General features: G+C 42.4%; 3 protein-coding genes and 1 pseudogene across 14 annotated transcripts in view; 2 read left to right on the top strand and 2 right to left on the bottom strand.

The window, feature by feature from the left end:
- The window catches only part of LOC129857827 (receptor-type tyrosine-protein phosphatase U-like), a 262,960-nt gene extending 237,354 nt beyond the window's left edge, over positions 1-25,606 (top strand). For 5 of the 9 annotated variants that reach the window (XM_055926445.1, XM_055926449.1, XM_055926447.1 and 2 more), the window contains 8 exons: positions 4,751-4,905; positions 5,302-5,437; positions 6,148-6,297; positions 10,141-10,455; positions 14,456-14,581; positions 15,872-16,029; positions 20,179-20,314; positions 23,114-24,730. In XM_055926445.1, coding sequence (XP_055782420.1) covers positions 4,751-4,905; positions 5,302-5,437; positions 6,148-6,297; positions 10,141-10,455; positions 14,456-14,581; positions 15,872-16,029; positions 20,179-20,314; positions 23,114-23,212 — 1,275 coding nt within the window. In that variant the 3' untranslated portion in view covers positions 23,213-24,730. The other 4 variants (XM_055926448.1, XM_055926452.1, XM_055926446.1 and 1 more) reach the window with 1 other exon arrangement.
- Positions 25,607-95,020: 69,414 nt separating this feature from the next.
- On the bottom strand, positions 95,021-100,967 carry LOC129857826 (membrane progestin receptor alpha-B-like). Its single transcript, XM_055926442.1, has 2 exons — positions 100,770-100,967; positions 95,021-97,381 (listed from the first exon to the last, which is right to left on the bottom strand). Exon 2 carries the CDS (start codon positions 97,373-97,375, stop codon positions 96,311-96,313), a length of 1,065 nt encoding a protein of 354 aa, XP_055782417.1. The 5' UTR covers positions 97,376-97,381; positions 100,770-100,967; the 3' UTR covers positions 95,021-96,310.
- Positions 100,968-102,933: 1,966 nt separating this feature from the next.
- On the bottom strand, positions 102,934-122,182 carry LOC129857824 (stathmin-like). 4 transcript variants are annotated; one of them, XM_055926440.1, is made up of 5 exons: positions 121,895-122,182; positions 104,290-104,333; positions 103,894-104,060; positions 103,543-103,734; positions 102,934-103,340 (listed from the first exon to the last, which is right to left on the bottom strand). In XM_055926440.1, the coding sequence occupies exons 2-5, from the start codon at positions 104,303-104,305 to the stop codon at positions 103,281-103,283; spliced, it is 435 nt and encodes a 144-aa protein (XP_055782415.1). In that variant the 5' UTR covers positions 104,306-104,333; positions 121,895-122,182; the 3' UTR covers positions 102,934-103,280. The 4 variants fall into 4 exon arrangements, with proteins under 4 accessions (XP_055782415.1, XP_055782413.1, XP_055782416.1 ...); XM_055926438.1 differs by lacking the exon at positions 121,895-122,182 and adding an exon at positions 105,839-105,946; XM_055926441.1 differs by lacking the exon at positions 121,895-122,182 and adding an exon at positions 105,751-105,775.
- A 2,312-nt stretch (positions 122,183-124,494) lies between these two features.
- LOC129858613 (serine incorporator 1-like) lies at positions 124,495-141,709 on the top strand (annotated as a pseudogene).
- The last annotated feature ends 2,470 nt before the right edge of the window (positions 141,710-144,179 follow it).

The following is a 144,179-nucleotide window of genomic DNA, read 5'->3' as shown; positions in this document are numbered from 1 at the left end:
TTATTCAACGTTTAATGGGACTTTGGGAGTTTTCCGTTCTATGCGTCAAGAGAAGATGGGCATGTTCGCGCCACATGGCTAGCCTTGTGGAGCGAATTCGACAGGAGAGCAGGACATTCTAAAACCAAACAACAATTTATTCTGGACCAAGGACTCCTTGTACAAGATTCTGATGGAAGCTCAGCAAAAGTAAGAACAATTTATGATGTATTTCGTATTTCTGTGGAAAATGTTTAGTCCTATTTTCCGCCCTTTTTGCGGGCGCTGTCTCGCTATAACGTAAGCTGTTTGTTATGGTAAAGGTATTTTTAAAAATCTAACACGGCGGTTGCATTAAGAACTAGTGTATCTTTCATTTGCTGTCCAACATGTATTTTTTAGTAAAGTTTATGATAAGTTCTTTGGTCAGATTAGGTGAGTGTCCAAACTAGCTCCGGACAATATGGTGAATCGATGCTACATATTCACATTGTATAACCACGGTTTGCAGCTCTAAATATGCACATTTTTGAACAAAACATAAGTGTATTGTATAACCTGATGTTATAAGACTATCATCTGATGAAGTTGGTCAAGGTTAGTGATTCATTTTATATCTTTTGCTGGTTTTTGCGATCGCTTCCTTTTGCTGCTGATAAATGCATTTGTGTGTTTGGCTATTGTGGTAAGCTAATATAATTCTATATTGTGTTTTTGCTGTAAAACACTTAAAATATCGGAAATATTGGCTGGATTCACAAGAAGTTATTTTTAAAAATCTAACACGGCGGTTGCATTACCTGTCTAGGATGAGCGTGCCGCTAGCGCCACCCCCCCCCCCCCACCCCCACTGAAAAGGCAGAGCTGCGAAATTCAAAAAATATTTTTTTTTTAAATATTTAACTTTCACACATTAAAGTCCAATACAGCTAATGAAAGACACCGATCTTGTGAATCCAGTCAACATGTCCGATTTTTAAAATGTTTTACAGGGAAGACACAATATGTAAAGATGTACATCTATTACCTAAAAACACATTAGCATAATCCACCATCTTTTATTTGTCCACCAACACCAGTAGCTATCACCAATTCGGCTAAACTAAGATATTTATAGCCCCTAACCAACAAAAAAACTCATCAGATGACAGTCTGATAACATATTTATGGTATGGGATAGGTTTTGTTAGAAAAAAGTGCATATTTCAGGTAGATGGCATAGGTTACAATTGCACCCACCGTCACAAATGGACTAGAATAATTACAATGAGCAACGTGTTTACCTAACTACTAATCATCAAACATTTCGTAAAAATATACAGCATACACTAATCGAAAGACACAGATCCTGTGAATACAGACAATATTTCAGATTTTCTAAGTGTCTTACAGCGAAAACACAATAAATCGTTATATTAGCATAGCACATAGCACATAGCAGCCCAGCATTGATTCTAGCCAAAGTGAGCGATAAAAGTCAACATCGCCAAAAGATATTAATTTTTTCACTAACCTTCTCAGAATTCTTCCGATGACACTCCTGTAACATCATATTACACAATCCATATAGAGTTTGATCGAAAATGTTTATATTTAGCCACCAAAATCATGGTTAGACAATGTGAAATGTAGCTCAGCTGGTCAGAAAATGTCCTTGCGCCACTTAGACAGTGATCTACTCTTATACATAAATACTCATAAACGTGACTAAAAAATATAGGGTGGACAGGGATTGATAGACAATTTAATTCTTAATACAATTGCGGAATTACATTTTTTAAATTATCCTTACTTTTCAATACAATTTGCGCCAAGCGAAGCTACGTCAAAAAACATGGCGTCCTAAGCCACTAACATTTTTCGACAGAAACACGATTTATCATAATAAAAATGTCCTACTTTGAGCTGTTCTTCCATCAGTATCTTGGGCAAAGGATCCTTTCTTGGGAGTAATCGTCTTTTGGTGGAAAGCTGTCCTCTTGCCATGTGGAAATGCCAACTGCGTTCGGGATGAACTGAAAAGCGTGCCCAGCTATTCACATCGTTTCAAAAATAAATGTCCCAAAATCGCACTAAACGGATATAAATTGCTATAAAACGCTTTAAATTAACTACCTTATGATGTTTTTAACTCCTATAACGAGTAAAAAGATGACCGGAGAAATATAACAGGCTAAACTAACGCTTGGAACAGGAGCGGGTCGGTGTCCTCCACGCGCGTTACGCACCAAGAAAAGACTTGCTAGCTACAGGGTTTTTTAATTTATAGTGCCTGTGAACGCGCAATCGACCCCATTGAAATCGTCATCACGTAAAGGCATCCAGGGGAAGACGTAAGCAGTGTCCGTATAGTCATAGCAATAACAGTGCCCTTTTAACTGACTCCAGAACAGTGGCCAACATTTCTGAAATCTGACTCCATGTCAGGGAAATTGCTGTAGAATGGGCTCTGTTCCACTTAGAGACAAAATTTCAACTCCTATAGAAACTATAGACTGTTTTCTATCCAATAATAATAATAATATGCATATTGTACGATCAAGGATTTTGTGGGAAGCAGTTTCAAAAATTACACAATTAGCATAAATAGTCACAACAGCGCCCCCATCCTCAACAGGTTAAGAACTAGTGTATCTTTCATTTGCTGTACACCATGTATTTTTCATAAATGTTTTATGATGAGTATTTAGGTATTTCACGTTGCTCTCTGTAATTATTCTGGCTGCTTTGGTGATATTTTTGATGGTAGCTGCAATGTAAAACTATGATTTATACCTCAAATATGCAATTTTTTGAACAAAACATACATTTATTGTATAACATGTTATAAGACTGTCATCTGATGAAGTTGTTTCTTGGTTAGTGACTAATTATATCTCTATTTGGTCGGTTTTGTGATAGCTACCTATGCGGTAGAAAAATGGTGAAAATATGCGGTTGAGTCTTGCTATTGTGGTTAGCTAATAGAAATACATATTGTGTTTTCGCTGTAAAACATTTTAAAAATCGAAAATGATGGCTGGATTCACAAGATGTTTATCTTTCATTTGCTGTATTGGACTTGTGATTTCATGAAAATTATATTATATGTTAATGGAAGCTTCTTCAACATAATCCAGGTAGAATCAGGAATACCCCACGGCAGCTGTCTAGGCCCCCTACTTTTTTCAATCTTTACTAACGACATGCCATTGACTTTGAGTAAACCCAGTGTGTCTATGTATGTGGATGAATAGACATGATACACGTCAGCCACTACAGCAACTGAAATGACTGCACCTCTTAACAAAGAGCTGCAGTTTGTCTCAGAGTGGGTGGCAAGGAATAAGTTAGTCCCAAATATTTCCAAAACTGAAAGCATTGTATGTGGGACAAATCATTCACTAAACCCTAAACCTCAACTAAATCTTGTAATAACTTCTGTGGAAATTGAGCATTTGGAGATGACTAAACTGCTTGGAGTAACCTTGGATTGTAAACTGCCATGGTCAAACATATTGCTACAACAGTAGTTAAGAAGGGGAGAAGTCTGTCCATAATGAAGTGCTGCTCTACCTTCTTAACAGTACTACTGTTCAGTCATGTGTTCAGATGCCACAAAAAGGGACTTTTTGCAATTGGCTCAGAACAGGGCAGCGCGGCTGGCCCTTGAATGTACACAGAGAGTAACATCAATAATATGCATGTCAATCTCTCCCGGCTCAAAGTGGAGGAGAGATTAATGTCATCACTACTTGCATGTTGAATGCGCCAAGCTGTCTGTTTGAACTACTGGCACACAGCTCGAACACCCATGCATACCCCACAAGACATTCCACAAGTGGTCTCTTCACAGTCCCCAAGTCCAGAACAGACTATGGGAGTTACACAGTACTACATAGAGCCATGATGACATGGAAATCTATTCCACATCAAGTAACTAATGCAATCAGTAGAATTTGATTTTAAAATAAATAAACATTCACCTTATGGAACAGTGGGGACTGTGAAGCAACGCAAACGCGAACACAGATACACACACAATAACATACACACTCTACACACACACATACACATGGATTTTGTATTGTAGATATGTGGTAGTGGTGGAGTAGGGGCCTGAGGGCACACAGTGTGTTGTGAAATCTGTGACTGTATTGTAATGTTTTTAAAATTGTATACTTGCCTTTTTTTTGCTGGACCTCAGCAAGAGTAGCTGCTGCAATGGGGATCCATAATAAATACAAATACAAATACAAACCTAAAACGCAAGGCCAAATCTATACTGGAGTTGCTTACCAAGAAGACAGTGAATGTCCCTGAGTGGCAAAGTTACAGTTACTTAAATCTACTTGAAAATCTATGGCAAGACCTGAAAATGGTTGTCTAGCAATGATCATCAACCAATTTGACAGAGTTTGTGGAATTTTAAAAATAATTATGGGCAAATTTTGCACAATCCAAGTGTGCAACGCTCTTAGAGACTTACCCAGATAGACTCACAGCTGTAACCACTGCCAAAGGTGCTTCTACAATGTACTGACTCATGGGTGTGAATGCTTAGGTAAATTAGATATCTGTTTTTGATTTTCAATAAATTTGCTAACATTTATAGAAACATGTTTTCACTTTGTTATTATGGGGTATTGTGTGTAGATGGGTGAGAAATATATATTTAATCAATTTTGAATTCAGGCTGTAATACAACAAAATCTCAAGGGGTATGAATACTTTCTGAAGGCACTAACTCATGTAATCTTTTTATTCTTCTGCTAATGTTGTGTTTCCACAGATGGGCTACTCAGCTAAACACGAGGTGTGTCAGTTCCACTTCACGTCCTGGCCGGAGCATGGGGTTCCCTACCATGCCACAGGCCTGCTGGCCTTCATACGGCGGGTCAAAGCATCCACGCCAACCGATGCTGGACCTGTGGTCGTCCACTGCAGGTACCAGCCTCCAATCAATGCACATTGCAGTACACCACTTCCTGTTGGCTGACAATGCTCATGCAACCATTACTACTTTGTGTTTTCAAAGCTTTAAAGCGTAGTCCCAGTGGGCAAAACTGATTGAAATGACACAATTTTAATCAGTTTTACATTCGTTATGAGTCAGACGCTAATTTCAACCAGTTTTACCTGCTGTGGCTGAAGCCTTGTATAGGGGAATTGCATCCATCCCCAGCCCTGATTCTATTATTTTCATGTCACCCAAAGAAAGAGAGAGCCAAGAGTTGCTTTCAACCCTTATCTGAACACTGTTATTACAGTATTGTATGTGAAGGCTTGTCCTAAAGGGTCAAAGGTCAGTGACATGTTGTTCTCCCTGTGTCTCTGTGTCAGTGTGGGGGCGGGCCGCACAGGCTGCTACATCGTGCTGGACGTCATGCTGGACATGGCCGAGTGTGAGGGTGTGGTGGACATCTACAACTGTGTCAAAACCCTCTGCTCACGACGCATTAACATGATCCAGACAGAGGTGAATGGGCGGGCCTACAGTACATTTCAGTGGGGGAAGATAAAATGATTCACACTGCTCTGGTCTCCTTACATCTGTATTGCCGGTATTGTGTTTGGGGAACTCGGAGAGAGTGAGGGAAATATTCTAGCCTAGCTCCCCTACTGGGACTTGTGTATAGGTCGATGGTTTCCGAGATGCGAAGGCTTACATTGTGACAGTGCAATGCAGAAGCATGTGGCTTTTCTTTCGATGATATAGCATATCTTAATCGTATTATGTAAATCCAATATTGGTTTAGCTGTGTATTACATTTGTAGTTATTTGCAGGGGTGCTCTAATGAAATATATACACTGCAAGTGTTTGTTTATTTAGATGTATTTATTCAGTCTCCCACCGCTCTTTGATACACTGTGCAATATTATAGCTTATATTTAATTCACATCATGGCAGGTAATGAGATTTCTCTCTCGCCACCCTTCCACACCTCATACTCTTTCTTTGTGATATGGTCCTATGTTATTTATGTTCTAACTCACTTTCTCTCTAACACCCCCCCCGTCCTCTGTATCATACTTCGCCCACTTTCTTTGTGATATCATCCTATGTTCTTCATGTTCTTACTCTCTCTGTTTTGTTGTTCTGTCTCTCTCTCTCCCCCTTTTCGTCACCCCTATCTCTCTTTCTCTCTCTCCATACACACCTCTCTCTCACCCCTTTCTCTCTGCAGGAGCAGTACATATTTATCCATGATGCCATCCTGGAGGCTTGTCTGTGTGGAGAGACTGCAATCTTGGTGAATGAGTTTGCACTCATCTACAAAGACATGCTGCGGTTGGACTCTCAGAGCAACTCCTCCCAGCTACGAGATGAGTTCCAGGTCAGTCACACACTGGAATGAAATAATACATCTTCTGTTTCGTTGTGAAATACTATTTGTTTTCAGTGACTTCACAGAAAAGGTTAAGACAAAACAGCACAACACAACCCCAACCTAGAATACTAAATTGAAGCACTGTTGGATATTTTAACTTTGTTGCTGGTGGACTAGAGGGGATCAGACAGAAGTTGTGTCTGGCCTGAAGTCAACTTGATGTAACAATGCTGTATGGCTCAGAAGTCCAACACATTGTAGCAGAAAACAGGACAATATAGACTGATTAAATCAGCATTCTTGGGGTGGCAGGTAGCCTAGTGGTTAGAGCATTGGGCCAGTAACCGAAAGGTTGCTGGATCCCCTGAACAAGGAAGTTATCCCACTGTTCCCCGGGAGGCCGTCATTGTACCTAAGAATTTGTTCTTACCTGACTTGCCTAGTTAACATCACTCTGAAATAGTCATAGAGTTCAATAACAAATTGGAAAAATTAGGCCAGCCTCTTGCATAATGAACACAAATGTTATGAAACTTTGGGAGAACAAAAGTAAAAACTGAATATTTGGCACCTATTCCCTTTGATGAACATTAACAAGCATTTCACCCTAATTACATAAGTCAATATGAACAGAATATTTGGATCATTAAAACCTCTAAGCGATTTTTTTTTTAAACGTTCCCAATGTAAACTGACATTTTCTCTGGCCCAGATCGTAGAATATGCATGTAATTTACAGATTAGGATAGAAAACCCTCCAAAGTTTCCAAAACTGTCAAAATATTGTCTGTGAGTATAACAATACTTATTCTTCCGGCAAAAACCTGAGAAAATATAGCCCGGAAGTGATTATTACTTTTTTGATCTGTGTTTCCTGGCCCGGCTATCCTCCATTTAAAGGGGTATCAACCAGATTCCTTTTCCGATGGCTTCCTCAGGCTGTGGCCAGGCTTTAGACATATTTTCAGGCTTTTATTTTGAAAAGTGAGCGAGATGTTTCATAACTAGTCAGGTGTCCTCTGACTGTTTCCTGCGCGCGACAGAGTGGCTCCCCATTTTCCGTTTCTCTCTTAAAAGAGATTAAAGTTTCTATGTGAAGGAAGACGTATGAGATCACGTCTTACCCAACTTTGCAATAGATGCAAGGATCAAGTATTGCGGATTCCTTATGATGAGAAATTGGCTAAATTTGCCACAGGAAAAAGTATTTTGTCTTGAACAATCTAAGTGAAATGCAAGAGGAATGGATTTTAAAGAGGTAGCACATTTAAATTATCTGGCCAAACACTCCTTGCAAACTCAGAAAACCTTTTTTTTGATCTCATGAGACATTTTATGTGGTTTTATTCTGAAATAGATTTACATTTTATGTCGTCTTATTCTGAAATAGATTTCTAGATGTACAAAAGGGTGGCGGGGTAACGAGGAATTAGCAAAGGGGGTACTAATCCTGAAATGAACTTACATTTTTTTTAGTTACTTCATGAACATTGTGGTGCTTTTTTATGGAGAAGAGAACATGCTAAATAAAATAAACATCAATTATGGAGTAGGCCATAAACAGAGTTCCAGATAAGTGAGGCCTGTACATGTGTGTTTTGTACCTACGGTTTACCACACACACACCAGCACGCACACACAACTTACCGGCTATGAATATGCATTAGTGGTGTTGATACTGTGGGATGGGGTTTGGATGGAGTCTTTTCAATTCAGTTAAAAATTGGTTATGCAGAAGCATGGAAATGTTTGGAAGGTTTTGAAACGGGTTTCTGAAGGACAGGGAAAGAATAGGGAGAGGAAATATTCAATGTGTGTCGAATGCCCTGTATCCTGACTGTCTGGTGAGGCCTGATCAATCTCATTAGAAATGATCGAAACAGGTGGGATTTAATTATAAAATGAATGAGAAACACCAGTTTCTATTCTATTTTACCATTACTGTATGAGACACTATTAATTCCTTAGGGAGTTATCAAGAGTTGTAATTCCAAGTTGATTGGTTATTTGAATTGGTTTACTTTTGATTTAACATGTTTTGAAACACAATGTGAATCGTGTTCGAAGGGGAAATTATCAGTTCCCTGTGGTCCTGGTATTTGGGTAAATATACAAATGTACTTTGTTCAGTCTGCATATAAAAGGAAAAATATATGTTAATAAGGGATGACAGTTACTCCAAATGGATTGTGATATTGTCACACCCTGACCTTAGAGAGCCTTTTCATTTCTCTATTTGGTTAGGTCAGGGTGTGATTTGGGTGGGCAATCTTGTTTTCCTATTTCTTTGTTTGGCTTGGTATGGTTCCCAATCAGAGGCAGGTGTCTATCGTTGTCTCTGATTGGGGATCATACTTAGGCAGCTTTTTGCCCACCTTACTTTGTGGGATCTTGATTTTGTTAGTTGCTGTATAACCTGGTTTTTGGTGTTCATTTTAAAATAAAGTAAGATGTTCGCCTACCACGCTGCACCTTGGTCTCATTGCAACAACGGACGTAACAGATATGTGTATTGCTGATTTCATTTTTGTCTTTGTTTCGATTCAAATTTCCCCAGATTGGGCCTTATGGAGTGTGGGATTCCCCGATGGGTTAGAGTCTTTACAGGTTCTGTAAATCTTTACAAGTTGGACAGCAATTGAAAGACAAATTAGTTCTTAATGCAATCGCTGAATTACATTTTTTAAATTATCGTTACTGCGCAATACAGGCTGCGATAACGCAAGGCTACACTGCAAGAAATGGCGTCTCATGCATTTTACTTTTTTCAACAGAACAATTAATTAACAGCATAAAGACTGCTTACTATTAGCTGATCGTCCATCAGAATCTTGGGCAAGGTGTCCTTTCTTCAAAACAATCGTCTTTTGGCTGAAAGATGTCCTCTTGTCCTGTCGAATTAGCCGCTAAACGTTAGCCACCCACTGGAGAGGTACCCAACTAGTGGAAGCGCGTCACAAAGAAATCCAGGAAAATCGCAATAAACTGCTATAAACTACTATAAGTCGGTTTAAATTAACTACCTTATGATGTCCTTAATTAACACCTATAACGAATAAAAACATGACCGGAGATATAGAACTACTAAAACGAAAGCGTTTGCAGGACGTCATTGTGATGTCTTCTTGGGCCAGGCGCACCGTTGAAAAGGACGGTACTTCCTGTTCCACGGTCTTATATAAGGTCCCAGATTGCGCAATCGACTCCATTCAAATTCTCACCGCTTACTGACATCTAGAGGAAGGCGTATGCAGTGCATGTAGCCCGATGGCTTACATGGGGACTTATAAACTGACCTTAGAACAGGGACCTCGATTTCTGAAATCTCCCTCCCTGACAGGAAATGTGCTGCAGAAAGAGTTCTGTTTCACTTAGAGAAATAATTCAAACGGTTTTAGAAACTAGAGAGTGTTTTCTATCCAATAGTAATAATAATATGCATATTGTACGAGCAAGAATTGAGTACGAGGCAGTTTAATTTGGGCACTATTTTTTCCAATGGTGAAACAGCGCCCCCATATTGACAAGAAGTTAAACTATTTTAAAGATGCTTCTAACTGAAACTGTCAATCAATGTACCAGTATTGACAGAGAATAACGAGTGGCCAATCTGTCATTACACGCTGTTTCTCCACCCCCACTTTCTCCCCTTCTCTCTGTCCGCCTACATCAATTCCCTCCTTTCCCTCTTTTTTCTTCATCACCTATTTTTCACCTATCTCTCCTCACCTCACCTCACCAATCTCATAAATTCTCCCTTCATTCTCCCTTCATTAAATCTTTATATCCCTCCCACTTTTCTTCCTCCCTCCTCCCCCCCTCCCTTTCCACCTCCCTTCCGTACTCCAGACGTTGAACTCGGTCACCCCTCACCTGGACGTGGAGGAGTGCAGCATCGCCCTGCTCCCCAGGAACCGGGAGAAGAACCGCAGCATGGACGTGCTGCCGCCCGACCGCGTCCTGGCATTCCTGGTCACCACCGAGGGCGAGAGCAACAACTACATCAACGCGGCACTCACTGACAGCTTCCACCAGCCCGCCGCTTTCATCGTCACCCCTCACCCGCTCCCCGGCACCACCGCCGACTTCTGGAGGTTGGTGTTCGACTACGGCTGCACCTCGGTGGTCATGCTCAACCAGCTCAACCAGTCCAACTCTGCCTGGGTGAGCTATATATATCAATATTTATGTATATTAAGATATACTGTATGCATGTAATAGATATGTATATGTTTATGTTAATGAATGCAGTTCATTAGGAAGGGACAGTGTTCTGTTGATGAATCCGCATTTCACTTTTGACAGTGAAAAATGCTGCAGATCTGAGTCTGAATCTAGTTCTACTGGCAGTGTCTGGGATGCTGTATCTTAGCTCAACTCTTGCTCCTGTGTCCATAGTGCTAATAGCAGAAGACTTAGCCAGTCAGAGCCATGCTGCTCTGCCATCACTTAGTCTCTGTATAAGTGTGTGTGCTTTTGGATTTGTTCTTTCAAATCAAATCAAATTCATTGAAATCAAAGTGTATTTGTAACGTGCGCCGAATACAACCTTACAGTGAAATGCTTACTTACAGGCTCTAACCAATGGTGCGGAAAAAAGGTGTGTAGGTGTGTGTGTGTGTGTGTGTGTGTGTGTGTGTGTGTGTGTGTGTGTGTGTGTGTGTGTGTGTGTGTGTGTGTGTGTGTGTGTGTGTGTGTGTGTGTGTGTGTGTGTGTGTGTGTGTGTGTGTGTGTGTGTAGGTAAGTAAAGAAATAAAACAAGAGTAAAAATACACTTGAAAAAAGAGTAGCAAGGCTATATACAGACACCTGTTAGTCAGGCTTAGTGAGGTAGTATGTACATGTAGGTATCGTTAAAGTGACTATGCATATATGATGAACAGAGAGTAGCAGAAGCGTAAAAAGAGGGGTTGGCAGGTGGTGGGACACAATGCAGATAGCCCGGTTAGCCAATGTGCGGGAGCACTGGTTGGTCGGGCCAATTTAGGTAGTATGTACATGAATGTATAGTTAAAGTGACTATGCATATAAGATAACAAGAGAATAGCAGCAGCGTAAAAGAGGGGTTGGGGGGGCACACAATGCAATTAGTCCGGGTAACCATCTGGTTACCTGTTCAGGAGTCTTATGGCTTGGGGGTAAAAACTGTTGAGAAGCCTTTTTGTCCTAGACTTGGCACCCGGGTACCAAGTCCCCCAGTGATGTACTGGGCCGTACGCACTACCCTCTGAAGTGCCTTGCGGTTGGAGGTCGAGCAACTGCCGTACCAGGCAGTGATGCAACCGGTCAGGATGCTCTCGATGTTGCAGCTGTAGAACCTTTGGAGGATCTCAGGACCCATGCCAAATCTTTTTAGTTTCCTGAAGGGGAATAGTCTTAATCGTGCCCTCTTCACGACTGTCTTGGTGTGTTTGGACCAATCTAGTTTGTTGTTGATGTGGACACCAAGGAATTTGAAGCTCTCAACCTGCTCCACTACAGCGCCGTCGATGAGAACGGGGACATGCTCGATGCTCCTTTTCCTGTAGTCCACAATCATCTCCTTAGTCTGGTTACGTTGAGGGATAGGTTGTTATTCTGACACCACCCGGCCAGGTTTCTGACCTCCTCCCTATAGGCTGTCTCGTCGTTGTCGGTGATCAGGCCTACCACTGTTGTGTCGTCAGCAAACTTAATGATGGTGTTGGAGTCGTGCCTGGCCATGCAGTCGTGGGTGAACAGGGAGTACAGGAGGGGACTGAGCACGCACCCCTGTGGAGCTCCAGTGTTGAGGGTCAGCATGGCAAATGTGTTGTTACCTACCCTCACCACCTGGGGACGGCCTGTCAGGAATTCCAGGACCCAGTTGCAGAGGGAGGTGTTTAGTCCCAGGTTCCTTAGCTTGGTGATGAGCTTTGAGGGTACTATGGTGTTGAACGCTGAGCTGTAGTCAATTAACAGCATTTTCACATAGGTGTTCCTTTTGTCCAGGTGGGAAAGGGCAGTGTGCAGTGCAAGAGAGATTGCATCATCTGTGGATCTGTTTGGGCAGTATGCAAATTGGAGTGGGTCTAGGGTTTCTGGGATAATGGTATTGATGTGAACCATTACCAGCCTTTCAAAGCACTTCTTGGCTACGGACGTAAGTGCTACGGGTCTGTAGTCATTTAGGCAGGTTGCCTTTGTGTTCTTGGGCACAGGGACTATGGTGGTCTGCTTGAAGCATGTTGGTATTACAGACTCAATCAGGGACATGTTGAAAATGTCAGTGAAGACACCGTGTGCCTACCAGCACACGTCCTGGTAATCCGTCTGGCCCCGCAGCCTTGTGTATGTTGACCTGTTTAATGGTCTCACTCACGTCGGCTACAGAGAGCGTGATCACACAGTCGTCCGGAACAGCTGATGCTCTCATGCATGCCTCAGTGTTGCTTGCCTCGAAGCGAGCATAGGAGTGATTTAGCTCGTCTGGTAGGCTTGTGTCACTGGGCTGCTCGCGGCTGTGCTTCCCTCCTGCATGTACATACTACCTCACCAAGCCCTGCCACATCAGACGAGCGTCGGAGCCAGTGTAGTATGATTCAACCGTAGCCCTGTATTGACGCTTTGCCTGTTTGATGGTTCGTCGCAGGATTTCTTGTAAGCTTCCGGGTTAGAGTCCTGCACCTTGAAAGCGGCAGCTCTACCCTTTAGCTCAGTGCGAATGTTGCCTGTAATCCATGGCTTCTGGTTGGGGTATGTACGCACAGTCACTGTGGGGACGACGTCCTCAATGCACTTATTGATAAAGCCAGTGACTGATGTGGTGTATTCCTCAATGTCATCGGAAGAATCCCGGAACATGTTCCAGTCTGTGAAAGCAAAGCAGTCCTGTAGTTTAGCATCTGCTTCATCTGACAATTTTTTTTATAGACCGAGTCAGTCACGAAAAGTATAGCTGAGAACTCTCTAGGCAAGTAGTGTAGCCTGCAATTTATCACAATATACTCTACTTCAGCCTAGCAAAATCTAGCGACTTCCTTAGATTTCGTGCACCAGCTGTTTACAAATATGCACAGACCGCCCCCCCCCCCCCCCTCTTCTTACCGAAGTGTGCTGTTCTATCCTGCCGGTGCAGCGTGAATCATGCTAGCTAGATATCCACGTCGTCATTCAGCCATGATTCCGTGAAGCATAGGATATTACAGTTTTTGATGTCTCGTTGGTAGGATATTCGTGATCGTACCTCGTCTAGTTTATTGTCCAATGATTGCATGTTGGCGAGTGATATTGACGGTAACGGCAGCTTTCCTAGTTGCCTTCTGCGGGTCCGGACGAGGCATCCAGCTCTTCGTCCTCTACGTCGCTTCCTTTTGCGAATAATTGGGATGTCTGCCCTGTGGGGTGTTTGGAGAATATCGTGTGAGTCCTGCTTGTTGTTGTTGTTGTTGAAGAAATCTTTGTCTAATCCGAGGTGAGTGATCGCTGTCCTGATATCCAAAAGCTGTTTTCTTCCGTAAGATACGGTTGCAGAAACATTATGTACAAGATCATTTACAAATATCGCGAAAAAAAACACATAATAGCACAATTGGTTAGGAGACCGTAAAACGGCGGCCATCTCCTCCGGCGCCATTTTGTCCGCACTGCATTGTGTCTCTTTGATCTCTGACCACATTGATATTGTGTAATCAGTAACACTCCTCGCTTCATTTCAGTAACTACAGATTCAGCTATGTCACCTTAAATTCCTACCCCCAAGCTATAACTCAAGGTTTCTCTTTGTAGGTATCTCACAGTGTCTGCCTGATTCTCTCTTAATACCGGCCCACTTCTCTGTTGCTCGCTCTTGCTCTGTCTCTCACACACATTCACATTCACTTTGTCTCTTCCTCTCGCTCTTTCCCTCCCCCTCTCTCTTTCTCTCTCTCTCTGCACTCACTCTGTTTCATAATTATGTGAGAACCCTTCCTTTCAGAAAAGTCTGCTAGTTTTTGTTACAGTACCAGTTCCAATCACATGCTGTTGGAACACATTTGGAGTCGTCACAGGGTGGTTTTGGGGATGAATTGATTCGACTCTTGACAGTGATCTATAGGTCCCAAAGATGCCAAATTAGCTATTTTATCCTCCTCCTCCTCCTTTTTCACTCTACCCTACCTCCCTGTCTCTCTCTGTCTCTCTCTTTCCCCTCCTCTCTCTCTAGCCCTGTGTCCAGTACTGGCCAGAGCCTGGTCTACAGCAGTATGGGCCAATGGAGGTTGAGTTCTTGTCCACGTCAGCTGACGATGACGTCATCACTCGTCTGTTCTGTGTCAAAAATGTGACACGGGTGAGTCACTAAGAGCATGTATACACACACACACACACACACACACAGTAGATGCGTTCAACCCTATAAAACAACCGTCTCCCTTTTTCAATTCCCCGCTTGTCATTACATTTATGGGCATCTTCTTCCTGCCCGGATACTAAGGGGGACTTTGACCATAATGCATGTCATATCCACAATGTGCGATATTGTAATAGACTCAAATGCAAATTTTCTCTCCCTTTGTATTGGTTCATGAAGCATGTCACAAATTTAAATTAAGTACCTGACGTAGAGAATCAGGCAGAACTCATGAAACAGGCTTCATGTCAATCCCAACTGAAGATGACAGCTCTGTTGTCAAAGTACAGGGAGTGCTGGTGTTGTCAAAGTCCCCCTTAGTATGCCGGCAGGAAGAAAAGGAAGATGCCTATCAATATTCCCTCCCTACCTCTGTGAAGAATAATAGAGGCTTTGTTTCGTGTGCGTGTGCATGTTCGTGCTTGTGCGTATGCCTACGTGCCTTCGTGTGTGTGTCTTAATTATCTCCGTCTGTCTGTCAGAACGGTAGAAAGATCTAAGTTTGTGTACATTGCTGTACTGTGTGTGGGTGTGTAAATGAATAGGTGTGTTGCATCACTGTCAACCAGACTAACCCCTCCATGCGAGGCCTGTCCCTGCTGGCAGGGTGTGACAGGAGGTGTCCATAACCACCCTCATAGAGTGGCATTCTCCTTTCCCCAATCTACCCCTCCTCTCATCCCTCCTCACCTACACTACCTCTCTCTACCTCTCTCCTCCACACTGCACTGTCAAACAGCACCTCACACAACCTGGAAGAATGCATCCCACAGATAGCATAGTGTCGGGAAATGGTGTGTTTGTCTGTGTGAAACGAGGGTGTGTGCAATTGTTTGTGTGTGTGAAATAGGTCCATAGAAAATCCCACTTCCATGATTGTAACTTCTCCTTGCATGCTATTTGTTTGTGTTAGTCCAACCTGCATTACTTACAGTGCATCCCTAGCTCCTTACTTGTAGGGCTGGAGGCTGTTACAGCTGTCACGTGTGCCCCTGCAGCAGCAGAGTGATATTAATGCAGGTGCTGGTTTGGGCTATAGCTCTGACCACACATGGACATCTCTCTTTCACACCTCAGGTCCCAGTCTCACCAGCAGAGCTATAAATCTCACACACACTTATGGACACACATGAACGCGCACACGCAGGCAGGAACTCATGCACACACACACACGCATACACACACACACATTTAGGTCTCATGAGCTTCATGTTTTCTTTCTATCCTTAGCTCCAGGAGGGCCAGCTGGTAGTGTGTCAGTTCCAGTTTCTGCGCTGGTCAGCCTACCGCGACGTGCCCGACTCCAAGAAGGCCTTCCTCAGCCTACTGGCTCGCGTGCACAAGTGGCAGAGGGAGTGTGGAGATGGCCGCACCGTTGTCCACTGCCTGTGAGTATTCCTGACAATCTGACACACACACACGAGTGCTCACATGCACAAACGCAATCACTGACACACAAACACACACACACTGGTGCTCTCGTGTATGCTTCAGTGCTCGCTTCGAGGCAAGCAACACTGAAGCATACACGAGAGCACCAGCTATTCCAGACAACTGTGTGATCACTCTCCCCATAGCCGATGTGAACAAGGCCTTTAAACAGGTCAACATCCACAAAGCCGCGGGGCCAGATGGATTACCAGGACGTGTACTCAAAGCATGAGCGAACCAACTTGCAAGTGTCTTCATTGACATTTTCAACTTCTCCCTGACTGAGTCTGTAATACCTACATGTTTCAAGCAGACCACCATAGTCTATGTGCCCAAAGAAGCAAAGGTAATCTGCCTAAATGATTACCGCCCATAGCACTCAGTTCTTTGAAAGGCTGGTCATGGCTCACATCAACAGCATCCTCCCGTATGCCCTAGACCCACGCCAATTCGCATACCGCCCCAACAGATCCAAAGATGATGCAATCTCTATTGCACTCCACAATGCCCTTTCCCACCTGTACAAAAGTAACACCTATGTGAGATTGCTGTTCATTGACTACAGCTCAGCGTTCAACACCATAGCGCCCATGAACCTCATCACTAAGCTAAGGACCCTGGGACTAAACACCTCCCTCTGCAACTGGATTCAGGACATCCTGACGGGCTGCCCCCAGGTGGTGAGGGTAGGCAACAACACGTCTGCCACGCTGATCCTCAACACTGGGGCCCCTCAGGGGTGTGTACTTTGGCCCCTCCTGTACTCCCTGTTCACCCACAACTGCGTGGCCAAACACGACTCCAACACTATCATTAAGTTTGCTGACGACATAACAGTGGTAGGGCTGATCACCGACAACGATGAGATGGCTTATAGGAAGGAGGTCAGAGAACTGGCAGTGTGGTGACAGGACAACAATCTCTCCCTCAATGTGAGGGTGATCCTCATGTAAAAAATGTTTTTAAAAAATGTCAAAAAAATGTGAGCAAGACAAAGGAGCTGATCGTGGACTACAGGAAAAGGCGGACCGAACAGGCCCACATTAACATCAACGGGACTGTAGTGGAGCAGGTTGAGAATTTCAAGTTCCTTGGTGTCCACATCACCAACAAACTATCATGGTCCAAACATACCAAGACAGTTGTGAAGAGGGCACAACAACACCTTTCCCCCCTCAGAAGACTGAAAAGATTTGGCATGGGTCCCTAGATCCTCAAAAAGTTCTATAGCTGCACCATTGAAAGCATCCTAACCGGTTGCATCACCACCTGGTATGGCAACTGCTCGGCATCTGAACATAAGGCGCTACAGAGGGTAGTGCGTACGGCCCAGTAAATCACTCGGGGCAAGCTTCCTGCCACCCAGGATCTATATAATAGGCGGTGTTAGAGGAAAGCCCATAAAATTGTCAGAGACTCCAGTCACCCAAGTCATAGGCTGTTTTCTCTGCTAACGCACGGCGAGCAGTACCGGAGCACCTATTCTAGGACCAAAAGGCTCCTTAACAGCTTCTACCCCCAAGCCATAAAACTGATGAACAATTATTTGAATGGCAACCGGCCTATTACATTGACCGCCCCCCTCCATTTGTTTTGTACACTGCTGCTACTCGCTGTTTCTTATCTATGCATAGTCACTTCACCCCTACCTACATGTACAAATTACCTTAACTAACCTGTTCCCCCGCACACTGACACGGTACCGGTACCCCCTGGATTTAGCCTCGTTATTGTTATGTTATTGTGTTTTTATTTTAATAGATTTTATTTGCTTTAGTTTATTTTAGTAAATATTTTCTTAGCTCTTTTTGAACTGCACTGTTGGTTAAGTGCCTGTAAGTAAGCATTTCACGGTAAGGTATACACTTGTAGTATTCAGAGCATGTGACAAATAAAGTTTGTTTTGATTTGACACACAGGGACAGACATACACAAACATACACACATAAACAGCAGTACTCCCAGCTTAGTTCATCCCAGACTGGAGGTAAGCCTTGCCTTTACCTAATCAAACACCAGCAGTCAACATAGCTAGCACCCAATCACAGACAATGAAGTAGGTGTTACCTCTGATAAACACCAGTTCATAAGGCTCAAAGCCAATCAGGTACCAGCCATCAGGAATGCCCCTCCTCAATCAAGAACTACAGAATAACATCAATCAGTGTAAGAGGTGGTTTGAGCAGTAAGCATGGCGCCACATGGCTTTTTGGCTGCATTGCACTGTACTCTCCTCCTCTCATAAGAACTCAGCTCAGGACCTGACTGAATATAGAGCTATGGAGCCTTATGCTCATTGCTGAATGACAACACGTGCACCTCCGCCACCACAGTCCAAAAATACATCACTCAGTGCTGTCACACAGCAATACCCACGACAACCGGGAAAGAGATTATAGCGATGAAATCAATTATGGCTTAATACAGAATGTGCCGGCTCTCACAACAGTAAATTCCAGGCCTCCAAACTGCTGACGCCAATTGATTACCTTAATATTGCCCGTATTGGCCTCCCGGGTGGCGCAGTGGTCTAGGACACTGCATCGCAGTGCTAACTGCGCCACCAGAGTCTCTGGGTTCGCCCCCAGGCTCTGTCGTAGCCGGCCGCGACCGGGAGGTCCGTGGGGTGACGCACAATTGGGCTAGCGTCGTCCGGGTTAGGGAGGGTTTGGCCGGTAGGGATTTCCTTGTCTCATCGCGCTCCAGCGACTCCCGTGGCGGGCTGGGCGCAGTGCGCGCTAACCAAGGGGGCCAGGTGCACGGTGTTTCCTCCGACACATTGGTGCGGCTGGCTTCCGGGTTGGAGGCGCGCTGTGTTAAAGAAGCAGTGCGGCTTGTTTTGGTTGTGCCTCGGAGGACGCATGGCTTTCGACCTTCGTCTCTCCCGAGCCCGTACGGGAGTTGTAGCGATGAGACAAGATAGTAATTACTAGCGATTGGATACCACGAAAATTGGGGAGAAAAGGGGATAAAATTGGTGTCAGCGGCGACTTGGTGTCAGCCTTGCCAAGGTGCATTTCAGGAATGAGGATGTGGCCTCGCCTCCGTTGTTTATTAATGTTCCTTTTGCTCATGATGATATCCCAGACCGTCTAGCACCACAAAATGCCTCACACAACATGCTTACTGGACCCTGTCTTCACATTTCAAGTTGAGACAATGACTTATCAGTGACCCAAACTCTGCTCAGATAATCCCTACCATTTTACATTTACATCTACATTTAAGTCATTTAGCAGACTCTCTTATCCAGAGCGACTTACAAATTGGTGCATTCACCTTATGATATCCATATCCATCCATTTTGTTGCTGAGCTTTTGAGGTGCTGCTGCAATGTACATTTTCCCAGGGGTGTTGGCATTCATAATGTAAGTAACCTAATATATTTTCAACTAAATGTCTCTGTCAAAACAACAGATATTCTCAGCGGTAAGCATGTGCCTATGAACCTGAGTTATACTGTTAGCACTGAGATCTTTTGCACTAGTAAGAAGCCCACTGTTAGCACTTCATCCTGCGCTATCAGCTCAAATGTAAATATCACTCTCATGTCTACCTCTGATAAGCCTCCCAGTAAAGCAATAAAAACAATCAAGAATCCCAGAAAAGCACTACAAATAGATTACATTAACTTCTTATGGCTGGGAGCGCAATCTTTACGTTCGGATGAAAAGAGTGCCTAGAGTAAACTGCCTGCTACTCAGGCCCAGAAGCTAACATATGCATAGTATTAGTAGATTTGGATGGAAAACACTCTGAAGTTTCTAAAACTGTTTGAATGATGTCTGTGAGTATAACAGAACTAATATGGCAGGCAAAAACCCGAGGACAAACCAATCAGATTTTATTTTTTGGATGGGCCACTCTGGATGGGATTGTCTGCTGAATGGATAAATTGTAATGTAAATGTATTGCTGCTATGTATATTTGTGTATATTATGCATTTTATCTGTTGTGTTGTTTCCTGTTTGGACCCCAGGAAGAGTAGCCGCTGCCTCGGCAGCAGCTAATTAGGGATCCTACTAAATACTAAAAACCTAGCATCTTCACACTGAAGGTTGTGTTTCAACTCCTCCTTCTCTAACAACTCCTCCCTGTCTTATAGGAATGGCGGTGGGCGCAGTGGGACATTCTGTGCCAGCACCATCCTGCTGGAGATGATCCAGTACCAGAACATGGTGGACATCTTCTACTCCATCAAGACGCTCCGCAACTCCAAACCCAACATGGTGGAGTCACTGGTAGGTAGAGTGGAGCTGCCCGGCTGCAATTTAGCTTTGGAGTATTTTAGCGAGGAATTCCGTCCCGGGTTAAGCGCACATAAATGGAATATAATTGCCTTTTTATGCGCTTTTCTCTGTATGCGTATTCCGACCTTGAATTTAAGCATGAAAATAGCATGCTATTCACCCACTATTTGTTTGAGGTGGAGCTCGAATAAGCTTGAGGTGGAGCTCGAATAAGCTTGAGGTGGAGCTCGAATGGCAGAGGTGTGTCTACAGATACGCTGTATTATGACTTTGACTTAATTCCTTAGTATTTCCACCACATTTACACGCGAGGAAACCATGATTGAGGAAACCATGAATAAAGTCTAGCGTACCAACCAGTTCCAAGTGGGAAAATAATCTATTAAATGTTTTCCCCATGGAAATAACACCATTCTCCATTAAGTGTAATTTACAATTTGATAAGATCTATTGATAAGAGCTAGGTAAATAAGTAATCCGTTTGGATAAGGTGATTGTAAATATAAATTACACTTATTTTAGATCTATTTTACCTTATGATTGCAGACAAATGTGAAACCAGTCATATGGCAGCAAACTGAAGCATGTCAACATATCAACTTTCCCAGAGTAAAGTTTATGAAATGCTGTGCCATTATGCAGAATTTCAAATGAATTTCATTTCAACCAGTTTCTTACAAATTCTGGGTTTCAGGCTGAGTAATTAATTCAATTGGGTATTATGAACGCTGGGAACAAAATTCTCTTAAATTGTACGTATGGCCTTTTAACTTGCAGGGCACTCTCGAATGTTATAATGATTGGCTACCCCGACTTTCTCTGTCTTCCTATTTCTATCATGTTAAATATCAGTATCGACTGTCACTAGGCCTAGAACCACACATATTCAGTGAACTATAAAATGTTATTTGATTTTGATTTGATTTAGTGTTAGTTTCTTTCAGTTGATATTGCCTATCTTATTATTCAGTTTAATTACATTGTTTTGTTTACTTTCATTTACTTCCTCTGTAAACGCTTCATGGCCGTTCAGTTGTTGCTGAGGATCATTACTAACAGTTGATAATATAAAATGAGACATGTAGGCTAATTTAATCATTATGAATTAGAGCACATGGCGCAATACTTGACCGTGTCATCACACAGTTCCATGGTTAATGCAGCAATAGCCAACGATATTCTCCCTATTTTAATTATATCTACACTAATCTTCCAACATTACCATGGGTTGAAGAACTGAATGTGGCAATTTTCAGCATGAATCAAACCACTGTTTTCTTTCTTTCCTGCGTAAAGGCTCTCCAAACCTGGTTTTATGATTCATGAATACTTTCCGAATAATCTACAAGATCAGAGTATTTTTTAATCTACCAGTTGATGCTGAAATGGAGACGAATATGCATGTATTTAGAAGGCCTTCTTTCATTGATCCCTCATATTCTGAACCCGTTCTTTCAATGTTTTAAAAAATATATATATATATTTAACCTTTATTTAACCAGGGAGACAATTTGAGAACAAGTTTACAACTGCGACCTGACCAAGATAAAGCAAAGCAGTTCGACACATACAACAACACAGAGTTACACATGGAAGAAACAAACATACAGTCGTGGCCAAAAGTTTTGAGAATGACACAAATATTAATTTCCACAAAGTTTGCTGCTTCAGTGTCTTTAGATATTTTTGCAAGATGTTACTATGGAATACTAAAGTAGAATTATAAACATTTCATAAGTATCAAAGGCTTTTATTGACAATTACATAAAGTTGATGCAAAGAGTCAATATTTGCAGTGTTGACCCTTCTTTTTCAAGACCGCTGCAATCTGCCCTGGCATGCTGTCAATTAACTTCTGGGCCACATCCTGACTGATGGCAGCCCATTCTTGCATAATCAATGCTTGGAGTTTGTCAGAATTTGTGGGATTTTGTTTGTCCACCCGTCTCTTGAGGATTGACCACAAGTTCTCAATGGGATTAAGGTCTGGGGAGTTTCCTTGCCATGGACCCAAAATATCGATGTTTTGTTCCCCGAGCCACTTAGTTATCACTTTTGCCTTATGGCAAGGTGCTCCAACATGCTAGAAAAGGCATTGTTCGTCACCAAACTTCCTGGATGGTTGGGAGAAGTTGCTCTCGGAGGATGTGTTGGTACCATTCTTTATTCATGGCTGTATTCTTAGGCAAAATTGTGAGTGAGCCCACTCCCTTGGCTGAGAAGCAACCCCACTCATGAATGGGCTCAGGATCCATTACTGTTGGCATGACACAGGACTGATGGTAGCGCTCACCTTGTCTTCTCCAGACAAGCTTTTTTCCGGATGCCCCAAATAATCGGAAAGGGGATTAATCAGAGAAAATGACTTTACCCCAGTCCTCAGCAGTCCAATCCCTGTACCTTTTGCAGAATATCAGTCTGTCCCTGAAGTTTTTCCTGGAGAGAAGTGGCTTCTTTGCTGCCCTTCTTGACACCAGGCCATCCTCCAAAAGTCTTTGCCTCACTGTGCGTGCAGATGCACTCACACCTGCCTGCTGCCATTCCTGAGCAAGCTCTGTACTGGTGGTGCCCCGATCCCGCAGCTGAATCAACTTTAGGAGACGGTTCTGGCGCTTGCTAGACTTTCTTGGGCGCCCTGAAGCCTTCTTCACAACAATTGAACCGCTCTCCTTGAAGTTCTTGATGATCCGATAAATGGTTGATTTAGATGCAATCTTACTGGCAGCAATATCCTTGCCTGTGAAGCCCTTTTTGTGCAAAGCAATGATGACAGCACATGTTTCTTTGCAGGTAACCATGGTTGACAGAGGAAGAACAATGATTCCAAGCACCACCCTCCTTTTGAAGCTTCCAGTCTGTTATTCGAACTCAATCAGCATGACAGAGTGATCTCCAGCCTTGTCCTCGCCAACACTCACACCTGTGTTAACGAGAGAATCACTGACATGATGTCAGCTGGTCCTTTTGTGGCAGGGCTGAAATGCAGTGGAAATGTTTTTGGGGGATTCAGTTCATTTGCATGGCAAAGAGGGACTTTGCAATTAATTGCAATTCATCTGATCAATCTTCATAACATTCTGGAGTATATGCAAATTGTATAATGGCAATCTGAGGCAGTAGACTTTGTGAACATTTATATTTGTGTCATTCTCAAAACTTTTGGCCAAGACTGTACAGTCAATAATACAAGTAGAAAAAGTATATACACAGGTTTTGCAAATGAGGTAAGATAAGGGAGGTAATACAATAAAATAGACCATAGTGGCGAGGTAATTACGATATAGCAATTAAACACTGGAGTGATAGATGTGCAGAAGATGAATGTGCAAGTAATGTATTCTAGTCTGTCGACAAAAGTCTACCTAACAAAAATGTAAACACAACATGTAAAGTGTATGTTCCATATGCATAAATTCCATATTTCTCTCAAATGTTGTGCACAAATTTGTTTACATTCCTGTTAGTGAGCATTTCTCCTTTGCCAAGTTAATCCATCCACCTTGTATTACATTTACATTTACGTCATTTAGCAGACAGGTGTGACATGACAGGTGTGGCATATCAAGAATCTGATTAAACAGCATGATCATTACACAGTTGCATCTTGTGCTGGGGACAATAAAGGGCCACTCAAAAATGTGGTGTTTAGTCACACAACACAATGACACAGATGTTTCAAGTTTTGAGGGAGCAAGCAATTGGCATGCTGACTGCAGGAATGTCAACCAGAGCTGTTGCAAGATAATTTAATGTTAATTTCTGTACCATTAGCCGCATCCAACGTCGTTTTAGAGAATTTGGCAGTACGTCCAACCGGCCTCACAATCTCAGACCATGTGTAACCTGGCTCCCAAGTGGGTGGGCCTATGCCCATCCATGGCTGCGCCCCTGCCCAGTCATGTGAAAACCATAGATTAGGGTCCCAGGAATTTATTTAAATTTACTGATTTCCTTATATGAGCTGTAACTCAGTAAAACCAATTAAATTGTTGCATGTCGCGTTTATATATATTTTTTGTAAAGTATTAAAGGAGCACCATATTTAACGGGATGACTTAAAGATACAATAAATGTAATAAAAACCCTATTGAATGACATTTCGACGAGAAAATCTGTTGGCTCAGCCAGTGGGAGGGTTTTCAGCAATTGAATTACATTTATTTAGAATACCGAAAAAGGTACGTCTGATTACTAAATACTGAGAGGAGTGTGGGAAAGGCATGTGTAGGAAAGGCTACGTAGGTATCGGGCCTAAGATGACATTGAATTTCAATTCAAGACTTATAAAGTTATCTTTTATTGAAGCTTTTTAAATTTTTCAGTTCCTGAGTTTAAATGGATTTGATCCTAACCCTACATATCACTACCATTGTTGATGTATGTAACTAATGCATGTACGTGTATATTCTGCAGGACCAATACCGATTCTGCTACGACCTTATCCTGGAGTACTTGGACTGCATAGAAGATAGCATGAGATAGCAATGTTCCATAGCTGGTGCATCTCGTGGGCTGTGACTGCTGACTGGGTTACATACCCTGTGACCCCCTCAACATTTACTTTATTGTTTGGATTAATGGGCCTAAGGTGTTGTGAAGGACAAGAATATAAAAAAAGGGGGAAGTGCTCCTCACTTTTAACCCTTTAATGTACAGCTGTGGTTTCCTCCATTTTATTGTTGACGATGTTGTTTTCATTTATGATACTTTCAGCTTCGTTTTTGTGCGTTTTTGGTCTTTGCCACTGGACTGGAGCTCTTTTGTGCTAAATGTTTCTGTGGCGTCAACGATGGAGAAACATGAGAGAGTACCTGTGGAGAGGTTACACTGCCTTTCATCATTTTTCTTCAAACATGGATGGCCCGGGCAGTTTTTGTCTTGTTGATGAGAGTACGGAGCTAAAAACAGAATTTGACTCTACATGGAAGTGTTCCGGTCTCTCCAAGAGCCACATCAAATGCAGTCTACTGTGGTGAATACAAGATATCTCAACCACAAACTGCCTCACCGTCCACTAACACTGGGGAAGATATAGTACAACTCAATGGAATGATTTCAATGGGCTACATGAAAAACAGTGCTTTGCGTAATACATTTTCCAAATTGGCAGTGCTATGATAAATAGATGAGAGTCATCGAGACATAGGAGGATGAAGTACAATTTTATGTGTTTGCCACTTTTTGTGATGGGCCAACCTGATATGTCATAAGACTGATCCAATGCCAATAAAACGGGATGCCTAACCTGTCACTTAATTTAATCGTGTCAATCCCACAGACTGACTTGAATCCTGTCTTCACTTTGTTCTACTCCTTCATGTTGATACATGTACAGTGCATTCGGAAACTATTCAGACCCCTTGACCTTTTCCACACTTTATTCTGATACACCCTTATTCTAAAATGGATGACATACTTTTGTTCCTCATCAATCTACACACAATACCCCATAATGACAAAGCAAAAACTGTTTTTTTTCTTTTTGCAAATGTATAAAAAAACACCGGAAAAACCCAAAATTGAGTTCAGGTGCATCCTGTTGCCATTGATCATCCTTGGGATGTTTCTACAACTTCATTGGAGTCCACCTGTGGTAAATTCAATTGATTGGACATGATTTGGAAAGGCATACACCTGCCTATATAAGTTTCCACAATTGACAGTGCATGTCAGAGCAAAAACTAAGTTGTGAGGTCAAAGGAATTGTCCGTAGAGCTCTGAGACAGGATTGGGTTGAGGCACAGATCTGGGGAAGGGTACCAAAAAATGTCTGCAGCATTGAAGTTCCCCAAGAACACAGTAGCCTCCATCATTCTTAAATGTAAGAAGTTTGGAACAATCAGGAATTTTCCTAGGGCCTGCCGCTCGGCCAAACTGCGCCAACGGGCGAGAAAGGCCTTGGTCAGGGAGGTGACCTAGAACCCGATGGTCACTCTGACAGAGCCCCAGAGTTCCTCCGGGGAGATGGGAGAACCTTCCAGAAGGACAACCATAACTGCAGCACTCCACCAATCAGGCCTCTATGGTAGAGTGGCCAGACGGAAGCCACTCCTCAGTAAAAGGCACATGAAAGCCCGCTTGGAGTTTGCCAAAAGGTACCTGAAGACTCTCACACCATGAGAAACAAGATTCTCTCATCTGATGAAACCAATATTTAACTATTTGGCCTGAATGCTAACCGTAACGTCTGGGGGTAACCTGGCACCATCCCTACGGTAAATGAAGCATGGTGGTGGCAGCATCATGCTGTGGGGATGCTTTTCAGTGGCAGGGACTAGTCAGGATAGAGGGAAAGATGAACGGAGCAAAGTACAGAGATTCTTGATGAAAACCTGCTCCAGAGCGTTCAGGACCTCAAACTGGGGTGAAGGTTTACCTTCCAAAAGGATAACGACCGTAACCACACAGCCAAGACAGCGCAGGAGTGGCTTTGACAAGTCTCTGAATGTCCTTGAGTGGCCCAGCCAGAGCCCGGACTTGAACCCGATCGAACATCTCTGGAGAGACCTGAAAATAGCTCTGCTGCGACGCTCTCCATCTAACCTGACGGAGCGTGAGAGGCTCTGCAGAAAAGAATGGGAGAAACTCCCCAAATACAGGTGTGCCTAGCTTGTAGCTTCATACACAAGAAGACTCAAGGCTGTAATTGCTGCGAAAGGTGCTTCAACAAAGTACTGGGTAAAGGGTCTGAATACTTATGTAAATGTGATATTTCAGTATTTTATTTGTAATACATTTACAAACATTTCTAAAAACCTGTTTTTGCTTTGTCATTATGGAATATTGTGTGTAGATTGATGAGGGGGGGAAAACTATTTAATCTCCTTTAGAATAAGGCTGTAATGTAACAACATGTGGAAAACGTCAAGGGGTCTAAATACTTTCCAAATGCACTGTATTTGTAAAACCACTGTTCTACATGTGGATGTGTGCAATATGATGACCCTCTTATGGGGTAGTCTTGAAAGAAGTGCATGGTACAGATAGATTTTAGAAGCTGAGTCATTAGAGAAAGATGTATAAGACATGTACAGAGTTAAAACTGCCACTTTATCTGTGACCACTTGTCCATATGAGCAGTGTTCTCTATCATTTGATGTGGTTTGACTCCCAGATAGGAATCCCAATAAGGAATACAATTGAAGAGATACTCAAATACATTTCAATATGGGCCTCCTGGGTGGCGTCTAAGGCACTGCATCGCAGGCTCTGTCGCAGCCGGCCGGGAGGCCCATGGGGCGGCGCACAATTGGCCCAGCGTCGTCCGGGTTAGGGAGGGTTTGGCCACCAGGGATATCCTTGTCTCATCGCGCACTAGCGACTCCTGTGGCGGGCCGGGCACAGTGCACGCTGTCCAGGTTGCCAGGCCTACGGTGTTTCCTCCGACACATTGGTGCGCCTGGCTTCCGGGTTGGATGGGCATTGTGTCAAGAAGCAGTGCGGCTTGGTTGGGTTGTATTTCGGAGGACGCATGGCTCTCGACCTTCGCCTCTCCCGAGTCCGTACGGGAGTTCCAGCGATGAGACAAGACTGTAACTACTACCAATGGGATACCACGAAATTGGGGAAAAAATAAAATAAAAAATACATTTCAATATTTATTTATTTTATTTATTTTACCGTTATTTTACCAGGTAAGTTGACTGAGAACACGTCTCATTTGCAGCAACGACCTGGGGAATAGTTACAGGGGAGAGGAGGGGGATGAATGAGCCAATTGTAAACTATAAATTGGCCCCAAGTTACATAAATCTGCTCTTACTTTTTGTGCACCGTATGTGTTTTACTGTATGTTTTACTGTGCTGGGGACTCCATTGATGTTCACACCAAACAAACAGGGGGAGTGGAAAACCTGGTTTTACACAACCATGACCTTGTTCCACAATACAGACTGGTGTAACTAACCCATTAGACCCTGTCTGTATGAAAATACACAGCTCGCATACAGTATGCATGTTGGAATGCATATACTATTATATGATCTGTGCTGAGACCCCGATCTCAAATTAAATGAAAAGTGTCCATAACCCATAGAACACTAATATGAAGCAAATCCCCTTTGGGATTTTAAATAAAACCCTTTGTGGCTAAATCAAGGGTCAGTAAACCAATATCTCTACTAATACCCACCAAGTGAGAACATAAGCAGTTCTCTTTATTTTGCTTTTTCTGAAGATGATCTCAGTGTCTTACTGTGCTGTAATGGTGGTGCAAATGTCACTCTTATTGACCAGAAGGAGTTCCTCCTCCTAAAAAAGCCCTCTCCTTGGGACTGGGACCTTGCAATGAGTGGCATTCACCCCAACCACGACAGCTAAGACAGACCCAGTCCCTGCTGGTTCTTAAATCCACGGTCTGGTCAAAGCACCAGGATGGAGGAAGTGGAGAAAGAGAGAGTATTCCAGACTCAAACAGGGTCTTAAAAATCTGACAGATGTGCATCTTTTTAATGCAAAACTGGAAGAGGAAAATGGTGAGGCTTGCTAGTGCAGCACTTCCTGGGTTGTGTTGGGCACTTCATGTGCAAAAGGCAACATTGCTCGTCTTTGGAATCCCTGGATTCCAAAAGTTAGTGCCTGGACACTTATTTGAGGTTTGAGAGTATACGTGTACATATAGATGTATATTTATTGTATGTTCTGTGACTAATTACTATCTGTTTGCCCAGAGTAAAGATGTACAGTAAGTGACCACAAAGCAGTACATGACCATCATTCTAGCCCTGTCTATACCTGGTTATAACTTGCATCTTTTGTCCTGATCTTGTCTACATTCTGATTATGCCCACATTTTTTGACAGGTGTAGACGACCAAAAGACACATTGTGAATCAGATCATCCTGCCCACCTCAGGAGGTAGTCAGACACGATCTATCTGTAATAGAGAAACCATTTAAAATCATAATTATTCCTCCCTCTAAAATATTTGACAGGTGGCACTATTGACTGATTACATAAATATGTCTTACAATAAATAAATCTTATTTTGAAAGAATAGCTGTGAAATAATTTGTATAAAGGAAGGGACCTGGAAATCTGGTCACAATGCAGACTCAGTGGATGGATAACAGACACATGTTATTTGATTTCTGCATTGTTGGGGTTAGAGCTTGCAAGAAATGCATTTCACTGTACTTAAATTGTAATACCATGCGTAGACACATTTCTGGAAGTGTGGGTACAATCAGAATGTAGACAAGGACAAAGGACCTATTTTACCACCAGGTATAAATGGGGCATCTGAGTTTAATACCATCGGATTATTTGCCACATTTTGGCACCGATCTTGGACGTTTTTCTCTGAGTGCCATTCCAAAGCCCTTTCATCTAAAAAGCACGCCTCTGACCATTATCAACGCATGTGTGAATCCAAATGTTCTGCTTCTTCAAATCAGTTTGCCTTTTTCTTCCACTTCAAAGACATTCTCATTGACATTCAAATGTCAATTGGCGCTCTGTTCAATCTGTAAAGCTGAAGTATTACAGATTCTGCCATAGAAATGTAAAGGTAATTCCGGATTGTGCCAACCTATGCAGCATTTACTCTGTTATGCAGTCTCCACTAAAGCAGGAACATTACCTTTTAACTTAAATCACGCTGTAAAGCTGAACTTATTGTGTATTTCCACATAGCTGTCAGTGTGAACTGAACGCAATTTACTTTTTCAAAGCTCTCATGATGCTTTCGCAATGACAGTAATTGCTTGAGTGGGCCACCCCCATTAGTTCCTTCTTGAGTGTTTCTGTATGATATTGGAACAAGACTACTGTGTTTCTGACCATGTATTTGTGGGGCAGGGTGTGTATGTAAAAAGAGAGAGAGGGAGGCAAAATAACGGAAATATATTTGGGGGTGTGAGCGGGTTTTGTTCTGAAGAATAACAACCATCAACAATAAAAATGTATTGAGACAAAGGGCTACTTGTATCTTTGTGGTAAATGTTTCCCATCATATGGTTTGATTGAAACCAGTCATGTAAAGACAAATGCTGATGTCATTCACTGCACTGTATTTCTAGTACCTACTGTCCACTCAGCTCCAATGGCAAAGCATCTGTCTGGAGTTCTTATTATCTCATGTCCTCCTCTCTGAAATGTACAGCACTGAAAATAATCTGTGGTTTTATTATGGTCTTGTCAGCAGGAGTGGAGAGAGCTGACAGCTGGAGAATGACTTCCTGTCTGTCTGTAGGGCCTTGACCCACTGTGGTTACTCCATACGGATGTGGTCTGTTAGCATCAGTGACCCTGGATCAGATGACATCCGTTCTCTCTCCCTTTCAAATGTTTTCACTCTTCCCATATTTTCCCCAATAAGTATCCTCCCCACCCCGTCTCCTTGTTGTCATATCATTCTTCTCACTCTGAGTGTCCTCAACTCTCCCTCTCTCTTTTCCCCTCTCCTCTCTCCTCTGTTGGTACTCTCCTCACGGTTGGTAAGGTATCTGGACCCGCAAACTTCCTCCCTCAGCGTGGGCTATGGTGAATAATTCAGTGGGCCTGCAAAGTGATACTGTGTTAAAGCAGAGTGACAAGCCAGATTAATTAGAGGACAAGACCCAGCTCCCTTGTTGAATTGGGGGACAACTCATGGCCACGTAGACTCATCGAATGTGATGTTATTTTATGTTATGTTCACTTAACTTTAAACTCCATGGGCATTCGGCCATGTCCGAATAACCATACTTGCGTTCCAAATAGTAGGCATTTTAGGTATGCAATTTTTTTTAGTTTTATAGTATGTGAAATTTCAACAACATTGTATGCTTTGAATGTGAGGATGTCATACTCATTTCTGCTTTTCATCTAGTAAAATTCGCTGCACACCATTGAGGAAGAGAATTGTCTTTCGAGACCCATGTGTTTTTGACGTGATAATCAGCTGAGGGGACGCGCTGTACCAACATGAAGGAATGGCGGGAATCAATGTAATTGTGCATTAGATTAAGCATTCTCAGTAGGATGAGCCTAGTATGCTGATATTTGTTGCTTCCTGCTGCTTATTCTCTTCCCCTTCTATTCCTTCCTCTCCTACACATGTTGTGGATCTGCAAATGCAGATAAGCTCTGACAGTCAGCAGCTGCTGTGTTGAGGAGGGAGAAGGAGAGCTGCTGCTCTAAATGCACTGTTCCATTTGTTACCAAAGACAACTCTCGCTTGGCTAGTTGATGAAAGTGGTGTGAAACTCCTGGAGATTTCAGCAACTGCAGCATGCTGTGCGTCAAAGTGCACAACGGTGTCAGTTTAACTGCGAAACATTTTGTTATCGCCGAAAGACTCAACTTTAAAAATGCTAATAAAACACCAAAAGTCTCCAAGGGAGATACAGTGATTGCTTTGGAGGTTGACCTTGCCCAAACTTCAGTGGGAAAACAAACAGAAGAGTATTTGCATTCTGGGTTGCCACCAGGGAGGAGAATTACACAGCTACACACAGGCCATCACATCCACATGTTGTGTGATTGCTGGGCACAATGTCCCACACCAGCAATCACAATGTGAAGCAATGGGGGAAAATGTTTGTCCCCTGAGTTCAGCAATGTATGCTGTTGCACACACACGTCCAGCTGTTATCTTGTCCCACCCTCTCTGTGGTATTGATCTTGTTGGATGTGTACAGAGCAGGAGGGTCTGGTGGCTGCAGCAGGTCTTAGCTCAGTAGAGCGATGTGGGGATGGAGGTGTGGGCCACTGTCTGACTGCCTTGTTCCCTCACTGGTTTACAGCTACAGTCCGTTTGACTGGATAACTGTGCATACACTGCATGCAGAGCTTCAGGCTGTTCCAGTCCAGCACCCAGGGGGAGTCAGGCCTGAAAACGTGATTCAGTGGATGCATGGCTGACTACCTCCCAGACCTCTTTTTATCACGCTTACCCTTTACCTTCCGCCATCTCCCTCCCAATCCTGTGGAGACTTGGCTAACTGACTGACTGATTATCTGAGCTCCTGGATATCTTTGTGTTACCTCTTTTATTTGAGGTCCAAGAACCACAGGCGCTGCAGCCCCTTTGTATTTATTGACCTTGTTTATTATTTCTCTTTTGTTTTGATTTACAAGGCCTCACAAGAAAACCTTTAATGGTAACATAACGAGGGAGATAATGCCCATATATTCAGCCATGTTATTTTTCACAGAGGATACTGTCCTGTCATTAGGACAGTTACAGTTGAAGTCGGAAGTTTCCATACACCTTAGCCAAACACATTTTAACTACATTTTTCACAATTCCTGACATTTAATCCTAGTAACAATTCCCTGTTTTAAGTCAGTTAGGATCACAACTTTATTTTAAGAATGTGAAATGTCAGAATAATAGTAGAGAATCACTTATTTCAGCTTTTATTTCTTTCATCACATTCCCAGTGGGTCAGAAGTTTACATGCACTCAATTAGTATTTGGTAGCATTGACTTTAAATTGTTTAACTTGGATCAAACGTTTTGAGTAGCCTTCAAAAAACTTCCCACAATAAGTTGGGTGAATTTTGGCCCATTCCTCCTGACAGAGCTGGTGTAACTGAGTCAGGTTTGTAGGCCTCCTTGCTCACACACGCTTTTTCAGTTCTGCCCACAAACTTTCTATAGGATTGAGGTCAGGGCTTTGTGATGGCCACTCCAATACCTTGGCTTGTTTTCCTTAAGCCATTTTGCCACAACTTTGGAAGTATGCTTGGGGTCATTGTCCATTTGGAAGACCCATTTGCGACCAAGCTTCAACTTCCTGACTGATGTCTTGAGATGTTGCTTCAATATATCCACATAATTTTCCTCCCTCATGATGCCATCTATTTTGTGAAGTGCACCAGTCCCTCCTGCAGCAAAGCACCCCCACAACATGATGCTGCCACCCCTGTGCTTCATGGCTGGGATGGTGTTATTCGGCTTGCAAGCCTCCCCTTTTTCCTCCAAACAAAACAATGGTCATTATGGCCAAACAGTTCTATTTTTGTTTCATCAGACCAGAGGACATTTCTCCAAAAAGTACGATCTTTGTCCCCATGTGCATTTGCAAACCGTAGTCTGGCTTTTTTTATGGCAGTTTTGGAGCAGTGGCTTCTTCCTTGCTGAGCGGGCTTTCAGGTTATGTCGATATAGGACTCGTTTTACTGTGGATATAGATACTTTTGTACCCGTTTCCTCCAGCATCTTAACAAGGTACATTACTGTTGTTCTGGGATTGATTTGCACTTATTGGTCCAAAGTACATTCGTCTCTAGGAGACAGAGCGCTTCTCCTTCCTGAGCGGTATGACGGATGTGTGGTCCCATGGTGTTTATACTTGCGTACTATTGTTTGTACAGATGAACGTGGTACCTTCATGCGTTTGGAAATTGCTCCGAAGGAGGAACCAAACTTGTGGAGGTCTACAATTTTGTTTCTGAGGTTTTTGCTGATTTCTTTTGATTTTCCCATGATGTCAAGCAAAGAGGCACTGAGTTTGAAGGTAGGCCTTGAAATACATCCACAGGTACACCTCCAATTGACTCAAATGATGTCAATTAGCCCATCAGAAGCTTCTAAAGCCATGATGTCATTTTCTGTAATTTTCCAAGCTTTTTTAAGGCACAGTCAACTAAGTGTATGTGAGCTTCTGACCCACTGGAATTGTGATTATAAGTGAAATAATCTGTCTGTAAACAATTGTTGGAAAAATTACTTGTCGAACACAATGTAGATGTCCTAACCGACTTGCCAAAACTATAGTTTGTTAACAAGAAATGTGTGGAGTGGTTGAAAAACGAGTTTTAATGACTCCAACCTAAGTTTATGTAAACTTCCGACTTTAACTTTACAGACATTTTGAGCCTTGGCTTTGCTAGGAGAGAGCTTGTAAATGTTCGGGTCTGTGGTGTCCACATGAGCTTTTGTCGGTTGCTGCTCAATAAAGCATCTTAGTGCTGCTATAAATTTGAAAGATGGGCTTATCAAAAGGTTGCCTCTTTTGACGGACAGACAGGCATAATTTGATTTATCTTTGGTTTTATTTGGAGAAGAATATAAGGCCACCTGTCACGCCCTGATCTGTTTTACCTGTCCTTGTGATTGTCTCCACCCCCTGCAGGTGTTGCTTTCGTTTCCCCAGTATATTTATCCCTGTGTTTCCTGTCACTCTGTGCCAGTTCGTCTTGTCTGTTCAAGTTAACCAGTGTGTTTTTCCTTTGCTCCTGCTTTTTCTATTCTCTTTTGCTAGTCCTCCTGGTTTTGACCCTTGCCTGTTTCTGGACTCTGTACCCACCTGCCTGATCTCGAGCCTGCCTGCCACACTGTACTTCCTGGACTCTTCCAGGACCATTTGCCTGTCCACGACCATTCTCTTGCCTACCCTTTTGGAATATAATACATATCAAAGTCTCAAACCATCTGCCTCCCGTGTCTGCATCTGGGTCTTGCCTTGTTCCCTCAGACCCAGCAGACCTGGACCAGTTCCGCCACACTGTCTCCCTGCAGGGAGCCACCATTTGGAGACATGAGGAGCTACTACAGGACCTTCTTCGTTTCTTTTGGACCGATCAAAGATAGCTAATATTATTACGCTAATGTCGGAACGGGTGCTGTCCTGGGCTACGGCAGTTTGGGAGCAACAATCCACCATCTGTTGTCATCTGGAGGATTTCATGGCAGAGGTGAGGAAGGTGTTCCATTCTCCGGTATCCAGGAGAGAGGCGGCCTGGACTTTTTGAATTACGTCAAGACTCTCGTAGTGTGGCAGACTACGCTGTTGACTTTCGCACGTTGGCCACCGAGAGTGACTGGAATCCGGAGTCCCTTTTTGATACCTGCCTTCACGGACTATCTGAGATGATAAAGGATGAGCTAGCTGCTCGGGAATTACCGGTGGGCCTTGATTCCCTCATCACCCTCACCATTAGAATTGATGGACGGCTAAGGTTCCCTCAGACCTCCTCTCACACTTAGGAGTGAGAGGAGGTCTGGCCTGGGTCACACTCGTTCATCCCCAGAGGCTCGCTCATCTTCGAAGGAATCCGTAAGTTCCCGAAAGCTATTTTTCCAAGAGGATTCGAAGCCACACGAACTTCCTTGAGAATCATCAATGACGGGTGAGCCTGATACACCAGAACCTATGCAACTGGGAAGGGCTAGGTTATCGCCTAGGGAACATTTCCGCTTGTTGTCTGTATTGTGGAGCTGTAGAGAAATACATAGTCACCTGCCCAGTTAAGAGACCTGAAGCCTTAGTAGGTACAAGCACTCTGGTGAGACTGACTGGGAATCCTCTATTTCCCAAACTCCTTTTTATGTGAGCTTGCTGTGGGGAGACCAGTCTAAGTTTCTCTGGGTGCTTATTGACTCTGGGGCAGATGAGAGTTTCATGGACGCTACCCTGGTATCAGAACTAAATATCCCTACTCGACTCCTCTCTGTTCCCATGGATGCCAGTGCACTGGACGGCCGCTCCATTGGTAAAGTCATGCACAACCCAGTTTTCATTAATCCAGATGAGCTTTCACGCCGCTTTTGCCCCGCTGCTACACCCTCGGACACTGAGACCATCCTCCCTAACTCGTGTCTTGCGGCTGCACTCATCTGGGGTATCGAGAACCAGTTCCGTGAGGTTGTCTGCAGGGGGCCCGGCTAACCGGATGTTTGTCCCAGACACTGCCCATTCCCCGGTCCTGGAATGGGCTCATTCCTACAGACTTTTTGATGGCCCACCATGGTTCCTGACGTGTCTCCGCGTTCGTCACCGCCTGCACGGTGTGTGCTCAGAATAAGACTCTGCGGCAAGCTCCGGCTGACCTCCAACTACTTCCTGTCCCTCATCGACCCTGGTCTCACATATCCCTGGACTTTGTCACTGGTCTTCCTCCATCAGATGGCAACACGTCACACGATAGGTTTTCCAAAGCAGTCCATTTCATTAACCTCAGCCAAGGAGACAGCCCAGCTCATGGTGCAGCACGTCTTCCGGATCCATGGACTTCCGGTGGACATGGTCTCCGTCCACGGTCCTCAGGTCTCGGTGGACATGGTCTCCGTCCACGGTCCTCAGGTCCTCAGGTCCTGGAAGGTGTTCTGCACACTCATTGGGTTGTTGGCCAGCCTGTCCTCTGGGTTTCACCCTCAGTCTAATGGCCAGTTGGAGCGAGCCAATCAGGACCTGGAGACGACTCTTTGTTGCCTCATCTCCGCCAACCCCACCACCTGGAGCCAGCAACTTGTGTGGGTGGAATATGCCAGCAACACCCTTCCCTGCTCAGCCACTGGTCTCTCACCTTTCGAGTGTTCAATGGGATATCAACCCCTGCTCTTCCCTGAGTAAGAGGAAGAGGTCAGCATACCCTCGGCCCAGATGTTCATCCGCCACTGTCGCTGTACCTGGACGAGAGCCCGGTCCGCTCTTCTCTAGACCACTTCAAGATATTGTCTCGGGCAGAGGGTATGGCTGTCCACTCGGGATCTGCCCGTCCGGGAGAAGTCCCTCAAACTTTCCCCCTGTTTTATTGTTTTTCCATCTCCGTTTCTCCATTTCTAAGATTCTTAGCCCCTCTGCTCTTCGTCTTCTGTTGCCCCACACCCTCCGTATATATCCCACTTTTCCTGTGTCTAGGATTACATCTCTGTCTCACAGCCCTTTGTCTCCTGTTTCAAACGACCCAACTACACTGATATTCAATTGATTTGTCCTGTGAAGAGTTGGAAATTACCAGTAGTAGTGTGGAGGACAGAGCTGCTAATGTTGTAAAACAACACCTATCCGGTGTGTGTGACACTAAAAAATCTATTTTTTTTTATAACAAATCTGACATTTACATAAGTATTCAGATTACAGCCTCGATTCTTCTTGGGTATGAAGCTACAAGGTTGGCACACCTGGACATTCAGAGACTTGTCCCGAAGCCACTCCTGCGTTGTCTTGGATGTGTGCTTAGAGTTGTTGTCCTGTTGCAAGGTGAACCTTCGCCCCAGTCTGAGGTGCTGAGCACTCTGGAGCAGGTAATCATCAAGGATCTCTCTGTACTTTGTTCCGTTCATCTTTCCCTCGATCTTGACCAGTATCCCAGTCCCTGCTGCTGAAAAATATCCCCACATCATGATGTTGCCACCACCGTGCTTCACAGTAGGGATGGTATTGGCCAGGTGATGAGTGGTGCTTGGCATTCAAGCCAAAGAGTTCAATCTTGGTTTTATCAGACCAGAGAATCTTGTTTGTCATGGTGTGAGAGTCCTTTAGGTGCCTTTTGGCAAACTGTAATGTGCTTTTAACTGAGGAGTGGCTTCAGTCTGGCCACTCTACTATAAAGGCTTGATTGGTGGAGTGCTGCAGAGATGGTTGTCTTTCTGGAAGGTTCTCCCATTCCACACATGAGCTCTGGAGCTCAGTCAGTGACCACTGGGTTCTTTGTCACCTCCCTGACCAAGGCCCTTCTCCCCCAATTGCTCAGTTTGGCCAGGCGACCAGCTCTAGGAAGAGTCTTGGTGGTTCCAAATTTCTTCTATTTAAGAATGATTGAGGCCAGTGTGTTCTTGGGGACCTTCAATGCTGCAGACATTTTTTGGTACCCTTCCCCAGATCTGTGGCTCAACACAATCCTGTCTCAGAGCTCTACGGACAATTCCTTCGACCTCATGGCTTGGTTTTTGCTCCAACATGCACTGTCAACTGTGGGACCTATATATATATACAAATCATGTCCAATCAATTGAATTTACCACAGGTGGACTCCAATCAAGTTGTAAAAACATCTCAAGCATGATCAATGGAAACAGGATGCACCTGAGCTCAATTTCGAGTTTCAAAGGAAAGGGTCTGAATACTTATGTAAATAAGACATTTTTAAAAACCTGTTTTCGTATTGTCGTTATGGGGTATTCTGTGTAGATTGATGAGGGAAAAAAGTAATTTAATACATTAGAATAAGGCTGTAACGTAACAAAATGTGGAACAAGTCAAGGGGTCTGAATACTTTCCGAATGCACTGTCTGTAGCGAAAATATAACTTAGTAGTGGCAGTATCTTATTTAGATGAAAAGGCTAATTTGCATAGCATGTTTTACCATTCACATTCATCGTTGTCGCCACACAATTGACTGTGACTTCACTGTGCCATTACTAGATATATTTGTTTACTTATTTTTAACTGTTAGTGTGTTTTGCCAATACCTCAATTGTTGACAGGTTAAGGTTTGTTTAATTTTCAAATATCAGCATTACACTGGATCATTTGTTTCCAGTTGAGAAAGTGCTAACATAGCTTCACTCGGTCAAAGAACATATTTATACTCAAATCTTCAACACCAAAGTAAAGTGCTAGTGAGATTAACTTTTTGTTTCAATAATTAAAGTCATAATTCATACTTGTGTACATTACATAACCTGTTTTACACAGGGAGAAAGACGACAGGAGATGAGTTCACTTTTTAGTGAGGCATTTTCTTCTTCTTTTTGGCTGCATAGGTATTTCACGTAGGTATTTCACGTACAATATACCCCAATGCTACAGCAGCTCCCCTAGTGGTACACACAGGATAACATTTTTCCCATTGGAGGTATATGAAAAACTAATAATAAAACAACCAATGCAAAAAGATAATAGCTTTGGGCGGCAGGTAGCCTAGCAGTTAAGCGCATTGGGCCAGTAACTGAAAGGTTGCTAGTTTGAATCCCTGAGCTGACCATGTGAAAAATCTGCTGATGTGCTCTTGAGCAAGGCACTTAACCCAGTTGCTCCTGTAAGTCGCTCTGGACAAGAATGTCTGCTAAATGTAGAAAAATATGTCTTCCTCAAAACACTAAATCGTGATCAACATATTTGGGTGTGTCACATTATTCTAGCACTGAGATAAGGGGCTATTCACGATGCTCTTACTGACAGTCCCCCGCTCTTTTTTTATATTCATAATTTCACCACTTGTCATACACAGCCAGAAGCAACATAGCAGCCATTATTCCATATTTGTTATTTAACAAAGGCTATGTAATGGCTGGAAATAGCTGACACTAGGGTTTTTACATAGCTATACGACTTGGAGCTTAAGCTAGGCATCCATTAGGAAACAAACACACGCATGAATGCACAAAACAGTAATCAAGGTGTGTAGTTGGAATAAAAACCAATTTGGTTGACAGCGAATTGTTCTGTGAAGTAAACAACGTGTTGTCTTGCATTTTTTATTTTGAACAGGGGTTTTCTATTTGACAGATTCTTCACATTCATTCTGACCTATTCTACAGCAGCCATAAATTAGGCTCATTCGAATATGGCTCTTTACTGAGATTTGTATTCATTATGGGTCCCCAGTACCTGTTATGGATCCCCCGCACCTCTCTGATTCAGAGGGGTTGGGTTAAATGCAGAAGACACATTTCAATGTATACATTGTGCTGGACAACTGACTAGGTATCCCCCTTTCCCCAGTAGCTGCTTCCAAGGCAGCAGCTACTCTTCCTGGAGTCCAGCAAAATTTTGGCAGTTTATGCAATTTTAAAAACATTACAATACATTCACAGATTTCACAACACACTGTGTGCCCTCAGGCCTCTACTCCACAACTACCACATATCTACAGTGCAAAAATCCATGTGTACGTGTGTGCATATGTTATCGTGTGTGTGTGTGTGTGTGTGTGTGTGTGTGTGTGTGTGTGTGTGTGTGTGTGTGTGTGTGTGTGTGTGTGTGTGTGTGTGTGTGTGTGTGTGTGTGTGTGTGTGTGTGTGTGTGTGTGTGTGTGTGTGTGTGTGTGTATGCATGTTTCTGTGCCTATGTTTGTTTTGCTTCACTGTCCCTGTTATTCCATTAGGTGTTTTTAGGTTAAATCTAATTTTACTGCTTGCAAGAGTTACTTGACGTGGAATAGAGTTCCATGTAGTCATGGCTCTATGTAGTATTGTGTGCCGTCCATAGTCTGTTCTGGACTTGGGGACTGTGAAGAGACCTCTTGTGGTATGTCTTGTGGGGAACGCATGGATGACTGAGCTGTGCACCAGTAGTTCAAACAGACAGCTCGGTGCATTCAACATGTCAATACCTCTCATAAATACAAGTAGTGATGAAGTCAATCTCCTCCACTTTGAGCCAGGAGAGATTGACATTCATATTATTTATATTATCTCTCTGTGTACATCCAAGGGCCAGCCGTGCTGCCCTGTTCTGAACCAATTAAATTTTCCTACGTCGTTTTTGTGGTACCTGATCACGCGACTGAACAGTAGTCCAGGTTTTAAAAAACTAAGGCCTGTAGGACCAGCCTTGTTAATAGTGCTGTTAAGAAGATAGAGCAGCACTTCATTATCGACATACTTCTCCCCATCTTAGCTACTGTTGTATCAATATGTTTTGACCATGACAGTTTATAATTCAGGGTAACTTCAAGCAGTTTAGTCACCTCAACTTAATCAATTTCCACATCATGTATTACAAGATTTAGGTGAGGTTTAGGGTTTAGTGAATGATTTGTCCCAAATACAATGCTTTTAGTTTTGGAAATATTTAGTACTAACTTATTCTTTGCCACCCACTCTGAAACTAACTGCAACTCTTTGTTAAAACTTGTTTGGGATAGGGGGCAGCATTTTCACTTTTGGATGAATAGCATGCCCAGAGTGAACTTCCTCCTACTCAGTCCCAGATGCTAATATATGCATATTAGTATTGGATAGACAACACTCTGAAGTTTCTAAAACTGTTTGAATGATGTCTGTGAGTATAACAGAACTCATATGGAAGGCAAAAACCTGAGAAAAAAATCCAAACAGGAAGTGGGATATCTGAGGATTGTAGTTTTTGAACTCACCCCTATCGAATACACAGTGGAATATGGGTTATTTCTCACTTCCTAAGGCTTCCACTAGATGTCAACCGTCTTTAGAACGCTGTTTCAGGATGCTCAAGTGAAGGGGGCCGGATGGGAGATGTTTTACTAAGGGGTCTGCCTACAGCCTCGTTCTCAGTCACGCGCTTTCACTTGAGAGGTTGCTCTCGTTCCAGGGCAATTCTACAAACAGTGGAATTCTCCGGTTGGAACAGTATTGAACTTTTATGATAAAAACATCCTAAAGATTGATTATATACTTAGTTTGACAAGTTTCTTCGACCTGTAATATAACTTTTTGAACGTTTCGTCCGAATCGACCAGATCGCGCTTTTGGATTGTTTACCAAACGCCCTAACAAAAGAAGCTATTGGACATAAATGGACATAAATGATGGACATTATCGAACAAAACAAGCATTTATTGTGGAACTGCGATTCCTGGGAGTGCATTCTGATAAGGATCATCAAAGGTAAGTGAATATTTATATATGAATAATGTTGACTACGCAACATGGCGTACATTTCTCTGGCTGGTTTGGGCGCTGAGCGACGTTCTCAGATTATGCTTTTTTGAAATCTGACACAGCGGTTGCATTAAGGAGAAGTGTATCTAAAGTTTCATGTATAATAGCTGTATTTTCATCAACATTTGTAATGAGTATTTCTGTGAATTCATGTGGCTCTCTGCAAAATCATAGCATGTTTTTGAACTACTGAACATAACACACCAATGTAAAATGAGATTTTTGGATATAAATATGCACTTTATCGAACAAAACATACATGTATTGTGTAACATGAAGTCCTATGAGTGTCATCTGATGAAGATCATCAAAGGTTAGTGATTAATTTTCTCTATTTGTGCTTTTTGTGACTCCTCTTTTTGGCGGGAAAAATGGCGGGGTTTATCTGTGACTTGGTGGTGACCTAACATAATTGTTTGTGGAGCTTTCGCTGTAAAGCATTTTTGAAATCAGACACTGTGGCTGGATTAACGAGAATTCTATCTTTAAAATGGTGCCTATACTTGTATGTTTGAGAAATTTGATTTATGAGATTTCTGTTGTTTTGTATTTGGCGCCGCTAGCGGTACCCCAGTCCTTTAAAACCTCTACGGGATCAGTGTCCCTAAACCGGGACGGTTGTTGCTCAATATGCGATAACATGCCTGGAAAAGAACTGCCAACTTTCCAGGACATAGACATGTATTATATTGGCAGAAAGCTTCAATTATTGTTAATCTAACTGCAGTGTCCAATTTAGAGTAGCTAATACAGAAAAAGAATGGCATGCTATTGTTTGAGGATAGTGCACAAAAACAAAACTCTTATCACGGCAACTGCTTCAGTCACCTCTGAAGGTAAATAATGTACTTAAGTTCCGTAATCTTGCTCTGATTTGTTATCCTGAGGGTCCCAATGATACAATGTATCATATTTGAATTTTTATATTCAAATGTAGGAACTGGGGTCTACAGTTTGACCCCACTGCTGTCTCTAGCTCCACACCCACCCTGCCCGTCCATCTAGATATGGGAAAGTCAGTGTATTTTCTGTAGGGAAGCTAATTATTCATCATATATGACATTCCTGGGAGTGTGTAAACTCAACATTTTTATTACCATAGCATGTTTGTATGTTCTCTATAGTTATGTACAGTACTTGAACATATATAAATTGACCAATTCAGCACATTTGGGAAGACGTGAACTCCTGGCAGACTCAATACAAAATATTGTGTAGTGATGTAATTATTCACTGGATCAGTCTAAATTACACCTTGGATCAATATACTCAATATATGGCCTTTATGTTGCATTTCAAAGAAAAAAAGGAAAGAACACTGAAAACAAATGTTTTTTGTTTGTTTGATCTTTTACCAGATCTAATGTGTTATATTCTCCAACATTAATTTCACATTTCCACAAACGTCAAAGTGTTTACTTTCAAATGGTATCAAGAATGTGCATATCCTTGTTTCAGGTCCTGAGCTACAGGCTACAGGCTGAGCTACAGATTTTTTTTTTTTTTTTTTTTATTTTTTTTTAAGTGTCCGATCCTTAAGAGGTTTGGTTCATTACCACTACTAACTGGACTGGAGTGTGGACCTCAGTTCATCTTTCAATCACTCACGTGGATACATGCTGCACGAAACCAATGAAGAGATGGGAGAGACGCGTGAGCAGTTTGGATGCAAAGTTTGAATAACATGTATGTATACATTTATTTTGCAATGCTCATGCACGCAATGCGAGCGGTGTGGTCAGCATGTTAGGCTACAGTGTCAGCTAGACTGTCAAGACTCCGTGTGCAGCGGGTAGGACGGAGTCAGGCACAGGATACAGAACTCAGTAAAAACGTACTTTACTCTGAAAATCACAAACAAATTCCATACAGGGAAAAAAATCCAGCTCGACACAAAAGAGCGACTACTTAACAAAGAACAAACACGCAAAAAACCATGTGGGAAACAGAGGGTTAAATAGGGAATAAATGATAACGTAATGGAAACCAGGTGTGTACAATCAAGCCAAAACAAATGGAAAAAGAAACATAGATCAGTGGCGGCTAGAAAGCCGGTGACGTCGACCGCCGAAAGCCGCCCGAACAAGGAGAGGCACCAACTTCGGCGGAAGTCGTGACATAGACCAGGCAACACCCCAGTGAGCGCTGCTCGTTTGGCCTTGGTGAGCTTTGGTACAAGCAGACGGCCACTAGCATCCTCCATGGCCTCCTAGGAGCTCTTAAACCTGCTGATTTTCCACACGAACGAGACACCCTGGAGAGGATGCTTAGATACCCTCAACTTCCAAAAACCAGAACCGAGACAGGTGTCGGATTTTCCTTTTTTTAAATCTTAACCGAATTGACTTCCAATTAACATTGCTTTAAATCTTGGCTTTGTATTTACTGTTTGAAGTGTGAACAAAATACAATGAAACCATCTTAGCAATTCTATTCCAATTACAGTAAATAGAATATACTTTTTTAACAAAAGCTGTAACGTGAACATCTTGCATTACAGCTTCTCTGAAGGTCCTGTCAGCCTGGAAAACCTTTATCAGTAATAAAATACAAGTATATACTATGTTTATTAGGTACACCCAGCTAGTACCGGGTTGGACCCCCCTTTGCCTCCAGAACAGCCTGAATTATTTAGGATGTGGAAATGTTGCTCAATTAGTATCAAGGGACCTAACGTTTGCCAGGAAAACATTCTCCACCCCAATTACAGAACTGCCACCAGTCTGTACCATTGACTCCTGGCAGGATGGGGCCATGGACTCTGCCATCAGCATGACACAACAGAAACTGGTATTCAATGTTTTTCCACTCCTCAGTTGTCCAGTGTGCCCACTGGAGCCACTTCTTCTCGTTTTTAGCTGATAGGAGCACTGTATATAGACTTTTCTATTGTGTTATTGACTGTACGTTTGTTAATTCCATGTATAACTCTGTGTTGTTGTTTGTGTCGCACTGCTTTGCTTTATCTTGGCCAGGTCGCAGTTGTAAATGAGAACTTGTTCTCAACTATCCTACCTGGTTAAATAAAGGTGAAATAAAAATGTCTGAAGAGGGGGCATCGGCCTACAATGAAAGAGACCATTTGTCCCATTTTAATGAAGCACATCTGATAGTTATTATCCTTCTCTCTCTTTTTCTCCCCACAAGAAGGGAACCGTTATTCAGTGTCATCAGCAGACACTCAAGTCGTCAATGTTGATTGTTGATGAAGTACTAGCAACTTAATCACCATTGTGGAACAATTGGATGTTATGTTTAGGTTATGTGAGCGGACCAAGTACTTGGAGGTTGCTCTAAAGCAGAAAGGTGGAATAAACGAGTCAGGAGCAAGTTTTCCTAATTGAACAAAGTTCTCTATTGAGGTATTTTTTTCCTTTCTCTAACTCTCCTACACAATCAAGGATGATATCCCAAGGAAAACACAAATCTTCTTCTTCACAAGAACAAGGAACACAAGGTGAGTATCTTTAAACTATAACATAAATTACTGGTGTGTCACTGCCTTCACGATCCGTCCGTGGAGAACTCCCTTCGGGTGACCATTCACCATGGTTGGTGTGACCCCTTCTCCCTTCAGAAAGGTACGTCCTCTCTTTTGTAGAAACAAGCACTCTTTCCTTTCTCGCATCTCTGCTGGTTCCCTCCTTGCTCTTGTAGGGGAAGGAGAATAGCTCATTAGTACCGTCAGCTGTGCTTAATTGCCTCTGATCACCTTGACTCACATGCCGGGCTGGGCCACTGTCTGTGGGAGCAGCCTGCTCTCTAGTGGTCCTTCCACAGTAATGAGACAAACACACAATGTACCAACTTCTCTATTTTCTTACTGTGAAGTGATGTTTAAAATACACTTTAATTGAAGTTTGATTATATATATTGTACCACTTCTTAATAATAATGGAATACATGGATTAATAAAGCACCCTTAAGGATGCAATTGGCAGATTTCCATCACTTTTACCACATATTTCCCTCCCATAAGTCCTATTGCAGCTTGCTTTATTCTAGTTGAGCTCGTCCTTTAAAAGGCAATCTGCACAGGCACCAACAACAGCATCTTCCAAAGCTCTTAAAAGGAATAAACACACGTATTTACATAAATCTCATATGGTAGCCAAGCATTGCGTGAGGTGAAAAAAACAATTCAGTTAATTAACTCACAACCCTCATTCCATATATAGAGACATGTCTGGCTTTAGAAGAAGTGATATTAACATATCTGGTGCAAGATTCTTCTAATCGCGTTCACCATCCCTCAAACCTTCCATTTAGTAGAGAGAGTTAGAGAGAAAGCACTTCTATTACAGCCATTTTTTAAAGGCAGTGGTGAAAGTGTTTTTCCTGCCACAGTATTTACCACGCTAAGCCATTTGGTGATCTACAGTATGTGTGTACCGTTAGAAACGAGAGTGTGTGTGAGAGAGAAGAGACTCAAAGCAAATATGATTTTCTAATTTGAAGATGTGTTTTAGTACTTTCATAATTTAATGAGCTTTTTTGCTGACATTTAGGCAAGGGCGTACTAAAGCTTATGTGCAGGTGATTCAAAAGGATCCACTTTTTAAATGTGAATCTATTATTTATCTTCCGCTGTCTGGCTGCGAGTCTCCCTTTTCCTTAATTCCCTCCTGCCAGTGTCTTTTCAACTCTCACAATGACTCCCTTGTTACTTGAATGCAGCATCTCCACAGCTCTGTCTCAGAATCTACACTCCACTGTGTTCTGCCTTTTTGCATAGTCTTAAAGTATTTTAAAATCAACAGCATAGCCCTTGAGTTTGGCTGTGGCATGTCTTGGTTCTTGGTCAAAGTATTCCTTGGAACAGAGACACATGGTGAATAGTCTGTCACATTAAACTTCAGCACTACTGTTTGTGTATTCTACCCCATACCCATAGACTTGTGCAGCTGCCTCAAGTCGACCTCATGGACTCCAACCCAGACCATGACACCATACACACACACATAGGAAAGCAGTTCAGCAAGAGGAAACCAAACACTGCTTTGTTATAGCATAAAAAAGCATTGTTATAGAATGCTCTGAACATCTCTGTAATGTCTCTCAGTATTACCCTAAGATGAACCCATGTGGGACATATCCATCAGAATCCATCACTATTTTATGTTTTTTACAACGTTTGCAATAACTCTGTGGCATTGTCAATTTTCAATTACCTATTGTAAGGTGATGGAACGGCGACATAGATATGAGCTCACATGCCTTAGCATATATACAGTCTTCTTCCCACCCGTACACGCAGATCTTGTTCCACAAAATAGGTACTTATTCAGGATTAGGTGGATGTCTTTCAGTGTTCTTGCTATGTGAGGAGAAAAGCAGTGAATCTGTTGGTGAATGGCAAGACCTTGCACTCATTTCCAGGGGGAAGGGCTGAGAATTTCTCTCTGCTAAATTTCTATGGTTGAAGTCATGGGTTCATTGGAAGCAACAGTTTTCTGGCACGTGAGCACCCCCTGCTGCAAGCCAGGCACAGTGACTAAAAAGAGAGATTTGCTCCATATAGATAGGGTCTGATGAGCAAGGAATTACTAAGCATTCATAAGTGTAAAACGTAATCCTCTATTCCAATGGGAATAAAATATTAAAGGTAGAACAAAATATCATTTTTAGCAATACTATGTTTTTCCCAAAAACATATAGCAGCTAAGGGATAAGTCAATGTCATGATATTTAAAAGTGTCATGATCATTACCACAACAAGATGTCGACCACTGAGTTTCTCAAAGTTCAAAGAAGAATTCCTTGACTCATAAGTTATTAAATTCTGAATGAAATTGTTTCAAAATTAGTTTTTTTAAGTTTTACTTGCAAATATCAAACATACCTTAATGTTTCATGACTTTCTGGTCAGATTTGTCAGTATACTGGAGGAAAACAAAATGATGTGTGAGATATCTGTCCTAACTGTGAACTCTGTCTACACAAATCAAATCAAATCAATCACAAATCATGCCGGGTGATCAATAATTGAAGCAGGGCCAAGGGTCCATGCACTCCATTTAAGTTTTCACTATGATGTTAAAAGATAAGTCTGGATCTCTTCTTGCTTCTTTGCTAACTGAGGTGGATCCATTAATTAATAACACTATCTGAGCATGGATACATTTCTTCACAGACTCTGGATTTCAAACTTCAATCAATATGAGCTATAGTGCTAGTACACTACAGCTTTAGAGTAGCTAAAACCGACCTTAAGTCTCACACTGGCCAATGTGTTTAGACTTGCCACAGGACATGTAAAGCATTAGACTAAAGCTACTGCGAAAGCACTACTGACTGAAGGCACAGTTTCAACAGAAGCAGCAGGGTATCACTCCTCACACACTATAACTGTCAGTGTCTCTTGCTTTTGTGGAGACTGATGAGCACAGATCATATATTCATCCATGTAGGGAAAATGAGGGAGGGGACCTGCACTAAAGACACACCAGTGGCGGGATTCTGTCCTTATTTATGACTTCCCATCCTCCTCACTAGTATTGTAAGGAGAGAGAAAACTCCACATGTTCCCACCACCATCACCCATAACATCTCAGAGGACAGTGGGAGGGACACCATACATTACTCATGTAAACCAATGATGAAGTGTTGGTTTTAATGATGAATGGGGGAATATAGTAAGATAATATAATTGCATTTACATATTGCTTATCACTGCCATTCAGGAGTATTTTCACTACTGCTTTTTTTGTCCCATGATGGCATGAAAGTATATATGTGAGTTTATATAAGCAATTAAGCATATTCAAAGCATAATAATTTTGCATATCAATCATGCATGGTGCAGATGTAAACCAAGCTTGCCTGTCAAGGGAGATAATTAGTACTCTGTACATTACTTTCAAAAGTCCATATTCTTTCCAAATGTTTTCCAATTATCAACGTTGCAAAGAGAACATATATTATCCCACTCAGTAGATGTGATCTCCGTTAAGTAATGTAAGACAAGACAAATTTGATCAGGAGAAAAGGGTAGAGAAAGTTAACTATTTCCCTGTCACTCAAAAGGCACAACGCACACCTGTGTTTTGTCTCAGATTAATCCTAACTCAATATTCTCCTTGACAAATGCCAGATATGTCTCATTAATTTTAAGAATGTGATCGATTCCAATATGACTGCACTGTAAAAAAAATATATATAGTTATTTTCAGTCAAAATGTTACCGGAACTTAAAAATGTTAGTTGGCCCGAACTTAGCCTGAGAAAACGTAGGCTAAAATTCTGACAACTTGAAATGAAGCATTTGCTCAAATTGTCTCATGCTGTATGTTCATTCAACTATACATTTCTTGGGGGTCTCTTACCAAAATAAAAGGCTTTGGAACTAGTTACACACACACAGTGCTTTTAACATATATTTTCAACTTACATATTTGACATACACGATTGATTTGTGCATGTTCATTTATACAGTAATCAGTTGTTCAACATGTTCTCAGCTAGGATTTGAACTCACAACGTCAACATTCCAATCGTCCTGCTATGCCACCATGTCTGTGTCAATAACTGATTTGACCTGTATTGCTGGCCTTTGCACTTCAAAGTAAATTTCAGCTCTACTAAAAGTACACACGAAAAACTATTAAGGTGTAATATTAAAATAGAGTATTATGCCCCACCAACATTAAACTACTTCACATAAAAACCTAAAATTGCTTAAATTGTTAAATCAAATCTGTGATGAGAGAATAGTCAGATTGACATATGTATTTGACACAGATATGGTGGCATAGCAGGAAGTGCTGAATTCCATGAATAAAGAGATTGAGATCAAGTCTCAGGTGAGGATGTTTTTAAATAATAATTACTGCATGAATGAACATGCACAATGTAATAATGTATGTCAACGTGTGTAAAAAATGTAAGTTGAAAACAGTGTATATTAAAAGCACTGTGTGTCACCAGTTGCACATAATTACTTTGTTAAGATTCCCAAATAATTTATAGTTGAGCAAATACAGTTGAAGTCGGAAGTTTACATACACTTAGGTTGGAGTCATTAAAACTTGTTTTTCAACCACTCTCAAATTTCTTGTTAACAAACTATAGTTTTGGCAAGTCGGTTAGGAAATCAACTTTGTGCATGACAAGTAACTTTTCTAACAATTGTTTACAGACAGATTATTTCACTTATAATTCATTGTATCACATCTTCAGTGGGTCAGAAGTTTACATACACTAAGTTGACTGTGGCTTTAAACAGCATGGAAAATTCCAGAAAATGATGTCATGGCTTTAGAAGCTTCTGATAGGCTAATTGACATCATTCGAGTCAATTAGAGGTGTACCTATGGATGTATTTTAAGGCCTACCTTCAAACTCAGTGCCTCTTTGCTTGACATCATGGGAAAAGCAAAATAATTCAGCCAAGACCTCAGAAAAAAAGTTTGGGTTATCCTTGGGAGCAATTTCCAAACGCCTCAAGGTACCATGTTCATCTGTACAACAATAGTACGCGAGTATAAACATCATGGGACCTCGCAGCCGTCATACCGTTCAGGAAGGAGACGCATTCTGTCTCCTAGAGATGAACATACTTTGATGCAAAAAGTGCAAATCAATTTCAGAACAACAGCAAAGGACCTTTTGAAGATGCTGGAGGAAACATGTACAAAATGTTATCTATATCCACAGTAAAATAAGTCCTATATCGACATAACCTGAAAGGCCACTCAGCAAGGAAGTAGTAACTGCTCCAAAACCGCCATAAAAAAAGCCAAACTACAGTTTGCAACTGCACATGGGGAGTTTTTTATGGCGGTTTTGGAGCAGTTACTTCTTCCTTGCTGGGTAGATCATACTTTTTGGAGAAATGTCCTCTGGTCTGATGAAACAAAAATAGTACTGTTTAATGACCATCGTTTTGTTTGGAGGAAAAAGGGGGAGTCTTGCAAGCTGAAGAACACCATCCCAAACGTGAAGGACGGTTGCAGCACCCTTACAGCACCTGCAGCGGAAAAGATCGTCATATCTCTCCTCGGTGGGTGCATAGTTCTCACGGGAAGTGAGGTCCAGCTGCATAATGGGTGAGCTTGAAGATGCCATGACAGAGGAAGCGGAGCTAAAGAGAGAGACTAGAGTCCACTGTAAGACATGCAGATGGGTTGGGTCTGGGAGCTACTTTAAACATCATAGTTGGGTTAGCTGCTTTATTCATTAATGCATCAAATGAAAGGATAGATGTTGTAGTAATGGTACTCTAAACAACATTTTTGAGCCATTGATGTGAAAGTCTACACAGTGCCATGTTACCTCAAGAGGATGTAGCGTTGATTAGGGATACGCACTTGCCTATCAGGTGACGTGCCTAGCAGGTGGCAATGGAGGAGATGGGGAACAAAGTGAAAATGACATGGCTTGGGAACAAATCTCGGAACCTGGGGCCGGAAAGAGGAAGACTGGGCGAAAGCATTAGGAGGCTTTTCAGGGCTTTCATTTTTGCCAACCTCAGCAGAAAAGTTACCTGAAGGCATAGTCAGGCTAAGAGAGAGTGGGAATTGTCATGTTATCAAACTTTGGGTTGTCATGCATATATAAATTGTGCCTATCTTAACGTTATTTGAAATTTATTTTACCTTTATTTAACAAGGTAGGCCAGTTGAGAACAAGCTCTCATTTACAACTGCGACCTGGCCAACATAAAGCAAAGCAGTGCGACAAAAACAACAACAGAGTTAAACAAACAAACGTAGTCAATAACACAAAATTAAAGAAAACTAGAAAAATCAATGTACAGTGTGTGCAAATGCAGAAGAGTAGGGAGGTAGGCAATAAATCGGCCCTAGAGGGGAAAACAATTACAATGTAGCATTAATACTGGAGTGATAGATGTGCAGATGATGATGTGCAAGTAGAGATACTGAGGTGCAAAAGAGCAAGCGGGAAAGTAATAATATGGGGATGAGGTAGTCAGGTGTGCAATTTACAGATTGACTGTGTTCAGGTACAGTGATCGGTAAGCTGCTCAGACAGCTGATGCTTAAAGATAGAGAGGGAGAGATAAGACTCCAGCTTCAGAAATTTTTGCAATTCGTTCCAGTCATTGGCAGCAGAGAACTGGAAGGAAAGGTGGCCAAAGGAAGTGTTGGCTTTGGGGATGACCAGTGCAATATACCTGCTGGAGCGCATGCTACGGGTGAGCTGAGATAAGGCAGGGCTTTACCTAGCAAAGACTTAGATTACCTGGAGCCAGTGGGTTTGGCAACGTATATGCAGTGACGTTGCACCACAGATTGTCCAGGAGTTGGCGGATGCTTTAGTCCAGGTCTGGGAGGAGATCCCTCAGGAGACCATCCGCCACCTCATCAGGAGCATGCCCAGGCGTTGTAGGGAGGTCGTACAGGCATGTGGAGGCCACACACACTACTGAGCCTCATTTTGACTTGTTTTAAGGACATTACATCAAAGTTGGATCAGCCTGTAGTGTGGTTTTCCACATTAATTTTGAGTGTGACTCCAAATCCAGACTTCCATGGGTTGATAAATTTGATTTCCATTGATAATTTTTGTGTAATTTTGTTGTCAGCACATTCAACTATGTAAAGAAAAAAGTTTTTAATAAGAATATTTCATTCATTCAGATCTAGGATGTGTTATTTTAGTGTTGCCTTTATTTTTTGGAGCAGTGTATATATATCCAAAATATAAATGTATTTGGCGAGTTTGATCCAGAAAAACACCAGTTCCAACTTGTGCAACGTGACTACAAAATATCTCAAAAGTTACCTGTAAGCTTTGTCCAAACATTTCAAACTACTTTTGTAATACAACTTTAGGTATTTTTTTTATTTAAATAATCCATAAAATTGAAGACGGGATATACTGTGTTCAATGCCGGAGGAAAACAAAGTGGAGCGTGCTTTCAGGTCACGCGCCTCCAACAAAGAGTACACTTACCTCTACCCTCATTCTGAACAGTGTTACTTCTTCATTTCTCAAAGGAAAAACCTCAACCAATTTCTAAAGACTGTTGACATCCAGTGGAAGCGATAGGAACTGCAAGAAGGAAATCTTGATTCCCAATGAAACCTCATTGAAAAGAGAGTGACCTCAAAAACAAAAAATCTGAATGGTTTGTCCTCGGGGTTTTGCCTGCCAAATAAGTTCTGTTATACTTACAGACATGATTCAAACAGTTTTAGAAACTTCAGCGTGTTTTTTATCCAAATCCACTAATAATATGCATATCTTAGGTTCTGGGCCTGAGTAGCAGGCAGTTTACTTTGGACACGCTTTTCATCTGGATGTGAAAAATGGATGTGATGAAATAAAAAATTCTCTCTGCTATTATTCTGACATTTCACATTCTTAAAATAAAGTGGTGATCCTAACTGACCTAAGACAGGGAATTTTTAATAGGATCAAATGTCAGGAATTGTGAAAAACTGAGTTTAAATGTACTTGGCTAAGGTGTATGTAAACTTCCGACTTCAACTGTACATTTACATTTTATGGAATTCTTGCCAAAGTTTTCTCAAATGGGAGCTAAGTTTGGGGAAAAGTGTAATTTGTTTCTTCAGGTAACACTTGGAACGAAAAGTTGAGTAAACAAAAAAAGATTGCGGAACCAGTTACTTAATAGTAGTTATTTGAAACAACTAAATTTGTGGGTGATATTCAGTGTGGCTCCAGGACAGACTTCCCACTTCACATGTAAAGGAGCTCCTTGAGAGGTGGAGAGGGAACAGAGTTAAATGTCTTATTCTAAACTGGCATTATCTTCTCTCCCTTAATCTTCTAGCGATGAGAACATCTGAATTCCAAAAGTGCAGCCCACACGCGAGTGTGATTGTACTGTGCCCGCCTACTGAACCACTGACACTACATGCAAAGTGTACTTGGCTGTATGGCGATGTGCTGCACATAAGACATTGTTCAGTGTGTGGGTGCCAGTTTTGGCACAGTTCGATAGTTTTTGCTTTTCCCAGCTTTATGTTTGCTAGCATAAGCTAAGGCAAAGCAGCTCAGACACATGGAGGGGGAGTCAGAGGAGGAGGATGTTAAGTAGTGAGGAGAGGAAATAAAGAAGGGTTTAAAGTGTTTACAGCAGTTACAGGCTGTAAACTGACTTGAAGAAGAGATAATTCAGAGTCTAGTGGAAGAATAATAGCTGTATCTCTGCTTTGAGAGACTTGTGGTAGGAGCAGAGCTTTAATACAGCTTTTAAAGGGGAAGTGTTTGTAACAGCTTTGGTATCAGAGTTAGGTTTATAGAGTAGAGCTGTGTCATGAGTCGACTTAAAGTTCAGTGCACAGAACATCGGTTTAGTACCACTACTGCATACATAAATGGAATTGAGGATATACTGTGTCTAGCTAGTATCAGTAAATAAATCCTGTATATATTGGAGAAAGAATCCAAAGAAAAGGAGCTGAGCAATCTGAGCAATATACAAAATGTTCTCTGTTCCTTAGTCCCTGCTAGTCTAGACTCTAGTCCAGGAAGTTGGTGGTCCCACCCTGCAGCATCACATGCACAGTAGCAGCTCCTCTCTCCATGCATTTCAACATCCATCGTTCCGAGCAAAGCATTTTTTTATTTAGTTTTGGAGCCGTAATGAAATGTGCTTAATAACCACAATAGGAGGGAGTGTAACTCGATTTAGGAGAGCCTCTGCAGCAATAGGATTCTGAGCATGATTGTAGGGAATGTGTGACAGATCCTCTGGCCTTTGGTTGATGATTAAGTGATAATGCCAGAGAAGCCGGTGTATGGAGGATATATTGGCACGAGTGTTGTTAGGCAAACTGTGCAAATATATCCTCCAACCACCAGCTTCAAGGGCATTATCACCTTTCTACAACAGGTTATCAACAGATTCAAATAATGACGCCACCCAGTTGTTCGTTCTAAATGTTCCATTGCCATACTGGCTGGCAACGTCCTTATCCCTTGTTTGCTAGCTAGCCAACTACGGCTAACTTAGTCAAATCAAAATCAAATCAAATTTAATTTGTCACATACACATGGTTAGCAGATGTTGATGCGGGTGTAGCGAAATGCTTGTGCTTCTAGTTCCGACAATGCAGTAATAACCAACAAGTAATCTAACCTAACAATTCCACAACTACTACCTTATACACACAAGTGTAAAGGGATAAAGAATATGTACATAAAGATATATGAATGAGTGATGGTACAGAACGGCATAGGCAAGATGCAGTAGATGGTATAGTGTACAGTATATACATATGAGATGAGTAATGTAGGGTATATAAACATAAAGTGGCACAGTTTAAAGTGACTAGTGATACATGTATTACATAAAGATGGCAAGATGCAGTAGATGATATAGAGTACAGTATATACTTATACATATGAGATGAGTAATGTAGGGTATGTAAACATTAAATTAAGTGGCATTGTTTAAAGTGGCTAGTGATACATTTTTACATAATTTCCATCAATTCCCATTATTAAAGTGGCTGGAGTTGAGTCAGTATGTTGGCAGCGGCCACTAAACGTTAGTGGTGGCTGTTTAACAGTCTGATGGCCTTGAGATAGAAGCTGTTTTTCAGTCTCTCGGTCCCTGCTTTGATGCACCTGTACTGACCTCGCCTTCTGGATGATAGCGGGGTGAACAGGCAGTGGCTCGGGTGGTTGTTGTCCTTGATGATCTTTATGGCCTTCCTGTGACATCGGGTGTTGTAGGTGTCCTGGAGGGCAGGTAGTTTGCCCCCAGTGATGCGTTGTGCAGACCTCACTACCCTCTGGAGAGCCTTACGGTTGTGGATGGAGCAGTTGCCGTACCAGGCGGTGATACAGCCCGACAGGATGCTCTCGATTGTGCATCTGTTGAAGTTTGCGAGTGCTTTTGGTGACAAGCCGAATTTCTTCAGCCTCCTGAGGTCTCAGAACGCACCCTTGTGGGGCCCCGGTGTTGAGGATCAGCGGGGTGGAGATGTTGTTACCTACCCTCACCACCTGGGTGCGGCCCGTCAGGAACTCCAGGACCCAGTTGCACAGGGCGGGGTTGAGACCCAGGGTCTCGAGCTTGATGACGAGTTTGGAGGGTACTATGGTGTTAAATGCTGCGCTGTAGTCGATGAACAGCATTCTCACATAGGTATTCCTCTTGTCCAGGTGGGTTAGGGCAGTGTGCAGTGTGGCTGCGATTGCGTTGTCTGTGGACCTATTGGGTCGGTAAGCAAATTGGAGTGGGTCTAGGGTGTCAGGTAGGGTGGAGGTGATATGGTCCTTGACTAGTCTCTCAAAGCACTTCATGATGACGGAAGTGAGTGCTACGGGGCGGTAGTCACGTCAAACAGTGCAGACAGAAAAACAACAGAAGCTGCATTTGTTTAAGCTGTTTTCTAGTGACATTTATTTGGATACATCCATAACAATGAGCTAATGAGATGTAATTTTGCCTGGCATAGAAAATGTGCTCTCTCGTCAGGATAATGTTGCTCAGAGGAGCTAGCCAACTCACAGCTAACACAATACCTTCAAACTGAAGCTGGAAAGACTGCAAACTAGCTGCACTTCGTTTCGTTTGAACTTTTTTCAATTGACATTTCTTTGGATATATTCATAAAAATGATGCCAGCATATTCATGATTTTTAGAGTGGAGATCAAATGTATAACTTGCCTGGCTGGGCTGATGAGACAGTGGATTGCACAATCAGATGGAGCAGAGTAAATAGGCATTTTACCATCATAGAATTAGCTGGTGGTAACTTGTGGATCAGACACAAGTTTTAACCAATCCGCATTCAGGATTAGACCCACCCGTTATTTAAAGACCAATATGTGATTGGTTAATATTGCGTTAGTCGTCTGTTGCATTGACCCAGTAGAAACCCTCTAAGGATCTAGATTCCTAAACGGTGGTTTGGTTCTTCGACTTCACCACACATAGTCCCACTGTAGACTGAGGAGATTAAAAAAAACTGGTGAATCAAGTTGTTTACAGTTTGCCTTAGAGGTTCCACATAAATACTACAATACAATTCTAAAGTAAGTGCTACGTACGATCAAGGGATACTACAGTGTCGAGTGTAGGACTCTACAGTATGCTACAGTTTACTACAGAATTCTATAGTATTCTGTACTTACACACTGTAGTATTCTTCAATCATGTAGTGTACATTTACAGCTAACCCACATGAAAAAAAGACTATTGTATAATATGGTCTAAATGCTGTAGTATTACTATATGTATATACTATAGTATTCAATTTAGTGTGTTTGCAGACTTTACTGTAGTATTCACTATAGTGTTTTTGCGGACATGACTGTAGTATACTATAGTATTCGCTGTAGTGTTTTTGCAGACATGGCATACAATAGTGACCTGACGTACATACCCCAACCAGAAGCCATGGATTGATTACAGACAACATCTGCACCGAGCTAATGGCTAGAGCTGCCGCTTTCAAAAAGTCCCAGAACAACCTCAGAAGATGAGGCTGATGCTCGACGGATGTAGCAGGGCTTGCAAACTATAACAGATTTCAAAGGGAAACCTAGCTGTGATCTTCCCAGCGACACAAGCCTACCAAACGAGCTAAATGCCTTACATTTACATTTACATTTAAGTCATTTAGCAGACGCTCTTGTCTCCGGAAGGTGGTGATTGACTCCGCTGTCCTGGCATCGTGAGGGAGTTTGTTCCACCATTGGGGTGCCAGAGCAGCAAACAGTTTTGACTGGGCTGAGTGGGAACTGTGCTTCCTCAGTGGTAGGGAGGCGAGCAGGCCAGAGGTGGATGAACGCAGTGCCCTTGTTTGGGTGTAGGGCCTGATCAGAGCCTGAAGGTACTGAGGTGCCGTTCCCCTCACAGCTCCGTAGGCAAGCACCATGGTCTTGTAGCGGATGCGAGCTTCAACTGGAAGCCAGTGGAGAGAGCGGAGGAGCGGGGTGACGTGAGAGAACTTGGGAAGGTTGAACACCAGACGGGCTGCGGCGTTCTGGATGAGTTGTAGGGGTTTAATGGCACAGGCAGGGAGCCCAGCCAACAGCGAGTTGCAGTAATCCAGACGGGAGATGACAAGTGCCTGCATTAGGACCTACGCCGCTTCCTGTGTGAGGCAGGGTCGTACTCTGCGGATGTTGTAGAGCATGAACCTACAGGAACGGGCCACCGCCTTGATGTTAGTTGAGAACGACAGGGTGTTGTCCAGGATCACGCCAAGGTTCTTAGCGCTCTGGGAGGAGGACACAATGGAGTTGTCAACCGTGATGGCGAGATCATGGAACGGGCAGTCCTTCCCCGGGAGGGAGAGCAGCTCCGTCTTGCCGAGGTTCAGCTTGAGGTGGTGATCCGTCATCCACACTGATATGTCTGCCAGACATGCAGAGATGCAATTCGCCACCTGGTCATCAGAAGGGGGAAAGGAGAAGATTAATTGTGTGTCGTCTGCATAGCAATGATAGGAGAGACCATGTGAGGTTATGACAGAGCCAAGTGACTTGGTGTATAGCGAGAATAGGAGAGGGCCTAGAACAGAGCCCTGGGGGACACCAGTGGTGAGAGCACGTGGTGAGGAGACAGATTCTCGCCACGCCACCTGGTAGGAGCGACCTGTCAGGTAGGACGCAATCCAAGCATGGGCCGCGCCGGAGATGCCCAACTCGGAGAGGGTGGAGAGGAGGATCTGATGGTTCACAGTATCGAAGGCAGCCGATAAGTCTAGAAGGATGAGAGCAGAGGAGAGAGAGTTAGCTTTAGCAGTGCGGAGCGCCTCCGTGATACAGAGAAGAGCAGTCTCAGTTGAATGACTAGTCTTGAAACCTGACTGATTTGGATCAAGAAGGTCATTCTGAGAGAGATAGCAGGAGAGCTGGCCAAGGACGGCACGTTCAAGAGTTTTGGAGAGAAAAGAAAGGATACTGGTCTGTAGTTGTTGACATCGGAGGGATCGAGTGTAGGTTTTTTCAGAAGGGGTGCAACTCTCACTCTCTTGAAGACGGAAGGGACGTAGCCAGCGGTCAAGGATGAGTTGATGAGCGAGGTGAGGTAAGGGAGAAGATCTCCGGAAATGGTCTGGAGAAGAGAGGAGGGGATAGGGTCAAGCGGGCAGGTTGTTGGGCGGCCGGCTATCACAAGACGCGAGATTTCATCTGGAGAGAGAGGGGAGAAAGAGGTCAGAGCACAGGGTAGGGCAGTGTGAGCAGAACCAGCGGTGTCGTTTGACTTAGCAAACGAGGATCGGATGTCGTCGACCTTCTTTTCAAAATGGTTGACGAAGTCATCTGCAGAGAGGGAGGAGTGGGGGGGGGGGGAGGAGGATTCAGGAGGGAGGAGAAGGTGGCAAAGAGCTTCCTAGGGTTAGAGGCAGATGCTTGGAATTTAGAGTGGTAGAAAGTGGATTTAGCAGCAGAGACAGAAGAGGAAAATGTAGAGAGGAGGGAGTGAAAGGATGCCAGATCTGCAGGGAGGCGAGTTTTCCTCCATTTCCGCTCGGCTGCCCGGAGCCCTGTTCTGTGAGCTCGCAATGAGTCATCGAGCCACGGAGCGGGAGGGGAGGACCGAGCCGGCCTGGAGGATAGGGGACATAGAGTCAAAGGATGCAGAAAGGGAGGAGAGGAGGGTTGAGGAGGCAGAATCAGGAGATAGGTTGGAGAAGGTTTGAGCAGAGGGAAGAGAGGATAGGATGGAAGAGGAGAGAGTAGCGGGGGAGAGAGAGCGAAGGTTGGGACGGCGTGATACCATCCGAGTAGGGGCAGTGTGGGAAGTGTTGGATGAGAGCGAGAGGGAAAAGGATACAAGGTAGTGGTCAGAGACTTGGAGGGGAGTTGCAATGAGGTTAGTGGAAGAACAGCATCTAGTAAAGATGAGGTCAAGCGTATTGCCTGCCTTGTGAGCAGGGGGGGGGGGGGTTAGAGGGTGAGGTCAAAAGAGGAGAGGAGTGGAAAGAAGGAGGCAGAGAGGAATGAGTCAAAGGTAGACGTGGGGAGGTTAAAGTCACCCAGAACTGTGAGGTGAGCCGTCCTCAGGAAAGGAGCTTATCAAGGCATCAAGCTCATTGATGAACTCTCCGAGGGAACCTGGAGGGCGATAAATGATAAGGATGTTAAGCTTGAAAGGGCTGGTAACTGTGACAGCATGGAATTCAAAGGAGGCGATAGACAGATGGGTAAGGGGAGAAAGAGAGAATGACCACTTGGGAGAGATGAGGATCCCGGTGCCACCACCCCGCTGACCAGAAGCTCTCGGGGTGTGCGAGAACACGTGGGCAGACGAAGAGAGAGCAGTAGGAGTAGCAGTGTTATCTGTGGTGATCCATGTTTCCGTCAGTGCCAAGAAGTCGAGGGACTGGAGGGAAGCATAGGCTGAGATGAACTCTGCCTTGTTGGCCGCAGATCGGCAGTTCCAGAGGCTACCGGAGACCTGGAACTCCACGTGGGTCGTGCGCGCTGGGACCACCAGGTTAGGGTGGCCGCGGCCACGCGGTGTGAAGCGTTTGTATGGTCTGTGCAGAGAGGAGAGATCAGGGATAGACAGACACATAGTTGACAGGCTACAGAAGAGGCTACGCTAATGCAAAGGAGATTGGAATGACAAGTGGACTACACGTCTCGAATGTTCAGAAAGTTAAGCTTACGTTGCAAAAATCTTATTGACTAAAATGATTAAAATGATACAGTAGGCTAGCTAGCAGTGGCTGCGATGTTGACTTTGTTTGAAAGTGTAGCTGGCTAGGTAACCTCGATAGCTGGCTAGGTAACCTCGGTAACTGGCTAGATAGTTAGTCTAAACTACACAATTGTCTTAGATACAAGGACAGCAAAGACAACTATGTAGCTAGCTAACACTAGCTAGCTAACACTACACTAATCAAATCGTTCCGTTGTAATGTAATAGTTTCTACAGTGCTGCTATTCGGTAGAAGTTGGCTAGCTAGCAGTGTTAGCAGTGTTAGCAGTGTTGACTAGCAGTGTTGACTAGGTAGGAGAACGGAAGCGCGGCGGACGAAAATAGCTGGCTAGCTAACCGATAATTACTCTAGACTCCACAGTTATCTTAGATACAAAGACAGCAAAGACAACTATGTAGCTAGCTAACACTACACTAATCAAGTCGTTCCGTTGTTCCGTTGAATGTAATAGTTTCTAAAGTGCTGCTATTCGGTGGCTAGCTGGCTAGCTAGCAGTGTTGATTACGTTACGTTAAAAGGACGAAAATAGCTGGCTAGCTAACCTAGATAATTGCTCTAAACTACACAATTATCTTTGATACAAAGACGGCTATGTAGCTAGCTAAAATCAAACAAATCAAACCGTTGTTTGTAATGTAATGTAATGTAATGTAATGAAATGAAATGAAATGTGATACTACCTGTGGAGCGAAGCGTGTGTCATCCCATTCTCTGACATGTTGATGTTATTGACAGTTCCTTTACCTCATGGCTTGGTTTTTGCTCTGACATGCACTGTCAACTGTGGGAGCTTATATACTGTAGACAGGTGTGCCTTTTCGAAATCATATCCAATCAATTGAATTTACCACAGGTGGACTCCAATCAAGTTTTAGAAACATCTCAAGGATGATCAATGGAAACAGGATGCATCTGAGCTCAATTTCAAGTCTCATAGCAAAGGGTCTGAATACTTATGTAAATAAGGTATTTGTTTTTTTATTTTTAATCCATTTTCAAAAAATTCTAAACCTGTTTTTTGCTTTGTCATTAGAATAAGGCTGTAATGTAACCAAGTGTGGAAAAATTTCCAAATGCACTGAATGCGTTTGGAAAATTGAGTGCTTTTATCGAAAGAGTCCCCTTAACTTGATTCATGACACCAAAATCCATAGGCCTATAGGCCTACTGTCATTTAGTGTGGTTCTTCAATAATTAGGTGTCCAGCTGTTTAGTTAGGCCTACTTGGGGAAATGTTCAACAATGACAGTCAAGTGATTTAAAGTACTATTTTCTGTTTTATTGACAGTAGCTTCTAGTAAGAAAGTGTCAAGGTAATGAGTTAATGTTTTTATTTGTTTCTGTTCGTCAGATTGGACATCTAATCCACTGCACAAGCTATTGTGCAACACCCAACAGTATTCTTTTACAGAGGGGTCTGTATGCAGTGATGTACCTTTCGCTGTCCCATTTTGTTTGACAAAAAGACGGAGTGTAGTTTCTTACACATCTGAGAACACATACTTTTCACACAACTTAGTAAAGTTTTGCCACGGTACAGCTCATTACTTTGTTGTTAGCTTAGCAACGTGGTGGAAAAAGTACCCAATTGTCATACTTGAGTAAAAGGAAACATTTCTTAATAGAAAATTACTCAAGTAAAAGTGAAAGTCATCCAGTAAAATACTACTTAAGTAAAAGTCCAAAAGTATTTGGTTTTAAATATACTTAAGTTTAAAAACTAAATGTAATTGCTAAAATATACTTAAGTATCAAAAGTAAAAGTGTAAATCATTAAAAATTCTTTACGTTAAGCAAACAGGATGGCACTATTTCCTTGTTTAAAAAATGTATGTCATTTACAAAATAAGCCTTTGTGTTCACTGAGCTGCCAGATCAGAAGCAGTAAGGATGACCAGGTTTGTTCTCTTGATAAGTGCGTGAATTGTACCGTTTTACTGTCCTGCTAATCATTCAAAATGTAACAAGTACTTTTGGGTGTCAGGAAAATGTATGGAGTAAAAAGTACATTATTTCCTTTAGGAATGTTGTGAAGTAAAAGTAGTCAAAAATATAAATAGTAAAGTACTTAGGTAAAAATACTTTTATGTACTACTTAAGTAGTTTACACCACTGGCTTAGCATAGCATATATTGTATGGAGGCCTAGTGACACATGCTGAGAGGTAAAGGGGTGGATGGAGAAAATGCATTATCTCGGAGCAGGAGGGTGACCTTCAGATAGCATGGACTTCTCTCCCAGTCACCTTAGCCTGGCTCCAACCTTTTCTCATCGGCCATATGATGAATAGGTTCTATGAGCCAGCAAGACAGCTTATTAGCAAAGCAGGTTACATCTCTGTAGCCACGAAGGTGAAGATGAGGAGGAGGAGGAATGCAATAGGTAATAGTGTGAATACTCACAGTACCAGAAACGTCCTGAGACTTGTGTTAGGGATTTGGGAGTACAACTAACTTGCAACTTATGCAACCTGATGCAGCAATGCAAATAGTCTGGGTAGCCATTTGATTAGATGTTCAGGAGTCTTATGGCTTGGGGGTAGAAGCTGTTTAGAAGCCTCTTGGACCTAGACTTGGCACTCCAGTACCGCTTGACGTGAGGTAGCAGAGAGAACAGTCTATGACTAGGGTGGCTGGTGTCTTTGACAATTTTTAGGGCCTTCCTCTGACACCGCCTGGTATAGAGGTCCTGGATGTCAGGAAGCTTGGCCCCAGTGATGTACTGGGACGTTCGCATAACCCTCTGTAGTGCCTTGCGGTCAGAGGCCGAGCAGTTGCCATACCAGGCAGTGATGCAACCAGTCAGGATGCTCTCGATGGTGCAGCTGAATGACCTTTTGAGGATCTGAGGATCCATGCCAAATCTTTTCAGTCTCCTGAGGGGGAATAGGTTTTATCATGTCCTCTTCACGACTGTCTTGGTGTGCTTGGACCATGTTAGATTGTTGGTGATGTGGACACCGAGTAACTTGAAGCTCTCAACCTTCTCCACTGCAGCCCCGTCTATGAGAATGGGGGCATGCTCAGTCCTCTTTCTCCTGTAGTCCACAATCATCTCCTTAGTCTTGATCACGTTGAGGGAGACATTGTTGTCATGGCACCACACGGCCAGGTCTCTGACCACCTCACTATAGGCTGTCTCGTGGTTGTCGGTGATCAGGCCTACCACTGTTGTGTCATCGGCAAACTTAATGATGATGTTGGAGTCATGCCTGGCCGTACAGTAATGAGTGAACAGGGGTTACAGGAGGGAACTGAGCACCACCCCTGAGGGGCCGCCGTGTTGAGGATCAGCGTGGCGGATGTGTTGTTACCTACCCTTACCACCTGGGGACAGCCCGTCAGGAAGTCCAGGATCCAGTTGCAGAGGGAGGTGTTTAGTCCCAGGGTCCTTAGCTTATTGATGAGCTTTGATGGCACTATGTTGTTGAACGCGGAGCTCTAGTCAATGAATAGCATTATCACATAGTTGTTCCTTTTGTCCAGGTGGGAAAGGGCAGTGTGGAGTGTAATAGAGATTGCATCATCATTGGATCTGTTGGGGCGGTATGCAAATTGGAGTGGGTCTCGGGTTTCTGGGATGATGATTTTGATGTGAGCTATGACCAGCCTTTCAAAGCACTGGAAGCACAATAAAAATAAACTATACTATGAAACAAAGATCAATGATAGTGAAAAGATCTGGAGCACCTTTAATTACATTTTTTGGGAAAAGTAAAAAAGGCTCCATCATTCATTGAATCAATGAATGACTCCATTGAATGACTCATTCATCATAAAGCCCACTGATATTGCCAACTACTTTAATTACTTTTTCATTGGCAAGATAAGCAAACGTAGGTATGACATGCCAGCAACAAACGCAGACACTACACATCCAAGTATATCTGACCAAATTATGAAAGACAAGCATTGTAATTTTGAATTCCGTAAAGTCAGTGTGGAAGAGGTGACATTTTTTGTTGGTGTCTATCAACAATGACAAGCCACCGGGGTCTGACAATCTGGATGGAAAATTACTGAGGATAAATGCAGACGACATTGCCACTCCTATTTTCCACATCTTCAATTTAAGCCTACTAGAAAGTGTGTGCCCTCAGGCCTGGAGGGAAGCTAAAGTCATCCCACTACCCAAGAATAGTAAAGCCCCTTTTTCTTGCTAAAATAACCGACCAATCAGCATTTCACAGTAAACATATTGACAACACACTTTCAGCACGCTTATTGGGAAGGACATTCAACAAGTACAGCACTTACACAAATTACTGATAATTGGCTGAGGGAAATTGATGATAAAATTATTGTGGGGGCTGTCTTGCTAGAATTCAGTGGAGCTCCAGACATGCGGAGATGATCCATTCACCTACTCTGCATCTCACAAAGACACGGCGGTTGGAACCAAAACTCTCATCAGACCAAATGACAGATTTCCAATGGTCTAATGTCCATTGGTTGTGTTTCTTGGCCCAAGCAAGTCTCTTCTTCTTATTGGTGTCGCATTTATTTGGGCTGCAATCTGAGGTGCAGTTAACTCTAATGAACTTATCCTCTGTAGCAGAGGTAACTCTGGGTCTTCCTTTACAGTGGCGGTCCTCATGAGAGCCAGTTTCATCATAGCGCTTGAGGATTTTTGTGACTGCACTTGAAGAAACTATCAAAGTTTCCGGACTGACTGACCTTCGTGTCTTAAAGTAATGATGGACCATTGTTTCTCTTTGCTTGTTTGAGCTGTTATTGCCACAATATGGACTTGCTATTTTACCAAATAGGGCTGTCTTCTGTATACAACCCCTACCTTGTCACAACACAACTTATTGGTAAACGCATTAATAAGAAGGAAAAAAATTCCACAAATTAACTTTTAACAAGGCACACATGTTAATTGAAATGCATTCTATGTGACCATGTGACTAACTATTCTATGTGACTATTTATATTTTATTTTACCTTTATTTAACCAGGTAAGCTAATTGAGAACAAGATCTCATTTACAACTGTGACCTGGCCAAGATAAAGCAAAGCAGAATGCCAAGAGTGTGCAAGAATCTCACACATAATATACAGTACATGTTGATTTGTTTAACACTTTTTTCTGTTCACTACATGATTCCATGTGTCATTTCCTAGTTTTGATGTCTTCACTATTAATCTATTATTCTGTGTTATTTCAAAAACAACTACATGCCTCAACAACCTGTTAATATGTTTGTCCTTTGAACTCCTCCAGGGAGACCAGATGCTGGATTTTTAGGTTTGCTTGGAGGGAATTCCAAGACCAGGGGTCAGTGTAATGTAAGGACTTTTTTCCAAGCTCAAATGTTCGTGACTTAGCAAGATTAAAACAAGATTGAGATCTGAGCTTGAATTTGTTTGCATTTTTAGCTAGAAAAGAAGATTTCCTAAAATGGCCTTATAAATAAGAATGTTCCAGTTATAAGCTTTGTTTTGCTAGTGATGTCCACCCAACAGCACTGTAGAGATGACAATGGTGAGTTAGACGTCTCTAATTGGTGACTAAATGACAGCGGTGGAAAAAGTATCCAATTGTCATACTTGAGTAAAAGTAAAGACAGTTATTTTTTTATATATTTTTGGGTGAATTTTACCCCCTTTTTCAACCCAATTTCGTGGTATCCAATTGTTGGTAGTTACTGAATTGTTTTATCGCTACAACTCCCGTAGGGGCTCGGGAGAGACGAAGGTCGAAAGCCATGCGTCCTCCGAAAACACAACCAAAACAACAACAACCGCACTGCTTCTTAATAACACAGCACACATCCAACTCGGAAGCCAGCCGCACCAATGTGTCGGGGGAGACACCGTGCACCTGGCGACCTTGGTTAGCGTGCACTGCGCCCGGCCCGCCACAGGAGTCGCTGGTGCGCGATGAGACAAGGATATCTCGAACCGGCCAAACCCGCCCTAACCCGGACGACGCTAGGCCAATTGTGCGTCGCACCACGGACCTCCCGGTCGCGGCCGGTTGCGACAGAACCTGTAAAGTGTAAAGACAGTTTAATAGAAAATTACTCAAGTGAAAGTGAAAGCCACCCAGTAAAATATTACTGAGTAAAAGTCTAAAAGTATTTGGTTTTAAGTATACTTAAGTTTCAAAAGTAAATGTAATTGCTAAAATTACATTTAAAAAGTGTAAATATTTTCAAATTCCTTGTATAAAGCAAACCAGATGGCCCCCTTTTCTTTTCTTTTTTAATTTACCGATAGCCAGGGACATGCTCCAACACTCAGACAGCATTTAACAAACAAAGCATGTGTTTAGTGAGTCCTCCAGATCAGAGGCAGTAAGGATAACCATGCATGTTTTCTTGATAAGTGTGTGAATTAGACAATTTTGGATGACCACGTATGTCCTCTTGATAAGTGTGTGAATTAGACACACTTTCTGTCCTGCAAACCATTCAAAATGTAACGAGTACTTTTGAGTGTCAGGGAAAATGTATGGAGTAAAAAGTACATAATGTTCTTTAGGAATGTAGTAAAGTAAGTGTCATCCAGAAAATTCCTAAATGTCACGTTCCTGACCTGTTTTCTGTTGTTTTGTATGTGTGTGATGGTCAGGGCGTGAGTTTTGGGTGGGCAGTCTATGTTTTCCGTTTCTATGTTGGTTTTGGGTTGCCTGGTATGGCTCTTGATTAGAGGCAGGTGTTTTGCGTTTTCCTCTAATTGAGAGTCATATTAAGGTAGGTTGTTCTCACTGTTTGTTTGTGGGTGATTGTCGCTGTGTCTGTGTTTGTTGCACCACACGGTACTGTCTCGTCTCGTTCATTCGGTCGTTCCTGTTCATGTGTTCTTCGTTTCATGTAAGTTCGTAGTTTAGGTCTGTCTAGTTTGTTTTGTTATTTTGTATATTTAGTCAAGTGTATTTCGTGTCTGTCTTCGTCTTACAATAAAGTCATTATGTATTCATCACCCGCTGCGCCTTGGTCTACTCACTCACCGAAAGAGAGCCGTTACACTAAAGAACAGATACCACAACAAAAGTAGTACTTTCAAGTAGTACTTTTAAGTGCTTTACACCACTGCTAAATGAAGGGCTTCATAATACACAGAGTTAAGACCCTTCAGTATAGAGCTTGAGGCTTGCACAGAAATAGTATCACCATAGTCCAATACAGAGGGAAAAGTAAATCGAAATAACTTCTTGCTGGCGGCAAAGGAAAACAAGCTTTGCACCAGCTTGAGTGTCCTGACAAGATTCTCTACATGGGTGGTGAAACTCAACTTCTCATCCATCCAAACTCCCAGATATTTGTACGTTTTGACTTGCTTTGTAGAATGTCCTTCCAAGGTAATACAGATTCTGTTGAATGATGTTAAAAGCTGTTTGAGCTTTTTCAAAAGGAAAAATCAAACTGCTGCCACTTGAATAGAGAACAGTGTCATCCACAACTGTCCCGTAGTGAGTACCAGGTGTATAATGGACTGTAAATTAAAATGTAGCTAATTCAAAAGTATATAAAGAGAAAGAGCAGCTCTTTCCCTTCAGCTGATGATTGAAATATGGTCCATGAGCTCTTTTGTAAGTGGAACAAATCATCAAAAAGAAAAACGTCCCTCAGCTCACCCATCAGTTGGCATTAGTTTATTTCAAGGTAGACAAAGCATCTCTCTCAGCTCTTGGCCATCATTACTGGTTTAAATGCCATCAATGTTTAATTTCATCCTCAAACTGCAGGGGACAACAGAGTGCTATATATCCTCTGGCTATTGTCCTGGTCACTGTGATTCAAATTCTCATTTAACACTTTGACATTTCTTACAACAGAGCGTCATTCAAAGCTTATTGGACCTCTTCAAACAAGCTATTGTTTTTACTGATGTGTATCAATTATTAAGCAATAATACATGAGGCCATGTGTTATGACACTTTTATCTTGGCTGTGATGTGGTCATAGCCACGAGGCAATGTGGCGTAGACCACCAAAGCCATGATAAAAATGTCATAACACATGGCGTTTAGGTTCTGCTGTGTTATAGCTGGGTGGTGGCTGGTTCTGTCCCTGCCCTCCCTTCTCAGCTGTTTTATGATACCAGCAAATACAATGTTTGCATTCAGGAACTCAGTATTTCTCGTCAGGCACCAACAGTCATTTAAGTGACTGTTTAGGTCACTTAAATAAAAAAAATAGTCCAGCGAAGCTGCTGATTCCACATCGGTCTCTTTTAGCAGTCCTTGTGGTGGTGTAGAAACTCCAAAGAATATTACCCATCTCCTGTTTTGAAACAGTTGCCAAATCGATGTGTATCCCCTTTTCTGACCAGTTGGTTTGTCTTGATGTAGCTTTTTAATTTCTCTCCTTTTCTATGTCATCTATAGCAGCATTAGTTCTGCATGTCTAACGTTCCAGCTAGTCTCAGGTCTGGCCATTTTGAACCTGTAATCGAACCCACAAATTCTGACACTCCAGATACTCAAGTAGTCTAAAGAAGGCCAGTTTTATTGCTTCTTTAATCGGGACAACAGTTTTCAGCTGTGCTAATGTAATTAAAAAAGGGTTTTCTAAAGATCAATTAGCCTTTTAAAATGATAAACTTGGATTAGTTAACACAACGTGCCATTGGAGCACAGGAGTGATGGTTGCTGATAATGGGACTCTGTACGCCTATGTAGATATTCCATTAAAAAATCTGCCGTTTCCAGCTACAATAATCATTTAACAATGTCTACACTGTATTTATGATCAAGATGTTATTTTAATGTAGGAAAAAAAGTGCTTTTCTTTCAAAAACAAGGACATTTCTAAGGGACCCCAAACTTTTGAACGGTAATGTACTTCAGGAACCAATTTACGCTTTAACTTTCAATGATTCTTCTTCATCTCTGCTGGAAAATATAGTTCAGCTCAATGATGCGCTAACTGGCACTATGGATTTTGAATCACGCCTGGTATGTAAGTATGCTTATGCAAGAGGTGCATGCGAGTGTGCACATGCAAGTTCAGTATGTGTGTCTGAGATAGAGGCAAGGAGTTTGAGATACAACATTGGATCTACAGACCCACCGCCAGAAGTTGTCCCCCCCACATCTCAAATAAAAGTGACTCCCTGGACATACAGTAAGACACACAAACAAGCATACTGTAGACTACATACACGCAGCCACTTAACACACAGTCCCTAACACACACACAGAGACACACAAACACGTGTTCTTTCCAGAAATATCCCTATGAGGCTGGAGTGTAAACAGGGAGGGAGTGTCACCACCGTTCTCCCCATGGTACAGTACGTTGGGAGAAATCATCAGAGGCCCGATTTACTCCTAATACTCCCTATTTAGCAGCTGTCTAGGGGGAATAATGATCAATTTATATATTTCTGTGGGGAAATGACAATGCAAAGTGGTCTGGTTTCCTCTGAAGTTTATGCTTTTGGCCAACACATCTGTAATCTAAGATACAATCCTCTCAAAGCATTCTATTGTATGAATCAAGACTCATTTGGTAAACCTGTTGAACCAATCATCACTCCTTTCCCTTACAATTCCACTTACTCTCAGACAGCCCAAATCCTTTACAGCGGTTCCCAAACTTTTTACAGTCCAGTACTCCTTCAAACTTTCAACTTCCAGCTGCGTACCCCCTCTAGCACCAGACTCAGTGCACTCTTAAATATTGTTTTTGCCATCATTGTAAACCTGCCACACACACATTATATGATACATTTATTAAACATAAGAATGAGTGTACGTTTTTGTCACAACCCGCTCATGGGAAGTGGCAAAGAGCTCGTACAGGACCAGGGCACAAATAATTATTATTCTTTTTTTATTTAGCCATATTACATATAAAACCTTATTTGTTCATTGAAAATTGTGAATATCTCACCACAGGTTAATGATAAGGGTATGCTTGAAAGGATGCACATAACTCTGCAATGTTGGGTTGTATTGGAGAGAGTCTCAGTCTTAAATAATTTTCCACACACAGTCTGTACCTGTATTTCTTTTTCATGCAAGTGAGGCCCGAGAATCCACTCTCACATAGGTTGTCAGGTTGTGCGCTACTGGTGTAGAAGTCAGGTGCAGAAGAGCAGAGAGTTGTGATCAGGCGCACACTTTATTTAGCAGAAGCAAAACAACAGACGGATGCAACTGCGTCAAACAAACCTCCAGCCAAATTAAAAAAGTGAAAAGCGCAACAAAGTCACAAAGATGAAAAAAAAATTAACAATTAAACATACTAGGGGTTGAACATGGTACACGGAGAAAAACCAGCCTGGCGTGTCACACAAAACACGTAACAAAAACAATTCCACACAAAGACATGGGGAGAACAGAGGGAATATATATGTAGTGTGATTAGGGAATGTAAACCAGGTGTGCGGTGAAACAAGACAAAACACATGGAACAATGAAAAGTGGAGCGGTGATGGCTAGAAGGCCGGTGACATAGACCGCCGAATGCCGACTGAACAAGGAGAGAAGCCAACTTTGGCGGAAGTTGTGACATAGGTACGTGGTTGCAAAGGGCATTAGTGTCTTAACAGCGCGATTTGCCAAGGGAGGATACTTTGAGTGCAGCCCAATCCAGAAATATGGCAGTGGCTTCTGATTAAATTAAATTTTCACAGAACAGCTTGTTGCAATTTTGATGAGGCTCTCTTGTTCAGATATCGGTAATTGGACTGGAGGCAGGGCGGGAAAGGGATAACAAATCCAGTTGTTTGTGTCATCCGTTTCGGGAAAGTACCTCCGTAATTGCGCATCCAACACACTCAGGTGCTTCACTATATCACATTTGACATGGTCCTTAAGCTTGAGTTCATTTGCACACAAAAATTCATACAATGACGGAAAGACCGGTGTGTTGTCCTTGTTGATGCAGACAGAGAAAGGCTCCAACTTCTTAATCGTAGCCTATAATATTTTTCTTTAAGCTTGGATCTCAATTCAAAAAAATGTGTGAGTACTTTGCCCCTTGATAAACAGCGCACCTCTGTATGTTGTATAAGCGTTACATGGTAGCTGCCCATATCATTGCATAATGCAGAAAATACACGAGAGTTCAGGGGCTTTGCTTTAACAAAGTTAACCATTTTCACTGTACTGTCCAAAAGTCTTTCAAGCTGTCAGGCATTCCCTTGGCAGCAAGAGCTTCTCGGTGAATGCTGCAATGTACCCAAGTAGCGTTGGGAGCAACTGTTTGCATCTGCGTTACCACTCCACTGTCTCCCTGTCATTGCTTTTGCGCCATCAGTACAGATACCAACACATCCTAAACACCAAAGTCCATTTTGATGTCACAAAGCTGTTCAGTACTTCAAAAATATCCTTACCTTACCTGCCACGTCTGACTCATCCAGCTGTAAATTATTGAATTCACTGGCTTGCATGCGAAGCAGTAACTGTTTCAAAACATCTCCTGCCGTGTCACTGATGCCTTGTGAGACGGTGTTTGATGAAGGCATTTTCTGAATAGTTTTTTGGGCCTTTTCCCCCAGCATTGTTCCAGCCATATCTGCGACAGCATGAAGAATTAAGTCCTCCACAATAAGGGGCTTGCCTGTCTTAGCCACTCGGTAGGTCATCATATAAGACACTTCTAGCCCCTTCTTATTAATGATATCTGTTACTTTTATACATGTCTTACTACTCGAAAGTCATTTTAATTCCCGCTCAAAAAACTCCCGTGGCTTGTTTTGTTTCTAAATGTCTGCGCAAGAGTGAAGGTTTCATCGAGTTGTGAGCTAATACTTTTGCACATGTAACACACTGTGGCTGAGGAAAGGCACTACTCCCAATATAAGTGAACCCCAAATCAATGTAGTTCCCATCATATTTGTCCCTCTGCGATGGTCCAACGTCCCTATCTGTTGTTCGGTGCTTTCCTGGGTAAGGGGGCAGTAGCTCTTCAGCTGCATCAGATTCACAACTGTCAGTGTCCATGTTAGCTGGGCTAACAACAATAAATAGAATTACTGATGCTAGCATTGGATGTGCTCGTGGAAGCAGAACAACTTGTATTGTCGACAGGTGTAGTACTGTTGGTAGTAACAGTACTACCACTAGAGCTGGTATGTGTCTCTATGGACGCGGGCCTTACTTTCGTAACCATTAATCAATTTTCGAGCACACGGAATGAGCAGCAGCTACATTTGGCTACATAAGGACCGTTAGTGGAATTCCCATGTGAGAGTAACAGTTAATGTGATGGGATGTTAATTATTTAACGAGGCTACCTGTATTTGACATTGTGTTGTTATTTCGCTGAACACAAGATGGTTTAATTTTATTTTTGGCAGTGAAACGAGGCTACTCAGGCGAGAAAAAAACCTCACCCAATTGTATAGCCCCGTTGGAAATTCTAAATGGACTGTTTAAAAAGGTGAATCAGATTTTTATTTGGCGTACCCCTGATGGCATTGCGCGTACCCCTGGGGGCCATTACAGTAATCATCCACACACAGTTGTGAAAACCTAATTGCATGAGGTGTCTGGTGCAGAAACTCTGAACTCGACAAGCATCCAATTTTCCCCCTCTCAGCATTGAGGTGACAGGAAACTACATATGCACTAACTGTAAAGACGCTCTGGAGAAAAGTGTCTGCTAAATGAGTTCAAATGTAGATGTGAATATGTTAACATATTTCCTACGGGTATGATGAGAAATGCTGAACAAATCACTACAAAATGTAGTGTAATCTAATCCAACAAAGCCCCTGTAAGAGAAGAAACTGTTAGTGACGGCAAAGTAAGTGAGATGGAGGGTGAGGGCAGGGAACATCATTTGACATAAAATGATTGATGTAGTACTTGTCTGCCCCTGGTGGAATTGTGAGATGTGCATACTGGTTTTATGATTTGAATATCCCACATTCTCCCTGCTTGAATGTCCCTGTGACCAACTACAGGAAAGAGATACTATGATTTGATCACAGTGGCAATGAAATATTTGCTTGGGAGTAAATGGATTAGCCCTGACAACACAGTAGCCTACTGTACATGCTTGTGAGTCCTGTGTGGCCCAGTTGGTAGTTGGTAGAGCATGGCGCTTGCAACGCCAGGGTTGTGGGTTAATTTGCCACGGGGGACCACTATGGAAAAACAGTATGAAATGCATGCACTCAGTACTGTAAGTTGCTGTAGATAAGAGTGCCTGCTAAATGAAAAAGAAATGTAATACTTGCAGTGTTTTAGTTATCCCTTTACCAGAACCTTTTACTTGACAAGGCTGCCCACTAGTGGTGATGATAGAAGTTATAGCACACATTTCCTCTCATTTGAAAAAAAAATGATATCCCACAAGCTTTAATTTCAAAAACACTAATAGATGGTATTTACTATAACACAATTGTGCTAAAATAAATAGCAATAACCTGCAATGCAGGTGTCTAGACGTCTTAAGCTACATTGATTACCATGGAATAATTCCACAAATACAACAACAGGACACTGAAGTAGTCAAAACAATGTAATGTGACATTTCCTCATTCAAAGTTTCATGTTTTCAAGACTTTAATGCTTATAGGCACATTGTCTTTGCTTGGATGTCCTTGCAGTTATCACATGTAAATAATGTTTGAATATGTTTCATTCTAAAACAAAATTCACCTCTGTCTCCTGCCAGGGGTGGACTGTAACCAGAAATGGCTCTGGCATTTCTAACATATCGGACCATTTTTTTTTTGTGGCCCCCACACTGGCCCATTTTTTCCCCCTTGAAGCCCCCATTATTAGCCAGATAATGCTCATTTTGAGCAAATGGCAAACAAACAGAACCAGCAACCTAAGAATAATACAGTCCTTTAGCCCTCCAATACAGGGTTAGTGTAATAATGTCATATACATCTCGGTCTTGAAGCTGGGCTAGAATTCCTTTTCACATTTGACAATCAACATACATCAAGATGAAATGTCACGTACAGACAAGGCGATGGCGACCAACCATAGCAAAGTCAGCAACGAAGTGCTGAGTGAATAACCATTTCAAACTCATAACACATTTACTCATAAAAAAACAGAGAACCAAGGCACTCTTCATATGTTTAGTTTTAAAATGCATTTATTGTGATGGCATGTTCAAAATAACAAAAACATGCCATAACAATACAAGTGTTTGACACTAAATATATAAAGACTGCCTTGGTCCTCTGTTTTTTTTATGACCATTTAACTCTTTTCCCAAAGAGAACATTTTACCTACAAAGATCTACTATTGTATCCCAGCAGCACTTCCCTTCCCTCTTTTTCACATTTACTCATGCTTTTATGTTGATTCAATTTAATTTAGCCTGCAATATCAAGAGTAATGTAGTCATCTCCTGATAAATGGGTGAGTGAATGTATGTGTTTATGTACATAATACATATATTTAAACGCAGACTCAGTGATATGATGTGAACACAAGCATTAGTGTGAGATATAGAGCTCCCGAGTGGCGCAGCAGTCTAAGGCTCTGCATATCAGTGCTAGAGGCGTCACTACAGACCCTGGTTAGATCGCGGGTTGTATCACAACCGGCCGTGATCGGGAGTCCTATAGGGCGGCGCACAATTGGCCTAGCGTCGTCCGGGTTAGGGGAGGGTAAGTCCTTTATTGTAAAATAATAATTTGTTCTTAACTGACTTGCCTAGTTAAATAAAGGTTAAATATATATGTATATACTGTATATATATATATATTTTATTTTTATTTTTTTTACCTCCCTGGGATATGTGGGACGCTAGCGTCCCGCATGGCCAACGTCCAGTGAAAATGCAGAGCGCCAAATTCAAATAAATTAATATAAAAAATTAACTTTCATGAAATCACACATGCAATACACCAAATTAAAGCTAAACTTGTTGTTAATCCAGCCAACGTGTCAGATTTCAAAAAGGCTTTACGATGAAAGCACAGCAAACGATTATGTTAGGTCAGTACATAGCCACAGAAAAACACAGCCATTTTTCCAGCCAAAGAGAGAAGTCACAAAAAGCAGAAATAGAGATAAAATGAATAACTAACCTTTGATGATCTTCATCAGATGACACTCATAGGACTTCATGTTACACAATACATATATGTTTTGTTCGATAAAGTTAATATTTATATCCAAAAATTGCAGTTTACATTGGCGCCATGTTCAGAAATGCCTCCAAAATATCTGGAGAAATTGCAGAGTCACATCAAATAACATATATACTCATCCTAAACTTTGAGGAAAGATACATGTTTTACATAGAATTAAAGATTTTAATGCAACCGCTGTGTCAGATTTCAAAAGAGCTTTACGGCAAAAGCACACCATTCAATAATCTGAGAACAGCGTTCAGCCACAAAAGCAAGCCATACAGTTACCCGCCAAATTGTGGAGTCATCAAAAGTCAGAAATAGCATTATAAATCTTCACTTACCTTTGCTGATCTTTGTCGGAATGCACTCCCAGGACTCCCACTTCCACAAGAAATGTTTGTTTTGTTCGGTAATGTCCATCATTTATGTCCAAATAGCTACGAAGGGCCTTCTCACTAAAAGCAGACGAAATGTCAAAAAGTTCCGTAACAGTCAGTAGAAACATGTCAAACGATGTATTGAATCAATCTTTAGGATGTTTTTAACATAAATCTTCAATAATGTTCCAACCGGAGAATTCCTTTGTCTTCAGAAATGCGATGGAACAGAGCTCGCATGGTCAGCGCATGTTCAGGTCATGATAGACCTTACTCAATCCCCTCTCCTTCGGCCCCACTTCACACTAGAAGCATCAGACAAGGTTCTAAAGACTGTTGACATCTAGTGGAAGCCGTAGGAAGTGCAAAACGACCCATATCCCACTGTGTATTCGATAGGCGATGAGTTGAAAACCTACAAACCTGAGATTTCCCACTTCCTGGTTGGATTTTTTTCTCAGGTTTTTGCCTGCCATATGAGTTCTGTTATACTCACAGACATCATTCAAACAGTTTCAGAAACTTCAGAGTGTTTTCAATCCAATACTAATAATACTATGCATATATTAGCAACTGTGACTGAGGAGCAGGCAGTTTACTCTGGGCACCTCTGGGCACCTTTTCATCCAAGCTACTCAATGCTGGCCCTGCAGCCATAAGAAGTTAAAGGCATAGTCAACTTAGTGTATGGAAACTTCTGACCCACTGGAATTGTGATACAATGCATTATAAGTGAAATAATCTGTCTGTAAACTATTGTTGGAAAAATGACTTGTGTCATACACAAAGTAGATGTCCTAACCGACTTGCCAAAATTATAGTTTGTTAATAATACATTTGTGGAGTGGTTGAAAAATTAGTTTTAATGACTCCAACCTAAGTGTATGTAAACTTCCGTCTTCAACTGTAGGTGTTTGGCTAGACTGGAAACTCTCCTTCCAATCTCACATTCAGCATCTGGCTCACATTCGCAAACAAAGCCTCCTTCACTCATGCTCCCAAACTTACCCTCGTAAAATTAACTATCCTACCGACTTTGGCGATGTCATTTACAAAATAGCCTCCAACACTCTAATCAGCAAATTGGATGTAGTCTATCACAGTGTCATATGTTTTTTGTCACCAAAGCCCCATATACTACCCACTACTGCAGACCTGTATGCTCTCGTTGGCTGGTCCTCGCTACATATTCGTCGCCAAACCCGCTGGCTCCAGGTCATCTATATGTCTTTGCTAGGTATAGCTCCGCTTTATCTCAGCTCACTGGTCACCATAAAAATACCCACCCGTAGCATGCGCTCCAGCAGGTATCTTTCACTGGTCATCCCCAAAGCCAAAACCTCCTTTGGCCGCCTTTCCTTCCAGTTCTCTGCTGCCAATGACCGGAATGAATTGCAAAAATATCTTAAGTTGGAGACCTATATCTCCCTCACTAACTTTAAGCATCAGTTGTCAGAGCAGCTTACCGATCGCTGCAGCTGTACACAGCCCATCTGTAAATAGCCCATCCAACCAACTACCTACCTCATCCCCATATTTGTTTTTGTTTTTCTGCTCCTTTGCACACAAGTATTTCTACTTTCACATCCTCATCTCCAGTGTAAATTGCAAAATTGTAATGACTTCTCCACTATTGACCTATTTATTGCCTTACCTCCTCATTTGCACACACTGTATACAGATTTTTATATTGTGTTATTGACTGTACGTTTGTTTATCCCATGTGTCTCTCTGTTGTTTTTATCGCACTGCTTTGCTTTATCTTGGCCAGGTCGCAGTTGTAAATGAGAACTTGTTCTCAACTGGCCTACCTGGTTAAATATAGGTGAAATATATATATATTTTTAAATAAATAAGACAGCGCTACAGGGAGACAGGACGGACAGATGATCGTCCTCGCAGTGGCAAACCACGTGTAACAACACCTGCACAGGATCGGTACATCCGAATATCACACCAGCGTGACCAGTACAGGATGGCAACAACAACTGCCCGAGTTACACCAGGAATGCACAATCCCTCTATCAGTACTCAGACTGTCCGCAATAGGCTGAGAGAGGCTGGACTGAGGACTTGTAGGCCTGTTGTAAGGCAGGTCCTCACCAGACATCACCGGCAACAACGTCGCCTATGGGAACAAACACACCGTCGCTGGACCAGACAGGACTGGCAAAAAGTGCTCTTCACTGACAAGTGGCGGTTTTGTCTCACCAGGGGTGATGGTCGGATTCGCGTTGATCGTCGAAGGAATGAGCATTACACAGAGGCCTGTACTCTGGAGTGGGGTCGATTTTGAGGTGAAGGGTCCGTCATGGTCTGGGGCGATGTGTCACAGCATCATCGGACTGACCTTGTTGTCATTGCAGGCAATCTCAATGCTGTGCGTTACAGGGAAAGACATCCTCCTCCCTCATGTGGTACCCTTCCTGCAGGCTCATCCTGACATGACCCTCCAGCATGACAATTCCACCAGCCATACTGCTCATTCTGTGCGTGATTTCCTGCAAGACAGGAATGTCAGAGTTCTGCCATGGCCAGCGACGTGCCCGGCTCTCAATCGCATTGAGCACATCTGGGATCTGTTGGATCGGAGGGTGAGGGCTACGGCCAATTAAAATGATCATATTTCTGGGGGGCAGAAATGTCCTGAAACTTGCAGGTGCCTTGGTGGAAGAGTGGGGTAACATCTTACAGCATGAACTGGCAAATCTGGTGCAGTCCATGAGGAGGAGATGCACTGCAGTACTTAATGCAGCTGGTGGCCACACCAGATACTGGATGTTACTTTTGATTTTGTCCTCCCCTTTGTTCAGGGACACATTATTCCATTTCTGTTAGTCACATGTCTGTGGAACTTGTTCAGTTTATGTCTGATTTTGAATCTTATGTTAATACAAATATTTTCACATGTTAATGTTTACTGAAAATAAAGGCATTTGACAGTGAGAGGACACTTTTTTGTTGTTTATATATAATAAAAACAAATATTTTTGAGTGTATATTTCTGTCCATCGATGTCCTTTAATCAGTATAAATGAGGAAATGTTGCTTACTTGTTGAGCAAAATCAGGGCTGTAATGCATCCTGATGTCTTTGCTTACTGGTTCAGTAGGGGCCCCCAGAGACAATTGCCATTCTTGACAGGTTGTCTTGCAGTCAGCAACCATCTTCTGGTAGACAGACTGCTCACTCTGAACAAGCAGGAGATGCTGCTCTTGCTTCTTCATCTTGGCTGACTTAACAACTCCTAGTAAATTGGCAGATCTGAAGACCTGATAGTTGTTCCTCTGGCACTGCCAGCACAGATCTGTACTGGCCTTAGTGCTTGAGATGTGTGGCAGCAAATTTCTCCACAGATTCCTGAAGGAAGATAGCCCGACTACACATAACTCTGGAAAATAAAGAAAAAATGTGAGATCAATAAAAGTAGTGCCAATCATGTTGGAGGTCAATTAAATAATCCAAATGTGTTTATGCTTTACATAACAAGGGTTGTCATCGATTCCGTGTAGACACTGCGGCTTTTGTCACAAGGGATGGCAGCAGCTTCCACCGAAGTGTTTGTGTCCTGGGTGGTGTCCTGGCATTATCCTATGCATAGTTGTTGAAGTTCACCATTCTCTGCAAGTCCTCATGCTTCAGGTGTAACTTGTGCTTGCTTGGACCAGCTCTCTTTTTGATGGGAGGCATTAGACCATTATCCTTGTATGACTGGTGGAGGAGAGTAGGGCGAGTCAGGAGAGTCAGTTCTACTGATGCTCAAAGACAAATTCCAGATACTAATGTTACACACACTTCATACATGTAAGTTAATGTTAGCTAGCAAGCCAGCCATCTAACTAACCTCTGCTAACGTTAGCAAGCTAACAGCAAGCTTTAACTAGCAATACAAACCGATTTGTCATAGCTAGCTAAAGTTAACCAAACAGGTTCAATGATAGCTAGCAAGCCAACCATCTAACCTCCGCTAACGTTAGCTAGCTAACAGAAAGCTTTAACTTGGAGTCTTTTGTTTAGACATGTAATTTTAACGTTGGCTAGATAAAAAATGAACTAAATTCCCAATCCATAGAGTAACGTTAGTAAGCCAGCCCTCCAGCTGGCTAGCTAACAGCAAGCTTTAACTAGCAATACCAACCGATTGTCATAACTAGCTAAAGTTAACCAAACAGGTTCAATGTTCACTAGCAAGCCAGCCATCTAACATCCGCTAGCTAACAACAAGCTTTAATTTGGGGTCTTTTGTTTAGACATTATCTAGCTAGCTAAAGAGGAACTACAATCCCAATCCATAGAGTAAAATTAGCAAGCCAGTCCTCGAATTCCAGCTGGCTAGCTAACAGCAAGCTTTAACTAGCAATACCAACTGATTGTCATAACTAGCTAAAGTTAACCAAACAGGTTCAATGTTAGATTCTTACCCGTATACATGGATGAGAGCTTCACGGTAGGCTGATTCATTTTCAGAGTCAGAGAGATTCAGCATGGCACAGCATCACACCAAACTCATCTGTCGGCATGTCCAGCCCATTCATTATCTCATTATCATCGCGAAGGGTGCTCTTTTTCTGTGGCTAAACCAACTAGGCTCGTAATTTAAAAATGTTATTCGTATTTACAGATTGCGTAAAAGTTTGATATTAAGGCACATGCAAGTTCACATGTTCGAGAAGGCATTTCTGTAAAAAAACACATTTTGATCAAAAAAAGGCTTTTACATTCGAACGGCGCTCCTGTGAAGTCGTGACTTGCGACATATGCCTAGTTTCCTGAATCGGGTCACAAATGATAGTCCCACTCAGTGCAAACCAGATGGGATGTCATATCTTGCGGGCTGAATTCTATGGCCCGTTATTTAAGTGTCAGCCATTGTTGCCATTAATGCTAGTTAGTGCTAGTTTGACCACCAGAGGACATCTATGAGAAGCATTTGACAGTCTTTAATATTGGCTGTACTAGAGAATTTAAAACCTTTTTTGGAATTGATTTTAAGAAATGTACCTTAATTAATTTGATTAATATTATGGTGTTTCAATTAGGATAATTGTTAGGATAATATGGCGCTGTACAACATGACTGGTTGGGAGTAGGCTAAAGTACTAAGAGCAAAATAATCAAAACATTTCCACACCCTAATTGTAATCTAACCAATACCCAAATGGAGATTCAGTGACAATAAAAATCTCATTGATTTAGCAAGGGTTCTTCGAAGAACTTATAGGGGTTCCCCCACAGTTTCAATTTGAAGAACCCTTAAAGGACACTCCAATAACCTTTTTTATTTTTTAGATTGTATCGTCCTGGGCTTATAGATCGAGTCAATCCTTCATCAGATGAACCGCAACATGTCGGCTAAAGCGATTTTGTCAAGTTCCTGACCTGTTTTTCCTTTTTCTTGTGTTTATTTAGTTGGTCAGGGCGTGAGTTGGGGTGGGTTGTCGAGGTGTTATTTTCTTGTTGGGTTGTTTGTGTTCGGCCGGGTATGATTCTCAATCAGAGACAGCTGTCAATCGTTGTCCCTGATTGAGAATCTTACTTAGGCTGCTTGTGATTCACGTGGTGGCTGTGGGTGGTTGTATCTCGTGTCTGTGTTTGCACCACACGGGACTGTTTGCGGTTTGTCACATTTGTTGTTTTGGTTATGTATAAGTGTTCGTTCTACGTTAACCTGTCTAGGATCAGCGTGGCGCTAGCGGCACACCCCCCCCCCCCCACTGAAAAACCAGTGCCGCGAAATTCAAAAAAAATATTTTTTTAAAATATTTAACTTTCACACATTAAAGTCCAATACAGCTAATGAAAGACACAGATCTTGTGAATCCAGTCAACATTTCCGATTTTTAAAATGTTTTACAGGGAAGACACAATATGTAAAGATGTACATCTATTACCTAAAAACACATTAGCATAATCCACCATCTTTTATTTGTCCACCAACACCAGTAGCCATCACCAATTCGGCTAAACTAAGATATTTATAGCCCCTAACCAACAAAAAAACTCATTAGATGACAGTCTGATAACATATTTATGGTATGGGATAGGTTTTGTTAGAAAAAAGTGCATATTTCAGGTAGATGGCATAGTTTACAATTGCACCCACCATCACAAATGGACTAGAATAATTACAATGAGCAACGTGTTTACCTAACTACTAATCATCAAACATTTCGTAAAAATACACAGCATACACGAATCGAAAGACACAGATCCTGTGAATACAGACAATATTTCAGATTTTCTAAGTGTCTTACAGCGAAAACACAATAAATCGTTATATTAGCTTAGCACATAGCAATTAGCAGCCCAGCATTGATTCTAGCCAAAGTGAGCGATAAAAGTCAACATCGCCAAAAGATATTAATTTTTTCACTAACCTTCTCAGAATTCTTCCAATGACACTCCTGTAACATCACATTACAACATGCATATACAGTTTGATCGAAAATGTTTATATTTAGCCACCAAAATCATGGTTAGACAATGTGAAATGTAGACAAGCTGGTAAAGAAAAAGTCCTTGCGCCACTTAGACAGTGATCTACTCTTATACATAAATACTCATAAACGTGACTAAAAAATATAGGGTGGACAGGGATTGATAGACAATTTAATTCTTAATACAATTGCGTTATTACATTTTTTAATTTATCCTTACTTTTCAATACAGTTTGCGCCAAGCGAAGCTACGTCAAAAAACATGGCGTCCTAAGCCACTAAAATGTTTCGACAGAAACACGATTTATCATAATAAAAATGTCCTACCTTGAGCTGTTCTTCCATCAGTATCTTGAGCAAAGGATCCTTTCTTGGGAGAAATCGTCTTTTGGTGGAAAGCTGTCCTCTTGCCATGTGGAAATGTGAACTGCGTTCGGGATGAACTGAAAAGCGTGCCCAACTTTTCACATCGTTGCAAAAATAAATGTCCCAAAATCGCACTAAACGGATATAAATTGCTATAAAACGCTTTAAATTAACTACCTTATGATGTTTTTAACTCCTATAACGAGTGAAAAGATGACCGGAGAAATATAACAGGCTAAACTAACGCTTGGAACAGGTGCGCGCCGGTGTCCTCTAGGCTCATGACGCAGCTCCCAAAGAATGACTAGCTTCAGGGTTTTTTCATTTGTAGGGCCTGTGAACGCGCAATCGACCCCGTTGGAATCGTCATCACGTAAAGGCATCCAGGGGAAGACGTAAGAAGTGTCCGTATAGTCATAGCAACGACAGTGCCCTTTTAACTGACTTCAGAAGAGTGGCCAACATTTCTCAAATCTGACTCCATGTCAGGGAAATTGCTGTAGAATGGGCTCTGTTCCACTTAGAGACAAAATTTCAACTCCTATAGAAACTATAGACTGTTTTCTATCCAATAATAATAATAATATGCATATTGTACGATCAAGGATTTTGTGGGAAGCCGTTTAAAAAATTAGCCAAATTAGCATAAATAGTCTAAACAGCGCCCCCATCCCCAACAGGTTAATTAAAGATGACCACTTTCCACTCCGCATATTCGTCTGATCCTTCTCGCCTCTCCTCCTCGTCTGAGGATGAGGATTACGACGATCGTTACAGATTTAATTCATGAATGCATTTAAAAGTTCTTAATATTGTGATAGTGAAGAGCAAAATTCCTCTCAAGAGAATTAGCATTACAGTTACACCAACTGGTAGGCTAATCACACAATTATAGAAAATGGTAAGAGAACTGGTGAAGAAAGTTACCCTTCTACATACACATTTCTTTACCAGACTCTCCAAATGAAAATACTGGCAGATCAATAAAATGTCCTTGTACAGTAGTAGAGCTAATTAAATTTAGAGGATTCGAAAATAATATCTAATGGGCCTTTTAACAATTATAATGCAGGGTTAATAAAAAAAAAATTATAAAACGTATATGTTTATTAAGTAGTCTTGCTTGTCTCAGAGCAGCGTAAAACGGTGCTGAAATAGTTGACCACACACATAGGCTATTGCTTGTTGGGGGGGATTTTCACACAATAGCCAGACTATTAAACTAGTCATTGAATAACAGATCGGCTCTCGGAACTCATAAACACAAGTTATTGTGTGTGTGTTTCGATATTTTCTCTCTCACACACTTGCCGTCTTGACCTCTGAATGCTTGGCTATGAAAAGCCAACTGACCTTTACTCCTACACTCTAAAAAGAAAAGGTTCCTGGAGTATCCTTAAGTATCGTTTAGGGGTTCTTCAAATTGAAACTGTGGGGGAACCCCCAAAAGTAATTTGAAGAACCCTTGAAAAAGGTTATTCGAAGATCCACTTATAAAGGTTCCAAGAAGAACCTTTTGGGGTACATTCTTTTAACTCCCTGTTCACCCTCCCTCCATTATAAATCGATTTTTTTATAATAACAATATTGACAATATCGATTGTAATAAATCATTCTTTTTTTAGATGAATTAATATTTACAAACCAATTTACCAAACAAAACACATTACAAAATTGCTACATTTCTGCAGACATGTCAGACCATAAGAAATAATACATTGACTTTGTATATTGCTTTTCATTACAATTTCCAGCGGGACTATTCAAGCCATCGACTCACTGATGGTTGAAGATGATGGGCGATCGGCAAATGCAGTCTGTAATCTGCTGGCATCACAGCACAACATAGACATCTCTCTAATCACAATCAGAAGACAGTTGAAGAAACTTGAGTGGACTTATGGAAAGGCTCTGTAAGACATATATATAACTTTTTTTATATATATATATTTTAAACAAGTCAGTTAAGAACAAATTCTTATTTACAATGATGGCAAAGTAGACCTTTAAGTAGTAAAATAAAGGTTAAATAAACATAAATAAAATACCTACAACACCTACGGTAGGCCTACAGTATATCTACAAATATTTTTTTCAACTCTGCATGTAGGTCTCCTGATTTAAACCCATTCGAACTTGTTTGGCATCAACTGAAAACATTCATCCGTAACGATACAATTCTCCCCCTATCCTCTTTCTTGGCAAGAGTCTATTGTCCTGCTAATAGCCTATAATGGGTGAATGATAAATGACTGTAATTAATCCATTCCCGGACTGGAAACGATTTTTTGCAGTGTTCACGATCCCATTGTCAAGTCCTTTGTTTAGAAAATAACGATATTCTAGAAATGATTTAGTTTTCAAATAACCAAAAGTGAGCAGTTGTAATCTGAATAAAGGGGGACATTCTTGAACATGGGGTGAGACAATAGGCCCTTTTAGTTTTGTCTGGCTTGCCATTTCAAATAAAATGGTATATTTTTTTGCTCATATAATTTAAACAGGTCGATCTACGCCTGACTCTCCGCCAATGCTGCCTGGCAATCAATCAAAAACACTGCATCTATTCAAGCCATTGACTCACTGACAGTTGAATATGAGCAATCGGCAAAGGCAATCTGGAATCTACGTGCTGCAAAACCAGTTCAGATATAAGTATAACTTTTGTATGACTGACACCTTTAGTGAGAGATCTAAATTAAAATGATTTAATAGTTTCTGCCCTCCGAATTCATATTCATTATATAAATAGGCCCATGTGCACCTTCATCAGATGAAGCGCAACATGTCAACTAAAGCGATTTAATGAATGAATGCATAAAATCAACCAATGTCAGCCTTTAAATGCTTTATTATCCCAATGTTTAAAGTGCGTGTGGGCAACGGAGAGAATGCATTTGACTGTTAGAGCTTTCAGGAGGAACGGAAAAGTGCGTGTCAATTCATAAAGCATGTGCCATCTCAAATCTCTTTGCAATCTATATTTGCAATCTATATTGTATTTGGAGGATTCTAAATGATCATTTTGTGTTAGGGCAAATCTGGAAAATGACATGCACAAGAGACAGTGGTAATATTTTTCCTAATATACATGGCATCCAGGTCAGAATAACCAAAACATTTATTTATTAAAGACTATCATAAAGAATGTTGGTATTTATTTATTTTGATCCAAAGCCATGAATGAGTGAGTAACTCAGATGTATGTAGGTGCCGAGGCTATATGACTGCACCATCAACTTGATTATTTAGCAGACATCACTTGCTTATATTCAGTCAACACATATATCTTAAGAATATCATTGGAATATAATTGAACATTTTAATTTCTCTCAGAATAAAAACCTTAGTGTAACGACAGTTTTAGTAAGTAATATGCAACTTCTTTTCAGGTGTGCGTGCAGGACAAATGAATATCAACTCTTACACTATTGTTCTAAATTCAATCACATTATTCATACTCATCATTCAATTTTGGTTTATATCGCCCATTCATTGTCAGGTAGAGACACATTAGGCCTTGGGACCCAAAAGCATAGTCAGTAATCTACCTCCCCCTTGTGGTGGTCTGGAGCAATGAAGCAGTAACGCAGGGTAACGTACTAAACCACAAATTACCTCTAAATCCCACGACATAATCTCAAAACTTTTATATGATGAACCACTGTATGTTGTGAACAAAGTGCCCCATGGTGGCATTGGGGTTATGGTACGGGCTACGGAAAATGAACACAATTGCTTTTTAATGAAGGCAATTTGAATGCACAGAGATACCGTGACGAGATCCTTACGCCCACTGTCGTGCCATTTATCCGCCTCCATCACCTCATAATAATGCATGGCCCCATGTCGCAAGGATTTGTAAAAATTCCTGGAAGCTGAAAATGTCAGTTCTTCCATGGCCTGCATACTCACCAGCCATGTCACCCATTGAGCATGTTTGGTATGCTCTGGATTGATGTGTACGACAGCATGTTCCCACCAATATCCAGATATTTCAATTGCCTGATTTCCTTATGAACTGTAACTCAGTAAAACCTTTGAGATTTTTGTATGTTGTATTTATATTTTTGTTTGGTGTATTTTGAAAATGTAAAACCATTTAAGACACAACTTTTTATGTTGAAATGTTAACAAGGTTGCCAAACGTAGTTCAAGATAATGCTCTTATTAGCTAAGCAAACTTATTTTAAGCAGTAGTACAATAGCGCCGGAAAGCATGGCTGACGTTTTACGTGCTCCTAACAACTGTTATTTATTTTGCATTTTTTTACTTATTATTTGTAACTTATTTTGTACATAATGTTTCTGCTACCATCTCTTATGAATGAAAATAACTTCTGGACATCAAAACAGCAATTACTCACCACGAACTGGTAGAACATTTTCCTTTAACGAGTCCGATGTGAAGGACATGCTGCTTTCCAGGCCCCAATTCCCGTCATTTTTCATGAAGAGAGGAGGTCGGGCTGCCTTCTGAGAATTCGTAGGCGAATGAGTAAACCCCAACTTCCATCTGTTATATTGTCAAACATGCAATCATTGGAAAATAAAATCAATGACCTACGAGCAAGATAAAACTACCAACGGGACATTCAAAATTGTAATATCTTGTGCTTCACCGAGTCGTTGCTGAACGACGACATGAACAACATACAACTGGCGAGTTTCACACTGTATCGGCAGGATTGAACAGCAGCCTCTGGTAAGACAACGGGTGGCGGTCTAAGTATATTTTAAACATCGTGCACCAGCTGTTATCTAAGTCTTGAGGTTTTGCTCGCCTGAGGTAGAGTATCTCATGATAAACTGTAGACCACACTATCTACTGAGAGACTTTTCATCTGTATTTTGTATGGCTGTCTACATACCACCACAGACCGATGGTGGCACTAAGACCACACTCAATAAGCTGTATACCTCCATAAGTAAACAGGAAACGCTCATCCATAGGTGGCACTCCTAGTGGCCAGGGACTTTAATGCAGGGAAACTTGAATCCATTTTACCAAATTTCCACCAGCATGTTAAATGTGCAACCAGAGGGAAAAAAAACTCTGGACCACCTTTAGAGCTGCCGCTTTCAAGGAGGGGGACTCTAACCCAGAAGCTTATAAGAAATCCCGCTATGCCCTCCGATGAACCATCAAACAGGCAAAGCATCAATACAGGACGAAGATTGAATCGTACTACACCGGCTCCGATGCTCGTCGGATGTGGCAGGGCTTGAAAACTATTACAGACTGCAAAAGGAAGCACAGCTGAGAGCTGCCCAGTGACACAAGCCTACCAGACAAGCTAAATTACTTCTATGATCGCTTCGAGGCAAGTAACACTGAAACATGCATGAGAGCATCAGCTGTTCCGGACGACTGTGTGATCATGCAGCCGATGTGAGTAAGACATTTAAACAGGTCAACATTCAAGGCTGCAGGGCCTTGACATGTATTACCAGGACGTGTATTCCGAGCATCCGCTGACCAACTGGCAAGTGTATTCACTGACATTTTCAACCTATCCCTGACCGAGTCTGTAATACCAACATGTTTCAAGCATACCACCATATTTCCCGTGCACTAAGGTAACCTGCCTAAATGACTACCGACCGATAGCACTTACGTCTGTAGCCATGAAGTGCTTTGAAAGGCTGGTCATGGCTCACATCAATATCACTATCCCAGACACTCTATACCCACTCCAATTTGCATACCGCCCCAACAGATCCACAGATGATGCAATCTCTATTGTACTCCACACTGCCCTATCCCACCTGGACAAAAGGAACAACTACGTGAGAATATTTCTCATTGACAACAGCTCAGCGTTCAACAACATAGTGCCCTCAAAGCTCATCAATAAGCTAAGGACCCTGGGACTAAACACCTGTGTGTTCAGTTCCCTCCTGTCCTCCTGTTCTCCATGTTCACTCATGACTGCATGGCCAGGCACGACTCCAAAACCATCATTAAGTTTGCCGATGACACAACAGTGGTAGGCCTGATCACCGACCACAACGAGTCAGCCTATAGGGAGGAGGTCAGAGACCTGGCCGTGTGGTGCCAGGACAACCTCTCCCTCAACGTGATCAAGACAAAGGAGATAATTGTGGACTACAGGAAAAGGAGGACCACGCATGCCCCCATTCTCATCGACGGGGCTGCAGTGTAGCAAGTTGGGAGCTTCAAGTTCCTTGGTGTCCACATCACCGACAAATGAACATGGTCAAATCACACCAAGACAATCGTGAAGAGGGCACAACAAAACCTATTCCCTCTCAGGAGACAAAAGATTTGCCATGGGTCCTCAGATCCTAAAACAGTTCTACAGCTGCACCATCGAGAGCATCCTGACTGGTTGCATCACTGCCTGTTATGACAACTGCTCTGCCTCCTACTACAAAGCACTACAGAGGGTAGTGTGTACGGCCTAGTACATCACAGGGGCCAAGCTTCCTGCCATCCAGGACCTCTATACCAGGCGGTGTCAGAGGAAGGCCCTAACAATTGTCAAAGACTCCAGCCACCCTAGTCATAGACTGTTCTCTCTGCTATCATATGGCAAGCGGTACCGGAGCGCCAAGTCTAGGTCCAAGAGGCTTCTAAACAGCTTCTACCCCCAAGCCATAAGACTCCTGAACATCTAATCAAATGGCTACCCAGACTATTTGCATTGCCCACCCTCTTTTACACTGCTTCTACTCTCTGTTATTATCTATGCATAGTCACTTTAATAACTCCACCTACATGTACATATTACCTCCACTAACCAGTGCCCCCGCACATTGACTCTGTACCTGTACTCACTGTATATAGCCTCGCTATTTTTATTTTACTGCTGCTCTTTAATTACTTGTTACTTTTTAATTTCTTATTCTTATTTTTTCTTAGGTATTTTTAAAATATTTTTTTAACTGCGTTGTTGGTTAGGGCTTGTAAGTAAGCTTTTAACACTTGTTGTATTCGGCGCATGTGACAAATACAATATGATTAGATTTTTTTTCGGTATCAGCTTTGTTTATACAGCAGCGACGAAAATAACATTTTGGCTGTAATGATCTCCAAAATTTGAGAAATATCCTCATCACATCGTTGATATTTCAAAAGACGCGAATAGCTTATCAAATCCCATTGTGACCCAATGTAAGGGGGACACTTTTTGTCAACTGGACACTATTTGGCATGACGAGACCTAACTCCCCCCAAAAATGCTTTCAATATTATGAATTTCCATGTTGGCTATATGCCTTGAAATGCATATTTCCTTTTAACTAACTATAGTTTTGGCAAGTCGGTTAGGACATCAACTTTGTGCAAGTAAATTTTCCAACAATTGTCTCCAGACATATTATTTAACTTATTTCAATTCCAGTGGGTCAGAAGTGTAAATTACATTAAGTTGACTGTGGCTTTAAGCAGCTTGGAAATTCCAGAAAATTATGTCATGGCTTTAGAAGCTTCTGATAGGCTAATTGACATCATTTGTGTCAATTGGAGGTGTACCTGTGGATGTATTTCAAGGCCTACCTTCAAACTCAGTGCCTCTTTGCTTGACATCCTGGGGAAATCAAAATAAATCAGCCAAGACCTCAGAAAAAAATTGTAGACCTCCATAAGTCTGGTCCATCCTTGGGAACAATTTCCAAATGCCTCAAGGTACCACATTCATCTGTACAAACAATAGTACGCAAGTATAACCACCATGGGACCACGCAGCTGTCATACAGCTCAGGAAGGAGACGGATTCTGTCTCCAGGAGATGAACGTACTTTGGTGCGAAAAGTGCAAATCATCCCCAGAACAACATCAAAGGACCTTGTGAAGAGCGTTGAGGAAACAGGTACAAAAATATCCATATCCACAGTAAAACGAGTCCTATATCGACATAACCTGAAAGGCCGCTCAGCAAGAAAGAAGCCACTGCTCCAAAACTGCCATAAAAAAGGCAGGCTACGATTTGCAACTGCACATGGGGACAAAGATCATACTTTTGGAGAAATGTCCTCTGGTCTGATGAAACAAATATAGAACTGTTTGGCCATAATGACCATCGTATGTTTGGAGGAAAAAGGGGGAAGCTTGCAATTCGAAGAACACCATCCCAACCGTGAAGCACGGGGGTGGCAGCATCATGTTGTGGGGGTGCTTTGCTGCAGGAGTGACTAGTGCACTTCACAAAATAGATTGCGTCATGAGGGAGGAAAATTATGTGGATATATTGAAGCAGTCGGGAAGTTGAAGCTTGGTTGCAAATGGGTCTTCCAAATGGACAATGACCCCAAGCATACTTCCAAAGTTGTGGCAAAATGGCTTAAGGAAAACAAGCCAAGGTATTGGAGTGGCCATCACAAAGCCCTGACCTCAATCCTATAGAAAATGTGTGGGCAGAACTTAAAAAGCGTGTGCGAACAAGGAGGCCTACAAACCCGACTCAGTTACACCAGCTCTGTCAGGAGGAATGGGCCACAATTCACCCAATTTATAGTGGGAAGCTTTATTGTGGGAAGCTACTCGAAAAGCCCAATTTATTGTGGGAAGCTACTCGAAAAGTTTGACCCAAATTAAACAATTTAAAGGCAATGCTACCAAATACTAATTCAGTGTATGTAAACTTCTGACCCACTGGGAATGTGATGAAAGAAATAAAAGCTGAAATAAATCATTCTCACTGACATTTCACATTTTTAAAATAAAGTGGTGATCCTAACCGACCCAAGACAGGGAATTTGTACTCGGATTAAATTTCAGGAATTGTGAAAAACTGAGTTTAATTGTATTTGGCTAAGGTGTATATAAACTTCCGACTTCAACTGTATAGTTCATCGCAATAGCCCTCTGTGACTTTAAACAATATTTATCTGAAAACTTTGCTTCCTAAAAGATGTCTGAAGATTTGGTTTACTCTGTTAGATTTCTCTAAAATTCTAAATTAATCAGGAATGAGCAGGTTCAGCTATACCACAAGGACCCTTTATTCATGTCCTCATTACATGTAGTGCAACAAGACTGAGGAGTGGCTTCCGTCTGGCCACTGTACCATAAAGGCCTGATTGATGGAGTGCTACAGAGATGGTTGTCCTTCTGGAAGCTTCTCCCATCTCCATAAAGGAACTCTGGAGCTATGTTAGAGTGACCATCGGGATCTTGGTCATCTCCCTGACCAAGGCCCTTCTCCACCGATTGCTCAGTTTGGCCGGTTGGCCAGCTCTAGGAAGAGTCTTGGTGGATCAAAACTTCTTCCGTTTAAGAATGATGGAGGCAACTGTGTTCTTGGGGATCTTCAATGCTGCAGAACGTTTTTGGTACCCTTCCCGTAGTCTGTGCCTCAACACAATCCTGTCTCGGAGCTCTATGGACAATTCCTTCCACCTCATGGCTTGAATTTTTCTCTGACATGCACCGTCAACTGTGGGACCTTATATAGACAGGTGTGTGCTTTTCCAAATCATGTTCAATCAGTTGAATTTACCACAGTTCAACTCCAATCAAGTTGTAGAACATCTCAAGGATGACCGAAGGAAACAGGATGCAGCTGAGCTCAATTTTGAGTCTCATAGCAAAGAGTCTGAATATTTATGTAAATAAGTAATATTATTTTTAATACACTTGCAAAAATGTCGAAACTTTTTTTGTCATTATGGGTTATTGTGTGTAGATTGATGAGGCAAAAAAACGATTTAATCCATTTTAGAATAAGGATGTAATGTAACAAAATGTGGAAAAAGTCAAGGAGACCCCAAATGCGGCACCCCCCCCCCACCCCCACTGAAAAGGCAGAGCCGCGAAATTCAAAAAAAATTTTTTTTTTAAATATTTAACTTTCACACATTAAAGTCCAATACAGCTAATGAAAGACACAGATCTTGTGAATCCAGCCAACATGTCCGATTTTTAAAATGTTTTACAGGGAAGACACAATATGTAAAGATGTAAATCTATTAGCTAAAAACACATTAGCATAATCCACCATCTTTCTTTGTCCACCAACAACAGTAGCTATCACCAATTCGGCTAAACTAAGATATTTATAGCCCCTAACCAAGAACAAAACTCATCAGATGACAGTCTGATAACATATTTATGGTATGGGATAGGTTTTGTTAGAAAAAAGTGCATATTTCAGGTAGATGGCATAGGTTACAATTGCACCCACCGTCACAAATGGACTAGAATAACTACATAGAGCAACGTGTTTACCTACTTACTAATCATCAAACATTTCGTAAAAATACACAGCATACACTAATCGAAAGACACAGATCCTGTGAATACAGACAATATTTCAGATTTTCTAAGTGTCTTACAGCGAAAACACAATAAATCGTTATATTAGCATAGCACATGTGCAAACATTACCCCAGCATTAATTCTAGCCAAAGTGAGCGATAACGTAAACATCGCCAAAATATATTATTTTTTTCACTAACCTTCTCAGAATTCTTCAGATGACACCCCTGTAACATCACATTACAACATGCATATACAGTTTGTTCGAAAATGTGCATATTTAGCCACCAAAATCATGGTTAGACAATGGGGAAAGTAGCCCAGCTGGTGAGAAAATGTCCGTGCGCCATATTAGACAGTGATCTACTCGTATACATAAATACTCATAAACGTGACTAAAAAATATAGGGTGGACAGCGATTGATAGACAATTTAATTCTTAATACAATCCCCCCCCCCCCAAAAAAAAAATCTTGGGGCTGCCTCTCGGGCTTCCGTGCTAGCCGTGTACCTACATAGCTTCGCTGTTCCTCTATTCTCCGGTATTTGGGTTATTCTGTCACGTTCGTCGTAGTGAGGAGACCAAAGCGCAGCGTGATGTGAATACATACTTTTAATGTAAGACGAATGAACACGAAATACACTTAACAAACTAACAAAATAACAAAACAAACGTAAAAGCTATAAACAACGAGTGCAGACATACAACATCACATAGACAATAACCCACAAACCAAACTGGAAAATGGCAACCTAAATAGGATCCCCAATCAGAGACAACGATAAACAGCTCTCTCTGATTGGGAACCAATCTAGGCCACCATAGACCTACATATGTCTAGACTAGACACACACACCTAGACATACAAAAGAACCAAAATAAGACAAAAACACACATACCACCCTCGTCACACCCTGACCTAACCAAAATAATAAAGAAAACAAAGAATACTAAGGTTAGGACGTGACATTATTTCAGCTTTCATTTATTTCATCACATTCCCAGTGGATCAGAAGTTAATATACACTCAATTCAGTATTTGGTAGCATTGATTTTAAAATGTTTAACCTGGGTCAAATGTTTCGGGTAGCCTTCCACAAGCTTCCCACAATAGGTTGGGTGAATTTTGGCCCATTCCTCCTGACAGAGTTGGTGTAACGGAGTCAGGTTTGTAGGCCTACTTGCTCGCAAGCGCTTTTTCAGTTCTGCTCACACATTTTCTATAGGATTGAGGTCAGGGCTTTGTGATGACCACTCCAATACCTTGACTTTGTTGTCCTTAAGCCATTTTGCCACAACTTTGGAAGTATGCTTGGGGTCATTGTCCATTAGGAAGACCCATTTGCGACCAAGTTTCAACTTCCTGACTGATGTCTTGAGATGTTGCTTCAATATATCCACATAATTTTCCTCCCTTATGATGCCATCTATTTTGTGAAGTGCACTAGTCCCTCCATCAGCAAAGCACCCCCACAACATAATGCTGCCACCCCCGTGCTTCACAATTCGGATGGTGTTCTTCGGCTTGCAAGCTTCACCCTTTTCCTCCAAGCATAACGATGTTCATTATGGCCAAACCGTTCTATTTTTGTTTCATCAGACCAGAGGACATTTCTCCAAAAAGTATGTTCTTTGTTCCCATGTGCAGTTGCAAACCGTAGTCTGACTTTTTTATTGAGGTTTTGGAGCAGTGGCTTCTTTCTTGCTGAGCGGCCTTTCAGGTTATGTCGATATAGGACTCGTTTTACTGTGGATATAGATACTTTTGTACCGGTTTCCTCCAGCATCTCCACAAGGTCCTTTGCTGTTGTTCTGGGATTGATTTTCACTTTTCACACCAAAGTACATTCATCTCTAGGAGACAGAATGTGTCTCCTTCCTGAGTGGTATGATGGCTGCGTGGTCCCATGGGGTTTATACTTGCATACTATTGTTTGTAAAGATGAACGTGGTACCTTCAGGCGGTTGGAAATTGCTCCCAAGGATGAACCAGACTTTTATTTTCTGAGGTCTTGGCTGATTTCTTTTGTTTTTCCCATGATGTCAAGCAAAGAGGCATTGAGTTTGAAGGTAGGCCTTGAAATACATCCACAGGTACACCTTCAATTGACTCAAATGATGTCAATTAGCCTATCAGAAGCTTCTGAAGCCATGACATAATTTTCTGGAATTTTCCAAGCGTTTTAAAGGCACAGTCAATTTAAACTTCTGACCCATTGGAATTATGATATAAGGAATTATAAGTTAAATAATCTGTCTGTAAACAATTGTTGGAAAAATGACTTGTGTCATGGACAAAGTAGATGTCCTAACCGACTTGCCAAAACTACCGTTTGTTAACAAGAAATTTGTGGAGTCGTTTAAAAATTTGTTTTAATGACTGCAACTTAAGTGTATGTAAACTTCCGACTTCAACTGTACATACCCAACCATACATATACAAATGTACAAACAGTAAGTCACCATACTAAGTACTCAGACAGCCCTTTTGTGAGTAAAGTCAAGTCCATGAAAAGACTGAACAATACACACAAAGGCATTGACATCATCGGGTGTGAAAAGGCAAAAGCTGAAGTTCCAGCCCTTGAATGCAAAATGCATATTATCACAACGACAAAGAGACATCATAGTAATGTTGGGCACATAGTTCCATCCATTTCTTATGCCAACTATCCTAAGAGTGCCAGCTTTGTTCTTTGACATGATCAATCCACATGTTAGTAAAATGGCCAATATATGTATCTTAGAGGAGAAATGTTCGGTTTGGTTTGCAAATTGTGTGCGCTATGCCTCTTGCCCAGTCTAACTGCCAGTCTATTATATCTGACACCCCGTATAGGCATCTCAATCATTGATCGAACATAGCTTTGGAGAAAATGGGCAGAGAAAATGGTAGATAAAACACAGAGAATGAGTAGGGGAGACAGCATTTGGAGGTGTTTACTTGCAGCTTACTGGAATTTCATTAGTTAACCAAGGATTTTTAAAAAAGAATACTGATCTTCATTAAGCATTAACATTTGACTTGGGAGTCAAATCGCTTTGAAACTCACATTGTACTTTTAAGAAATAAAGCTGGTGAGAAATTATTAAACTATTATAATTATTTATTTGATTATCCACTTAAGGGCAACGTGGGTATACTTTCCATTCTTTCCTGCATACCTCTATTGAGATGGTTAGTGTCATGCTTGGTGTCGGTCAGTCAGTACAGTATGTAGTCAAACAGCCATTCAGACTATTCAGTAGGTAACCAGGCCATGACATGTGATCTCACAGTAGAGAGTGGAAAATTAAGAGGAAAATCAACACAATAAAAAAGTCTCAATTCCGACCTTCATTTTACCCTCTCTGTGAAGTGCAAAGATGTTATTTGGAGTGTTACAGGGACTGCTTGTGATGTGACAGAAAGAAACTACCAGGATGTTTCTGTCTTCCTGGAAGGTCAATCACAAGACAATCTATGTTGCCAGTTTAAAATGTCATTTGGCAGGCCACAATAAAAGAACAGAAAAAAACAGCAGGTCATTGTTTTTACAAAATGAACAGTCTGATTGCTTTAATCTCTTGTCTTTTTTAGCTTTCCAGTGTAAATCAGATTAGTCTTTCTCCCTTATCCTCCTTCATCCCTCTGTCCTGACAGCTCCTACTCTTCTTTCTCGCACATTTGCGCCTGCACACGTTTCCGCACGTAGAAGGCAGTGAGCGCGCTGCAGCATGCCGTGAAGATGAAGAGCGCCACTGCATCATGGGCCAGGTTGCCGTGGAGACGCTCGTAGAGGGGCCTCCGCTCAATGTAGTCTATGCGTGTCGCCTCGATCTGCACCAGGGTGCACAGCACCAGGAAAACGTGGAAGATCTGGTGGCCCTGGCCAATGAAGTCACATCGCCCGGGCAGCCAGCGCTCTGGGTGGGGGCAGGAAAAGAAGTAGGCGCTCACTAGGAAAAAGAGTACCTGGTAGCGGTGGTAAGCCACAGCCTGGTTCGAGCAGCCCCCCTCCTGCTGGTGGCAGCTGTAGATGCGGTGCAGCACGGGGCTAATGTCCAGGCAGTAGGCCAGGCCCGAGGGCACCACCTGGAATAGCTTGTGGGCAAACTTGGGCAGCCTCGGGCTGGCATACTTGCCATAGCAGCAGCCGAAGCACGAGAACCAGGCTAGGAACGCTGCGGTGGGCAGGAAGATCCCTCGCACCCGGGCGTGCCAGCCTTCCTCGATTGCATAGTAAAAGTGGGCCAGGGCGCTGCCATACTGGTAGATGGCCACGCCCACATAGTCCAGGAAGTAGAAGGTGTAGTGGGAGAGCTCGGACTTGGCGTTGAGCAGGTGGGCCAGGGCACTGCACGACAGGTAGGTGAAGGCTGAGAGGAGGACGATAAACAGGGGCTGGGCGTGGGGGTCACGGAGGAAATCCACTGTCTCGGACAGCTCCTGGCACTTGACCAGGATGATGAAGGCGGCGAGCAGGTGGGTCCAAACGTTGAGTGCCTCGTTGTGCCTCTGGAAGAGGGTGAGGAAGTAGTAGCGCCAGCTGTGTTCCGGCTGCCTGTAGCCTCCAATGATGTGAGGCTCACGGAACACCCAGGGCACATCGTGGGCCTTCACGGTGCAGGGCAGAGTAGGGAAGGCCGACTCGAGCAGCTGAGGAATCTGACGCAACTGTTGAGCATTGATGAACAGGCGACCAATCTGCTCCATCACCACGGTCGCCATGGCAAACTAAAGACGGGAGATGAGGGCAGAGAATGAGTTCACAGTCAGTCCATAATATCTATCTGGCCATGAGCTGTCATTTCTGATTGCAAGCGAGAGGATTTAGACCCTAATCAAATGTTGCATGATATTATAATGCTTTGATTTTTTGGCTTTGGCTTAGTAATGGGGGTGGGTGGAGGGGGTAGTTTAGCTTGTTAGATTATTTCATTTAACAGATATCTTTATAATGTCTACATTTGAAATAAAGCATTGTATTTTTTAAATGATATGCAATTTAAAAGTTTTATATCATGAAATTTCAATCTGAAATATTTTGGACAGCAAAGCAATGTTGAGGATATCCTATTTGAGTCAGAAAAGGATACTCATATGATAGGTAAGATATAGCCTACAAAACCTTGCAGAGAGCCAATTCAAATAACACTCTTTGAAAAGATATATAAAATACTGGAACCAAGACCTAAAAAGAACTGTTGGAACATAAATAACAAAATTACAGCTAACAGAAATGTAAGCTTAATCAAGTATAAACTAATGTATAGAATATATTATACAAGAGACAAAATACACAAATTCTACAGCACCATGGTAGAGTCATGTCTTAAGTGTAAAACAAACAATGACTTAATAATTCATGCTTTCTGGGAGTGTTATAAAGTCCAAAACTTATGGGCGGAGTAAGAAAGTTGGCTATCATAGGTTTTACAATGTAAGTTTGGAGCGGGAGAAGACGAGGATGTCTTCAAGGTAGACAAAGACGAACTGATTCAACATGTCGCGGAGAACATCATTAACCAGAGCCTGGAACACAGTAGGGGCGTTGGTATGGCCGAACGGCATGACCAGATACTCGTAGTGACCGCTGGCCGTGTTGAAGGCAGTCTTCCACTCGTCCCCTTCCCGTATCTGCACCAGGTGCTAGGCGTTCCGTAGGTCCAGCATGGAGAACACGGTGGCCCCCTGGAGTGGGTCGAAGGCCGAGGAGATGAGTGGTAGCGGGTAGCGGTTTTTCACCATGATGTCGTTGAGATCCCGGTAGTCGATGCACGGGCGCATGGTTTTGTCCTTCTTCTCCACAAAGAAGAACCCTGCGCCCGCTGGGGACACAGAAGGACGGATGAACCCTGCAGCTAGGGAGTCCTCAATGTAGGTCTCCATAGCCTTGGACTCCGGACCCGACAGAGAGTACAGTCGTCTCCGGGGCAGAGTGGTGCATGGGAGAAGGTCAATCCCGCAGTCATATGGTCAGTGCGGCGGAAGCGAAGTGGCCCAGGCCTTACTGAACACCTCCCGGAGGTCCTGGAATGGGGAATGGCGGAGAGATCCGGGGCAACTTCCGAGCCCCCAGGAAGAAGTCCTGGGGCAGGCTGCACTGACTTCAGGAACTGGGGGTAGCAGAACGGGCTAGGAGAATCCCAATACCACGGGAATCTAAGGAGACTTAATGAGCAGGAACTGTATCGTCTCGCTGTGTTTCCCTGACACAAGTAGGTTGATGGGGGTGGTATTGTGGGTGACCGGGCCTATAGAGCTCCCGTCCAGTGCTCTAATGTCCATGGGAATGGAGAGGGGCTGTGGGGATATCCAGCTCGGATGCCAGGGTAGCATCCATAAAGCTCTCATCTGCCCCATAGTCGATTAATACCCGGAGAGATTTCGTCTGGTTCCCCCACAGCAACATGGCATGAAAAGGGATGCGAGTAAGGGGAGAGGAAACGTTCTCCATATGGCCCACCAGAGTACTCGCTCCTACCGGTGAGCCTGGTCTTTTAGTGGACAGGTGGGGACGAAATGACCAAAATCTCCTCTCCTTCCTACAGTGGTTCTTCCTGTAAAAGTTACGTCATACTGCAGCACACCTTGCTGGCTGCTGCAGAATTCTATGGCAAATTGTTTAATTGTCAGCCATTGTTGCTATTAATTCTAGTTAGTGCTAGTTTCACCACCAGAGGGCATCTTTGAGAAGCATTTAAAAGTCTTCAATATTGGCTGTACTAGAGAATTGCAAACCATTTTTTGTAAGAACATAGTATATGGGTTTCAGAGAATGCCAAAACTGAGAGAATGCCACGAGTGTGCAAAGCTTTCATCAAGGCAAAGGGTGGCTACTTCGAAGAATATACAATATTAAAAATATTTTGATTTCTTTAACACTCTTTTTGGTTACTACATGATTCCATATGTGTTATTTCATAGTTTTGATGTCTTCACTATTATTCTACTATGTAGAAAATAGTAAAAATAAAGAAAAACCCTTCAATGAGTAGGTCTGTCCAAACTTTGGATTTGAACTGTATGTCTGAGTTGGTGTTTTTTGTCTTTTTTATTTATGTTGAAGGTTGGGCATTAAGTCCCAGCCAAGGTAATGTCTAGTTTAGTGGATCTATGTCTGTAAAATGTTAAGTTGTCTATTGTCTATTGTCTTTTGTCTATGTCTATTGTCTAAAATCTGAAATAAAATCTTACAAAAAATATCAGAAATAAAGCAGTGTACTTTAGGCTACTTATGTACTGTATATTTTCAGTGTCAGCAGTGCAAATATGTAAATGCTGTAGCCTAGGCCTACACACAGGGTGCATATTAATAGTCTTCAGTAAATTAAACAGCTTCCTCAAACTCCCTCTTGTTACTTCATTTGCATGTATCTAAAAATGCAGAGCAAGCGAAAGAATGCCTATTCTACTGAGAATTGTATTGCCCTTGTATACTCCTTCCATGACCATGTTAGCGTGGAAAAGGTTAAGGAGACAAGAGGAGACCACGTAAATGACTGAGTCCTAAGGAAATTAAAAGTCTTCAATAAGGAAAAATGGTATCATGGAGCGATTGTTGAATGGGAAGAGAATTATGTAACATATTCCCCATCCTGCCGGTCTCCACCCTCAGGTTTTTACATTGGTTGCATGCCTAGCTGTCTTAAAATATTCATGGCTGAAAAACTGCTCGATTATAAACGAATCCAGAAGCTTTGAGACTGTAGAATGGTATTCTAATGTAAATTATTTGTTCAAGACATTCAACAGTGAGGCCTATTTTAGCCTACTAGCTAACAATTGATAATTGCATGGAAATTACTGATTAATGTGTTATCCTAATTATCAACGTAGCCTAATATGAACACAAATTGGGTATTTCTGTAAAAAGACATCAGAATTAAGCCGACATATGATCAGGGAGGGGTAAACTGCATACAGAATAGGCTTAAATTTCCCCTTCTGACAGCTGTTCTATTACATGTTATACGAGATGTACTAAAACAGAGTCTTCTATACGAATGCACATTATTCAAATGGTCTATCGGCATGCACATTGACATTTTATGCGACCATATTCTGGCGTGGCCATAGTGCTGAAAACCACAAGAAATAAAGAAATAAGAAATAAACCTACCTGAAGAAGGCAAACGCAGAATCAGTGCAAAACCTTGAATAGTGAATCCTTTGGATTATTCATTAATACATCAAATATAAATAACATTGTTTGATCAATAAAATTACTAAAGTATGATTGTTCTTGTGCGGGTGGAGCGCCCATCGGCTTTTTATCAAGACGCAATCCGTAGTCAAAGAGCCAAGAACCTTTGACAAGCAGATGTTCTAACCAATCAGCGGTCAGATATGGTGTATTGTTCCTGTCTTTTCATAAGATTCTCACCAATAGCGTAGGTCTTATTTGACTGATTGCACACGGTCAGGGAATGAAATGCAGTGTGTGCTCTGAAAATGAATAAACACCCATTCACCATAAATTATGTATTTGTTTTACTGATTTGAAAGTCTATTGGAGGTGTGTGTGTGTGTGTGTGTGTGTGTGTGTGTGGACTATATTTAATGGTACAATTATTTTGCTATTTCCTTTTAGCAAAGCAAGATCACTATCAGCTGTTAGATTCCCCTCCTAAAACAATAATATGCTTTGGCATTGACACTTTGTTATTGGTATTTATTTGTGTACTTTATGGCAGTGTTATTTCATTCTAATCCATTCATGATGTGACTTTAAATGTGGGTGTCTACCAGAGTGCTAAACCAATAGATATAGGCTCACAGTAGCTTTGCAATGGAAACTTCCAACTCAGAAGTTAGCCCACATGTGAAATGATGAACTCAGCACAGGTTTGGCTCTTGATGAGACCTATTGTTCATTTACCACCAATATGGTTCACAGTAAACTGAAACTAATTTGTATATCAAGTCAAGCACATTTTTGAATCGCTCCTTAGTCCAGTCACTGTATAAAGGTTCACATTCTCCCTCCTCCCACGTTGTGGGTAGTATTGACAATGTGTCTTTGTATGAAACACTGTGGATGCATCTGTGAAAGGCTTGTATTGTATATACTCAGTCAGACCATACACTGTCTATACACTGCCAAAATGTGTGAAAGAAAAATCTTAATTTCGTCTTCCAACTACTGTTGCTCTACATTATAGCTTTGCGCTATTACCACTCGGTGTCAGTAGTCAAAGGAATGACTTGCATTTTTTTACTGTAGCAAAACATTATATTTACTAGTACCACTATCAAGGCCTTATATCACAAAATAGATGGAATGAATAACAAGAACATCTAGATAAAAATGATGATGACGAGTAAACAAACATGGCAATTAACTCTAACCAGTCTTTAGGTAAAAGATGAAGATAACATAATTGAAATACTGAGGGTGATATAATTACACTATTCATCCACTATGCTGCATCTATGTTGTGGGATAAATTTGAAAATGACTATCAAATTTGCATGACGAAATGAGAATTACCCAAATGGAATTACTAGTGTAGTCTCTGTGTGTACCAATACAGAAGGTGTGTAAGTAAATGAGTCTGCGACCCAAAAGCCACAAATAAATTAAGACCATTAATAATCCTTAAGGAGTCTATTGACGCACCCATGTGTCTAAGTAACATAATATAAAAATCCCCATCAAAATCCGTCCGTTTAAATCAGAGATCAGTATTTTTTTGCATGGGCTGCGTTTAAATCCACCGCATCCGCCTGTAGGCCTTCTGCATCTGCGGTGGAAGGTGGCCGAGCTACAGCGGTATCCATCAGATCATGAGACATCCCAAAAATCGGTCTACTCACGAAACCTTATGTAGCTCCTACAAACTATTATGACCACTCTATGAAAAAAGGAAGACTCACGTACACGATGGTGTTCTCCATTTTGCTCTACGCCCCCCATGGGACTTGTCTGAAGGTAACCCATACAAACGAATAGAAGTATGGAGGTCGTTTTATGCCAACAAAAATAAGGGATTAAATGTGTTAATATATATATATATATATTTCCTGAGCTTTCTTATATATCCTAGATATAGAACAGACACTTCAAAACCTTATTCCTTATGATTCATTTTTGAATGCCATTTATCAATGTGTTATTCAATGGGTTTCTATGGGCTATATAGTAGTAAAGGACAAATTAAATATTATTAAATCAAAATCAAATAGCTAAATGATCATGAACATGGTATGACCATCTTTAAAACAATTTCATATGTTAGCTTAGTACCCCCCCCCCCCCCCCCAATGGCTAAGACTTTTAGAGGTTTTAAAGAACAATTGCAACTTTATTAAGATCAGATAAACGCAGTTTTACAAGGTACAAGGATTTACTTACGTTATGTAAATCACAATAAGGACCAATGTGTAACAGTGGCATGCTTCCTTATAGGTAAAAACGCTGCTTATTTCAAAGGTCATAAACTGCAATACACAAATCTACCGGAGGTGGGGGAAGAAATACTTACACATCCACAACAAAAGCAACAATGGACAGCCTAACTAATCCTAACAAGGTGAATAAAACTATAACAATGACAAATATAATACTGTCATTGAACAGAACAAAAAGATATCTTTGCACAAGTTTTTAAAAAAATATTACAAAAGAAAATCAGTTCTCCCCCTCTGGTTTTGTTTCCTTTGCCTTTCGTACCTCCTCAAGCTTCTTATCCTAGAATGAATAAAAACATGAAAATCACATAAGTTATCCTGATTAGTTAAGTATAACTTTGAACAGTGTACATGGAATTTCAACCAACATTCTATTTCCATAACCTGGGCCTTTCAATTTGAAATTCTCTCTTAAGTACAGGATTGCAGAAAATGACATCAAGATTACTGAGAAAAATGGCAGACTGAGCAGTGAGGCCAACCTTCTCCTTGAATTTCTCATTGAGTGCTGCCATTCGTGCCGTGCGATTCTCTTTGTTGGCTTCCATCTTCTGATTGAGCTTCTCCTCTGCCGTCTTGCTGAAGTTGTTGTTCTCTTCCATGGCTTTCTTCAGAACTTCCTTCTCGTGCTCTCTCTTCTCAGCTAAGTGCTTCAGCACCTCTGCCTCATGACTCTGATCAAATTAGAAAATCAAAGTCACGCAGTAAGTTAGTGGTAGGCTAGTGGAACCAAACCTGTGCTAGAAAATAATACAATATAAATTAACTAAACCTGTAAGGTGGATGCGGCTCCATTTCCTGATACTTATTTGTGTATATCTGACTGTAGGTACCTTGCGTCTCTCCTCTGCAGCCTCCAGTTTCTTCTGAATCTCCTCCAGGGACATCTCCTTCTTCTCCTTCGGGGGAGGTAGGGGGATTTCACCCTTGGCATCGGGGGCCAAGATTACCTCAAATGCTTGACCTGAAGCACGCTTGTCCAACTCCTTGATCAGGATCTCTGTGAAAATAGTGAATCCATCAATGTTGATACAAGTATGTATCAAACTGATAATAGCATAGAGTTATAACACCTAAACAATACAATGGTGTAGCTGATTGCATAAAAGTGACTCAAATGTACCATTAATTTCTATTGGGCACTAAACAACAAAAAATGTGTAACTGTCCCAATATTGTTGGGAGCTTATTGTAATAGTGTAATAAAGGCCTGTCATGTTAACACTTACCTCCAGAGGATGCCATTTCAGCAGAGTACTGAGTGTTGCTATGCCTGGGAGGAAAAATACAGACAAAGCCATAGGTTTAATGACAGAAAGACAATACATCAAAGATGCATCCATGTGCTAATCAGGAATGAACAGAAACACAGATTGATAAAAGCAATGACAACTATTGATTCATAAGGTGGAGAGCCATGATATGTGCCATGTAAGAATTCAATTGAGGGTATTGCTGTCTATAAAATGACCGTTGGAGATGTATGTTAGACATGTAGCATGAATGTTAGTGATACAGCAAATGATTGAGAATAGATTTCAAAGTAGTCTTACTGCACCTGTTCAAAACAAGAGCTGGCAAATGTTATTTTTATTTCAATGGAGACAAAAAGGGCGTGGAAATTAAGTCCTTCCCATCCTTGTTAATCAGGAACAAAGATCAGAGCATAAATGAAGCTTACTAAAATAGAATTTCTTCTACCTTGCCATGGCAATATCATGTCAGCAGATAACTCCAATGTTGGGAAAGAACGTTGACTATTGCACGAAGACAATAAAGCACCATTGTGAATACAGGTGAAAGAACAATATGAACTTAGCTAGGTGTGGTCTGAATTGACAGTTAGATTGAAGAGCATTCAAATTCAATCATTGCAATTATTGAGTTAAAGCCAATTCCTAGCTAAAAGGTCGAGGCGTGCCTACGCTAAGACCAGCTTCAAAACAAGAAACCAACACTAGCAAAGGCTGAATACAAACGACCAACAGTAATCGCAACCTATTCATGTGGATGACAGCATGACAGATTTCAATTTCATAAAAACAAATACTACACAATTAGGAATCATTACATTATTAAATATTATACAATACCACACATTAACATAGCTAGACAAATGTCACCGACACTGATATCCATCTCAACCCACCTGCAAATGCACGAATAGCAAACTGGTGCTGAGGAGACAATGGACTCCGCTACACTGTCAGCTCAGCAGGGGGACAGACACTGGCTAACAACCTGAATAAATAATCTAGCTACTGTAGCTAGCTATCTTAACCGTTGGCGGACTGAAACCCCTCTTCACATGTAAGTTAAAGCACAGCAATGTGTCCTTAGTGGTGTCGAAAGTCAATGTTTAATCGTCGACTGACGACATAGGAATTGGGAAAAAGCGCAGACCGAGGCAAGAGTGTGATCACACCCACCTAGTCTCCATCACCAGAGTCATGCGCTGGGTAGCAAAACCCGCCGAAATGTTTACGTTAAAGATAAATACAATAATGTATTGTATAATACAAATATTTTTTGTGTAACGTGGAACTAGAAAAAATCCAAAACCTTGTCACCAAAAATAAAACCAAGCAGTGGGCTAAAGTTAGCTTAGGGCTTGTTAGCTAGCTATAGTAACGTTAACTGGCTTACATTATGGGATTCTCAATTACCATACATTTGTAATGACAACTTACCCCAAAAATGACAAACATCACTGAAAGCGTAATGACTGCCATCAATATATCTCCAATGATTACCGTTAAAAGCGTTATTTATTCCTACCTTCAAATTCTTACAAAGTGGTGCGGTCGCGCCTTCTTCACTGCCTGCCTCAGCACCGTTCGCGCAACAAAAAGGAACGAAGCACTAAAGTCAACTCGTCACATCTCGTTCTCTACTCCCATTGGTCCTAAACGTCCAATCAATAATGTCGATTTAGGGTGAGTTCGTAAATGAATTTTGTCTATCTACTCCGATTTCAAAGCACTCTCGTTTGAGTGTGCCAGAGCGCAGAATAACTCATGAATTTACGAACGCGCAACACCGTTGAATATGACAGGTCTCAAATGTTTGCAAAAAAATGGAAATCAAATGTTGCTAGCAGCACAGATAGGCTGTTTTCATGCTATCAATAGCGTTAGTGACTAACTAGCTCTGATAGGGCAAGTAAAATGGTCAGTGAGGTGTTCTCATTTGTAGTAGCTAGCAAACTAGTCAACTTTAGCCAGTTAGATTGGGCGCTTGACTGCCGTTGTGAGGTCAGTACGCTCAGATCAATCCTGAGAGCGAAACGCTGTGCATTTACGAACGGACCCTAATGTATCTAGGTTCTCAGCTGGAATGAAAACAAAAGCATGAGACAGGGTTCCCAAGATGTATATAGTAACCTACCATCATCAACATAAATAGTTACGCTATCGAGCTTTTTAAAGCTATCACTCTTCTAACCCCACTGGCGCAACATCGCGAGCACTTTCGGGAACGCTTGCGAGACAGACCAGTCAGACACAAGGGGCGAGGGTTCCGGTGTTGTGCCGTTAAGCTCCCCACTGCCAGAATCCCCCCATCGCGTGAACGCGCACGCACTCAATTCTTCATTGCTGCGACTTGCTTGCTAGTTGTGATTTCTGATCACGTTACATGCTGACCAGACCGAACACGTCGCGTGCGCGAGCGTCGAAAAAAAAATGTAGAAATCCATGTTATTCAATTATTGCACCCACACTGCTTGCACGCGCCCTAAAATTGAATTCATTTCTATTTCCGACGCAGATCGGCGCTGAAAGTCCTGCCTCTCCCATCTCCTCATTGGTTTATAGAAGCAGGTACCCACGTGCCATCTCCTCATTGGTTATTCCCACGTGGGTGATTGAAAGACGAACTTTGTTGCCGGTTGTGTGGTAATACAATGAAAGTTTAGATGCGATCACCATATAAATTCAAAGATGAAAAAGCCTGGAAGGAGGAGAGAGGACTAGAAACGATTCGGTTGGCCGCTTTATGTGTGGATTAATTGTTGGAGTAGAGGTCCTTGTGCATTTCAGGTAAAATAACAACTCAATGTTTATATCCCAGGACAAATTAGCTAGCAACAGCAAGCTAGCTAAATAGGACAAATTAACGTTAGCTAGCAAGTGCAAGCTAACTAGCTAAATTGCCATACATGTTTAATGCTTTTCGACCTGTCCCCAAATTAATGACAAAATTAAGGAAATTAGAAAGGGGGGGGGGGGATTTCGGCAAGGCTATATATATATACACACACATTAACTCAACTTATCTATTTTCCTACATCAGATATGCAGGTGGAGGACAGCACATAACCAGCAAGACGGAGATGCTCTTCATCCTCTTTTTTTGTGAAAGAGTGCTGTAACGCCCTGACCTTAGTTATCTAGGTTTTCTTTATTATTTTGGTTAGGTCAGGGTGTGACGAGGGTGGGTATGCTTGTTTTGTATTGTCTAGGGTTTTTGTATGTCTAGGCATATGTACAGTGGGGCAAACAAGTATTTAGTCAGCCACCAATTGTGCAAGTTCTCCCACTTAAAAAGATGGGAGAGGCCTGTAATTTTCATCATAGGTACACTTCAACTATGACAGACAAAATGAGAATTTTTTTTCCAGAAAATCACATTGTAGGATTTTTAATTAATTTATTTGCAAATTATGGTGGAAAATAAGTATTTGGTCACCTACAAACAAGCAAGATTTCTGGCTCTCACAGACCTGTAACTTCTTCTTTAAGAGGCTCCTCTTTCCTCCACTCGTTACCTGTATTAATGGCACCTGTTTGAACTTGCTATCAGTATAAAAACACCTGTCCACAACCTCAAACAGTCACACTCCAAACTCCACTATGGCCAAGACCAAAGAGCTGTCAAAGGACACCAGAAACAAAATTGTAGACCTGCACCAGGCTGGGAAGACTGAATCTGCAATAGGTAAGCAGCTTGGTTTGAAGAAATCAACTGTGGGAGCAATTATTAGGAAATGGAAGACATACAAGACCACTGATAATCTCCCTCGATCTGGGGCTCCACGCAAGATCTCACCCCGTGGGGTCAAAATGATCACAAGAACAGTGAGCAAAAATCCCAGAACCACACGGGGGGACCTAATGAATGACCTGCAGAGAGCTGGGACCAAAATAATAAAGCCTACCATCAGCAAGGGCATTGAAGATGAAACGTGGCTGGGTCTTTCAGCATGACAATGATCCCAAACACACTGCCCGGGCAACGAAGGAGTGGCTTCGTAAGAAGCATTTCAAGGTCCTGGAGTGGCCTAGCCAGTCTCCAGATCTCAACCCCATAGAAAATCTTTGGAGGGAGTTGAAAGTCCGTGTTGCCCAGCAACAGCCCCAAAACATCACTGCTCTAGAGGAGATCTGCATGGAGGAATGGGCCAAAATACCAGCAACAGTGTGTGAAAACCTTGTGAAGACTTACAGAAAACGTTTGACCTCTGTCATTGCCAACAAAGGGTATATAACAAAGTATTGAGATAAAAGTTTGACCAAATACTTATTTTCCACCATAATTTGCAAATAAATTCATTAAAAATCCTACAATGTGATTTTCTGGATTTTTTTTCTCATTTTGTCTGTCATACATGAAGTGTACATATGATGAAAATTACAGGCCTCTCCCATCTTTTTAAGTGGGGGAACTTGCACAATTGGTGGCTGACTAAATACTTGTTTGCCCCACTGTAGGTCTATGGTGGCCTGAATTGGTTCCCAATCAGAGGCAGCTGTTTATCGCTGTCTCTGATTGTCGATCATATTTAGGTTGCCATTTTCCCTTTTGTATTCGTGGGTTCTGGTTCTATGTTTAGTTGCCTGTCTGTACTATTCACATAGCTTCACGTTTCATTTGGTTCAGTGTTCATTTTTTAACAAATAGAATCTACGCATACAACACTGCGCCTTGGTCCGATTCATACGAACGTGACAACGGCGGATGTAGAAAGTAAACATCTGCACCTCGATGTTGTCAACTGTGCTTATGTCTGCGTAATGGAAAAGTAGCGAAAAAATAAAAACTGACTATTTCTGGTCTAGCGATTGATGACAAACGAGCTCGCTGCCCAGAATTACATAATTACAAAGAGGAGATTCTCCTGATTAAAATGGTGCCCTGGTAACAGTTTTGCTTCCGTCCCTCTCCTCGCTCCGAACCATGGACCCTCTGCATACATAGACAACAGCCACCGTCGAAGCATCATTACCCATCGCTCCACAAAAGCCACGGCCCTTGCAGAGCATGGGGAACAACTACTTCAAGGTCTGTGACGTCACCGATTGAAACGCTATTAGCGCACACTCTGCTAACTAGCTAGCCATTTTACACCAGTTACACCCAACTTGAAAAAAATATATATACACATTGCCAGATATTTGGCGAAAGACAAACATGCCTATATTTCCCCCTTAGGAAAGAATGGGAAGATCGCAGAGTTCCAATATTGTTTTTGTTGTTTACATTTTATAAATGTGAGCAGGTCTCACTGCCAACAATAGCAAGGCAGGCATTGTGACGTTGAAAAATAAGCTGGGAATAGAACGTTTGGAAGGCGAGCTGGGTCCACGGTGCCCAATAGAACTATTAGAACAGTTAGTGCTAAATACGGCTGCTAGAATCCTGACTAGAACCAAAAAATTTGATCATATTACTCCAGTGCTAGCCTCCCTACACTGGCTTCATGTTAAGGCAAGGGCTGATTTCAAGGTTTTACTGCTAACCTACAAAATATTACATGGGCTTGCTCCTACCTATCTTTTAGATTTGGTTCTGCCGTACATACCTACACGTACGCTACGGTCACAAGACGCAGGCCTCCTAATTGTCCTTAGAATTTCTAAGCAAACAGCTGGAGGCAGGGCTTTCTCCTATAGGAGCTCCAATTTTATGGAATGGTCTGCCTACCCATGTGAGAGACGCAGACTCGGTCTCAACCTTTAAGTCTTTACTGAAGACTCATCTCTTCAGTAGGTCATATGATTGAGTGTAGTCTGGCCCAGGAGTGTGAAGGTGAACGGAACGGCTCTGGAGCAACGAAACGCCCTTGCTGTATCTGCCTGGCCGGTGCCCCTCTCTCCACTGGGATTCTCTGCCTCTAACCCTATTACGGGGGCTGAGTCACTGGCTTACTGGTGCTCTTCCATGCCGTCAACTGGGAGGGGTGCATCACTTGAGTTGGTTGAGTTACTGACATGATCTTCCTGTCTTGGGTTGTGCCGTGGCGGAGATCTTTGTGGGCTATACTCGGTCTTGTCTCAGGATGGTAAGTTGGTGGTTGAAGATATCCCTCTAGTGGTGTGGGGGCTGTGCTTTGGCAAAGTGGGTGGGGTTATATCCTGCTTGTTTGGCCCTGTCCGGGGGTATCATCGGATGGGTCCACAGTGTCTCCTGACCTCTCCTGTCTCAGCCTCCAGTATTTATGCTGCAGTAGCTTATGTGTCGGGGGGCTAGGGTCAGTCTGTTATATCTGGAGTACTTCTGTCTTATCCAGTGTCCTGTGTGAATTTAAGTATGCTCTCTCTAATTCTCTTTCTTTCTCTCGGAGGACCTGAGCCCTAGGACCATGCCTCAGGACTACATTTACATTTAAGTCATTTAGCAGACGCTCTTATCCAGAGCGACTTACAAATTGGAAAGTTCATACATATTCATCCTGGTCCCCCCATGGGAATTGAACCCTGGTCCCCCCGTGGGAAATTAACCCACAACCCTGGCGTTGCAAGCGCCATGCTCTACCAACTGAGCCACACGGGACCGGCATGATGACTGGCATGATGACTCCTCGCTGTCCTTAGTCCACCTGGCCGTGTTTCAACTGTTCTGCCTGCGGCTATGGAACCCTGACCTGTTCACCGGACATGCTACCTGTCCCAGACCTGCTGTTTCAACTCTCTAGAGACAGCAGGAGCGGTAGAGATACTCTTAATGATCGGCTATGAAAAGCCAACTGACATTTACTCCTGAGGTGCTGACTTGTTACACCCTCGACAACTACTGTGATTATTATTATTTGACCATGCTGGTCATTTATGAACATCTTGGCCATGTTCTGTTATAATCTCTACCCGGCACAGCCAGAAGAGGACTGGCCACCCCTCATAGCCTGGTTCCTCTCTAGGTTTCTTCCTAGGTTTTGGCCTTTCTAGTGAGTTTTTCCTAGCCACCGTGCTTCTACGCATGCATTGCTTGCTGTTTGGGGTTTTAGGCTGGGTTTCTGTACAGCAATTTGAGATATCAGCTGATGTAAGTGCTATATAAATACATTTGATTTGATGGGCAAAAGAACACAGACACTGGACAGAGGAACTCTGCCTAGAAGGCCAGCATCCCGGAGTCGCCACTTTACTGTTGACATTGAGACTGGTGTTTTGTGGGTACTATTTAATGACGCTGCCAGTTGAGGGCTTGTGAAGCGTCTGTTTCTCAAACTAGACATTCTAAGAGTATGGCTAAAGGCTATAAGAACTGGTTGTCTAGTGCGTTCGGAACAGAGAGTTAAAGGAGAAGATTTCTAGGCGCGGAAGAATAGATTCAAGGCATAATGTACAGAGAAGGGTATGGTAGGATGTGAGTACAGTGGAGGTAAACCTAGGCATTGAGTGACGATGAGAGAGGTTTTGTCTCTAGAGGCACCATTTAAGCCAGGTGAGATCACATGTGTGGGGGGTGGAACAAAAGGGCTAGCTAAGGAATATTTTGCAGGGCTGGAGGCTCTACAGTGAAACAAGACAAAAATCACTAACAAAAACAGCAATAGACAAGGCATATTGACATTAGGGAGAAGCATGTATAGCCGAGTGATCATAGGGTCCAGTGAGTAGCTAGACGAGCTGGAGACATGGCGATTCAGATAGCTAGCAGGCCGGGGATAGCAGGCTAGCAGTTGGGCCTCAGGGGGATGTCGCAACGGAAGAGGTAGGAATCTGGAGATGTGGTAGAGAAAAGCAGTCCGATATGCTCTGGGTTGATGTCGCGCTGTGCAGACTGGCAGGAATTGACCGGGCTGAGGCTGACTGATGTCCGAATTAACGGTGATGACCGCTAGCAGTGGCTAACTGACTGCTAGCTAGTATCTAGTTAACTGGCTAGCTTCTGATGAGGGTTCCAGTTCTAAAATATAAAAAATAGCAGATCCATACCACATTGTGTGAGGCGTGTTGCAGGAGAGTATGTTCAGTCCGTAGATGGAAATTGAGATTAAAAATATTAAAAGTATATACAAAGAAAACAATATATACACGGGACGGGACAAGACCAACAAAACAGACGCTCGACTGCTATGCCATCTTGGAATAGCAACCGTACGTTCATTTCCCAACAAGAAGCCATGGATCACAGGCAACATCTGTCTTGAGCTAATGGGTAGAGCAACACTGAAGTGTGTTGAGAGCATCAGCTGTTCCGGACAACTGTGTGATCTCGCTCTCCGTAGCCGATGAGTGTAAGACCTTTAAACAGGTCAACATTCAGAAGGCCGCAGGGCAGGTCGGATTACCAAGACGTGTACTCCGACCATGCACTAACTGGCAAGTGTCTTCACTGACAATTTCAACCTGTCCCTGACCGAGTCTGTAATACCAACATGTTTCAAGCAGACCACCATAGTCCCTGTGCCCAAGAACACCAAGGTAACCTGCCCAAATGACAACCAACCCGTAGCACTCACATCTGTAGCCATGAAGTGCTTTGAACGGCTGGTCATGGCTCACAACACCATTATCCCAGAAACCCTAGACCCACTCTGATTTGCATACTGCCCCAACAGATGATGCAATCTCGATTGCACTCCACACTGCCCTTTCCAACCTAGACAAAAGGTACAGCTAGGTGAGAATGCTATTCATTGACTAGAGCTCAGCGTTCAACACCATAGTGCCCTCAAAGCTCATCACTATGCTAAGGACCCTGGGATTAAACACCTCCCCCTGCAACTGGATCCTGGACTTCCAGGGGCCCCTCAGGGGTGCGTGCTCAGTCCCCTCCTGTGCTCCCTGTTCACTCATGACAAGTACATGTCCAACACCATCATTAAGTCTGCCGACGACACAGCGGTGGTTGGCCTGATCACCGACAACGATGAGACAGCCTATGGGGAGGAGGTCAGAGACCTGACAATGTGGTGCCAGGATCACAACCTCTCCCTCAACGTGATCAAGACAAAGGAGATGATTGTGGGCTACAGAAAAAGGAGGACCGAGCAAGCCTCCATTCTCATCGACAGGGCTATATTGGAGCAGGTTGAGAGCTTCAAGTTCCTTGGTGTCCACATCACCAACAATCTATCATGGTTCAAACACATCAAGACAGTTGTGAACAGGGCACAGCAATGCCTAGTCCCCCTCAAGAGACTGAAAAGATTTGGCATGGGTCCTCAGATCTTAAAAAAGTTCTTCAGCTACACCATCGAGAGCATCCTGACTGGTTGCATCACCGCCTGGTATGGCAACTGCTCGGCTTCCGACCGCAAGGCACTACAGAGTGTAGTGCGTACTTCCCAGGACATCACTGGTGCCAAGCTTCCTGCCATCCAGGACCTCTATACCAGGCGGTGTCATAGGAAGGCCCAAAGAATTGCCAAAGTCTCCAGCAACCCTAGTCCAAGACGGTTCTCTCTGCTACCACACGGCAAGCGGTACATTAGCGCCAAGTCTAGGTCCAAAAGGCTTCCAAACAGCTTCTACCACCAAGCCATAAGACTCCTGAACATTGTCCCCATCCCCCATTTTTAAGCTACTGCTACTGGCAGTATATTGCCTCGCTACAGTTATTTTATTTTTGCTCCTTAATTATTATTATTTTTTTTTTACTTCAGTTTATTTTATTAAATACTTTCTTAAACCTTTTTTCTTAAAACTGTTTTGTTGGTTAAGGACTTGTAAGTAAGGATTTCACTGTAAGGTTGTATTGTACTTATACTATTCGGTGCCTGTGACAAATACAATTAGATTTTATTTGATCTGAAAGGGGTACGAGTAACGGGATATTGTAAATTCTCCATATGGCCTACCAGCGTACTCGTTCCTACTGATGAGCCTGGTGTTTTAATGGACAGGTAGAAATGTAATGACCTGTAGTTCCACATTACAGACAGCTCTTGGTGTTAAGTCTGCGTAGATGTTTGGCAGGAGACAATTTAGCTCTGCCAAGTTGCATAGGCCCTGGAGGAGGCAAGTCGGCAGACCTCAGTGATTCCCAGGGGAACTCTGGTAACCTTGGATTCTCTCTAATGTAGACGTCAGTCACCTCCGGGATTCCTTGGAGGCGAGGGGGATCCTTGGATGAGCGATTGTGGCTGGGAACAGACCTTCAAACCCTCTACGTTCCCGTAGCCACCCATCGATCTGTATGGTCAAGGCGACGAGAGAGAGTCGAGATCCATGGGCAGCTCCCGGGCAGCGAGCTCGTCTTTAAACATCTCCGATTATCCATGACGGAACACGTCAAACAGGGATTCCGGGTTCCAGACACTCCCGGTGGCCAATGTGCGGAAATCGACCTCATAGTCTGCCACACTACGGGAGTCCTGACGTATTAGGAGTAGCTTCCAAGCAGCCTCTCTCCCGGAAAACGGAGAATCAAATACCTTTTCTACATCTGCCATGAACTCCTCCAGACTGATGCAAACGGTGGATTGTTGCTCCTACACCGTTGCTCCTACACTATAGCCCACAACCCTAGAACCCTCCCAAACATCAGCATTATTAGGTAAGCTATACTCGAGTGGTCCAAGGGAAAGAAGAGGGCTGCAGCTCAAAGGTGAAGGAGCACTGGAGAGAAAGCCAAACAGGTTATTTAATCTCCAGCAAAGCTGGCGAAGCAGGGGTGGGCTGGGGAGACGCGCTGCTGACAGCGGGGTTACTGAGAGGCTGGGAAGTTACTATTGTGACTGATTGCATAATAGACAATCCGCGGAATTGCACCAGCAATATATTGAAAGTGCGGTCATGACGTTCCGACAAGGTCTGGAATCCTTCCGTAAGATTTTGAAGTAACTCATCGTGTCTTCCAATGGTGGCTCCTTGGGAGGAGACGGCATTGCAGAGCTGGTCCGAATCTGCTGGGTCAGTCATGGCCAGTTCATTGTAACACGACTCAGGATAAAACCCAGATGCAGACAGTACGAATCTCAGATGTTTAATACAAAACAGGGGGCAGGCCAACAGCAGGTCAAGGGCAGGTAGAGGTCAGTAATCCAAGGCAGTGTCAATCAGGGACAGAACGGCAGGCAGGCTCAGGTTCAGGGCAGGCAGAATGGTCAGAACCGGGAGGACTAGAAAACAGAAACTAGAGATACTGGAAAACATGCTGGTAAGACAAGACAAGATGAACTAACCAAGAGAAAACGCAAGCATAAGTACACAGGATAATGGGGGGAAATGGGAGACACCTGGTGGGGGGTGGAGACAAGCACAAGACAGGTGAAACAGATCAGGGTGTGACAGTTCCATAATAAATACACTGTTAAAATGAGTTTAACTAAATACTTATATATTTAGTTGTTTTATAATAACATATTGCAGCTCCATAAATATAACTCACTAATAAACATGAAGGCTAGGCCCATCCAATCAAGACTGCATGGCATATTGATGGTTGAGCAAAAACAAGCTGGATATGTACATTGTCAGCATCATATTACTCTTATGACCACTTACTCTGAATGTACTGCAGAACAACAAACTCACTCTATTAGCAAATACCGTCGCCAACAGCACTTCCTGCCATACCTATGTGACGGGATGAACAGTAACATTGTAAATTGCTCTGGAAAATGTTTGGGGCTGCAGTAATCATCCACTGTATTCTGCAATACAGGGATCTCTAGTAATGGAATGCAGCCAGTCTCTCCCTACATGTCACTTCATAGGCGCTCACAGAAGCTCCACTAGTCAAATCAAGTCCATCACTGCAGTAACCCCAGTCCAAAATGAGTAACTGTTGCAGTAAGAGTACCAGGAGGTCACTGTGTCAACAAAACTGTAAAGGGCTCCCGAGTGGCGCTGCGGTCTATGCCACTGCATCTCAGTGCATCACTACAGACCCAGGTTCAATCCCAGGCTGTATCAGAACCAGCCGTGTTTGGGAGTCCCATAGGGCAGTGCACAATTGGCCCAGCATCGTCCGGGTTAAGGGTTTACTGGAGTAGACAGTCATTGTAAAATAAGAATTTGTTGTTAACTAACTTGCCAAGTTAAATGAAGGTTAAATATATATATATATATATTTTTTTTTTTTACAAATGTCATATTGAGAAAGGTTTCTGCACAGTGCACTACAATGTGCCATTCTTGGCACTACCTGCATTTTGCTAATCTACATGAAAGCATTGTGTTTTTGTCCCAGTATTGTCAGAAGTTTTATTGATCCTAATTCACTTGAGTTTATTAATTTGAGTTGAGCCAGCGTCGACACCAAGGGGGGAGTAGACACTAAGAGGGGAATCTTAACTTACACTTTGTTGTCCTTCCGCTTCCAAAATCTGACGTAAGGGGTGGGAAATGCCAGTGCACCAGTTTCTACATGACAAAATTGAAAACAAACATACGTTTGACGCTTGCTCCTCCTTAGCACCAGCCAGAAATAGAGCCATGTGTCTTAGCAATAGAAACAGCATGCACTGAGTGACAGTGGATAAACAGGGGACTAAAAAGACAATGTGGGGACAAAGGTCTGCAGAATTACAGGTCTTCAATTGGACCTTATTCCCCTGTATGCATTCCATTTGCATGTAAAAGTGAACTCTCATAGGATATGTTTTCTGGGCTTCTCTGGTGGTCTTAGCTGTGGTCTTAGCTGTGGTCTTAGCTGTGGTCTTAGCTGTGGTCTTAGCTGTGGTCTTAGCTGTGGTCTTAGCTGTGGTCTTAGCTGTGGTCTTAGCTGTGGTCTTAGCTGTGGTCTTAGCTGTGGTCTTAGCTGTGGTCTTAGCTGTGGTCTTAGCTGTGGTCTTAGCTGTGGTCTTAGCTGTGGTCTTAGCTGTGGTCTTAGCTGTGGTCTTAGCTGTGGTCTTAGCTGTGGTCTTAGCTGTGGTCTTAGCTGTGGTCTTAGCTGTGGTCTTAGCTGTGGTCTTAGCTGTGGTCTTAGCTGTGGTCTTAGCTGTGGTCTTAGCTGTGGTCTTAGCTGTGGTCTTAGCTGTGGTCTTAGCTGTGGTCTTAGCTGTGGTCTTAGCTGTGGTCTTAGCTGTGGTCTTAGCTGTGGTCTTAGCTGTGGTCTTAGCTGTGGTCTTAGCTGTGGTCTTAGCTGTGGTCTTAGCTGTGGTCTTAGCTGTGGTCTTAGCTGTGGTCTTAGCTGTGGTCTTAGCTGTGGTCTTAGCTGTGGTCTTAGCTGTGGTCTTAGCTGTGGTCTTAGCTGTGGTCTTAGCTGTGGTCTTAGCTGTGGTCTTAGCTGTGGTCTTAGCTGTGGTCTTAGCTGTGGTCTTAGCTGTGGTCTTAGCTGTGGTCTTAGCTGTGGTCTTAGCTGTGGTCTTAGCTGTGGTCTTAGCTGTGGTCTTAGCTGTGGTCTTAGCTGTGGTCTTAGCTGTGGTCTTAGCTGTGGTCTTAGCTGTGGTCTTAGCTGTGGTCTTAGCTGTGGTCTTAGCTGTGGTCTTAGCTGTGGTCTTAGCTGTGGTCTTAGCTGTGGTCTTAGCTGTGGTCTTAGCTGTGGTCTTAGCTGTGGTCTTAGCTGTGGTCTTAGCTGTGGTCTTAGCTGTGGTCTTAGCTGTGGTCTTAGCTGTGGTCTTAGCTGTGGTCTTAGCTGTGGTCTTAGCTGTGGTCTTAGCTGTGGTCTTAGCTGTGGTCTTAGCTGTGGTCTTAGCTGTGGTCTTAGCTGTGGTCTTAGCTGTGGTCTTAGCTGTGGTCTTAGCTGTGGTCTTAGCTGTGGTCTTAGCTGTGGTCTTAGCTGTGGTCTTAGCTGTGGTCTTAGCTGTGGTCTTAGCTGTGGTCTTAGCTGTGGTCTTAGCTGTGGTCTTAGCTGTGGTCTTAGCTGTGGTCTTAGCTGTGGTCTTAGCTGTGGTCTTAGCTGTGGTCTTAGCTGTGGTCTTAGCTGTGGTCTTAGCTGTGGTCTTAGCTGTGGTCTTAGCTGTGGTCTTAGCTGTGGTCTTAGCTGTGGTCTTAGCTGTGGTCTTAGCTGTGGTCTTAGCTGTGGTCTTAGCTGTGGTCTTAGCTGTGGTCTTAGCTGTGGTCTTAGCTGTGGTCTTAGCTGTGGTCTTAGCTGTGGTCTTAGCTGTGGTCTTAGCTGTGGTCTTAGCTGTGGTCTTAGCTGTGGTCTTAGCTGTGGTCTTAGCTGTGGTCTTAGCTGTGGTCTTAGCTGTGGTCTTAGCTGTGGTCTTAGCTGTGGTCTTAGCTGTGGTCTTAGCTGTGGTCTTAGCTGTGGTCTTAGCTGTGGTCTTAGCTGTGGTCTTAGCTGTGGTCTTAGCTGTGGTCTTAGCTGTGGTCTTAGCTGTGGTCTTAGCTGTGGTCTTAGCTGTGGTCTTAGCTGTGGTCTTAGCTGTGGTCTTAGCTGTGGTCTTAGCTGTGGTCTTAGCTGTGGTCTTAGCTGTGGTCTTAGCTGTGGTCTTAGCTGTGGTCTTAGCTGTGGTCTTAGCTGTGGTCTTAGCTGTGGTCTTAGCTGTGGTCTTAGCTGTGGTCTTAGCTGTGGTCTTAGCTGTGGTCTTAGCTGTGGTCTTAGCTGTGGTCTTAGCTGTGGTCTTAGCTGTGGTCTTAGCTGTGGTCTTAGCTGTGGTCTTAGCTGTGGTCTTAGCTGTGGTCTTAGCTGTGGTCTTAGCTGTGGTCTTAGCTGTGGTCTTAGCTGTGGTCTTAGCTGTGGTCTTAGCTGTGGTCTTAGCTGTGGTCTTAGCTGTGGTCTTAGCTGTGGTCTTAGCTGTGGTCTTAGCTGTGGTCTTAGCTGTGGTCTTAGCTGTGGTCTTAGCTGTGGTCTTAGCTGTGGTCTTAGCTGTGGTCTTAGCTGTGGTCTTAGCTGTGGTCTTAGCTGTGGTCTTAGCTGTGGTCTTAGCTGTGGTCTTAGCTGTGGTCTTAGCTGTGGTCTTAGCTGTGGTCTTAGCTGTGGTCTTAGCTGTGGTCTTAGCTGTGGTCTTAGCTGTGGTCTTAGCTGTGGTCTTAGCTGTGGTCTTAGCTGTGGTCTTAGCTGTGGTCTTAGCTGTGGTCTTAGCTGTGGTCTTAGCTGTGGTCTTAGCTGTGGTCTTAGCTGTGGTCTTAGCTGTGGTCTTAGCTGTGGTCTTAGCTGTGGTCTTAGCTGTGGTCTTAGCTGTGGTCTTAGCTGTGGTCTTAGCTGTGGTCTTAGCTGTGGTCTTAGCTGTGGTCTTAGCTGTGGTCTTAGCTGTGGTCTTAGCTGTGGTCTTAGCTGTGGTCTTAGCTGTGGTCTTAGCTGTGGTCTTAGCTGTGGTCTTAGCTGTGGTCTTAGCTGTGGTCTTAGCTGTGGTCTTAGCTGTGGTCTTAGCTGTGGTCTTAGCTGTGGTCTTAGCTGTGGTCTTAGCTGTGGTCTTAGCTGTGGTCTTAGCTGTGGTCTTAGCTGTGGTCTTAGCTGTGGTCTTAGCTGTGGTCTTAGCTGTGGTCTTAGCTGTGGTCTTAGCTGTGGTCTTAGCTGTGGTCTTAGCTGTGGTCTTAGCTGTGGTCTTAGCTGTGGTCTTAGCTGTGGTCTTAGCTGTGGTCTTAGCTGTGGTCTTAGCTGTGGTCTTAGCTGTGGTCTTAGCTGTGGTCTTAGCTGTGGTCTTAGCTGTGGTCTTAGCTGTGGTCTTAGCTGTGGTCTTAGCTGTGGTCTTAGCTGTGGTCTTAGCTGTGGTCTTAGCTGTGGTCTTAGCTGTGGTCTTAGCTGTGGTCTTAGCTGTGGTCTTAGCTGTGGTCTTAGCTGTGGTCTTAGCTGTGGTCTTAGCTGTGGTCTTAGCTGTGGTCTTAGCTGTGGTCTTAGCTGTGGTCTTAGCTGTGGTCTTAGCTGTGGTCTTAGCTGTGGTCTTAGCTGTGGTCTTAGCTGTGGTCTTAGCTGTGGTCTTAGCTGTGGTCTTAGCTGTGGTCTTAGCTGTGGTCTTAGCTGTGGTCTTAGCTGTGGTCTTAGCTGTGGTCTTAGCTGTGGTCTTAGCTGTGGTCTTAGCTGTGGTCTTAGCTGTGGTCTTAGCTGTGGTCTTAGCTGTGGTCTTTGAAAGCTCCAGGACAAAATTGCCCAGGTCAGTAAAGAAGTCCCCCTGCATAGACAGGGTGCTGGCCCATTGTTTGGGCACCATGCAAGGCATCAAGGTGTCCTGTAGGACCTTAAGATCTGGAGGCTCGATCTTGATGATTGTCAACCGGGGAAAGAAGAAAAAAAAGTAAATCGTCTGGAAATCATGACTTAAGCAATGAAATCGTACAAAAAAAAGCTAACAATAACCACAATCTGGAGAGATAGTTCAGTTCTGAGTCTTGTTTACAGCGAGTTTGTCGTAATGTTAACTGGAGTGATGTCATAATGCTGCCACAAATGGCAGCCATTTCCTCATCTCCCAATGATCTAAAAAGGTGAGGAGCTGAATTCCTTATTTTATTGAACCTTTATTTGATATGGGAGTCTTACTGAGACCAAGGTCTCTTTTACAGATGAGTCCAGAATACAAGGAGAAAGAAAAAAACATGGTCATAAAATAAAGAAACATTCATCAGTAAAAAGATCCTCAATCAGCTTTCTGAAATGGCCTAGAGGCACCAAAACATCTTTTAAAAACATTTTGAAGATTGTTCCACAGATAAGGTGCAAAAAAACGAAATGCTGATTTACGCCTACCTAACCCGGATCCGGGATCCCCCCCATCACAAAAGCTGCCTAGCATAGCCTAGCCTAAAGTTACAGGGATATCATAAAATAAAATGTTCATGAAATCACAAGTCCAAGACACCAAATGAAAGATACAGATCTTGTGAATAAAGCCATCATTTCTGATTTTTAAAAAGTTTTACAGGGAAGACAAAATATGTAAATCTATTAGCTAACTACGTTAGCAAAAGACAACTTTTTTTTTTACTCCACCATTTTCTTACTGCATCAGTAGCTATCACAAATTCGGCCAAATAAAGATATAAATAGCCACTAACCAAGAAACAACCTCAGATGACAGTCTGATAACATATTTATTGTATAGCATAGGTTGTTAGAAAAATGTGCATATTTCAGGTATAAATCATAGTTTACCATTGCAGCCACCATCAACTCCCCAAACCGACTAGAATAACTACAGAGACCATCGTGTAATAGCTAATTACTCATCATAAAACATTTCTTAAAAATACACAGCGTACAGCAGATGAAAGACACAGATCTTGTGAATATAGCCAATATTTCAGATTTTCTAAGTGTTTTACAACGAAAACACAATATAGCGTCATCTTAGCTTACTACAATAGTCAGTCACACAGTAGCATTGATTCAAGCCAAAAATAGCAATAACGTTATAAACCACCAAACGCTATTAATTTTTTCACTAACCTTCTCAGAATTCTTCAGATGACAGTCCTGTAACATCATTACACAATGCATATAGTTTTTCGAAAATGTGCATATTTAGCCGCACAATTCATGGTTACACAACATGATTAGTGGGCAAAAAAATCAAGCAATCTGTCCGGTGCCATCTTGGAAAGCCACCTACTCTTATCGAAAGCTATTCATAAACTTGACTAAAAAAATACAGGGTGGACAGCATATGAAAGACAAATTAGTTCTTAATGCAATCGCTGGGTTACAATTTTAAAATTAACGTTACTGCGCAATACTGGGTGCAAAACAGGGTGCGATAGCGCAAGGCTACCCGGAAAATAATGGCCTCTTATGCATTTTACTTTTTCAACATAACGAATTATCAGCATAAATAGTACTTACTATTAGCTGAACTCCCATCAGAATCTTGCGAAAGGTGTCCGTTGGCCAAGAGAATCGTTGCTGGGTTGGAGAATGTTTCCCTCCACTTTGCAATTAGCAGTACAGAATGGCATTCGAGAGAGAGCTCCCCAACTCAATACAACATCAGAAAATGAAATGGCCGAAAATCGCAATATACTGACATAAATCGGTTTAAAATAACAAGATTATGATGTCTGTAAAGCCTATATCGAATAAAAGCAGAGCCGGATATAACTGGTTTCTAAAACGGGAGCTTCTAAAAAGTCATGCGAAGATCCGAAAGGCTGGCCACCTCGTTCCCAATCAATTTATCAACTTTCTGAACTGCGTAGAGACTCCATTTCAACTCTCCCTATTCGCTAACAACCAGGGGAAGGCGTATGCAGTGCATCTCAACCAATAGAAGACAGGCAATGTTAAAGACAGGTCTCAGAGCAGATGAAAAAAATTTGCCATTCTCACACAGACATAGGAAAAGTGCTCTAAGTCCAGTTCTTTCACTTACAGACATAATTCAAACGGTTTTAGAAACTAGAGAGTGTTTTCTATCCAATATTAATAATAATATGCATATTGTACGAGCAAGAATTGAGTACGAGGCAGTTTAATTTGGAGACGCATTTGTGCTGTCGAAATGGCACTCCCCTAGTGGCAAGTGTCAACTCAATAGAGACAAAATACATTTTCAGAGTTAGCCATCCTGTGTGGTAACTCGTATGTCTTAAGTTTAGTAATTGTAACGGCTGTCGTAGTCGTTCTCCTCCTCAAACGAGGAGGAGCATGGATCGGACCAAGATGCGGATTAGTAAGTATTCATGTTTTAATGGGAAAACAACAAACACTACAAAATCCGTGACTAACCTGAAACAGTCCTGTGTGGCCCAAACACTGACACAGGAACAAACACCCACACAACACAAGTGAAACCCTGGCTGCCTTAGTATGACTCTCAATCAGGGACAACGATTCACAGCTGTCTCTGATTGAGAATCATACCAGGCCGAAGACAAAATCCCAACATAGAAAATCAAACCTAGACCAACCCACCCAACTCACGCCCTGACCAACTAAAACAAATACATAACAAAGGAAAACAGGTCAGGAACGTGACAGTAATGATGTTAGGCACAGTGGGACTTTTTGTAAAAGGGCTTTATAAAAGAAAATATAACAATGTATCAATTTACGTGACATCAAAGACGGCCAACCAACTTTCTGGTAGAGAATGCAGTGATTGTTGCCCGTAATAAAGCGTAGTGATAAACTGCATCTAACAGCTTTAATGAAGTGGCAGCTATGTTCATATACTGTAGATGATGTCGTCATAGTCTAGGACCGTTAGGAATGTCGACTGAATAATTTGCTTTATACTATTTAGTGAGAGGCAGAACCTATTTCAATAGAAGAAGACCATTTATATTCTCAGTTTCTTAACTAACTCATCAATATGCTTTTTAAAAAGGCCTCTTTTCATTTATCCAGATGCCCAGATATTTGTAAGCAGGGACACAATCAATATGGACACCATCCAGTATTAATTAACAAAAATATAAATGCAACATGTAGAGTGCTAGTCCCATGTTTCATCAGATGAAATAAAATATCCCAGAAATGTATTAAAAGCTTATTTCTCTCAAATTGGTTTACATCCCTGTTAGTGAGTATTTTTCCTTTACCAAGATAATCTACCTGACAGGTGTAGCATATCAAGAAACTGATTAAACTGCATGATTATTACACAGGTGCCCCTTGTGCTGGGGACAATAAATGGCCACTCTAAAATGTGCAGTTTTGTCACACAACACAATGCCACAGATGTCCTAAGTTTTCAGGGAGCGTGCAGTTGACATGCTGACTGCAAGAATGTCCACCAGAACTGTTGCCAGAGAATTGAATGTTAATTTCTCGCCCGTAAGCCACCTCCAACGTCATCTTAGAGAATTTGGCAGTATGTCCAACCAGCCTCACAACCGCAGACCACGTGAAACCACACCAGCACAGGACCACCACATCCAGCTTCTTTATCTGCAGGATCGACTGAGACCAGCCACCCGGAGAGATGATGAAACTGAGGAGAAATTCTGTCTGTAATAAAGGCCTTTTTTGGGGGGGAAACTCATCCTGATTAGCTGGGCCTGGCTCCCTAGTCGGTGGGCCTATGCCCCCCCAAGCTCACCCATGGCTGTGCCCCTGCCCAGTCATGTGAAATCCATAGATCAGGGCCTAACAAATTTATTTCAATTAACTGACTTCCTTATATGAACTGTAACTCAATAAAATCGTTAAAATCATTGCATGTTGCGTTTATATTTTTGTTCAGTATACATATGCTTAAAGGAGCATTATGTATAATTTTTGCATTATAATGCCATAAAATGTCCATAATATATCTGCAGTAATAGTGGAATGATAGTGTTTCACAAAAAATGAAATAAAAAAAATATATGCTTTGGGTCGTTACAAAATTGCGTTCAGAATTTCAGTTTTCCTATTGGTCAACAAAAGACAATGCTTCTCTTGTTTTCGATTTGGAGAGCTGCACCCTCCCTTTTTGAGCAGGGTCATTCGGAGGCGTGGTCATCTTCTTCCGAGCGCAATCAACAATGGCGGATTTCTTAGGCAAGCGTCCAGCCCCACTGGTTGCGGATACAGGTGCCAAAAAAAGAAGAAGTGTAGCCAAGAGACTAAATGATAAGGCTCGGAGAAAAAACAGAGTAAATATAGCTAACAAGTTATGGCCCTAAGAGGGCTGAAGTCGCCCTGTCTTCTGCTTGACAGATAACGTTACCAAGATGTTGCACCAGCTAGTAGCTAGCTAGCTAATGTTAGTTATGATGTTTTTGAATGGAGAATCTGGGTTATGCTTTATGCTATCTAAATTATATGACTGTCTTGATAAATAACTAAGGTGTACATGGTATTAACCAGTCAGGATATTGACATAAGCATGTGTGTTTTTGAGAGTCATGATCATGATGATCATGATCAGAACCTACTTACATTTTTCATTGGTGAAAACAATATTTTCCCTCTAGAGAGACATGATAGTACCAGAGAGATACACCCACACATAGACTACACAAAGAGAGAGACACAAAAACCAACCATACATCAGTGGTGTAAAGTACTCAAGTAACAATAGTAAAAAAATATTGTTTTCACCAATGAAAAATGTAAGTAGGCAACAGAAGGCGAAAACGGACAAAAAAATGTGTTAACTATTCCCAGACTTTATCACCCTATATGTGTGTTGCCAATGTTGTACAGACCTTAGTCAATAAATAGTTTTTGTTATGTTATATCATTTCTATTTAGCCTGATGAATATGAGCATCTCCGAAGAGACCATAGAAGTAAATGAAGAGGAATAATGTGTAAGATTGTTCTTAGTATTTGTGATGAGCTATAGTGCTTACTTTTGTTGTTTGTATTCACAATTTACCATTATATTACTATTCTGTCTTATTTGTGATAGCATCGATTGGGATGATGAAATTGGTGCTGACGAGAGTGGTGCTGATGAGACCTGGAGTCCCTCAAAGGAATCACAGGTGAATGAAGATTCTGATGAAGAGGAGTCTGACAAGTTTGAAGATTCTGGAGACAGCAGCTCGGACGAAGAATACATTCCTTCACTTTTGTGTGGTATGTTTGTCATTCTATGCCTTTAGTAATGTATACATTTTTAAATGTGCATCTTATGCCACATCTCTACTGTATTTTGTAAATTGTTTATCCACAATATATTCTCTCCATCCACAGCTGCGCATTGATAGACTACCGGTCATCAGTGTGGAAGAGACAGTGCATGACTCTGTCCTTTTAGAAGACTCTTCTGCCACAGATGCACCTCCATCCACAGACACCCCTGACCCACATCAAGTGATTTGCGAGTATGACATCATTGGCAAGCATGCATCCATCACTTAAGAAGCCAGATTAATACATCTGACAAACTTTATTGTGCTACCTGTGGATCAGTGCCCGTTTCACAACCGGGGAACAGGTGGAGATTGCCATGCCCTTCCACCCTTTGCTTACTTACGAGCCCCTAACCAACATTGCAGTTTTAAAAGTAACAAGTATTTAAAGAGCAGCAGTAAAATAACAATAGCGAGACTATATACAAGGGGGTACAGAGTCAGTATGCGGGGGCACTGGATAGATGAGGTAATATGTAAATGTAGGAAGAGTTATTAGTGACTATGCATAAATGATAACAACAGAGTAGCAGCGGTGTAAAAGGGGGGGGGGGGGGATGCAAATAGTCTGGGTAGCCATTTGATTAGCTGTTCAGGAGTCTTATGGCTTGGGGGCAGAAGATGTTTAGAAGCCTCTTGGACTTAGACTTGGCGCTCCGGTACCGTTTGCCGTGCGATAGCAGAGAGAACAGTCGAGGACATGGTTGGCTGGAGTCTTTGACAATTTTTAGGGCCTTCCTCTAACACCGCCTGGTTTAGAGGTCCTGGATGGCAGGAAGCTTGGCCCCAGTAATGTACTGGGCCGTTCACACTACCCTCTGTAGTGCCTTGCGGTCGGAGGCCGAGCAGCTGCCATTCCAGGCAGTGATGCAACCAGTCAGGATGCTCTCGATGGTGCAGCTGTAGAACCTTTTGAAGATCTGAGGACCCATGCCAAATCTTTTCAGTCTCCTAAGGGGGATAGTTTTTGTCGTGCCCTCTTCACGACTGTCTTGGTGTGCTTGGAACATGTTAGTCTGAAGCTCTCAACCTGCTCCACTGCAGCCAATGAGAATGTGCTCTGTTGTCTTTTTCCTGTAGTTCACAATCATCTCTTTGGTCTTCCTCACGTTGAGGGAGTGGTTCCTGGCACCACACGGCCAGGTCTCTGACCTCCTCCCTATAGGCTGTCTCGTCGTTGTCGGTGATCAGACACTGTTGTGTCATCTGCAAATTGAATGATGGTGTTGGAGTTGTGCCTGGCTGTGCAGTAATGAGCGAACAGGGAGTACAGGAGGAAACTGATCACACACCCCTGAGGGGCCCCTGTGTTGAGGATCAGTGTGGCGGATATGTTGTTACCTACCCTTACCACCTGGGGCGGCCCGTCAGGAAGTCCAGGATCCAGTTGCAGAGGGAGGTGTTTAGTCCCAGGATCCTTAGCTTATTAATGAGCTTTGAGGGCACTATGACTTTGAACGCTGAGCTGTAGTCAATGAATAGCATTCTCACATCGGTGTTCCTTTTGTCCAGGTGGGAAAGGGCAGTGTGGAGTTCAATAGAGATTGCATCATCTGTGGATATGTTGGGGCGGTATGCAAATTGGAGTGGGTCTCAGTTTTCTGGGATGATGGTGTTGATGTGAGACATGACCAGCAGTTCAAAGCACTTCATAGCTACAGACGTGAGTGCTACGGGTCGGTAGTCATGTAGACAGGTTACCTTAGTGTTCTTGGGAACAAGACTATGGTGGTCTGCTTAAAACATGTTGGTATTACAGACTCTGACAGGGAGAGGTTGAAAATGTCAGTGAAGACACTTGCCAGTTGGTCAGTGCATGCTCGCAGTACACGTCCTGGTAATCCGTCTGGCCCTGCAGCCTTGTGAATGTTGACCTGTTTAAAGGTCTTACTCACATCGGCTGCGGAGAGCGAGATCACACAGTCTTCCGGATCAGCTGGTGCTCTCATAAATGTTTCAGTGTTATTTGCCTTGAAGCGAGCATTGAAGTAGTTCAGCTCGTCTGGTAAGCTTGTGTCACTGGGCAGCTCTCGGCTGTGCTTCCCTTTGTAGTCTGTAATGGTTTGCAAGCCCTGCCACATCCGACGAGCGTCAGAGCCAGTGTAGTACGATTCGATCTTAGTTCTGTATTGACGCATTGCCTGTTTGATGGTTCATCGGAGGGCATAGCAGGATTTCTTATAAGCTTCTGGGTTAGATTCCCGCTCATTGAAAGCGGCAGCTCTAGCCTTTAGCTCAGTGAGGTTGCTGCCTGTAATCCACGGTTTCTGGTTGGGGTATGTACGTACAGTCACTGTGGGGATTACGTCATCGATGCACTTATTGATGAAGCCAATGACTGATGTGGTGAACTCCTCAATGCCATCGGAGGAATCCCGGAACATATTCCAGTCTGTGCTAGCTAAACTGTAGCTTAGCGTCTGCTTCCTCTGACCACTTTTATATTGATTAAGTCACTGGTGCATCCTGCTTTATTTTTTGCTTGTAAGCAGGAATCAGGATAGAAGTATGGTCAGATTTGCCAAATGGAGGTCGAGGGAGAGCTTTGTATGCTCTGTGTGTGGAGTAAAGGTGGTCCAGAGTTTTTTTCCTCTGGTTGCACATTTAACATGCTGATGATAATTTGGTAAAACTAATTTAAGTTTCCCTGCATTAAAGTCCCCGGCTACTAGGTGCGCCGCCTCTGGGTGGGCGTTTTTTGTTTGCTTATGGCGGAATACAGCTCATTCAATGCTGTCTTAGTGCCAGCCTCTGAACGTGGTGGTATGTAAACAGCTACAAAGAATAAAGATGAAAACTCTCTCGGTAGGCAATGTGATCTACAGCTTATCATTAGATACTCTACCTCAGGCGAGCAATAGATCAAGACTTCCTTAGATATCTTGCACCAGCTGTTGTTTACAAAAACACATAGAAGGCTGCCCCTTGTCTTACCAGATTCCGCTTTTCTATCCTGCCTGTACATCGTATAACCAGCCAGCTATTTGTCGATATTATTGTCCTTCAGCCAAGACTCCATGAAGCATAAGATGTTACAGTTTTTAATGTCCCGTTGGTCGTTTAATCTTCCACGTAACTCGTCAATTTTATTCTCCAAAGATTGCGGGTTTGCTAGCAGAATGGAGGGAATTGGAGGTTTATTAGATAGCCTACGAATTTTCAGAAGGCAGCCCGACCTTCGGCCCCTCTTTCTCCGCCTCATCTCCACGCAGATAACAGGGATTGGGGCCTGTTTCCGAGGAAGCAGTATACCCTTTTCTTCGGGCTCGTCAGTCGTGAAAGTAAAAAAAGGATTATGCTAGTCCGTGGTGAGTAATCGCAGTCCTGATGTCTAGAAGTTATTTTTCGGTCATAAGAGAACTGATATTTGAAAATAAAAGAAACTGATATTTGAAAATAAAAGAAACCTTAACCTGACAACAGATATTGGCAAAACAAACCTCTGCCTTTAACCCCCAACATAGTCTGTGAAAAAGAAGTACCACACAAACTATACATGGATATTGGTCCAAGACCTTGTCCTTATTTTATTTTTGTCCCCCAACAACTAGGACTAAGCCTTTGAGTTTTTTACATTATGACAAAATAAGTAAAAAAGTAATTTCCAAATAAACTAACAAAAAAGCATAATTGACTGGGGGGCACGTAGAAGGCCAGCATCCCGGAGTCACCTCTTCACTGTTGATGTTGAGACTGGTGTTTGCGGGTACTATTTAATGAAGCTGCCAGTTGAGGACTTGTGAGGCTTCTATTTCTCAAACTAGACACACTTGTCCTCTTGATCAGTTATGCACCGGGGCCTCCCATTCCTCTTTCTATTCTGGTTAGAGATAGTTTGCACTGTTCTGTGAAGGGAGTACTACACAGCGTTGTACGAGATCATCAGTTTCTTGGCAATTTTTCACATGGAATAGCCTTCATTTCTCAGAACAATAATAGACTGACGAGTTTCAGAAGAAAGTTCTTTGTTTCTGGCCATTTTGAGCCTGTAATCGAACCCACAAATGCTGATGCTCCAGATTCTCAACTAGTCTAAAGATGGCCATTTTTATTGGTTCCTTAATCAACACAACAGTTTTCAGCTGTGCTAACATAATTGCAAAAGGCTTTTCTAATGATCAATTAGCCTTTTAAAATGATAAACTTGGATTAGCTAACACAACGTGCCATTGGAACACGGGAGTGAAAAATCTGCCGTTTCCAGCTACAATAGTAATTTACAACAAAAACAATGTCTACAATGTATTTCTGATCAATTTGATGTTATTTTAATGGACAAAAAATTTGCTTTTCTTTCAAAAACAAGGACATTGCTAAGTAACCCCAAACTTTTGAGCGGTAGTGTAAGTGAATTTGTCCATGGTCTGTACTTTAACCTAATAGCGATTGTATCATTTTATATCATATGTGCTGGAGTACAAAGTGGACACTGTCCAAATACTTTTGGACCTCACTGTATTCCTGTTTTTTTCCCCCCATTAAACCATAAGGGCAGTCTGTTGACTTAATTACTCTGTCTCATAATATGTGTTTGTCATTATGACTTCCTTCTTCAATCCTGCTATATTATCCCATGTATAATATTGTCTTGTTGCTTAGATTCCACCAAGACATTAACATACAATCTGTACATCAAACAAGTGACTAACAATTTTGTACAGATGTATTCATTCTGGCTACTTTTCTATGTGTGCTCTCCTTTCTCGCTTCTTTCTCCACTGGGCCTCCTGTCTGTGTGGCTCCGCTCCGTGTCTGCTATGTGGCTGCTGTCCCTCCTCCAGAAACTCCATCGTCACCCGGCTGGTGTTCTTTCTAATTCTAGGGACCCTGGTGTCTGTCATCATGATCCTCCCTGGCATGGAGGCACTCCAAAAAGTAAGACACTCCTGTCAGTGTGTCTGTGTGTTAGTGGTGATGTTTGTTCAGCTGTTTGTTCACCCGCACCTGCCCGCAATTACACATTGACATTTATTTATATTTTTTATGTATCCTTTATTTAACTAGGCAAGCCAGTTAAGAACAAATTATTATTTAAATGACGGCCTACCCAAGTCGAACCCGCCCTATGGGACTCCCAATCACGGCCGGATGTGATTCAGCCTAGATTCGAACCAGGGACTGTAGTGATAACACATCCGCAATTGCTAATAAGCCCTCCACAACTGCCCGACTATATGTGATAAAGTGAAAGTCTGAGGCCCGTACCCGACCCTAATCTGCAAATATCGAAAATGCGCTTAGGCTACAGTCCGAGTTGGTGTAACGATTTTTTGACAAGGGGTGCAGGATTTTTTCCCCCTAATTTAGATATGTTTCTGCTTATAATTTCTGACATTTTGGTAGGCTATTTGTTTGTAAACTTGTCTAATTAGACCAGAATAAAGTCATAAATTATAGAATGGACACTTCCATCTAGTTCACATCAGTAAAGTGTTCTCTGTCGTCCCTATATGGAACGCCGTTTGGGTCTTAAAGCGCATGGTCAAAACGCAATAATATTAATGCTGCGTGTGTAAAGCAAGCAGGTGCAGGCGCTAAATTAACTCGTGCAGGCCCTAAATTAACGCGTGCATGTGTTAAATTAACATCTTCCCGCGCTAAATTAACACCTACGAGAGTCAAATAAGTGGTGGAAATGTGCTAAATAAACAGCAGCAAGCGGTCCTGCACACGTCAAATTAACACCTACAGCTGCTAAATATACACCTACACATGCTAGCTTAACGCGTTCTTTAATATGCAAATTTTACCAGCCAATTTCCCTAGCTCCTCCTTTCATTAAATCGGTGTACAGTCAGTTTGATACAACAACACCAAAGATGGAGAGAAGGAACTTCCATATCCGCTGCAAACAGACCCTAAATGGCTGCACTCGGCTTTTGCTCTCTAATAATCCTGGACTTGATGCCCTTCAGTCCACGTTAACAAGGTTGATTCTTTTTAAATACTATTATTACTTAATCATAAAGTTGATCTGCTAGCTAACACAGAGGACGGGTCTGTGTATGGCTATGCAGCTATGGTGAGGCTCAGACACTGAGACAGCAGTGCAAGTAACTTAGGCCTATGTGTGGCTAATATTGTAAGTCTGATTAGGGCAAGGGAGTATTTTATATTTAGCTAGTATATGTAGAATATATATATTTTGTTGTAATGAATGCTGGTATTCAAATGGCTGGATTGCTAAATTAGTTACTAGTTCGCTTGATAACGTTCCTTAGCCGCACACACCGGCCATAGCCACAGTGAACGGAGCTGTCTTGTAATATGTTTTACAGCCCTGCTAGTTACATAAAGGTGACTTATTATCGAGGAGTACTGACGTCAAACATGTTTTTGTATTTTTAGGCTAAACAACAACTAAAGGTCTAAAACTTCAGGCAGGCTGGCTAGCTAGCTATAATTTCAATGCTACCTAGCCTTAGCCGCGCTAGCTCGCGATTAACATGAAAACATTTACAAAGCTCATTTGACCTAGGACAACCCTGTCAAAACTTTGCTAATATCTACAACAAATCAGCTTTCCAACAGCACAGATATTACTTTTGAATAACCTTTGAAATATGAATATTTCATCTAAGCCTATGATGTAGAAATTAACAAATTCAGACATAAACCAGGAACGTTAATGTTAGTACTATGGCACTGTTTGAACAGGAATCGCAGTCCCAACCATGGTCTCTATTTTCACAAAACTGTCGTCTTGCAGAATGGAAGCCATGCAGAGGAGCCTTGAGTGGGCTAGGGGGAGGCTGATAAATGTTGGGTGTGGTTGGGTTTACTGTAGTTTTTTTGTTGCATTTTTTCACTCTTCTGCTGCCCATTCTATTCGTTCTTGGTCAACATTTCTATTTATGTCTTGGCTTTAAAATCCAATATTATAAATACATTACTTGGCCACAATTTGTGACAGTTACTATAAATTCAAAGTGTTTTTGGAATGAGGGTGGTGGGCTGTGTCACAATACATTAAGTAGCCTAAACACAGTGTATTATTGTTACAGCCAGTTCCAGTTACCGGGCTCCTCGTACTTGGAGAGGAGCTAGAAGTGCACCTTGTTATGCCATCACTCAAGAGCAACTGAGGTTTCGGATGTCCTGTGCTTTCGGTTTGTCTCAGATGGCAGATACTCTACATGTGTCCCGATCGACAGTCAAACGTTGTCTAAGGTCAGTTGTGCTTGGGAGTAATGCTATAAACTACAGACATTAGATGCATGGTTTCCAGTTTCTTACCAATCAAACATTTTAGAATGACTACAATCAAGACAGGACTTTAAAATGACTAAGATGATATGCATTACCTCATCCCTGTAGATTGTTACTTTTCTCCCAGACACTTCAATCTGTCATATGCACCGTTAAATTCTGACATGTTAGACTTGGCTCTGGATGAAAAGATTAAGGACTTGGTGGCTGGGAACGACAAACGTGGACCGGAGGCTGTTCGATCACAATTAAGGGCTCTGGGTGCAGAGACACAGAGTGAGGGACAGCATGCTTCGTGTTAACCCGAGGGCGGCTGCCCTCAGAGCCATGTCGCAGAGGCTGCATAGAAGGTCATACCGTGTTGCTGGACCAAACGTGTTATGGCACCTTGATGGAAACCACAATGATAAGATGTCTTTGTGATAGACACAATTATCTATATCACTGGTGAGAAGTTGTACATTGTAACATCTCAAATTGTTCATCAACAACTTGTTCATCAACAACTAACAGTTCAGTAAGCAATGGCCCTTGATACCATATGTCACTCATGTGGATAATAATTGTTTTATTGTGTTTCTGCTACGTCTGTGATTGATAGAATATCTGCATTATGAAATGAACAAACATGCTTATATTGAGGACATACGGAGGCAAAAACAGTTGGAGCAAGGTATTTGTGCCTAAGTGTGAACAACAGGAGGGTCTGTCCTCTTGACTCATCAAGATAAACGTGGTTATTTTTCCAATTGAAGTAGATATTGTAATCACACATCTTCCGCTGCAGGAAACAGTCTAGAACAAACCCTTGTAGTCTCATAACTCCTCCCCTTGTATTAACACAACATAAGCATAATCAATTATTCTAATATATCAAACATTTTGGTACAGTACTTATGACCCCTAGGTGAACCCAACAGTACACTGAACAGAAATATTACATGCAACAATTTCAAATACTTTTCTGAGTTACAGTTCATATAAGGAAATCAGTCAACATCATCAGTACTGATTTACCATTTGTGTGTAGTAAATAAGTAGTGAAACACGTATTATTGAGTAGAACTTGTAAGGTAGTGATGAATTCTAACTTAGTTAATTTTTTTCATGAGGTTGTGGTGATATACTGCAACTATTACAAATTGATGGTCCTTGAAAATACATATTTTTTAATCTACCTGCTGCAGTGGCTGGTGGACCAAAAAGTACATTTTATGCCCTGACTGCCACCCACCTGTCCTTCATCTACACATTTCATGACCCTAAACCCACCCGCCCCGCGTATATAACCGTGGGAACTGCGGGTTATGAGTCAACCCATGCATCACTAATGTGTGTGGTGTAAGTATTTGACAATGTCAACATGTGTGACGTAAGAGCTTAACACTTGAATGCATTTCCTGTGATTAAAACAAAAAATAGTTCTAGCACTTTTTTGTGACGATGTCTTTTTAGAAACGCTACCCAAAATGACATTAAAATGCCCTTTTTATCCTTTCCCCCTCTAGATCCTAGGCTTCTGTCAGGGTGGGAGCACCATACCAGGAATGGAGAACCAGTTTAACTGTGACGTCATTGTAAGCTACACGTCTGTGTACCGCATGTGCTTCGCCATGACCTGCTTCTTCTTCCTCTTCTCAGCCATCATGGTCTGTGTCCAGGGCAGCAAAGACCTGCGTGCAGCCATTCAGAATGGGTGAACTCAAATTAAGATTAAGATCACTTTATTCATCAATTGTACACAAGGTCCAACCAAAATTTGACTCCCGCTTTTTCCCAGCCCCTCTGAAAGACACAGGTTGGAGCAGGGGGCTGCAACACTGGGCGCTCGCGGAGCAGGTGTTGGGGAGGCTTAAGCGCATTGCGTAAGGGCACAACGGTAGGCACTTTGAGGACTTGATACCAGCAACCCTCCAGCTTTCTTCCCTCCAGATTCTTCCCGTCAGACCCGGGATTCAAACTGGCACCCCTCCGGTTGTTGGTTCACCTTTAACCACTAGTCTACCTGCTGCCCCACCACCATGCCCTTCACTGCTTTCATTCCCAGCAGGGAAAATGGTTTGAAGTGACATCATTACAATCAGAAACCGGTCGATATGTAAGTCCAACCAATTTTGGGTTAGTACTGTAATAAGTTGTTTACAAATCATGAATAAAACCTTTTTGTAACTTTCAGGCTCAAGTTCACTGGCTTCTCTTAGAGAAGACTCATGCAAATACTTCGTTTCTGATTCTTTAAGTTTCTGATCCTGGTCGGCATCACTGTGGGAGTCTTCTTCATCCCGGATGGAACCTTCCATACTGGTACTGTGATGATCACAGTTAACTTTAAATGTCTGTCAAGTGACTTCTGACAGTACTGGTGTAATCATTGGCTAATGATTAAGCCTTTGTGAAAAACATGCATCGGTACATTGGTTTTTCCCTCTGAAAGATCCTCAACCTATAGCGATTGCGTTATTATAAGTAAAGTATGCTGTTTATGCTCTTGTGAACCAACACAATCAGACAAACCAAGAAAATGTATCAAGTAATCAAAGAATGTAGAAGCCAATTTATTTCTGTTGAACTAGTACATTGTTTACTGCAAGAAAGAAACCAATTACTTTTTTATATGGTCTGCACTGTGTTTATATAAACTAAAATAGGACATCCCTCACTTATTTATCCTATGTATTACCAAGCTGAAAATTATAATGCATTCGAATATAACCACACGATATTTGATAAAGGAAGTAGGAGAGGGAATGTAATTTTACTCTGAATATGCCAGAAGTGAACGTACAGGCAAAGCACAATAGCGACACTGTTATACACTATATATACAAAAGTATGTGGACACCCCTTCAAGTTAGTGGATTTGGCTATTTCAGCCACACCCATTGTTGAAAGGTGTAGAAAAGTGAGCACACAGCCATGCAATCTCCATAGTCAAAGATTGGCAGTAGAATGGCCTTACTGAAGGGCTCAGTGATTTTCAACATGGCACCGTTATAGGATGCCACCTTTCCAACAAGTCAGTTCGTCAAATTTCTGCACTGCTTAGAGCTGCACTGGTCAACTGTAAGTGTTGTTATTGTGAAGTGGAAACATCTAGGTGCAACAACGGCTCAGCCGTGAAGTGGTAGGCCACACGCTCACAGAACGGGACCACCGAGTGCTGAAGCGATTTTAAAAATGGTCTGACCGCAGTGGCAACACTCACTAGCGAGTTCCAAATGGAAGCAATGTCAGCACAAGAACTGATCGTCGGAAACTTCATGAAATGGGTTTCCATGGCCTAATATCACCATGCGCAATGCATGGGCTGGAGTGGTGTATGGGCTGGAACTCCATGGGCTGGAGTGGTGTAAAGCTTGCCACCATTGGACTCTGGAGCAGTGGAAACGCGTTCTCTGGATCGATGAATCACGCTTCACCATCTAGCACTCCGGACTAACAAATCTGGGTTTGGAAGATGACGGGAGAACACTACCTTCCCCAATGCATAGTGCCAACTGTAAAGTTTGGTGGAGGAGAAATAATGGTCTGGTACTGTTTTTCATGGTTCGGCTGGGACCCTTAGTTCCAGTGAAGGAAAATCTTAACGCTACAGCATACAATGACATTCTAGGCAATGCTGTGCCTCCAACTTTGTGGCAACAGTTTGGGGAAGTCCCTTTCCTGTTTTAACATGGCAATGCCCCCGTGCACAAAGCAAGTTCCATACAGAAATGATTTGGAAGAACTTGACTGGCCAGCACAGAGCCCTGACCTCAACCCCATCATTGAACACCTTTGGGATGAATTGGAACACTGACTGCGAGCCAGTCCTAATCGCCTAACATCAGTGCACGACCACTAAAGCTCGTGGCTGAATGGAATCAAGTCCCCGCAAAAATGTTCCAACATCTAGTTGAAAGCCTTCAATTACAATAATTTGTATGCTTGGGGTCATTGTCCATTTAGAAGACCCATTTGCGACCAAGCTTTAACTTCCTGACTGATGTCTTGAGATGTTGCTTCAACATATCCACATAATTTTCCAGCCTCATGATGCCATCTATTTTGTGAAGTGCACCAGTCCCACCTGCAGCAAAGCACCCCCACAACATAATGCTGCCACCTCGGTGCTTCACGGTTGGGATGGTGTTCTTCAGCTTGCAAGCATCCCCCTTTTTTCTCCAAACGTCACAATGGTCATTATGGCCAAACAGCTCTATATTTGTTTCATCAGACCAGAGGACATTTCTCCAAAAAGTACAATCTTTGTCCCCATGTGCAGTTGCAAACCGTAGTCTGACTTTTTTATGGCGGTTTTGGAGCAGTGTCTTCTTCCTTGCTGAGCGGCCTTTCAGGTTATGTCGAAATAGGAATCGGTTTACTGTGGATATATATACTTTTTGTAACTGTTTCCTCCAGCATCTTCACAAGGTCCTTTGCTGTTGTTCTGGGATTGATTTGCACTTTTTGCACCAAAGTACGTTCATCTCTAGGAGACAGAACACGTCTCCTTCCTGAGCGGGATGACGGCTGCTTGGTCCCATGGTGTTTATACTTGCGTACTATTGTTTGTACAGATGAGCGTGGTACCTTCAGGCATTTGGAAATTGCTCCCAAGGATGAACCAGAAATGTGGAGGTCTACAATGTGTTTTCTGAGGTCTTGGCTGATTTCTTTTGATTTTCCCATGATGTCAAGCGAAGAGGCACTGAGTTTGAAGGTAGGCCTTGAAATATATCCACAGGTACACCTCCAATTGACTCAAATGATGTCAATTAGCCTATCAGAAGCTTCTAAAGCCATGACATAATTTTCTTGAATTTTCCAAGCTGTTTAAAGGCACAGTCAACTTAGTGTATGTAAACTTCTGACCCACTGGAATTGTGATACAATGAAGTATAAGTGAAATAATCTGTCTAAACAATTGTTGGAAAAGTTACTTGTGTCATGCACAAAGTAGATGTCCTAACCGACTTGCCAAATCTATAGTTTGTTAACAAGAAATTTGTGGAGAGGTTGAAAAACAAGTTTTAATGACTCCAACATAAGTGTATGTAAACTTCCGACTTCAAGTGTGGTACCTTAATTCTGCTCAAAAAGTTTTACTACCATGACTGTGTTTATTCTTCTAGAGCAGCAGGGTTCTTCAAGCCTGCTCCTGGAGACCCATAGGGTGTGCATACATTTGTTCCAGCCATATACGAATATCTGATTTAACTAGCCAATCAACCAATCATCAACCCTTGATACGTTGAATGTGGTGTTAGTAGTAATGGACAGGAACATAAGCCTGCACACCTTGTGGCTCTCCAGGACCAGGCGTGAAGAACACTGTTCTAAAGAAAACATAGAACGAGAATATGCATCTGAAGAGTATGGATGGGGGTGTTCGTCATACGTGACTGTTTTTGCTGACCCTCTCCATGTTGCCCCTCTCTCCCTCAGGCCTGTCGTCGTTCACCTTCCTCCACTACGCACTGGCCTTCACCTCAGTGGTGCTGTTCTACATCTACTACACCCAGCCTAAAGACTGCACTGAGCACAAGGTCTTCATCAGCCTCAACCTCATCTTCAGCGTCATCTTCTTCATCGTCTCCATCCTGCCCAAAGTACAGGTATTGTGGCGGTTTCATTGCCCACCTCAAATTAAGGAACAGTTTCAGCAATTATATCAGTAATTATTGATACAATGTTTGGTAAGGGAATGCTTTTATTAGTCAGTTTTTGTTGATAAGTGTTGACAATTGTGTGCATTGCATGATGATGAATTTGTTCCACTGCATACATGTGTTTACCAGTGCCTATGTTTTTGTGTGTCACAGGAAGCCCAGGCCCAGTCTGGTCTGCTCCAGGCCTCTCATCTCCCTCTACACCATGTATGTCACCTGGTCCGCCTTGACCAACACCCCAAGTGAGTCTCAGCCTTTTTCACATTTCAGTTTCTACAGAGTTTCTGCCGTTGTTGTCATTGTATATAGTTGTTTTTACTTTCTCCCTCCAGTTTATCTTTATATTTGCTTTCCAAACCACTGCTGCACTGAGTATTGCCTACTGGTGAGTTTGGCAGACTTTGGTAGTTCACTCACCTTCCCCAACTCGTTACATTTACTAGGTCCTGGAGTTGTTTTCTTGTTAAGTCACATAGTCAGGAAAAACTCCTGGTCCTACCTATGGCCCAAGCTTGTACTTGTGCTTGTAGTGGGTCAGTGAAAAGCTCAGACATGTGTTGGAGTGTGTCTACAACAGTCTGCACTCAGTTGTTGTAATTAAGTTGCTGAGTCTGGTGTCAAATTTCAGCTCCAGCGAGCCCGCACCCACCAGTGCCCCAGGACAGGTGCAGTGGTGGGATGCCCAGAGCATTGTGGGTTTGGTCATCTTCCTCTTCTGCACTCTCTATGCCAGGTAGCTAGCTACTCCAATTTGGATCCATATCATGGCTGCTTATTTAAGTGTCTGTTATGCTATGATCTTGATAGATCTCCCATGCTGACCCCTGGTCTCTCTCCTTTTGTATCTCTTTTTCTCTCTCCACCTCTCTCTCCCATTCTCTCTTTCTCTCTTCTTTCTCCCTTTCTTTATGTCTGTCTTTTCCATTCTCCTTCCTGCCCCCCCACATCTTTTTAGCTTTGCTTTACCTTAGGGTGCTTTTAGTCATTCAGTTTTTATTGTTATTCTTTTGTTTTTTATCCTCATGTTTGTTGTGTAGTAAATATTTAAGCTATTATTTCCTTATTTTTTTCCCGTGAAGCACATTGTGTTGCATTCCATGTCTGAAATGTGCTGTATAAATAAAGCTTGATTTGATTTGACTCCCTCCCCCCTGGGTGAACGTATGTCCAGCAACACTCAGGTGAACAAGCTGATGCAGACCGAGGAGGGCGGGGTTATGGAGGAGAGGGCGAGGTAGGGGAGGACGGTGTGCGATGGGCCGTGGATAATGAGGAGGAGGCGGTCACCTACAGCTACTCCTTATTCCACTTCTGCCTGGCCTCCCTCTACATCATGATGTCACTCACCAACTGGTACCAGTAAGTACAGCAACAGCTGACCATCAGAGCCACAGCTCTATAGAAATGTTAGAACATTTTACAATATTTCTAGGTGTCCTTTTGGGTATGTTGTGTATGTATTCAGGGTCAGTTTGAAAGCCATGGGATCAGGAGGGATATTTCTTTGGGTGAATCTCAACAGCCTTTGTGTGAAAGCTATGCGAAAGCAAATCCCTGATAGGCAGCATTAATCCACCATATTGCTCTGACCTCTTCTGTGTTTTCAGATCAGCCTAAATTAAGGGGATGAGACAAGGATAGAAAGCCACTATAAAGATACACTCTTTAAACTGACACCTTCTCCCTTCGTTCCTCAGGCCTGACACCACCAGCCAGGCCATGCAGAGCAGTATGCCAGCTGTGTGGGTGAAGATCAGCTCCAGTTGGCTGGGCCTGGGCCTCTACCTCTGGACCCTGCTCGCCCCTCTCATGTTTCCCGAACAAGACTTCAGCCAAACAGCCCCCCATGGGGTCACCATTGGCTTGTAAGATGTTGTGTTAAAGTTTATTATTATTATAATAGTTTTTTTTTTATATACGAGTCAGAATTTTTGCATTGTTCTCTGTTGGTGTGTTTAATCTTGTTTTGTTGGGTTTTGTTTTGATTTATTTTATTTAACATTTTAGGGTCTTTTATCTACCATGGCTGCATGGGTTATGGTTATCATCAGTTTGTCCCAGAATGCACATTAGTGAACTATAGCAAAGACGTAATAATCAGGTGCTTATTACCTCACTTTTAAAATAATATATCAGTTGGAATTCTGAGTCTGAGCCCTCTTACTGAGGGCTCAGTACTATGTACACATCCTGATTAAAGCTCACTGGACTGTGAAGTATCAACCTAGCCCTTGCTCTAACTACATATTTCTGAACCCTGGAGGTCAGCTGTAATACCCCCTACCTACCCCACCCTAAGGCTTAGCTCTCTACCCCAACTATGCCTGATTCACGTAGGGCCGACCTGAACCATACTGTGCTGGCTCAGATATTTTCTTTTCTCATGATCCTTTCCAACAAGGTTCCAGAAACTATGGTGGATGCATATTCAGTTCAGTACAGCTCAGGCTTGGCTCAGTTTGGCTCAGGAGTGTGAAAATGGTACTACAGTGCTCTCAAATCCCAACCTTAGCCCATTTAACTTTGGTGCTACTCCATGCCCTGTCCCTAAAGACATCTGTGTTTCTGCTCCATCACTAGCCCTGTTTCTGGGTCTTCTATATCCATAGTCATAAGTCAGAAACATGCTTGTATCTGCAGTGAGGAGACGTATTCTGATCCGATACAATCAATCTATTGGGAGCAGTTTCTCGGACACAGATGAAGTATAGTCCTGGACTAAGAAGCTGTTTCAATTGAGATTATCCATTGACCATGGTTTTTAGTCCCGGACTAGGCTTAATCTGTGGCTGGAAAACCGTCCCTTGAAGTCTACAGGGGTTTAGGTGAGGAAGTGGGATTCTGAACCTCGCACTTCTGCTCTGAGAAATGCCCATATGTTGCCACGATGTTACTGAGTCTGATTAATAAACTGTCATTAGTGTACAGCTCTACAACAATGCATTTCAAGAACGATATGTTGGTGTTTGATAATATTTATAATGGTTATAATTCAATGGATATTGCTCTCAAATTTGATAATTATGAGTTGTTTGACAATTCTTACACATTTCATGTCAGATTATTTATCTCTTAATGGATATGAAGTTTCCCAATGTGACTGAAATGAGATCAATGTGTTTAACTCGTGGTGAAAAGATTGGTGTACTTAAGAGATGTGAAATGTTGCTTATGAGGTGAAATGTTGAAATTGGTGGTCTGTTGAAGAATCTATAGTAAAACAGTGCGAACATTTGAGTATTGTGAATTAAATTATTTAAAAGTTAAATTAAAGACAATAAGTCAATTCTGATATACATTAAAGTGTACAAAACATTAGGAACACATTCCTAATATTGAGTTGCAACCCCTTTTTACCCTCAGAACAGCCTCAATTCGTCAGGGCATGGACTCTACAAGGTGTTGAAAGCATTCCACAGGGATGCTGGCCCATGTTGACTCCAATGCTTCCCACAGTTGTGTCAAGTTGGCTGGATGTCATTTGGGTGGTGGATCATTCTTGATACACATGATAAACTGTTGAGCATGAAAAACCCAGCAGTGTTGCAGTTCTTGACACTCAAACAGGGGCGCCTGGCACCTACTACCATACCCCGTTCAAAGGCACTTCAATCGTTTGTCTTGCCCATTCACCTTCTGAATGGCACACACACACAATCCATGTCTCAATTGTCTCAAGGCTTAGAAATCCTTCTTTAACCTGTCTCCTCCCCTTAATCTACACTGATTGAAGTTGATATAACAGGTGTCATCAATAAGGGATCATAGCTTTCAGCTAGATTCACCTAGTCAGTCTGCCATGGAAACTCAGTGTATTGTACAGTATATGTTGCATGTGAGCGTAATGTATTATGGTTCATTGCCCATACAGATGAATTAACACAAGCATGATTTCAAGCGATGATCCTTCAGTATTGCATGAAGAATTATCAATGGTGTTTTTGAGAACAACAACATTGAGTGCCTTTTTATATTAATGCATTTCAAAAAGAACTACTATTAGATACAAATTCAAACCTGCACTAAAGTGGCTTCCACATTTTGTGTTAAATGATGGTGAGACAGTAGCATGTCACAAGGAGTGTCTCAGCTAATTTCATAGTTTGAATATAAAGGTACTGTATCTGCAAATTCTCTTTTTCAAAAAAATCCTCAACATAATAAAATAAAAAATCTATTGTTTACTATCTATAATATTTTCTTCACAATTGCAGTAAGATTAGTTCTCAATGTTGACCACTAGGTGGAACTGAAGCTCCTTCAATCATATTGTTTTCTTTACTGTTATCAGATACCATACTACACAGTACACTACAGATATGGCATAAGGATATTTTCTAATCAACATACTGAGGTTGCTCAGAGCTTTACCCTGTGCTCTGAGAAACTTGAGGACTGTGAAGGGCGAACGTGATGTGACCAATAGGCCTGTCCTCTGTAGATGTTGTTGATTGTACAGTATGCTGTTGATCCTTATTGACACCAAAGGTCTCTTTTATCTTGGTAAGTTCACCAGAGGGAGAAAGCCTGATTATCTATTTGCTGGGTCTATGATAACATTTCCATCAGATTGCTACTGTAAGGGGACCCCACGGTCCTCACAGCACAATCAGAGATTAGACTGAGGAGGCACTGGGGATGGATGGGGACAGAAGAGGGCCAAATGGGAGCACTGCATCTTTTTACCAGCAATTATTTGATTTTCATTGCTCATGTTATTTAAAACAGAACCTGAAGTCACTGAAGGTTTCTGAGGAACATAGGACTAAGTTACACTGCCATAGATATAATATTTAGTTTTTAGGTACCAGTTGTGTAAAAGTAGCCCCAATTGTTGATCGCTTTCCTTTGATTTTATTATTTTATTTATGTAACTAGGCAAGTCAGTTATGAACAAATTCTTATTTACAATGACGGCCTACCAAACGGCAAAAGGCCTCCTGCGAGGACGGGGGCCTAGGATTAAAATAAATAAATACAATATAAATATAGGACAAAACACACATCACGACAAGAGAGACAACACAACACTTCATAAAGAGAGACCTAAGACAATAGCATAGCAAGGCAGCAACACATGACAACACAGCATGGTAGCAACACAACATGGTAACAGCACATAACATGGTACAAACATTATTGGGCACAGTCAACAGCACAAAGGTCAAGAAGGTAGAGACAACAATACATCACACAAAGCAGCCACAACTGTCAGTAAGAGTGTCCATGATTGAGTCTTTGAATGAGGAGATTGAGATAAAACTGTCCAGTTTGAGTGTTTGTTGCAGCTCGTGCCAGTCGCTAGCTGCAGCGAACTGAAAAGACGAGTGACTCAGGGATGTGTGTGCTTTTGGGACCTTTACCAGAATGCGACTGGCAGAACGGGTGTTGTATGTGGAGGATGAGGGCTGCAGTAGATATCTCAGATAGGAGGGAGTGAGGCCTAAGAGGGTTTTATAAATAAACATCAACCAGTGGGTCTTGCGATGGGTATACAAAGAATACCCGTTTACAAAGGAGTATAGAGTGCAGTGATGTGTCCTATAAGGAGCATTGGTGGCAAATCTGATGGTCGAATGGTAAAGAACGTCTAGCTGCTCGAGAGCACCCTTACCTGCCGATCTATAACTTATGTCTTCGTAATCTAGCATGGGTAGGATGGTCATCTGAGTCAGGGTTAGTTTGGCAGCTGGGAAAGAGGAAC

Source organism: Salvelinus fontinalis, chromosome 6 (genome assembly GCF_029448725.1).
Source record: "Salvelinus fontinalis isolate EN_2023a chromosome 6, ASM2944872v1, whole genome shotgun sequence".
Lineage (NCBI taxonomy): Eukaryota > Metazoa > Chordata > Actinopteri > Salmoniformes > Salmonidae > Salvelinus > Salvelinus fontinalis.
Note: the sequence above shows the minus strand (reverse complement) of the source record. Positions and strands in the feature narration are given on the sequence as shown.

Excerpts from the sequence above, each read along its gene's own strand:
- LOC129857826 (XM_055926442.1), bottom strand. The coding sequence starts at position 97,375 with ATGGCGACCGTGGTGATGGAGCAGATTGGTCGCCTGTTCATCAATGCT.
- LOC129857824 (XM_055926440.1), bottom strand. Across the intron at positions 103,735-103,893 it reads CTGCAGAGGAGAGACGCAAG|AGTCATGAGGCAGAGGTGCT; the intron begins GTACCTACAGTC and ends TAATTTGATCAG. Across the intron at positions 103,341-103,542 it reads ATGAGAAATTCAAGGAGAAG|GATAAGAAGCTTGAGGAGGT; the intron begins GTTGGCCTCACT and ends TATTCATTCTAG.